The sequence below is a fragment of the Diabrotica undecimpunctata genome, chromosome 7 (assembly GCF_040954645.1).
Source record: "Diabrotica undecimpunctata isolate CICGRU chromosome 7, icDiaUnde3, whole genome shotgun sequence".
In the NCBI taxonomy this organism is placed as follows: Eukaryota; Metazoa; Arthropoda; class Insecta; order Coleoptera; family Chrysomelidae; genus Diabrotica; species Diabrotica undecimpunctata.
Window position 1 is genome coordinate 101,866,166 of NC_092809.1, and position 121,896 is coordinate 101,988,061.

General features: G+C 34.6%; 1 protein-coding gene across 1 annotated transcript; it reads right to left on the reverse strand.

The window, feature by feature from the left end:
• Positions 1-14,874: 14,874 nt before the first annotated feature.
• LOC140445662 (uncharacterized) lies at positions 14,875-121,130 on the reverse strand. Its single transcript, XM_072537899.1, has 13 exons — positions 120,899-121,130; positions 120,094-120,239; positions 119,932-120,009; positions 119,350-119,492; positions 118,912-119,066; positions 117,787-117,980; positions 113,613-113,755; positions 113,336-113,462; positions 104,581-104,734; positions 99,566-99,746; positions 42,681-43,005; positions 39,737-39,931; positions 14,875-15,658 (listed from the first exon to the last, which is right to left on the reverse strand). The coding sequence occupies exons 1-13, from the start codon at positions 120,966-120,968 to the stop codon at positions 14,906-14,908; spliced, it is 2,664 nt and encodes an 887-aa protein (XP_072394000.1). The 5' UTR covers positions 120,969-121,130; the 3' UTR covers positions 14,875-14,905.
• Positions 121,131-121,896: the final 766 nt, after the last annotated feature.

A 121,896-nucleotide genomic window follows, 5' to 3' on the forward strand; every position in this document is an offset into this window, starting at 1 on the left:
ATTACAGGCCGAAATTTGAAGGAAGTGGAGGTTCTGTTCATGTTAAAGTCCCAACTTTCGACGGAAAATCGTCATGGAACAACTACATGAAACAGTTCGAATCAGCTGCAAGAGCGAATGGATGGTCTGAAAAAGAAAAGGCTGTAAACCTGACTATCGCTCTTCGAGGAGATGCCTTAGATGTGCTTCAGACCATAGCCGTAGAGGAGACGGATGATTTCGAACAACTTAAGAAGAGGTTAAATATGCGATATGGCCACGAACATTTGGAGCATGTATATCAGTCGCAGCTTAAAAATCGAAGACAAAAGAAAGATAAGGCTCTTCAAGAATATGAGGTAGATATTGCCAGATTAGTACGATATGCTTATCCAACAGCTCCCGAAGACATGATGGAAAAATTGGCCGTTCAAACGTTTATTGATGGTCTTCGTGATCATGAAATGCAAAGAACACTACGACTAGCTCGTCACAAGACGCTGATTAATGTCTTATCCGCCGTCCTAGAATACGAGTCAGCTACACAGGCCTCTGGCGGGTACAGTAAAGTTAGGACTGTAAAAGAGGAAGAAGATGAAGATAACCTTGACCAGCTCGTTAATATGATGAAAAGTATTACATGCAAGAAAACGAAGACTATAAAATCGAGAAACTCACCATCAGGAAAACCAGAACTAGTCGGCTTTAGGGGAGCAGCTTCGACCCGGAACTTTTCCAAAGACCCTCTCATACTAATAGCTTCTTTGAAATGTTGTGAAGTTAGTGTATATGTAGATGGAGAAATAAATGGTAGAAGGCATACGTTGTTGGTGAATACCGGAGCGACCAGAACCATTATACGCCCGACAGTTATAAACAGCCGTAAGAAACTGTCACCAACGAGGTTGCGACTTCGGACAGCTACAGGTGAAAATGCCAACATTCATGGAGAAATCCAGGTACAATTAGGAATTGGAGCAGAAAAGTTCGTCCATGCTGTTATAGTTGCTGACATCGAAGAGGATGTTATATTAGGAATGGACGTAATGAATATGCATGGATTCCAATTGGATTTTAAGAATAAGGTAATCAAAGTTGGCAACGAGGAGGTATTTCTTCATCCACATAATGACAACACTGTGCAAGCAGCCATTAAAGAAGATACAGTCGTGCCTGCGAGAAGCGAAACGATCATAGTAGCGCGGCTACAGGGAATTGTGGACGAAGGGAGACCTGTTATGATGGAGCCTTGCAACCATGACGACGAGGTTGGCCGTGGAATCATAATTGAAAGGAATTGGTGACTTCGGCTAAAGAAATTCCTGTGAGACTTATCAATGTCAATGACTACCCAGTGACCATCAAGAAAGAGACAAAAGTAGGAACTTGTGTACCTGTGACATCCATAATCCGTCAGGCGACAACATCTGATACTTCCAACGAGAAAAGGAAATTAAGGGAATTTCTTCGGCAGTAACGTGATATTTTCGTACCGAAAGGAGGAAAGACGGGAAGAACAACCGTTGTTAAGCATAAAATTGATACTGGTAATGCTAAGCCAATTCGTCAAACAGCTCGACGATTACCGCAGGCGAAAAGAGAGGAAGCTGAAACGATTGTTCAGGAAATGAAGCAAGACGGGGTGATAGAACCTTCTACGAGCCCATGGGTCTCTCCGGTGGTTCTGGTTAAGAAGAAAGACGGAACGACGAGGTTCTGTGTGGATTACCGTTTGCTGAACAACGTTACCAAGAAAGATAGTTATCCTCTGCCTCGGATCGACGATACATTGGACACATTGGCTGGAAGTAAATTGTTTTCTACTTTGGATTTAAAGTCTGGATACTGGCAGGTAGAAATGGACCCAGTAATGGTGGTTGAGCACCGGGCCGGAGTTAGCCACAGAAATGCTGATTCTCTTTCCAGAAGGCCATGTCCAGCAACAAAACGGAATCCAAGGAAGCAGCAGTGATAAGAACAACGATGGTCAACGACGACTACCAAGTAGGCCTACCAAGATAAAGGAAGAACAAGAGAGAGATCAAGTTGTCCAGAAAATTCGAAAATGGAAAGAGGGAAACCGTCGACCACCTTGGCAAGAAATATCAAACCTATGCTCAGTAGCTAAGACGTATTGGGCCCAGTGGGACTCATTTATCCTGGAAGATGGCTTGCTCAAACGAGTACTGGAAAATGACGGTTCAGAAAAGAGAAGACAGTTGGTGATCCCAAAGAGCAGAATAGCCGAAGTACTTCGTCAGTTACACGACAGTCTATCAGGAGGGCATTTTGGTGTAAAGAAAACCCTTCAGCGAATTCGGGAACGGTTTTATTTGATGAACAGTTCCGACGACGTAAAAGACTGGTGTAAGAAATGTACTATTTGTGCTACGAGTAACCGGCCTTACCGAAAACGGAGAGCTCCTATGAGACAATATAATGTTGGAAGCCCGTTTGAAAGAATAGCTTTGGACATCGCTGGGCCATTTCCAGAAAGTGAAAATGGAGACAAGTACATGTTGGTAGTAATGGATTACTTCACTAAGTGGGTCGAGATTTACGCACTTCCAGACCAGAAGGCTGCCACCGTTGCAGATAAGTTGATCCAAGAAAAGGCACTCCAAATCAGCCGATTTGGAGTGCCTTTGGAGATCCATAGTGACCAAGGCAGGAACTTCGAAAGCGATCTATTCCAAGGAATATGTGATAGACTAGGCATGAAGAAAACAAGAACTACCGCGTATCATCCGCAATCGGATGGTATGGTAGAGCGAATGAATAGGACAGTTGGCAAGTATTTGACAAGGATCTGACAGACACCAGCCAGAGTCCTATTCGGACGCGAAATGCGACTACCTTGTGATCTAGAGTTTGGGTGTCGACCTAGAGAAGATGTAGCAGGTGAAGATTAGGTGATCGAATTACGAAGAAGAATGGACGATGTACATGAGTTGATCCGTTCCCACCTTCAGATCGCTAGCGACCGAATGAAGAAACGGTACGATACACAATCCGAAAAGGGTTGCTTTAAGAAGAACGACAAAGTCTGGCTCTATAATCACAAGAAGCGAAAAGGTTGTTCTCCCAAATTGCAACAGTTTTGGGAAGGTCCATACCTCATTATGGAGAAGATTAAGGATGGCATCTACCGAATAAGCAAGATTCCGAGGGGAAAGCCGATGATAGTACACCATAACCGGCTGGCGTCTTTCGAAGGTGACCACGATGTAGATGAAGAAGTGGAAGTAAACCAAGTCCAAGATATGTCTGACTTCACGTTTGAGGAATTCATGGGTGCCTATGGAGGTACTAGTACAGCAAGACATGGTGTTACCACTGAAGAAAAGCAAGATCTACTCGCGCTTCCCGATGACTACTCGCTGGCCCTTACCATCCCGGCCAGTATCAAAGACGCACCAGGGTTGGCATCCGTATCTCTAAGGAAGTTCGGTCGAGTTGCAGAACTTCAATGCCAAGCGCCAGCTCCCGGGAAAGCCTTGAAACTCCAAGATGCATCACGTTACCTTTTCTAGCTGGTAACGAAAGACACTGCCCATGACCAACCTACCTACCGAGATGTATGGGAAGCCTTATTTCAATTGAGAGAGCACGTACTAGAGTCCGACGTGCAAAAGTTAGCCATGCCAAAGTTGGAGTGCCGCCAATTAGATTGGAGGGTTATCCGAAATATGGTGGAGGAGATCTTTAAAGACACCGAAGTCCAGGTGTTAGTCTGTTGCAATCCGCATAGTTACTGGTGCGGAGAGAAAACCGTCCCTTATCATTTTTATACAACTGGAAGTTGTAAAAGAGGGTCCAGTTGCCGATACCAGCATACCGTTCCAGTTCCAGTCCCGACAAGGTTCCAGGAGGAACCATCTGTTAAGAGGGGGGCAATGTTACGATAGATAATGACGCATCATATGACTCAAAACTGTAAACATGTTTTTCTAATAAGTATTTTTTTAGTAGGCTATATCCAAGGGACCCCTACGCTAAAACCAGTTCCAGCCATCGACCGAATTCTAGTAAATTCGCCGAAAGACCAGTCCTTGGGTGACCCTCTCGTCTATTCGATGGAATTCCGTTCTAGTGGGGAAGGTCATCGATCCTTCTAGATAATGGCATTATATATATATATATATATATATATATATATATATATATATATATATATATATGGGACATTTATTTAGAGGAACAGTTAGTTTTTTGAACATCGCGTCGAGTTTTTAAAATGTAACGCACGTAGATAAATTATATAATTCTTAGTGTAAATAAATTAGTTATATTGTACAAATAAAGACTTTAAATAAACTTGTAAGTGTTATAAGTGTAGAACCTTTAATAATAAATGAAAACAATAAATTAGACTAATAAGAACATAACAATACCATAGATCATTAGAATCACATGCGCGCGTTACGTGACCGCTTCTAATTTGAATTTTTTTTTAAACGTGGCAGCACTATTTTAGGTTTATTTACTGTATAGTATAGCCCTGACGGATAGGGTTGATAGTGAGTCGGAACTTAAAATTGTGTAGAAATATCTCAGGAAAGTTGTTTATAATTAGAATTTCGATGTGTTTTAGCTGAAAAATTAGTGGTAAAATGAGAAAACAAATTGCTAAGAATTCGGTATTTTAATCTTAACCAGAGGTAATGCGGGAGTGGAAGCAGACCTTTCATTTCCCTCGAAACATAATAATATTTTTCGATTATAGAATTTTTCATATAAAAATGAGTGAACGTCATTCAAGATTTATGACGTCAGAACCCCACAGCGTTGCCAAAATATCAGAATAGTTGAGTGAGGAATAAGTGATAGATTTTTAAAATGTAGATTTAAAAAGTTAATTATTTTTAACAGCTGGAGAAATATTATTAACAGTAGATACAATTAGTTTTAATACTACTGCAACACACTAAAATACATAAGAAAACATTTTAATACAAAATTATATATTCTAAATTTTAAACTTACCTCTTTTAGAGCATTAATACTCAAAATGTCCCGCCATTATTTCTTGTTCAAAATAATCTATTAAAGCTTATCAGCTTTCTACAGACTATTTAGTTGTTTTGGGATAGTAACGGGTGTTTTTTTTAGAGGTATAGAACTTTAAAGTGGAATAAAACAAAGATTATTTTTTATATGAACAGGAAATTAACTTTATTTGAAAGATAATTTTTCGACATTATATTTTAAATATGATATCTGGCATATGACCACCAAGGCTGGCTCTGACGTAGTCTAATCTGGAGGTCCAATTTTCGACAACTTTTTCCACTATTTGTGGCCGTATATCGGCAATAACGCGGCGAATGTTGTTCTCCAGTTCGTCAATCGTTTCAGGCTTATTGGCATAGACTAGCGACTTCACATAACCCCACAGAAAATAGTCTAACGGTGTTAAATCGCACGACCTTGGAGGCCAATTCACGGGTCCTAAACGCGAGATTATGCGGTTACCAAACGTTTCCCTCAATAAATCCATTGTGGCACGAGCTGTGTGACATGTTGCGCCGTCTTGCTGAAACCACAGCTCCTGCACATTATGGTTGTTCAATTCAGGAATAAAAAAGTCAGTAATCATGGCTCTATAGCGGTCACCGTTGACTGTTACGTTCTGACCAGCATTGTTTTTAAAGAAGTACGGACCAATGATTCCACCAGCCCACAAAGCACACCAAACAGTCAATTTTTCTGGATATAGTGGTTTCTCAACATACAGTTGAGGATTATCTTCACTCCAAATACGGCAGTTTTGTTTGTTAACGTAGCCATTTAACCAAAAGTGAGCTTCGTCGCTAAACAAAATTCGCTTATGAAAGTCGGGATCAACGGCAATTTCGTTTAGGGCCCATTCACCGAATCTACTCCTTGCTAGGTGATCGTGTGGCTTCAATTCCTGCACGAGTAAATTTTGTAAGCACGCAAACCATATCTTTTCGCAAAATTTTCCATAAAGTGGATGGACACATATCCAACTGCTGTGCACGATGGCGTATAGACTGATTCGGGTCTTCCTCTATACTACGCTCAACAGCAGCAACAACATCTTCTGTACGCACTGTACGACGTCTCTGTGGATGCGTATTATCATTAAGAGTGAACGTGGTGCGAAAACGTTCCACAGTTGATCGAATTAATTGCTCTGATGGGCGATTATGTATACCATAAAATGGACGTAGTGCGCGATACGTATTCCGAACAGAACTATGATTTTCAAAATAAATTTGCACAATTTGAAAGCGTTGTTCAGGCGTCAGTCTATTCATATTGAAATGTCAAACTAAAGTAAATAATAATCACCTGACAGCTGTCAAAATGGCCGCCCCTTAAAAACGTGTTGCCAACTTCTATTTCTATACCTCTAAAAAAAACACCCGTTACAATCAGAATACACAACAATAATTAGTTTTTAAAGCTATTAAGCTAAATTTAATATGTATTTATAAACACAATTTATTAATATATAATATATTGTAATCAAATTGTGTCAGAAATCAAAATATAAACAAAATCCTTACTCTAAAAAAGCGGTAACACTTTTGTGGACTTATTACTGGGCTATTAAACTTAAACAGTTATTTCATAAAATTTATATTATTAATAATAACAAATCTTTTTGGTTATTTAATCAATATTATTCTAAAATTCCCAATATAATCATGATTACATTTTTCTGACTATTATACCATGTTGACGCCTATGAAAGGTCGAGCAGTTCTGTAAGGATGTCGTATTATTATCTGTGTTAAGAAAATTTGAACTCTAAGATTGATGTTCTGGAAATTTTAAATACAAGTGACGTCACTTTATATAAATTGTGACGTGCAACGTTTTTATTTTTAAAAATGGTATATCTGCACTGTATGTAGCTCTCGTGTGCCTCTTGAGTCTCGGGGTTTGTCGATTGATCCGCATCGCTACTGAAATGTTCGGTGCGTCTGGGAAGAATCTTTATATTTCGTAGTAGTGATATTTTTTTGAAGAGATTATCTCTCTTTCGAGTGATTATCTCTCAAACAACAAGATTTAAAACAAGAAAGCAAATAACATCTGGAATTAGAGTAACCAAAAGGCTAAAGCAGAAATACTACATCTCCAATGCTATTTAAATTATATCTAGAAGCGGCAGTTAACAAATGAAAAAAAGTACAAATATCGGTATATCACTAAAAAATTCTTCTTCTTCTTTTTATGCAGACATGACTGTCTGTTTTACATTGTGCCTCCAGTAAGTTGTCGTTCCATCGTTTTCGTGGTCTTCCTACTGATCGTCTTCCTATTCGGGAACCGTCTCTGGCCGTTTTTTTACTACTCTATTTGTTGTCATTCGGCTTATATGATCGTTCCATTCTACTCTTCTATTTCTTACCCAGTTCTTGATGTTCTCCACGTTGCATCTACGTCGTATATCTGTACTTCTAGCTCTGTCCCATAGTGTCTTATCATCAAGTGTTTTCATCTCTGGTGTTTCTAACATAATTTTTGGTTTCTGCCACGTAAATCATTATTGGTCTAATGACTGTTTTGTAAATTCTGCCTTTTATTTGTCCATAATGTTTCATTCAAGCAACCTGCGGCTCTGTTTGCTCTATTCACTTGATCTTCCACTTCAGTTTCGAGCTTTCCGTAGCTAGATAATGTGATGCCTAGATATTTAAACCCCATCACGTGTTCTATTATCTGACCTGCCAGCTCCAATTTACAGCTTAGTCAATTTGCAGTTGTAACCATGCATTTTGTCTTTTTTTGGGGAAATGCATTTTGGCGGTTATATTAAATTGGTGCAGCATACGTTGTAAATTATCTCCACTTTGAGAGAGTAGTATTACGTCGTCTTTATAGCAGATTATTTAAGTTATTTTTCTCCCATTTGGTATCTTTTTTTAGTTCTTACTTTTTTATTATTTCATCCATAATCAGGTTGAACAATAGAGGCGTCAGGGAATCTCCCTGTCTTATTCCATTGCCAGCTTCAATAGGGTCGATTAGTTCTTCTTCTACTTTTACTTTTATTGTGTTGTTTTGGTAGATATTTTTGATCGTTTTGATTATTCCTAGAGGTATCTGACTTGCGTATAATAAGTGGATAACGTCCTTTAATTTGACCCGATGAAATGCCTTTTTAAGGTTCACGAAACATAGATATGACGGTTTGTTCTAATTATTTCTCTTGCACTTTCCTTATTATAAATATAGCGTTGGTGCATGATCTTTCCGACCTAAAACCTTGTTGTTATTCTGCTACTGTTATAATTTCATTCAGTTTATTTGTTATCAATAATATAATAGTCTCCCGTTTTATACCGCTGTCGCGGCTTTATTACCCCTGGTTTTACCCAAGGTACTCATTTTTATTCAGGCTGAGTCGACCTGGGGCCTATAGACATTTTTAAAATGTCTAGATGTTCTTGCCGGCGGTGGGATTCGAACCCCGGACCACCGGCTTGCGAGTCAAGCATCCTACCGCTTGCGCTACGCAGGCCCTTTGTTATCAATTTGGTTGTTAATTTTAGTGTTGTTTAATAAATTAATTCCTATGTAATTTTCCGGGTCCGATTTGTCTCCCTTTTTGAAGAGAGGTATTAGGATGCTTGATCTCCATTCTTGAGTAATTCTGTTTCGTTCTATTATTTTTTGGTTTATTTGTAATAGTTATTTGTTCAGATCTGGTCCTCTGTACTTTGGGAGTTAGTTCGGTATTCTGTCCTCTCCTGGTGATTTTCTATATTTTAATTTCCGTAATGCTTCCTTTACCTCTTCCTCCTCAATATTTATTTCTTCGATTGTCGTCACCTCTGGTATTGGTGGTTCATTATCGTCACATTTAGCAAATAGGGATCGACAGTAGTCTGCCCATGTTTCCTTCGGAATGTGTTTCATTTTTATTATTTTGTTCATATCTTTTCTTTGTCCTCAGATCATTCTCCATATTTCTTTTTGTGTTCCGTAAGTCGTGTTCCATCTGTTTTGAGAAACTCGGCCAGTGTTCCCTTTTTATTTGTCTAACTAAAGTATTCGTTTCATTTCTGATTCGTTTATAGTGGTTGTATGACTGTTTTGTTTTTGTGTTGTGTTCTGTATTGTAAAAAGGCTTTCTTTTTTTCTTCACATTTTGTCTGCACTTGCTCCCTAAACCATGGTGTTTTCTTTTTTGATAAAATATGTTAGTGTTCGTTACTTTCCGCTTTCCTCTTTCAAAGTGATTCTTTTGCTGCGATAATTATTTTATTTTTGAGTTTTTCCCAGCTTTCCTCGATGTTATTGTTTTCTAATATTTTATTTCCAGCGATCTTCTCTGATATTCTTTTTCTGTATGAGTATTGTGTATTTGAGGATGGACTAAAAAATTAAAAAACGGGAAAGAAAAATATTTTTGAAGTGTGTAAAATATTTAATTAAAAAATTAAATACATCCTCAGAGCTGTGGTCAAATGTATACAGTACCACTACTAAAGAGGGGTCCCATTGACGAAAAATACAAAAATTTTCTTTGCAATTTAAAAAAACTTCGAAAGTTCTTAAAAAAAACATCCAAAACACAGCACATTAGACTTCACAAAAAAATATATTAAAAAATTTGTTCATGGTACTGGTGTAAGTACCCGACCATCTGGATGGAGTTGAAGCAACAGTTCAACTCCCGCAAAGCAATCAATGTCGATTATTTCGTATTCTAGGGCTTCCGTTGCGGCTTCTTAAATGTTATTTTTATATAGCAGTAACATTCTTCAGTATCAGACAATTGTTTAATTTTCAACTTCTGGTCTAGTCTATTTCCGTATAATTCCATTCCTTCACACTTTCTTGTTCTAGTCTCTTCAAGTTATATAAATTTGCTCTGTTAATTTTTCTATTTCCTTTTCATTTACTTCCGGCAGCTTACCTACTGCCAATATAATGGTTCATAATGGTGGTAATTGAACAAAGAAATCACCTTTAGCATTGACCAGTGCGTCATCATTCACTGCCTATACTCCTATGATTGTTAGTTTGTGTTATTTCATTTCCAGCCTCTTACTTATGGCTTCCCAAGAAGTTATGATTTTCCTTAGTTTCTTTGTATGAGTATGGCTACTCTTATCTTTTATCACACTGCTGTTTGCCAAAGTTCTCACTCTTGATCGTTTCGGTTTGTTTATTTAAGCACTGTGTTGTGTAAATTCTGTCTACTTAATTCATAAATGACCTCGTGTATTTTTCAGCTAAATCTTTTCAGAAAATCTACGTTTCAAGTCCCAAAATTAAATTTCTTTTTTCGAAGCGTACCTCATCGTTTTTTCATTAACTGTCGATACGAGGCCGTTTACCATGTTTTTTTTTCTAAGATTTTTTGTTTTTCCGAGTAACGAGTTTTCCCGATGCCTCACCCGTTACTTAAAGCGCTAAGGTTTTGAATTTGGAAACCTTCTTCTCCTATAGGACTTGTTTCCAGTGCACCTTAAGAAAAGCTGGTCTGCTCTACTTGTTGGTTCGTGGATGTTAATTTATTTCCCAAGCACCCACCAGCCGAGGCTGGTGAGGGTTTTCGTAGGGAATATTTGATAGTATTTTGTAAGTAGTTGTTAACAGGGTTATCCTTCTTTAGTTGTTACACTGGAGCTGGTCGCCTTTTTTATGTAACGAGCATATCACGCTTTGAGACCATTCACAGGACATGGTTTCATTTTGATATACAAGGAATAAAAGTTTACGCAGTATCTGTAGCAGAGCGTCCTCACCATTCTTGTAGAGCTCACTGCAAATTTGATCAGTTCCTGGTGATTTATTATTTTTAAGCATTTAAGCATTTTAATGGTTAGGGCAACCTTCTAAATGGTAGGTGGTCTTTCGTTTTGGTTGAATAGATTTTAATCATTTTGATCTGCTTCTTCAATTTAATGGCCATTAAATTTTGCGTCAAAAAATTAACCCATTGGTTCAAGAGTGACTCCGTATCATTTAGGATATTTTCCCCTCCATCCTTACTCCATCCATATTCTTGGCTTAAACTCTTTTTCCATTTTGTTCAGATTTCTGTAGAACTTTCGAGTTTCGTTTTGATTTCTTAGCCTTTGTATCCTTTCTAACTTCTTTTCCTGAAATTGCCTCTTTTTTCTTCTCTTCTTATGGTCCGGTATTCCTCCTTTGCTCTTCTTATACATCCTGCTTGATTTGTCTTAAGGTATGCTCTATTTTTGTTATCTGTTACTTCTTGGCACTCCTTGTCAAATCATTTGTTTTTTTTTTTGATAACTGGTTTGATTTTCCCTAATATTACTGTTGTCTTCTCAGTTTTGTATCTACATTTTGTCCCCAATTCCTCTACATTTTCCCCAGCACTAGGCTCTCCATTTCCTCATCCATTTGTCTCCTATACTCTCTCGCAACGGTTTCAATGCGCAGATTATCCACATTATGTCTTGTTTCATTTTTGTATCCTTCCTTCGGTTTGATATTATTCCTGGATGATATTTTCGTAAAGGTATATATTGCAGTCTCTTCTCTGGATAATCCGTGAACCAATCCATCTCACCTCTTGAATCTCTATTACATCTGCTTTCATTTTATCCAGTTTTTGTCCAGCGCCTGGAGAATAAAGGGTTCGTACGTTTCATGTGCAAATCCATAAAATCGTTATCCTTTTGTCGTTTTCTAGGTCGTCTTAAATTAAACAGTCCAGCTTTTCCTTTTCGAGCTTTCATAACAATAAGTTTTTTTGAGGGAAGAGGTCGTTAACCTATTGCCTAACCTCATAGTCTTCGGGGAACCATTTCTCCCGGTCTCTTTAGCCCCGACCCTGCTTCCCACTGGGGTTGGTTACCTAAATCTTCCACAGATTGTGGTAACTTTTCTAATAATATACTATTTCTTTAATCTTTATTACAATATTATGCACCACGTAGTATTTAAAAGATAATGTATAATTATCCCTTTAGTACCCTTAGTACTTACCGCACATGTCTAAAGTTCTATCAGAGTAGATTGCTATTCTTCAACTTCAATTTATAAAATGTAGGTAAAGTATAAAGTACGCGTTTGACCTACTTTTTACGCACACACTTTCACCAAAAATATTTGTTATTTATTTATACATTGTGTTGAGCACCCACCCTGTAACATTTAAAAATTTTTTTGTATAAATATAGTTCTCTAACATATGCATACGATACTGAGTGTCTTATGACGCTTTGAAATCTAAAAAATTTGTTAATATCATTTATAAAAGGTATATAATTAAAAAAACCAATCGGGCTATAGACAGAACTTACAGGTTAGTCATGAAGACAAAACTTATAACTTTTAACGGGTTTTTACCCAGATATTTAGTGCCTCAAAACATGTACACCTAGACACTGATGATGGAATATGGATTCCGAAAACGTTTTGTCTTCATGACATAGCCCGATTGGGTTTTTTAATTACCTTTTATAAAGGATTTTAAAAAAAATTTTGTGATACATGGTATATAGCCAGCTACAGGAACTTAGTTTCCTTGTGACTTTGAAATCTCTTCACGGCTTTTTAGCTAACTTGTGAAAGTGTAAAATATTCCTATCCAGAGTAAGGTCTATTAAAGACTTGCATCCCTCTTACACCGGGAGGGAGGGTAGATTTGAAAGCGTCTCCAATTAGACACACTATACTTTCTTTTTAGAACTATTTCCTAAAATAATAGATTTCAAGTGTTAGAAAGTGGCCATGTGTCACTGGTAATTTTTTTAGGAGACTTAGTAATTAAACTTTGATCAAATAAAAGGCAGATATCGAGCACAGTTTATTAATTAAATTTTGCCCAAGTACTTTCGCTTCCTAGAGCATCTTCAGGGGCATTTCGTCAATTTTGGCCTATCCAACAAACATGGAATGTTATAAACATAGAACTGTACATTACACTACACTACACACGGACAAACAGTTTAAAAAATTTTTAAAAAATAGCGAAGCTACATTATGGTTGGCATCAGGAGAGATAATGAATGCTCCTGAAGATGATCTAGGAAGCGTAAGTACTTTGGCAAGATTTAATTAATAAACTGTGCTCGATATCTGCCTTTTATGTGATCAAAGTTCATTTATTCGAGCATTCAACCTTATATCAATTTATCGACTTTTTTCTAAGGGAAGGACAAACACTAGTGGCGTTCTCCTAGACTGAGAATCTATCTTTCTATCGTGATATTTTTCGAGTTACGTGCAGTAATCTTACTACAGCAATATATAGTTTTTCTATTTAGAGATGAGGAGTCAGGGGAAAAACAATCTGAGTCCACAAAAACAGTTTCCATGGAAATCGAAATTTTATGTTTCAAATTAAAACAAATTGTTTTAACTCAACCGTATAAATCGGTAAATTTTTTCAGTGGTACGTTGACATGTTAACAGAGGAAAAATTAAGAGAAGACAAAAAAATATTTTATTTTCGAAACATCATACAAAAAATTGAGTGTGCCGGCATAGACCATGAACGTTCTTCCCTAGGACCTTCAAGCTTCTGCGTCGCATAATTTTTCTTCCTCCAAACTTCCCTCCTCTTCAGTACCTTGTAAATGAGTGTAAAACTTTCCAGAGTTTACGTTTTCCAAATATTTGGTCAATTGGAGAAGATCTTGTAGCTTAGGAGCTTTGACCGGAAGTGGGCTTTGACAGGAAGTAATTTCCAGAGTTGTGATATTATGACCTTTCCTTCAATTTCTTTTCGGGTTTCGTTTAACTTTGAATTCAAACAGCGAGCTTGCAAATAACCCAGAATAGGTGGTATTCTTGTGAAAGATAAATTGAAGGTTATTTTTCCTGATTTCCAACACTCAAATAGATCTCGTAGGCATTGGGCATTTCGTGGGATACTTGTTGGAGAAATGCTTAGTCCAATTCAGAAATTTAATATCTTTCCCACAGTCCACCACTTGGAACGGTTTTGGTTTCACTCTGCTGTTGCGGAGGACTTCTCTCCAATCATCCGGAGTTTCCGTATAAGCTTTGTCATTAATTTAACTCATGGAAAGGGCGAAAGGGCAGATATTCTTTTTATAGTGCTTTTATAGTGTCACACTAGCTACGGGTTTCTTTCCTAGGAAAACCGAATTAGCAAGTTTATTGAATTGAGTCAAAATGGGTCGCCTTTCGGCTTCATTGACGTTCCCAAAACATCGAAAACGGTGGCACTTGCAATCTGACCCTACCTCATCACTGGCGGCTCTCAGAATTTCATAACGTTACGAACACAGCCTGTTTTTCTTTTTTTTTTAGCAGCAGTTATTACATCTACGTCACTACCATCGCTATCACTACTTTCCATTTTAATCAGTATGTACTTACTACTTTACTATTGTTCAAATAGAATCAACTGGCAAAGTAGAACACATCAACGAAGCCACTAAACTAAGAAAGAGAATCACAGAAATGCTGCCCCGACCCGACCTGTTGAAACGGAGAGGGGGCGCCTTCAGTCCGCAGCGCGCGGACTATGACGGTTCCTTCCCCAGTACCCCGTTTCATTTGACATTTGTAATAAAAGGACTGTAAATGTTTTCCTTTTTACTCCGTATCATCCGAAAGTAATATGTATTCATCTTTTCAAGGAGCAGACAGACAACTAGTGTAAGTTACTTATGAAAATCTTCAATAGTCATTACTTTGAATAGGAATATTTTACGCTTTTAGAAGTTAGCTAAAAAGCCGTAAAGAGATTCCAAAGTGTCATAAGACACTCAGTAGCGTATCCGTATGTTGGGGAATTATATTTATATAAAAAAATAAAACGAAAAAATAAAAAATAATAAAAATATGTTGTAAACTTCAATTCATAAAATTTAGGTAGACTATATAAGTACAAAGTAGGTGTTTGACCTACTTTTTACGCATATGCATAGTTAAATAAGAATAGAAAACAATATTTTCAAAATAGTTTATTATTCAAAATCAATATAAGTTACATTAACGATGATAATTGGTTTATAATATATTTTAAATCGGAAACATTTTTTGAAGACAACTTTTCAGTCTTTAAAACTTTCGTTAAACATTTTATTTCTCCTTTAATCTTACACAATACTTCATCTATACTATCATCTTCATTTTCTTTGGAGTCTTCGACAGCTACCACCGGAACATCCTTTTTCGACTTCGACCTATGTTTATAATCTCTAAGTTTAACAGCGTGAGTTGAAGTCTGTTCTTCTATTACATTATTTTTAACTTGAATAGGATTAACATTTTGTAGAGATTCTCTTATGGGATAATCATCTCTATTTTGGTGAGGTACATCTATGTCTAACTTTATTTTTTTAGCTGTGTGTATATGTGTCCTCATAACGCAGTTATGTCTATATTTTAATTCTCCGATGAACTTAAAATATTCTGTATTAAATTTCTGCTTTTCCACATTTTTTCTCAAAAAAGTCGAAACCAACTCTACTATATCGTTACCACTATTCATTAACGTGTTCTTGACAATTTCCTCTTTTCCATTTTGTACTAGCAGTTCTAAAAGTTCTAAAACAGTGTATTTAACGACGTTATTAGAGTTGAGTAAATTCGATAAAATGGTGGCAATTGTCCCGAACATTCTACGGCTATCTTGACCTAACTTATTTTTATTTACATGGGAAAACGATTGGAGTGAAAAACATACGTGGATTTTGAAGCAGTCATTCGACGAGAGGAGTGCCAGTTGGTTTAATATCTGTAATGGAAAATTAAATTATTAATTCAACACTGTTGTTACGACTCCTATGAGAATTCGGGCATAATTCTAAAAGGTCAATTGCATTTAGTATACAAGCCAATCAAGTTGGTAAAAAATAAGACTATTCTCGTCACAATTGTATAGATGGGTTTGACACTTAAAATGTGTAATATAAGATACCACAAAAAGACTCATCTAGGGATTCATCAATTTTTTAGTGGAATTATTTTTAAATAACCAATCAAAACGTCAAACTCATTATTTTTCTTATAACTTAAAAAATTTGTCTATTTAGACATTTTACGTCAACAGAAAAGAAAGATATACAAAATCGATGTTTTTGATTATTGTTAATAACTTTTGTACTATTAATTAATAAAATTTATTTAAACGTACTTGAGGCGATTCGTCTATCCAAAAAAGCTTTAAATAAGTACCAAAAAAATAGAAGCCTTGAAAATCTAATGAATTACAAATGATTTAAAGCCAAAGCCAAACACGTAGTTAAAAAAAGTAAAAAATCATCTTGGCAATATTACGTATCATCCATTAACGAAAACTCCAACCCTAGTCAACTTTGGAAAAAAAAAATACCACAAATTCAAGGTCACAAAACTAATATTAAAATTACTCCTTTAATTTAAAATGGTATAGAGATCACTTTACATAAACTTATTCCTAACACTTTTGCCAAACATTTTGAAGAGAAGTTCAGGAACAAAACTAATATTACTTTATCTCACCATGACTTACATTCACACAGAAATCATCTAATATCAGCTGAATATAGTAGATCCCTTAATTCTCCTTTCACTATCCACGAGCTAATATCTGCCTTAGCTAATAGTAGAAACACCGCAGCTGGGCCTGATGATATTCCTTACGCATTAGTAAAGCATTTGTCTAATAATGGTCTTAATAAACTCCTTAATTTATACAATATAATCTGAAGTTCCCATAAATGTCATCCCAGTGGAACAAATCTATTGTTATACCAATACTCAAGCTAAATCATCCAACTATCTTTCCACAATCTTACAGGCCCGTCTCCATCACATATCACATGTACTATGTGTCAGCTAATGGAAAAATGATCAACAAACGTCTTTTATGGTATTTTGAAAAACACAAGATTATTCCAAGGGAACAATCTGGCTACCAAAGACAGTGCTCCACAAGAGATAATCTGGTACTACTCCAAACCCATATCTCCAACGCAATTAATTGCAAGCAAGATTTGATAGCAACTATCTTTGATATAGAAGGCGCATTTGATACCATCTCTAGAAACGTAATCGTTGACAAACTTCCTGAATGTAACCTTACTGGCAACATATACGCATTTATAAAAAAATTCCTAACATCTAGATCGTTCAGAGTTTCTGTCAATAACTTCCTTTCTTCTCCACAACATCCAACATGATGGAGTTCCTCAAGGTTCAGTTTTAAGCACATCCTTATTAATTCTTTCGATTAGCAAGTTAAGTGAAAATATAGCTCCACCAATCAAATGCGTATTATATGCCGATGACCTAATAATGTACTGTCATGGTAAATCCAACGCAACTACTAATAAAATTATACAATTAGGAGTAAATGACCTACAGATCAAAGTAACTTCTCTAGGACTTACCCTCTCCCACTCTAAATCCAAAGTTATTAAATTTAGCAAAAGAATAAGTTCTTTTAATCCTGAAATCACTATCCACAACTTCAAATTACCGGTTGTTGATAATTGCAAAATATTAGGGATGATATTTGATTCAAGATTAATCTGTAAACAACACATACGGCAACTTAAAGGAGTTTGTAAGATTGGCCAGAAATACCAAGCGGAGGCAGCTTCAAAGTGTTCAAGAAAAAAGAAAACTCAGTTCAAAAGCATTATCCACCGAAGAACTATTAAAAATCATCCAAAGCTACGACGAGAAAACCCCCGATGAAGCACAAAAAAAATTTTTTCGCCTTTGCTCATTTGAACATGCTTGGAGAGATAATGAGATCGTAAACTGCAAGATTCACTTTTTAAAGAAGGAATTTGATAATAATATGGGAGAATTTACGGGCCAAATTCAATATAACAGCATTTTTTCTAAAGCAAATCAAGGCGGTTCGAAAAGTTTGGCAAGCAGGAAATGACGAATAAGAAATTCATCAAACGAAAATTTATGCCCAGTTAGATTATTTGAAATTAATGGAACAAAGGGGACCAAAGATTTTATCAGACATACTCTTTCATATCGTTCACCCCAACTGAAAGGATGGATCTTGGTTCAAAAACTGTCCACTAGGAATTAACACCGTATCTAAGTGGACAAAAATGTCAGCTGAAAAAATTTGATAAACACAAAAAAACATAAAATAACAAATCATTCTCATCGATCTTCAGCTGTGTCAGCCTTGTTCAAGCCAGGTGTTTCTGAATAGGAGTTAATTAAATTAACGGGTCACTCAAATGCAAGCTCTCTAAAACCATATCTGCAGCTGGATTCCAGTCACCACCAGAAGTTGATCGAAAATCTCAGAACAACAAATGAAGCTGGACCTTTGAGTTCCCAAATGCTGCAGGTCAATAATACACAAAATCATGCTTTGATAGAGAAGAATGGGCAAACTACTAGAGCTTATAATCATTGTACATTTAATGTTGTTAACAAATAAATAAAGATTATGTTTCATTGAAATGGTGCATTAACTGTCTCATGAAATAGTCTTGTCGAATATCATTCGAGAGAAAATAATTTACCGGCAAAATTTTCTTCTGGTTTTATTCAAGTTTGTTGCATTTTGGCCATTTTCGCTTATGACATTTTGACAAAATCACTCGACTGACGTCTCGTGATTTAACTGTCAAAATTTAATTCGCGAAAATTGCCAGGCAACAAACTTTCATACCAGTCGAAAATATTGCCGGCAAAATTTTTTCTCTCATGATATTATATACGAAAACAATCAACTGGATGAAATTTCGACCAGAGATTTTATGGAAAATTATTTTTTGCATAACTGGATACTGGTTTAAAAATTAACCGGCTCAGAAAATATTATCAGACTGTTTTTTTTTAATATTTTTATAAACCACTATGATTTGGGTACTACTTAAGTACCACTTCTTCTTCTCATTGCGCCGTCTCCTTTCGAAGGTTGGCGATCCAAATGGCAATTGTAGTTTTGGAAACTGCTGCGCGAAAGATCTCTGCGGATGAGCGGTCGAACCATCTCCTCAGGTCTTTCAGCCACGAGTTCTGGCGTCTTCCTACTGATCTTTTGCCCTGTACTTTTCCTTCCAGTATAACTTGAAGTAATTCATATCTTTCGCCTCTCAACACATGACCCAAGTATTGCATTTCCCCCTCTTTGATTATTCTTAGTAATTCTTTTTGTTTACACATGCGACGAAGTACCTCAACATTAGTAACTCTTTGTACCCATGGAATCCTCAACATTCGTCTGTATATATACATCTCAAAGGCATCTATTCTTTTTTCTATTTCAGAGTCCATTGTCCAACTTTCACAGCCATACAGTAAGACAGAAAAAACGTAACATCTGATCATTCGGATTCTAAGCTGTAGACTAAGGTCTGATCTTGTAAAAAATGTTTTCATGCTCATGAATGTTTTCCTTGCTTGTTCGATTCTTGATAGGATTTCTTTTTTTGGATTACACTGACTATTGATATTTGTTCCCAAATATTTTATGGAATTTATTTGTTCTATTATTTGACCCTTGGCATACACCTGTACGTTTATTGGTGTCTTTGAAAATACTAAAGTTTCAGTTTTGGAAACGTTTAGATGTAAACCGAACATTTCGCTGTGGTGAACTACCGCATTTATTATATTTTGTAATTCTTGTGCGTTGCTTGCTAATAAGACGGTATCATCAGCATATCTGATGTTGTCTATGCTGATTCCGTTAATCTTAATTCCGCCTTGGACCTCGTCTAATGCTTCTCTGAATATAGACTCCGAATACAAATTAAAGAGTAGCGGTGATAAGACGCAACCCTGTCTCACTCCTCGTCGGATTTGTATGTCTTCGGATGTTGTGTGCTCTATTTCAATTGTTGCCGTTTGGTGCCAGTATAGTTCTGAGATAATTCGCAAGTCTTGTTCGTCAACTCCAGTTATTCTCAGAATTTCCATCATCTTTTATATATACAGATATACATCTACATTCATGTCTCTGCATCGTTGCGTTAACACATTTAAAGCAAAAAGAGCCTCTCGTGTTTCCAATCCGTTTCGAAATCCGAATTGGGTGTCACTCATCTGGAACTCGCACTTCTTGTAAATTCGTGTATGGATAATTCTGAGAAAAGTTTTAAGGACATGAGACATCAAGCTTAATATTCGATAATCATCGCATTGTGAGGAATTCGATTTTTTTGGTAATGCTAAGAATGTTGATTTTAGCCAGTCTGTTGATATTTTACCTGTGTAATATATCTTATTGAATAGTGCTGTTATTAAATCTAGGCTTTTACTTTCGTTATCTGCAATTAGTTTAAGTATTTCGACATTGATATTGTCTGGACCGGTGGCTTTTCCATCTTTCTGAGATTTTACTGTGTGAATCACTTCTTCTTTGGTTATTTCTGGGCCTTTTTCATTTATTCGATTATCTGTGGATGGTGGAGAACAAGGTCTATCGTCGTCAAAAAGAGTTTGTATGTATTCTTTCCATATCTCTAGTTTGTCTTCTGTACCCATAATTATTTCGTTATTTTTCCTGAAGTTGTTCGATTTCTAGGCATTTTGTTGACATACAGTTTTCTTTTTGACTTTGAGAAATCTTTTTAATCTAAAATTAATTATAACTGGATTGAGATCGCTATGTATATCAGCTCCAGGGTATGTTTTCGTAGATTGTATGTACTTCTTAAAGGTGTTATTGAGCAAAATGAAGTCAATTTGATTTCTGTCTTTTCTGTCTGCAGGTGATTTCCATGTGTATAGCCTTCTAGGATGTTGTTTGAAGAAGGTATTGGCTATTAACAGATTGTTTTCTACGCAGAATTGTACAAGTCTATCTCCTCTATTATTTCTGGAACCTAGACCGTATGCTCCTATGTAGTCTCCTTCAGCACCACGACGAATTTTAGCGTTAAAGTTACCCATGATCATCGTTATCTCACCTCTTTTTGTCAGTCTCATTATTTCATCTATGTTGTTATACAATTTTTCGATTTCTTCGTCTGACTTGTCACTTGTTGGAGCATAGACCTGAATAATATTTAGTTTTCTGTGAGTTGTTTGTAATTTCAACTTTGTTACTCTATCATTTAGAGGGATGAAGTCTATGGCTGATTGAGCAATTTTGTTCGACACTAATATGGCAGTTCCATATTGATGTTCTGGGTCGGTTCCACCTGAATAGTATATGTATCCATGTTTTGTTTTTTGTATTCCTGATCCAGTCCATCTTACTTCACTAATTCCCAAGATGTCTATTTTTAGTCTTACCATCTCGGCTTCAGTGTTTGCCAGTTTCCCGGACATAAATAAGCTGCGTACGTTCCAGGTGGCAATGCGTACTATTCGGTCGTATATTTGTATTCTCTGTGCACTTTCTTGGGTAGTTGACGGGGGGATTCTTCGCACCCTCTCCCCATTTAAGGGGTGCCCCGGTCTGAGGGCCATTTTCTTGTTCTCGTCTGCCATTTAGATTTGTGGAAAATATAATGGATCATTTCCTCTACGCCTTGAACTGGTACTGATGATCGCTGCTGCCCTTCACCAGGGAGGGATAGGAAGTAGGTAACTAGATTTTGGAAGGATAAAGGAATGGGACATGATTTCTCTCAGTAAGGAATTGAGAGCAAAGCATGGCTCGGGTGGGCAGGGACGCTTCCCTGAAGTAGACCTATTTTCTACCAGGATCGTAGAAAAGTGTCTACTTGCTACCCAACCACTAACATTGACTAAAAATCTGACCTCATTTCTGTATTAATTTGCCCTATAGAGGGTTAAAAAAGGGGATGTCTTAGCTCCCAAGTCTTAGAACATTTTTTTGGTTTTATAAGTTGTATTTTTAACCAGCTTTCTAAATATTTTTTAGCCATTTAATTTGAACTAAATTCTAGGAAGTTATTGTAAATATTTATAAATTAAAAAAGTGTTATTTATTATTAAATCATTATGTGTACATAAATGCAATTTTTTTAAAACTTTTTTCCATAGGATATTATTATAATATGTCTTAACGAAGAAAATATGCCCCGGATTATTGGGATCCATTCAGTCAAATTATCTGGATCAGGCTTAGAAATTAGCTCATTTTTCAACAAATCTTATAAACAAATTAAATTTCGCAAAAACTATTCAACCGATCTGGCCCATATTTTGCACACAATTGAAACACAATAAGACCCTCAAGTTCAGGTACATTTAAACAAATTTTAATTATTAATACAAAAGTTATTAACAATAGTCAAAAACAGCGATTTTGTTGTTCATTTTGCAATAACTTTTTTGTTTATTAACCGATTTATTAAGGGTCATTTTTTTGTATCTTTTTTTTTTCTGAAAAAGATACAAAATTACTTTTTTGATGAATCCCTAGATGAGAGTCTTTTTGTAGTATCTCGTACTACATATTTCGACTATTACACCCGTCTATATACTTGTGTCGAGTAAAACACTAATGTAATTGGACTAATATGTGACTTATTTTAATAGATGAAGTCAAACATTATAACATCGATTTATATCAAATATCTTAAAAAAAACTTTCGTAATAAGTCTAATGGGTGTTGCACTATCGAGTGGGTGGAAGATAGGGAATCGTGTTAATAATAACATTTCTAATGATTGTTGCACTGGCGGGCGGAATAAAGTCAATCCCACGTGTTTTTGATTTGAATGAAGCGATTATTGCTTCCCTTATTAGTTTAGATAAAAACATATTTAGGATATTCGAAGGGAACACCAAGCAGCAACCAATAAATATTACCAAATAAGAAATATAAACTAATTATTTGGCCATTCATTTTTTAAGAATTCACACAAATTGTTGTTTTTCCATTATTCATTAATGAAAACGAGTTATCTACAAGGCATATATACAGGGAAGAAAAATACAACTTTCTATGACTCATAATGGAATAGAAAAAAGAAGGAAAAGAAATCCAGGAAGAAGAAAGTGTCAGAGAAAGAAGTCAGAAATGGATACCCAATCAATATTAAGAACAGCTTAAGATATAGAGAGAAGCGATTCATTGCAGGAATCTGATCCGGTAACTGCGCATATGCAATCTTTAAAACATAAACCTCATGGTGGCAGAAGGAATAAAATAAAATTATCGTTTTTTAACATAGCTATGGAGCACAATATATTCATTTATAGCACGTTTATTTATTCCATATTGCTATACGGAGTGGAAACATGGACTCTCGGAATTACAAGTATGAGGCGTATAGAAGCCTTTGAGATGTGGGTTTTTCGAAGGATGCTGAAGATCTCTTGGACAGAGCACGTGACCAACAACGAGGTGCTAAGAAGAATGGGTACTGAGAGAGAACTCCTAAATATTGTAAAAAACAGAAAAAGGAGTTATCTAGGACATATTTACAGAGGAGAAAAAACTTCCTACGACTTATAATGGAAGGGAAAGTGGAAGGAAGAAGAGGTCCAGGAAGAAGAAAATGCTCCTGGCTGAAGAATGTAAGAGATTGGACAGGCATGGACATACATTCGATACTAAGAACAGCTCAAGATAGAGAGCAATTTGCTGTAGTTATAGCCAACCTTCAGTAATGGAAAGGGCACCTCAAGAAGAATGGAGCTCAAAAATTTGAATACATACTTATATTTTGTACTATGTGAAAATAATGTATAATAAAGTAATTATGCCCACCGCAGGTTATTGTGAGTCAAACTAAAATAAAGATAGTTTTCATTTTAAACAATATGTACATAGATTCAAATTTTTGTATAAATATGATCATTAGAAAGATCGCCTGATATATACAATTAAGAGTGAAACGTGTCATCTACTACACGATTTTCAACAGCATCCCGTTTCTTCATACGTATTGTCTTAGCTTTCATTTTCTTCCTTGTTGAGAAGAATTTCTGTTTTTCAAATTTTGTTCTTCTTCTTCCCTCTTGTATGTAGGCTTTAAAGCCTGTTTCTTCTTCAATATTAGCCTCCTAAATTGTTTAAATTACCGCACCATCTTTTTCTTGGTCTGCCAATACTTCGTCCATTTGGTGACTTATCTCGTGCTATTCGTACTATCCTATCCTCTGCCATTCTACTAATGTGTTCGTCCACTCCTGTTTCCGTTTTGTCACCCATCCATTTAAGTCTTCTATATTACATGCTCTTCTTATGTTCTCGCTTCTCTCCCTATCCAACAGACTTTTCCCTGATATTCGTCGAAGTATTTTCATCTTTGTTGTTTCTAGTAGTCGTCTCGTTTTAGATGTGTCAGGTCTTGTCTCCGCCGTGTGTGTTAACATAGGTCTAATTGCTGCTTTATAGAGTGTCTTGTCTTAGGTGTTTGTTCTTCCAGATTGTGTCATTAAGAGATCCCGCCGCTTTACTTGCTTTTAAGCTTTGTTTTCGTACTTCTTCAAATTTTCTTGTTTGGAGATAATAATTTATTTTTCTCCAATTTGAAAGTAAATTCCTCATAAATATTCTTTATATGTTTATTTAAATTAGACTCATCATTCTATGCTGTGATTTTATACACGTGCAAATACAATATCAAAGATTAAAGTAAAATCAAAGAATATAGGCGCATTATGTATCTATATTCTTTGGTAGAATATAAACCTTCGATAAGGCATCAAGAATCAAGACAAGATCCCACTCAACATTTTCAGTTGAAGGTTCGAGACATCTCGAACGTCCTCCCCTCGCACATGTGCAGTTGACGGATCGGGTTCCTGCAATGAATCGCTCCTGATATAGAGCACTTAGACTTAGCTGTAATTATCGCCAAACTTAAGTAACGGAGAAGGTACCTTAAGAAGATTAATAAAAGGCTATATTATTTATACTAATACAGCAACCAATGATTGTGATAATGTTTATATTGTAACATATGTCTGAATACAGATGAAGACAAAATAATGAAATATACAAAAACAAGATAATTTATTGACGATCATGGCAATAAGACAAGAGATGAAGAAACTCATATGAGATTTATAGACTACAAGCCCATGGGACATTTTTAAGGGGTCACCTGACCCAGCATGAATCACATATAAATCAATACTACAATATGTAATAACAACTTTAGAAACTATGCCGTCAATTTTTATCGGTACAGATGGCTACACAGGTAAGGTAAACTTGCCACTCAAGGGACAAAAAGACGTTCTGGAATAAATTTCCCGTAGCTGTTTAAAAAAAAAGACCCGGAGCAGAAACATAGTTACTCAATCTTCTGGAGTAATTGGAAAAGCCATAGAAGCAAAAACCATTATTGATGCTTGGCAACTGTTTTTTCCAGACTCATCAGCGAAATAGTTGAACACACAAACAAATATATTCTAAAGCTTCGGACAAACTACAGTAGAGAAAGAGATGCCACCAGTACAAATATGGAAGAAATTAAAGCACTTATTGCTTTATTATCGATTGCACTAAATTAATCGATTTCAATTTTTAATAATAATAATAATATTAACCTGTGGGAGTTTTTTTGTCAGTTCTTCTATCAGGCGCGGCCCCCTGCGAATGGGGGATACTCTCTGGGTATTCTTAGAACCGATACCCAGAGGGTAGCAGGCATACCTGCCGTGGAACAAAAACTGACACCTGGCAGTAGGTATAAAATGCACACCCATGGAAATGGAGTTTAATAATTTATGTTTAGGGTCGCTGCCTGGGGATCGCCAGGGCACGTCTGGAGCCGGCGCTGGACGTGACAGCATGCGGGACGTCGGTGGCAGGGTGTTGAGGAGGCGGGCCCCTGTCATACAATCAGCTACAGCCCAACAACAAGAAGAACCACAAATGAGCCAAACAACAACACGAGCTCCACCCGCTGAAGGTGCTGCGCTGGAACATCAGCCGGCGCTCACTCAAGCGGGACGACCGAGGCAGCGCATGAAATGGACTGTGTCTATTAATGAAAACATTTTGCGTTTCTATTACAAGGTGACGAACCTCGGTCGAGAAACGATCGGCTATCGACAACAACTGTATGCCGAATTTTGCAGGGAGTACCCAGAGATTCAAGTATCTGAACAGCGAATAGCAGATCAATACCGGGCAATTATAAGAAATAATCTTATCCCAGAGGCTAGACGCGATACTATCAGAAGTCGAACGGGAGATTCATAACCAAGAGCTAGTTGTGGATCAAGTCCATAATCAAATCCCAAATGAGCAGATTCCTGAGCCCATCATACAAGAAACTGAACCTGTTAACACGCAGCAGGACAACAACGAGTTGCACGATAGCCTGGTAAGAGAAATGGCACGTGCCGTACAAGAGTTTAATGGTACAAACCCACTTAGCAGACCACCGCTACCAAAAATAAACTCTTGTAAGAAACTAGGTGCGCTGTTACAAATTATGAACACTGAAGTCCTACCCAATTATATCGTGGAAGCCCATACATTAGAATATTTGCATATGCTGATTTATTGTGCAGCAACAGCAATTGCTAATGTTATGGGCATTAAGATCAGAACACGGCGGGGAACTAATATCGGAAGGACTGAAAACAGAATTGCACCCTGGGAAAAAAGACTGCTGAGTAAAATTGAATTATTGCGCAGGGATATTGGACAAATTACAGAATACATCCGAGGAGTAAGAAGTCGAAAAGTAATTAAAAGAACTGAAGAAATAATTCTGAACACTCCAAGACACTCACAACATGATCCAGAGAACAACACAGCTCAACACTGCCTGGACACATTAAAACAAAAACTCTCCGTTTATTCAGGTCGCCTAAGGAGATACAAAGTTAGTAACAACCGTAAATGCGACAATACACTTTTTGAGAATGCAGAGAAGGCTTTCTATAGAAAACTTAATTCCACCGTAGAAAATGTAAATAAACCCTACCCAAGCCAAGAAGAAATTCATGAGTTTTGGGGAAACCAACTTTCGACGCCAGCTACTCATAACAACAATGCTGGATGGATTGAACAAACGACGAACAACTGTCAACACTACAGTAATATTCCTTATGAACCTTTCACCACTGAAGAAGTCTCGAACATTATCAAAGAGCTTCATAACTGGAAATCTCCTGGACCAGACGGAGTTCAAAACTTCTGGCTAAAGAAGTTTTGGAGTGTTCATGAGCTTTTAACAGCATTTATTAATAATATTATTTCTAATTCACAGGAAATACCATCATTTCTTACTCAGGGAACCACTTATCTAATACCGAAGGATCAAAGCAACACCCAAGATCCAGCAAAGTACCGCCCAATTACTTGTCTTCCAACTTTGTACAAATTGGTCACATCCTGTGTGGCCCGGCGTATCTACCAACATTGTGCTCTGAACAATATCATAGAGCCTCAACAGAAAGGATGCGCTAAGGGGTCCATGGGCTGCAAGGAACAACTTATTATCGACTCAGTCATTTCTAACCAGGCATACAACAAAAAAAGAAACCTTTTTACTGCCTTCATTGACTACAAGAAGGCTTTTGATTCAGTGCCGCATGAATGGCTTATAGATATATTGAAAATATATAAAGTCGATGATAATCTCGTGACCTTTTTGAAGCATATAATGGCAGAGTGGAAGACTAACATTCACCTTCAAATACCGGGTGAAATTAATATCGAAACTGAAGATATCCCTATTAACCGGGGGCTTTTCCAGGGGGACTCGTTAAGTCCACTTTGGTTTTGCCTAGCAATGAACCCACTATCTCAGCTGCTGAACTCTACTGACTCAGGTTTTAGCATCAAAAATAACAACACTGTTGTAGCGAAGCTTAATCATCTGTTGTATATGGATGATTTAAAATTAATGGCTTCCACTCGAAACCACCTAGATGAGATGCTAAAAACTGTAGAAAATTTCTCAAATGATATCAGTATGAATTTTGGACTAGACAAGTGCCGTATACTAAACATAGTCAGAGGAAAGGTTCAGCCCGGAGGTTTCGATATGCAAGATGGCCAAAACATCGAGGCAATGGGTGAAAATGATATGTACAAATATCTCGGAGTAAAACAAGCGCGGAAAATTGACCATAAACAAATGAAAACCGAACTAACTTCGGAGTTCGTGCGAAGAGTAAGACAACTAAATCGGTCATATCTTAACAGTAAACATTTGTTTAAGGCATTAAATACGTACGCCTGTTCCGCGCTGAGCTACTCATTTGGTATTATAAAGTGGTCAAAAACGGATATAGAGGGTCTTCAGCGGAAAGTAAGAACACTTCTCACAAAGGCGCAAAAACATCATCCACGTAGTGCAGTAGAGAGAACAACATTACCGCGGTATCAAGGGGGAAGAGGACTTATGGATATAGGTGAGCAATTGAATAAACAAATTGCTAATTTAAGAACTTATTTTCAGGTACAGGCTGAGACATCTACTTTACATCGAGCAATTTGCGCAGTAGATGATACGACGCCGCTTAAACTGAGGGAACAAGAAATGCGCATAAACCACCTGACTAAGCAAGACAAAATGCGCGCCTGGATGAGTAAACCTCTGCATGGGCGACATCTTAATGAGATCAGCCAAGAATATGTCGACAATACAGCGTCGAACTATTGGTTGACATCAGGAAAGATGTTTCCCGAGACTGAGGGTTTCCTACTTGCCATTCAGGATCAGGTTATTCCAACTAAAAATTACCTGAAATATATTGTTAAAGATCCTCAAGTCCAAAATGACAAATGCCGATATGGATGCCAAGCCCAAGAAACTATCCAACATCTTACCGGTGGCTGCCAGGCATTTGTCGGTACTGATTATAAAGACCGTCATGACTCAGTAGGAAAGATTATCCACCAAGAACTAGCTGACAAACTGGGACTTCTACAAACAAACCATCTCCCATATTATCAATACGTTCCTGAGAGTATGCTTGAGAATGACAACTACAAGCTATACTGGGACCGCACTGTGCTTACAGACCAACCAGTGGCCCATAATAGACCCGATCTCATACTAGTTAATAAAATTACTAAGCAAACAACACTTATTGATGTGGCGATACCCAACACCAATAATTTATGTGTTAAATACAACGAAAAGATCGCCAAGTACAGAGATCTAGAAATACAAATCAGGAGACAATGGAGAATGGAAAGTACCCAGACGATACCTATTATTCTTTCTACCACTGGAGTCATCCCGAAGAGCCTCCTAGAAAACATAAAAAAGCTGGGTCTAAATGAACATCTATATAAGATTATGCAGAAAGCTGTGTTACTTTCGACGTCCAGATGCGTACGAAAATTTTTGGGAGATACACCGACATACCAAGTCACCTAGGACTCGATAACATGGAAAGAGTCCCACCAGAGCTCAATCCTTTTGATACCGTAGGTATCTGGGATGAGTGAATTTTCCCCTTAGAGGGAGTGTGAGCCGTATGGCTAAATCTGGATAATAATAATAATAATAATTTTTGATACTTTTGATACCATAGGTACCTGGGATGAGTGAATTTTCCCCTTAGAGGGAGTGTGAGCCGTATGGCTAAATCTGGATAATAATAATAATACTTTATTTCCTTTTTGACAAATACAATTTGTATAGGATCAGTCACAGTTTAGAAAACAAAATTAGTAAATATAAATGTAAATGTAAATCTAAAATTACGCTAAACCTAAGATTACAAGGCAAACACAAATAGAAAATGTAAAATTACTAGCATATACTTAAAATAATGCCAACTACTAAAATATTCATCAACAGAATAAAACGTATTCTGTAATAAAAAATCTTTTAAAGTTAATTTAAATATTTTCATATTCTTACATTTTTTTATTGGCTCAGGTAACTTAGTATGTATTCTTTGACCTATTATTGCAGGTGACTAAAAATGCATATTTTCTTTAGAAAAAGGCACATGTAATTTTTCATTCTGCCTTGTATTTATATTGTGAATTTGACTATTAGTTTTAAATTTCTCAAGATTTGAAGGAATAAAAACACAAACTTCAAAAATATATAAGCACGGCACAGTTGAAAGTTTATATCTAGTAAAATAACTCTTACAGCTAGTTATTCGAGAAATACCAGCAATACAACGGACTATTCTCTTTGGAGATAGAAAGACTTTACTGAATTTACAAGACGTACCCCAAAATACTATGCCATACCGCAAACGAGACTCCACCTGAGCATAATATAGCGTAATTAGCTGTTTTTCACTTAGTATATCTTTGAGGTTTCGAAGTAGGTAGCATGCTGAGTTTATTTTGGAAATAATATCATCACATTGCCTTTTCCAATTGAGACATTCATCAACATACAAATCCAAAAACTTTAGGCATTGAACTTTTTCAATTGGTTTAGAATATACAGAGATAGTTCGATATCTAACAGATGTTTCTGTCTATTGTGGAAATGAATAGCATGCGTTTTATCCGCATTAAGATGTAAGTAATTCGAGGAAAACCAATAACTAAGATCACACAAGAGTTCGTTACATTTATTTTCAAGAGATATATGTGATTTATCTGATATAAGTATTGAAGTACCATCTGCATAAAGTGTAAACTGTACAGCAGAATTTATTGAGACAATATCATTTAAGTAAATAAAATATAATATTGGGCCAATTATAGAACCTTGCGGAACACCCATATGAATGTAAATGTAACCTGATTTGCAAATATTTACTGATTGTTGTTACGTAAGCAGCCAAATACCCTGTATAATGTCAACGTAAACATAATAACAGAACTAGAAGAACAGTTGAAGACATGGAAAAACTATATTGAAGAACTCTTTGCAGATGATAGACAACAATCTGAGCTAAGTAACATACAAGGAGAAGAAGGTCCAGAAATAACGGAAGAAGAAGTAATGTACGCACTAAAAAGAATGAAAAATGGTAAAGCCCCAGGTCCAGATGAAATACCAACGGAAATCCTTAAACTAATAGAAAAAGACTCGATTCACATTTTAGTTGAACTTTTCAATAGCATTTATACATCAGGAAAAATACCACAAGAATGGCTTTTATCCACCTTTGTTATTATACCAAAAAAGATAAATGCCAAACAATGTAGTGATTACCGTACAATCAGTCTGATGAGCCATGTACTAAAAATATTCCTGAAAATTATACACTCTAGAGTACACAGAAAACTGGAAATGGACATCAATAATACCCAGTTTGGATTCCGAAATGGACTTGGAACAAGAGAGGCGTTGTTTGCACTGAACGTTATGTCTCAAAGATGTCTTGACATAAATCAAGATGTATTCATGTGTTTCATAGATTACAAGGCCTTTGATAAAGTGCGGCATGACCACCTAATCAGACTCCTGACAGAAAAGAATTTAGATAAACGAGACATCCGACTAATAGCAAATATGTACTACAATCAGAAAGCAGTAGTGAGAGTAGAGAATAATACCACTGAAGAAATTGAAATAAAGCGAGGTGTGAGACAAGGGTGTATACTGTCACCAACCCTGATTAATCTCTATTCCGAAGACGTAATGAATAGAACACTCTCTGAGCAATCCGTAGGTATTAAAATAAATGGTGTAAATGGTAAATTGGTGAATAAGATAGCAGACTGCAGCGAAGAATATGGACTATCTTTGAACATAAAGAAAACTAAATTTATGGTAATATCGAAATCAACACAAAATGTCCAAAATTTATATTTACACAATGAAATTATCGATCGAGTTAGGAAATACAAATATTTAGGCACTTTTATAAATGAAGACAACGATAGCTCAGCAGAAATCAAAATAAGAATAGAAAAAGCCAGATCCATATTCACTAAAATGAAGAGAGTGTTCTGCGGAAGAGATTTGAGCCTTGAAATGAAACTTCGCCTGATGAGATGTTACGTACTTTCTGTGCTGTTCTACGGAATAGAGTCATGGACGTTGAAAAAGATTGATACCAAAAAATTAGAGGCATTTGAACTGTGGATGTATCGCAGAATCCTGAGAATATCATGGACCGAGAGAGTCACAAATGTCGAGGTCTTGAGAAGAATGAATAATGAAAACTAAGTCATATTTACGATCAAAAAACGAAAACTGCAATACTTGGGACACATTACAAGAGGCGAAAGATATGAACTGCTTCGAATAATTATGCAAGGGAAAATAGCAGGAAAAAGGTCCATAGGAAGAAGACGAAACTCCTGGCTAAAGAATCTACGGGAATGGTATAGCTGTAGCAGCAACGAATTGTTTCGGTCAGCAGTTTCGAAAATACGTATAGCCCTGATGATCGCCAACCTTCGGAACGAAGATAACACTTGAAGAAGACTGATTGTTGGGATACATCTGTTAAGGAGACATACTGACGACGTTCTGATAGGTAGGATTCTATCCATTTTAGTAAGAGATCTTTTATTCCAGTATTTTTTCATTTATTAATGAGTAAGATATGATCGACACAGTCAAATGCCCTACTGAGATCACAAAAAATCCCGACAGGGCATTCATCCGCATCAATATAGTTAGTTAAAGTCTCATAAAATGAATGAACTGCTGTATTTGTAGACTTACCTGCCTGAAAGCCATGTTGATATTTACTAACAACACCGTTCTCCAATAAATAAGAGTTTAATCTGTTAAGATAACACAATGCGAATCTTTTCGAAAACACTGAAGGGACATTTATTGGGCGATAATTACTAATATCCTTTGGATCAACTTTGTTATGTACAGGAACGACTTTTCCCACCTTTAGATAATCCGGTGTTTCATTATAAGGCGGTTTCCTTAAAGTACTATTTTGATGACTGGGAATTTTAGAACGTACCTCAATTGGAGGATTCTTAAAGAAAACATTGAACATGTTAGCAACAATAGGGCATTCCTCTATTACACAATTTTCATCTGATTTTAGGCATATATTTTTCCTTCCATTATTGTCAACATTATTAGTCACGTCAGCAACAAGTCTCCAGGCATTTTTTGTAGGATTATCTGATGAAATAATATTCTGGTAATAACTTTTCTTTGTCATACATAAAAGTTTCTGGTGTTCCTTTTTTTCTAACTTGTAATATTCACGAAGACACGGACAGGATCTAGATAAAACATGCAAGTTTTTTAAGTTACTACTAGATAAGCGTACTTCAGTATTTACCCATTTTTTACGATCATTTATAATACGTTTATTTTACAATGGAAAGTTAATGTTAAAATAATACGAAAAAATACCAACAAACACATTAAAAGTCAAATTAGTATCAAGTATACCGTAAACAAGATTCCAATCTTCCAGCACAAGACTTTTGTTGCGAGCGCTTCGCTTTGATGATCTTGATGATAGAGAAGAACTGAAACAGTTACGATAAGCTATCTTCTATAAGAGAATTTTTTGATTGATTTTTTGAGCGATGCAAAGCCAATTATGCTCTAAGTGAATTTGTGACAATTGATGAACTCCTTGAGTAATTTCGCAGCAAATAAAAAAACATTCCTGAGGTTTTTACCGCAAAGTTAAAGGAGCGTAAAGTTACTTCGAGCATTTTTGTTTCACCGAAGACATGACTTTGGTATCCTACAAGCCCGAGCAAAACAAAATAGTTACATTATTAGTATAGTTTAAATAGGATCCTATTGTGCTATCCCGTGGGAACTTTGTTGCTAAAATGTAAAACCCATTTTTTTTGTTTCTAATATTTTTGTAAGACAAAATCACTTGGTCGTCCAAAAATCGTAGTGGGAGGGGAGCGGTGGGGAGCCTTACAAAAAAAAAATGCAATTTTTTTTTTCATCGTTTTTCTAATGTACAATATCCGAAAATTCATTCGTAAAATTTGCATACCCATCAGGACATTAGAAATATTTTTTTTTTATTTTTAAAAATACGTCATACCATTATTATATACGGAGCGCCTTCATACAAAATCACTTGCCCTGAAAACCCATATTTTTAAAATCGTTTACCTCGCTCTACCTCGAAAAATATTGGGTTTAGCAAAAAATTGCTATTTATAAACGTTATAGGCCAAAAATCAGAGAACATGCTGGTTTTTTTAGAATTTTGATTGGATAATTAGTTTAAGAAAAAATTAAATAAATCGAACGGCATGTCACGACGGACAGTGCTGAACGCAGAGATGCGAGGGAGGGCGAGATTCCTATGCCGTTGTCAACCGCAAATCGACTCTACTGATGGCGATGTTGTTATGGTCGTTTTTTCATTGTGATGCTGATTTTAAGGAGGATGAATACTCTTCTAGCGTAAATAGTGACTTCTTTAGCTCGTTTTGTTGTCAGATTATTAACAGTTTTAAAATACTGTATTTGTTAAGTGATAGTAGTATTTATATTATCATAATAGGTATTGTTGTATATCTTTAAGGTTGTATACTTATTATTATTAAATTATTAATATTATCCAGATTTAGCCATACGGCTCGCACTCCCTCAAAGGGGAAAATTCACTCATCTCAGATACTTACGATATTAAAAGGATTGAGCTCTGGTGGGACTCTTTCCGTGTTATCGAGCCCTAGGTGACTTGGTATGTAGGAGTATCCCGTATCCCCAAAAAATGTTCTTACAGATTATTGTTATTATTATAAAGCTTACTAAGGACGTAGTAAAGTGGTTAAATTTCAAAAGCTTGGGATATACATATCTAAAATGGCAAATTCTAATAGAATATATACCATTTCCAAGTATGCATTCCAGTATTTGCCTGTGGCAGTTTGAGCTGCAATGAATTCTGGAAACTCTGTCAAAAGTTCACGAGTTAAAGTTAAGATTTTATCGGAGAGTTGCATAACGTCTTCTTTTCTCCTGAAAGTATCGATGATTTCCGATGTACAAAGATGAATTAAGTTAATATAATGTACAGAAGAAGTGCCACACTCTAAAAGCCACTTCTTATAAAGATTTATTAATAGTCTTGACAGAGCTTCGTACGTCAACTTATGGGCTCGTATAGCTTTATTGTATTTTTTGCCAGATAAAATACCATCAATTGTGGACTGAGCATAGAGACCACTGTCCAACCATACATCAGCAAGTCCAGAATCTGTCATGAACCACCATTAAAAGTCCAGAATCTATCATGAACTGACCAATTATTTTGAGGAAGTTCATAACCATGTGAAATCCACCTAGACGAATGACTACGTTTTTTGTGTCTTCTGACTGGGACCAGTGGAGCTCTTTAGCTTTATAATAGATCGCTTGATCAAACGTCAGTACGGTGTATCTGTTATTTAGCTTCTTAGCAATTTCATTGCACTTTATGATAACAGTCCAAACGGTATCATATTCTGACGAGACATGGAGTAGCACAGGTAAGTAGCCATAGGTCGTTACATGTGATTTATCCTCTACAGTCCGTTTATGAAATCCTGACCACTGTGGATAACGGTTTTATCCCTAACAGAGTCCCTCATTTTGCAAATGCACCATGCCATGTTACGATATCTTATGTTATTATTAAGATTCTGACCCTTTTCTATGAAGCTCAGTTTATTTTCCTCAGATTGTACTTTTCTTTTTGATTTGTCAAAATAAATTTTGTGAAGGGAATGAAAATCATTGGGTATTACCAGCTTCTGATTATACGGCAAAAATTTAAATTGTCCAGGTATATTTTCATTAAATGGTTCTCTCTGGAAGGCAGCAATTTGGGTTCCGTGAAAAGTAGGTGTTTTGTCCAAAGTCTCTTCCAAAATGTCAATGTTGTCAGCAGCAAATTAAACGAATCGATTGGGTACCAATTGTCTCGGTATGGTCACATGATTATTCTCCAAGTAAAGTTGAATTTCTTCTTGGGCGATGCTGTTACGCACTCTAAGAGTACCGATGTATGAAATTGAATGATCGCAAGCGTGTATTGCTTCAATGAGTTTTTTCGACCTTGTTTCCTGGTGAACTAAAAGTCCTAGCCCAATATGCTTTGGAGTTTTTATTTTTCCATTCGAACAGGCAAAAATAATGTCTTGGAAAATGCTTACAGTTTCAATTTTCTTTTCATTATCGCTTTCATTGCGGACAATAAGATTAACAAGAAATACAAGCTTTCAGGAATAGACTTTTTGTAGTCTCTAACAATCATTCTTTTTTAAATCGGACTCAGTTGACATCTTGTTTATCTCGCTTCGGATAGTTTGGCACATTTTGACTAGAATGTGTTGCTCCGATGCCCCGAAACTAAAAGTGTCAGATTTGTCGTGGTTATTTTTTCTTGCATATTATTAGTCATAACTTGGCATAGTTTTTGATTCGGTGAGTGCTTTTGACAAAAGATGCACTTTTGTAAATTAAAGGGCCGTTCAAGGGCCGTTTTTGAAAAATATCGTCTCTACGAAAATCAAATGGCAGTTTAGTATTTTTTGACTTGTACGAGGCAATGTTCTTTGAGCTCGTATAAGATTTATAACAGTTTTTGTGCAATTTTAAAAAATCTTGATTTTTTAGATCATCAAACTTTGAGAATATATGCCGCATGTATTTATTCTCATGACAATTTTTCATACGTTCGCTCGTGCATTCAATAAAAGTTTTTTTTGACCTTTCTTGAGAGTTAACCAGCCTTCCTCCTTCCAAACAAATAAGACACACATTTTGAATAAAAACGTCTTGTTCGGCATCAGATTTATGGAAAGAAACATGCCTTATCTGATTTTTGACTCAAGTTCGCTGTCAGAGCTGCTGCTGTTCGTTAAATCTATTTCTAGATGGATACAAAAAAAAAATACTAACTGTAATAATAAGTAAGTACTAAATATTGTTAACTTACCAATAAGTTTAATTAATCACTGTTAATAATATAATTAACACATAAGAACTTTATTATGTTTCACTTATAAATCTTATAATAATCTTAGTGGATTTCGCGCTAAAAACAAAGCTTATGAAAAAGAATGCATATTATATGCAAAACAATACACTTGTTGCGCTAGAATATATACAACCATATAAGACAACAGCGTCTCGAGGTAAAAACGACCGTAACAACATCCCCATCAGTAGAGTCGATTTGCGGTTGACTACGGCATAGGAATCTCGCCCTCCCTCGCATCTCTGCGTTCGCCACTGTCCGTCGTGACATGACATTCGATTTATTTAATTTTTTTTTTAAACTAATTATCCAATCAACATTTTAAAAAAACCCACATGTTCTCTGATGTTTGGTCTATAACGTTTATAGGAAGCCATTTTTTGCTAAACCCAATATTTTTCGAGGTAGAGCGAGGTAAACGATTTTAAAAATATGGGTTTTCAGGGCAAGTGATTTTGTATGAAGGCGCTCCGTATACAACAATGGTTTAACGTATTTTTATAAATAAAAAAACAATATTTCTAATGTCCGGATAGGTATGCAAATTTGAGGAATGAATTTTCGGATATTGTTCATCCGAAAAATGATGAAAAAAAAAATTGCATTTTTTTTTTGTAAGGCTCCCCACCACTCCCCTCCCACTCCGATTTTTGGACGACCAAGTGATTTTGCATTACAAAAATATTAGAAACCAAAAAAAATGGGTTTTACATTTTAGCAACAAAGTGCCCACGAAAATCTATTCTAGAAGCCTTTTGCCAGTCTATTTACTCTACTATATTGTCAACAATGCATTACAAGCCGAGATTGATCCAGAAAGTGGCGATGCATACAAGCCAACAATGATTACATTTTACAATACAACACAGGGAGGAGTTAATACCGTTGATGAGCTAAAAAGAATTTACTCTGTGTCACGAAAAAGTTGCCGATGGCCTCTAACATTATTTTTTACTTCCCTCGATATATCTGGAATAAATAGCCATATCGGTGCTGACAAAAATAACAATACTCATAGTACTCTCCGAAACTTTTTCAAACCATTAGCGATGAGTTTCATTACACCGTAACTTGAACGTCGTCGAGAAATGATTATGTTACCAGTAACTATGAGAAGTCGTTATAAAAAAAATATTGGACATACCGGAGGTATCTACGCAATATAGCCAGTATGACGTTCCAGGCAGATGTCATTTTGCTCGTCGAAAAAGAACAGAAAAACGAAGACCTTATGCGTACAGTGTCAAAAGTATATATGCCGAGAACATACTTCCCAGTTTTCTACTGAATGCTATAAAAGCCAACAATAAATGAAAAATTGTAACGTAAGTTTAAAATAAAGATTTTTTTATATGTAAGTTCTACTTGTTTTTTTATTAACTAAAATAAAAAATATGTAGACGGTCAATTTCCCAATCAAAATGTCCCATTGTAGCATTTCAAATCACCTTGTATAAGTTAAAACAACGAAAAAGTATTTTCAATCTGTTTGCATCGCTTGAGTTTGATAATAAACACATTTTAAAGTTTGTTTATAATCACAGATGGGTATTTCTTCGATATTCTTTGGTCGACAGTCACAGCCACAGCTACTTTGTTATGGAAAATGTGTAGTATTGTGGAAGTTAATTGTGCAGTATGTGTAGTTAAGGAGGTTTGGAAGACATTTTGTTGAGAGCAGACGGCGATGTGTTTAGTCGGAAAAGAAGCCGGCAAATTGGTTGAAAAAAGTGAATTATACTCAATGTAATGTGTCAGTTTTGAAAAAGTAATCACTGTTTTTTATTTTTTTGTCATCTCTCATCTAAGATATTTATAAAACGGCGTTTACAACAACTTTAAAAGATACCCACATGTGTTCCAGTTTTTAAAGAAGCCAAGTTTCAAAGTTTGCGTCCAGTGCCCAACTTCCAGCCTCATTTTGTTTGTCTTAAGCCATTTCAGACTATCTTTGCAGTTTGGAGATGCATTTGTTTGTGTTTGCAGTGTAAGTCCAGTTCAATCACAGAAATTTTAAAGAGGTAAAAATAGCCATAATCCAGGTAATTTTTTTGTTAAACTGTTAATGTAAAAATAGACATTTGCCATAAATAATTGCTTTCATACCAGGTTAAGAAATTGTAATAATTAAAATTCTATATGTTAGGGTGTGGCCTAGCTGTTATATCAATTATTCCCAAAGTTTAGAATTTAGTATTGACATCTGACAGCTAGCTTTATTTTTTTACATTTGACACATACCTAATCATAACTGAGATTTTGTTTTGTTTTTGTTTTTTAAAAAAAGGTTAACCTCTATGCAAAGTTTCATTTAAAAAGCTATTTTTCATTTCTAATTTTTTCCGTTACAAATTGTCGCCCACTAACAATTGTAAGTTCTTATAGTATCTCCAACTTCAAGAGTTTGTAAACCCACAGTAACATAGTAAGTTTGTTTTACCATTTATATGTGTAACTGTTTGTGGTGAGATAACAATAAATATTTAATTTTTTTTTCCTAAACCAAGTTGTTTATTTCCATTAAAAAGGTTTCTAACCCCTTTTTGTATTTTTTACGAAGGAAGAGCCTTTCTTTCTTCCAGCAGGAAGATTCTTCTAAGCGGCATCCAATTTAAATAGCTTGAGAACCTTCTTGTGTTTTGTTTGTCCAGTAGACTTATGTAAGTATCCCTTTTTGTTTCATTTTTGGTAGTTACCCCATTCCAGCCCCCTTGCCATTCACTTATCCACGATCCAGCTCTCCAAATAAACCCTGAGTAGCCGTTTGCAAACGTTTCAGTTTATTCTGCTTACCCTATCACTACCCCAGTAATTTCTGTTAAATGTGGTGGGCAAAATAATCGTTACACCATAGGCTTGTAATTCAGTGACAATAAGCTTAGCTAACTCATCATTGCATCTAGCAGCGATACACTGAAAGAATAAATTTCTTCAGATTATTACAATTACGCGAGAGTGAATTGAAAAGCAATTACTTTTAAATCGGAGTAGTATTTTTGTTAGATTTAAATACTGAATAATATTACTTCATAACCATGTACGTAGTTTGCATGTCAAAATTATGTTTTTGTAATGAAACTTCAGGATATTTATAGATAAGCTTACAATTAAAAACTAAAAACTATTTGTAAAATTAACGATAAGATTACTTACCGTATATAATTGTTTATTGTTGAATTCCGTCAAATAATTATTCGTTATTTTACAAAAGTTTGCGATAAAATATTTAAATGTATCATTATCGTACAATGGTAACTCCCATATGCTTGCTATTGTGTTCACTAAATCCACGTTAGATAAATTAAGCTCCTGGTAGTTCACAGTTGACAGGGCTTCGAAATTTCCAACCTACAGAAATGGGGTATAAAAAAGAAGTTGAACAACTTATATTTATCTATGAATACATCAAATACTATACAGAGTGTTTAAAAACGTTACAAAAATTTTCATCAAACAAATTTTATAGTTTTTACTCTTCTGGAATGATACCACAAAGCAAAAACATTATTTTATTAATGTCTTAAGTTACCGATATGGTGCCATTATCAAAATCAACACAATTGACCTATCCAAACGAGTTGAAATGAATAATTAATATGGCCATTAGTGGGTTTAATTGCTATTCATTGTATGCATGTACCTATTTCATCAACCAGACGACCAAAACAACAAACACTCATCACCATAAAGTCAGGTCATGTCTTATATCAGAACAACAGAGACAAAGACTCGCACATAGTTGTACCAGCAGTATTAGTTAGTATTAACAAAAGAATCAAAAACCGAACTATAAAAGTGAACTTAATATCAGTACATTCAACCAATGTACACTTCTAAACGATTTTCGTTGTAGTAAGAGGCACGGTAAACTAATCTTTTTAATTACTTACTTTATTTAGAATATTTTCCCCTTTATTTTCAAGAGTTAATTTGTATAAAATGAAGAGCAAAAATTCAAATGGAATTTTAAATATTATTGTTTATTCGGCTAATAATGAATGTATAAATATAATGGTTAACCTGCTGTACAATTATTTTGTAAATAACATTATAATAGTGTACTTACTGATTATTTAAATTTATAAATCATCATTATCGTCACTAAATTCACTACCGCTATCATTATGTAAATCTATAATCACTGGATTAATTTCATGAATTTTATTTTCCCGGATCCACCACTCTTCTACAGTTTTGGTCCATATTTCTGGAGTAGCAGTTTTAAGAGACTGTATCCAGTGCACCCAACGTGATTATCATAATATGTTTTACATATACCCAAGATGTGGTCGATGGGATTAAACTGGCAGTGATACGGCGATAACCGTAGTACTTGATGTCCACAACTTGATACAATTTGGTCAACTATATAAACTGTTGGTTTTTCATTATGTTTCGAAATTTGCAGTAACTCTGAATTGAAGGCGTATTCCGAAAAATTTATATTATTTTTAACTAACCATTTTTTATGCTTGGTAAGTTCCACTACTGTTTTGGTTCTTTCTCCAAAATCTCGGAAAGGTAATGTGCATTATCTAAAACTATAACTGATGGTTCACTCAGAATAGGTAACAGTTTCTCCTCAAGCCGTTTAACAAACATCTGCATTCATGTTTTCACGGTAATCAGCAGATTTTGATTTTGAAGAAAAAATCAAATCTGCGTTTTCTATAAAGCCTTCTTTCCCTCCTGCATGAAGAATGATATGTCTTTTGCTTTCGCTATCTGTGTGTTGTATTGATTTTATGCTGTCGTCTTGCCAAATTCTTTTAATTCCACCCTTTACAAATATCCATGTCTCATCTAAGTATACGAATATTGCATTTTCAGATTTAAGTCTAGTATATTCCCTCTAAAATTTAATTCTTTTGTGAACCACACTACTCCTTGCGCATAAACGTAACCTATTATTTTCTTTTTTGAATTTAAATCCTAAATCTCTTAACACTTTTCAAAGGCTAGTCCTCTTAATTTCAGAAACTTGTCTTTCTTTTATTTTGGCCAGTAAAGTATCTAAACTGACATGTTGATTGTTTTCACGCATTCGATACAAAATATTGCGAATTTCAAATTTTTCTCCATCAGGTAAGTCAATGCTCCTAGAATGTTTACGAGTTGTTTTCTTGTGTTCGTGATATTCAGTCACAGTAAGATCTTCTTGAGAATCTCTGACAGTCTTCATTGCAGTTTTTAGCTTACTTTCACTTATCCCGAGTGCGTCACAAACGCGTTGATTTATACATAATAATGACTTTAAAGGTCCACCATTGTCTCTTTTCAGGTAAAGTATTTATGCACATTTGCAATTAATTCATCAATATCAAACTTACGTCTAGGCATGATGGTCACTTGAAACTACGTTTGAATTACAATATACTGAGTTTAGATCAATATGACAGAAACTTTCTAACTGTTGTGCTTGAGAGGTAAAATATAATATAACCGCTTACAAAGATCCTACACACGTTAAGCAAATTAGCCTAATGATCATTAGGAATGCCGATTGTAATTTAATTATGTTTGATAAAAAGTTTAGAAATGGTTGTAACCCGTACATAAACGAATTAAAATTTTTCCCACAATTATTTTATTTTTAGTACAAGTATTTTCATTTGAAAATAAAAAGTTAAATATATTTACCAAAACCCTAACTTTAATCCGTAATCGGAGAGGTCTCAAAAACGGTACACTCTAACAGACATATTATGGTCAATCTAACCACCACTATTTATATTGACAAAATGTTGTAGTTTACTCCGAAGTATTTTTTAACAAAAATTAAAAGTGATATTTTCATACTTTGTATATCTACTTTGAATATAAATTATCCCTAGCACAATTTATGTTAAATAACATTATGCAAGAATACTATTTATTAAACAAAGATGTAACAAAATATGCAAAACTATGAACAACGGGTTGATGACACATTTATTTATTTTATACCTAAAATTTAGCAACATTTAAACATTATGGAAAATACCAGTGGAGTTTACAGTGCCTTTTACTACAACTAAGGTTTTCTGCGAATAATCGTTTAGAGGTGTAAGTTGATTGAATGTACTGTAGAGTTAGAGTCGACTATTTTTATACCTACCAAATTAATTAAATCCTCTGTAGTAAAATTATCTCTTTCGATATTTCCAAAGCTCTCTATAGTTTTCGACTGAACGTCTTCTATAATATTTTTCATCGGCAAATTAAAATGTCTAAACCCAATTTTCTTCCACACTCTGGGAAAAGCGTACACGCTCTGACTCATTTGAGATTTTAAATAATCCGGTAATATTCCGAAAACTCGTCGCATGAAAGATATCAAATAAATATTTTCCAATCTGTGAGTGTTGACACCGAAATTCAATTGGTCATAAATTTTTACTAGATTTAACAGCGTATCTGCGCATAATCGGGGGTTGGAATTCCTAAAAACACAATTATTTATTAAAATGCGATTGCACGTGCCCGATGGACGGTACGTGTTTTCATAAATGATTTACGAAAAAAAGAGGTCAAAATCATAATTTACACTGACGTAATTCTCCCATTATTTACAACGATAAAATTACAAATTTCATGGGATTACATATCATATAAGGGAAGTATATTCGTTTTTCAGATCATACTTATAAATACCCTGAAAATGCTACATCTTTATTTATTCTCTTCAAATAATTATTTTTTTACATGGACAACTACAGTGGAAAAACAAACTGAATTCCGGAAAGCCAGATGATTGCTCGAGATAATAATACATATTAGATTTGGACAAAGCAATTATGACAGTGTATCCAGGTACCAATAAGAAGGATGAACGTAGCGTCGAGCAACGATTATACAGAGTGGACCAAAAGTCTGGAAATGGCTTATTATCTCTAAAATGGATGGTCGAAATTATACAAAAACCGGGATGCGCTTATTCTGCAATTTTGAGATTTCAAATTTGATGCTGCCAATGTTGCAGATTTACCATTTTGCTGGTATCATTAGTCACTTTGGTTTTTTAATACAACACTCTGTATATTTTAATATTATTGGAATCCCAACTGAATTATGAGTTCAACCATATGCACATAGGTTATTCTTCAGACTTCATCATCATCAACCTGTATGTGTCCACTGCTGAACATAGGTCTCCCTCAGCTCTTTCCATCTGTCTCTGTCTTGTGCGGCTTGCATCCAGTCATTGCTAACACGCTTCAGGTCGTCAGTACATACGGTAAGTGTCTCCTTACCATATTCCTCGCTGTATACAGAATGTATTTGTTTCTTGTTCAGATATTCTTACGCTAGCTGTGACATTTTGGTAGATATATTTGATTATGTTAGTGTACCGATGGTCTATTCGGCATTCTGTCAATGCTTTTAACATTTTCTGATGGCCTATGGTATCGAATGTTTTCTCGTAGTCAACAAATATCAGTGCTAATGGTTTATTGTAATAAATAAGAATTAATTTAAACCCTACAAATTCTAGTCGTTGCAAGAATTAAATAAAAATGTCTACAACTGTAGATTACAGTTTAGTGAGGCAATGGTGAATAAAATTCGAGATTGACGAGAACTTTGTTTACAAAATATGTTTTTCCGACGAAGAAATATTTATGCTGTGTGAGAATCTAAATCGCCAAAATGTAAGGTATTGGAGTAAGGAAAATCCCCACTGGATATGCTAAAAGTTAGTGTCAGTGAGTATAGTCAGTTAGTGTCCAGTCTCCAACAAGAAAGGTACCTACTATAAAAGGCATACAGAATTGTAAAATTAAATTTTTTTTACACATCAAATTCCAATACCGAACTAGAACCAACCGGTGCAAATCCAGAATGCAGATCAGGAATATATACAGTACACCTTTAAGAGGCCCCTCAGTTAGTGGCCAGTGTTCAGCAAGAAAGGTACTATGAAACTCATACAGAATTGTAAAATTAAATTTTATTACACACAAAATTCCAATGCCGAACTTCAACCAACCGGTACAAATCCAGTATGCAGGTCAGAAACATAAACAGTGCACCTTTAAGAGGCCCCTCAGTTAGTGGCCAGTCTTCAGCAAGAAAGGTACTATGAAACGCATACAGAATTGTAAAATTAATTTGTATTACACACACCAAATTCCAATTCCGAACCAGAAGCAACCGGTACAAAACCAGTATGCAGATCATTAACATAAACAGTGCACCTTTAAGAGGCCTCTCAGTTAGTGGCCAGTCTCCAGCAAGAAAGGTACTATGAAACGCATACAGAATTGTAAAATTAATTTGTATTACACACACCAAATTCCAATTCCGAACCAGAAGCAACCGGTACAAAACCAGTATGCAGATCATTAACATAAACAGTGCACCTTTAAGAGGCCTCCAGTTAGTGGCCAGTCTCCAGCAAGAAAGGTACTATGAAACGCAAACAGAATTGTAAAATTAATTTGTATTACACACACCAAATTCCAATTCCGAACCAGAAGCAACCGGTACAAAACCAGTATGCAGATCATTAACATAAACAGTGCACCTTTAAGAGGCCTCTCAGTTAGTGGCCAGTCTCCAGCAAGAAAGGTACTATGAAACGCATACAGAATTGTAAAAATTAATTTGTATTACACACACCAAATTCCAATTCCGAACCAGAAACAACCGGTACAAAACCAGTATGCAGATCATTAACATAAACAGTGTACCTTTAAGAGGCCTCTCAGCTAGTGGCCAGTCTCCAGCAAGAAAGGTACTATGAAACGTATACAGAATTGTAAAATTAATTTGTTTTACACACACCAAATTCCAATTCCGAACCAGAATCAACCGGTACAAAACCAGTATGCAGATCATTAAGATTAACAGTGCACCTTTAAGAGGCCTCTCAGTTAGTGGCCATTCTCCAGCAAGGAAGGTACTATGAAACGAATACAGAATTGTAAAATAAAATTTTTTACACACCGAATTCCAATACCGAACTAGGTCAACCGGTACAAATTCAGTATGCAGATCAGGAACATAAACAGTGCACCTTTAAGAGGCCCCTCAGTTAGTGTCCAGTCTCCAACAAGAAAGGTACTATAAAACGCATACAGAATTGTAAAATTAAATTTTTTTACACATCAAATTCCAATACCGAACTAGAACCAACCGGTGCAAATCCAGAATGCAGATCAGGAATATATACAGTACACCTTTAAGAGGCCCCTCAGTTAGTGGCCAGTGTTCAGCAAGAAAGGTACTATGAAACTCATACAGAATTGTAAAATTAAATTTTATTACACACAAAATTCCAATGCCGAACTTCAACCAACCGGTACAAATCCAGTATGCAGGTCAGAAACATAAACAGTGCACCTTTAAGAGGCCCCTCAGTTAGTGGCCAGTCTTCAGCAAGAAAGGTACTATGAAACGTATACAGAATTGTAAAATTAATTTGTATTACACACACCAAATTCCAATTCCGAACCAGAAGCAACCGGTACAAAACCAGTATGCAGATCATTAACATAAACAGTGCACCTTTAAGAGGCCTCCAGTTAGTGGCCAGTCTCCAGCAAGAAAGGTACTATGAAACGCAAACAGAATTGTAAAATTAATTTGTATTACACACACCAAATTCCAATTCCGAACCAGAAGCAACCGGTACAAAACCAGTATGCAGATCATTAACATAAACAGTGCACCTTTAAGAGGCCTCTCAGTTAGTGGCCAGTCTCCAGCAAGAAAGGTACTATGAAACGCATACAGAATTGTAAAAATTAATTTGTATTACACACACCAAATTCCAATTCCGAACCAGAAACAACCGGTACAAAACCAGTATGCAGATCATTAACATAAACAGTGTACCTTTAAGAGGCCTCTCAGCTAGTGGCCAGTCTCCAGCAAGAAAGGTACTATGAAACGTATACAGAATTGTAAAATTAATTTGTTTTACACACACCAAATTCCAATTCCGAACCAGAATCAACCGGTACAAAACCAGTATGCAGATCATTAAGATTAACAGTGCACCTTTAAGAGGCCTCTCAGTTAGTGGCCATTCTCCAGCAAGGAAGGTACTATGAAACGAATACAGAATTGTAAAATAAAATTTTTTACACACCGAATTCCAATACCGAACTAGGCCAACCGGTACAAATTCAGTATGCAGATCAGGAACATAAACAGTGCACCTTTAAGAGGCCCCTCAGTTAGTGTCCAGTCTCCAACAAGAAAGGTACTATAAAACGCATACAGAATTGTAAAATTAAATTTTTTTACACATCAAATTCCAATACCGAACTAGAACCAACCGGTGCAAATCCAGAATGCAGATCAGGAATATATACAGTACACCTTTAAGAGGCCCCTCAGTTAGTGGCCAGTGTTCAGCAAGAAAGGTACTATGAAACTCATACAGAATTGTAAAATTAATTTTTTTTACACATCAAATTCCAATGCCGAACTTCAACCAACCGGTACAAATCCAGTATGCAGGTCAGAAACATAAACAGTGCACCTTTAAGAGGCCCCTCAGTTAGTGGCAGTCTTCAGCAAGAAAGGTACTATGAAACTCATACAGAATTGTAAAACTAAATTTTATTACACACAAAATTCCAATGCCGAACTTCAACCAACCGGTACAAATCCAGTATGCAGGTCAGAAACATAAACAGTGCACCTTTAAGAGGCCCCTCAGTTAGTGGTCAGTGTTCAGCAAGAAAGGTACTATGAAACTCATACAGAATTGTAAAACTAAATTTTATTACACACAAAATTCCAATGCCGAACTTCAACCAACCGGTACAAATCCAGTATGCAGGTCAGAAACATAAACAGTGCAACTTTAAGAGGCCTCTCAGTTAGTGGCCAGTCTCCAACAAGAAAGGTACTATAAAACGCATACAGAATTGTAAAATTAAATTTTTTTACACATCAAATTCCAATACCGAACTAGGCCAACCGGTGCAAATCCAGAATACAGATCAGGAATATATACAGTACACCTTTAAGAGGCCCCTTAGTTAGTGGCCAGTGTTCAGCAAGAAAGGTACTATGAAACTCATACAGAATTGTAAAACTAAATTTTATTACACACAAAATTCCAATGCCGAACTTCAACCAACCGGTACAAATCCAGTATGCAGGTCAGAAACATAAACAGTGCACCTTTAAGAGGCCCCTCAGTTAGTGGCCAGTCTTCAGCAAGAAAGGTACTATGAAACGCATACAGAATTGTAAAATTAATTTGTATTACACACACCAAATTCCAATTCCGAACCAGAAGCAACCGGTACAAAACCAGTATGCAGATCATTAACATAAACAGTGCACCTTTAAGAGGCCTCTCAGTTAGTGGCCAGTCTCCAGCAAGAAAGGTACTATGAAACGCATACAGAATTGTAAAATTAATTTGTATTACACACACCAAATTCCAATTCCGAACCAGAAGCAACCGGTACAAAACCAGTATGCAGATCATTAACATAAACAGTGCACCTTTAAGAGGCCTCCAGTTAGTGGCCAGTCTCCAGCAAGAAAGGTACTATGAAACGCAAACAGAATTGTAAAATTAATTTGTATTACACACACCAAATTCCAATTCCGAACCAGAAGCAACCGGTACAAAACCAGTATGCAGATCATTAACATAAACAGTGCACCTTTAAGAAGCCTCTCAGTTAGTGGCCAGTCTCCAGCAAGAAAGGTACTATGAAACGCATACAGAATTGTAAAAATTAATTTGTATTACACACACCAAATTCCAATTCCGAACCAGAAACAACCGGTACAAAACCAGTATGCAGATCATTAACATAAACAGTGTACCTTTAAGAGGCCACTCAGCTAGTGGCCAGTCTCCAGCAAGAAAGGTACTATGAAACGTATACAGAATTGTAAAATTAATTTGTTTTACACACACCAAATTCCAATTCCGAACCAGAATCAACCGGTACAAAACCAGTATGCAGATCATTAAGATTAACAGTGCACCTTTAAGAGGCCTCTCAGTTAGTGGCCATTCTCCAGCAAGGAAGGTACTATGAAACGAATACAGAATTGTAAAATAAAATTTTTTACACACCGAATTCCAATACCGAACTAGGCCAACCGGTACAAATTCAGTATGCAGATCAGGAACATAAACAGTGCACCTTTAAGAGGCCCCTCAGTTAGTGTCCAGTCTCCAACAAGAAAGGTACTATAAAACGCATACAGAATTGTAAAATTAAATTTTTTTACACATCAAATTCCAATACCGAACTAGAACCAACCGGTGCAAATCCAGAATGCAGATCAGGAATATATACAGTACACCTTTAAGAGGCCCCTCAGTTAGTGGCCAGTGTTCAGCAAGAAAGGTACTATGAAACTCATACAGAATTGTAAAATTAAATTTTATTACACACAAAATTCCAATGCCGAACTTCAACCAACCGGTACAAATCCAGTATGCAGGTCAGAAACATAAACAGTGCACCTTTAAGAGGCCCCTCAGTTAGTGGCCAGTCTTCAGCAAGAAAGGTACTATGAAACGCATACAGAATTGTAAAATTAATTTGTATTACACACACCAAATTCCAATTCCGAACCAGAAGCAACCGGTACAAAACCAGTATGCAGATCATTAACATAAACAGTGCACCTTTAAGAGGCCTCTCAGTTAGTGGCCAGTCTCCAGCAAGAAAGGTACTATGAAACGCATACAGAATTGTAAAATTAATTTGTATTACACACACCAAATTCCAATTCCGAACCAGAAGCAACCGGTACAAAACCAGTATGCAGATCATTAACATAAACAGTGCACCTTTAAGAGGCCTCCAGTTAGTGGCCAGTCTCCAGCAAGAAAGGTACTATGAAACGCAAACAGAATTGTAAAATTAATTTGTATTACACACACCAAATTCCAATTCCGAACCAGAAGCAACCGGTACAAAACCAGTATGCAGATCATTAACATAAACAGTGCACCTTTAAGAGGCCTCTCAGTTAGTGGCCAGTCTCCAGCAAGAAAGGTACTATGAAACGCATACAGAATTGTAAAAATTAATTTGTATTACACACACCAAATTCCAATTCCGAACCAGAAACAACCGGTACAAAACCAGTATGCAGATCATTAACATAAACAGTGTACCTTTAAGAGGCCTCTCAGCTAGTGGCCAGTCTCCAGCAAGAAAGGTACTATGAAACGTATACAGAATTGTAAAATTAATTTGTTTTACACACACCAAATTCCAATTCCGAACCAGAATCAACCGGTACAAAACCAGTATGCAGATCATTAAGATTAACAGTGCACCTTTAAGAGGCCTCTCAGTTAGTGGCCATTCTCCAGCAAGGAAGGTACTATGAAACGAATACAGAATTGTAAAATAAAATTTTTTACACACCGAATTCCAATACCGAACTAGGCCAACCGGTACAAATTCAGTATGCAGATCAGGAACATAAACAGTGCACCTTTAAGAGGCCCCTCAGTTAGTGTCCAGTCTCCAACAAGAAAGGTACTATAAAACGCATACAGAATTGTAAAATTAAATTTTTTTACACATCAAATTCCAATACCGAACTAGAACCAACCGGTGCAAATCCAGAATGCAGATCAGGAATATATACAGTACACCTTTAAGAGGCCCCTCAGTTAGTGGCCAGTGTTCAGCAAGAAAGGTACTATGAAACTCATACAGAATTGTAAAATTAATTTTTTTTACACATCAAATTCCAATGCCGAACTTCAACCAACCGGTACAAATCCAGTATGCAGGTCAGAAACATAAACAGTGCACCTTTAAGAGGCCCCTCAGTTAGTGGCCAGTCTTCAGCAAGAAAGGTACTATGAAACTCATACAGAATTGTAAAACTAAATTTTATTACACACAAAATTCCAATGCCGAACTTCAACCAACCGGTACAAATCCAGTATGCAGGTCAGAAACATAAACAGTGCACCTTTAAGAGGCCCCTCAGTTAGTGGTCAGTGTTCAGCAAGAAAGGTACTATGAAACTCATACAGAATTGTAAAACTAAATTTTATTACACACAAAATTTTAATGCCGAACTTCAACCAACCGGTACAAATCCAGTATGCAGGTCAGAAACATAAACAGTGCAACTTTAAGAGGCCTCTCAGTTAGTGGCCAGTCTCCAACAAGAAAGGTACTATAAAACGCATACAGAATTGTAAAATTAAATTTTTTTACACATCAAATTCCAATACCGAACTAGGCCAACCGGTACAAATTCAGTATGCAAATCAGGTACATAAACAGTGCACCTTTAAGAGGCCACTCAGTTAGTGTCCAGTCTCCAACAAGAAAGGTACTATAAAACGCATACAGAATTGTAAAATTAATTTTTTTTACACATCAAATTCCAATACCGAACTAGAACCAACCGGTGCAAATCCAGAATACAGATCAGGAATATATACAGTACACCTTTAAGAGGCCCCTTAGTTAGTGGCCAGTGTTCAGCAAGAAAGGTACTATGAAACTCATACAGAATTGTAAAACTAAATTTTATTACACACAAAATTCCAATGCCGAACTTCAACCAACCGGTACAAATCCAGTATGCAGGTCAGAAACATAAACAGTGCACCTTTAAGAGGCCCCTCAGTTAGTGGTCAGTGTTAAGCAAGAAAGGTACTATGAAACGCATACAGAATTGTAAAATTAATTTGTTTTACACACACCAAATTCCAATTCCGAACCAGAAGCAACCGGTACAAAACCAGAATGCAGATCAGGAATATATACAGTACACCTTTAAGAGGCCCCTTAGTTAGTAGCCAGTGTTCAGCAAGAAAGGTACTATGAAACTCATACAGAATTGTAAAACTAAATTTTATTACACACAAAATTCCAATGCCGAACTTCAACCAACCGGTACATATCCAGTATGCAGGTCAGAAACATAAACAGTGCACCTTTAAGAGGCCCCTCAGTTAGTGGCCAGTCTTCAGCAAGAAAGGTACTATGAAACGCATACAGAATTGCAAAATTAATTTGTTTTACACACACCAAATTCCAATTCCGAACCAGAAGCAACCGGTACAAAACCAGTATGCAGATCATTAACATAAACAGTGCACCTTTAAGAGGCCTCTCAGTTAGTGGCCAGTCTCCAGCAAGAAAGGTACTATGAAACGAATACAGAATTGTAAAATAAAATTTTTTTACACATCAAATTCCAATACCAAACTAGGCCAACCGGTACAAATTCAGCATGCAAATCAGGAACATAAACAGTGCACCTTTAAGAGGCCCCTCAGTTAGTGTCCAGTCTCCAACAAGAAAGGTAGTATAAAACGCATACAGAATTGTAAAATTAAATTTTTTTACACACAAAATTCCAATGCCGAACTTCAACCAACCGGTACAAATCCAGTATGCAGGTCAGAAACATAAACAGTGCACCTTTAAGAGTCCCCTCAGTTAGTGTACAGTCTCCAACAAGAAAGGTACTATAAAACGCATACAGAATTGTAAAATTAAATTTTTTTACACATCAAATTCCAATACCGAACTAGGCCAACCGGTACAAAACCAGTATGCAGATCATTAACATAAACAGTGCACCTTTAAGAGGCCTCTCAGTTAGTGGCCAGTCTCCAGCAAGAAAGGTACTATGAAACGCATACAGAATTGTAAAATTAATTTGTTTTACACACACCAAATTCCAATTCCGAACCAGAAGCAATCGGTACAAAACCAGTATGCAGATCATTAACATAAACAGTGCACCTTTAAGAGGCCTCTCAGTTCGTGGCCAGTCTCCAGCAAGAAATGTACTATGAAACGAATACAGAATTGTAAAATAAAATTTTTTTACACACCAAATTCCAATACCGAACTACGCCAACCGGTACAAATTCAGTATGCAGATCAGGAACATAAACAGTGCACCTTTAAGAGGCCCCTCAGTTAGTGTCCAGTCTCCAACAAGAAAGGTACTATAAAACGCATACAGAATTGTAAAATTAAATTTTTTTTACACATCAAATTCCAATACCGAACTAGAACCAACCGGTGCAAATCCAGAATGCAGATCAAAAATATATACAGTACACCTTTAAGAGGCCCCTCAGTTAGTGGCCAGTCTTCAGCAAGAAAGGTACTATGAAACGCATACAGAATTGTAAAATTAATTTGTTTTACACACACCAAATTCCAATTCCGAACCAGAAGCAACCGGTACAAATCCAGTATGCAGATCATTAACATAAGCAGTGTACCTTTAAGATGCCTCTCAGTTAGTGGCCAGTCTCCAACAAGAAAGGTACTATAAAACGCATACAGAATTGTAAAATTAAATTTTTTTACACATCAAATTCCAATACCGAACTAGAACCAACCGGTGCAAATCCAGAATGCAGATCAGGAATATATACAGTACACCTTTAAGAGACCCCTCAGTTAGTGGCCAGTGTTCAGCAAGAAAGGTACTATGAAACTCATACAGAATTGTAAAATTAAATTTTATTACACACAAAATTCCAATGCCGAACTTCAACCAACCGGTACAAATCCAGTATGCAGGTCACAAACATAAACAGTGCACCTTTAAGAGGCCCCTCAGTTAGTGTCTAGTCTCCAACAAGAAAGGTACTATAAAACGCATACAGAATTGTAAAATAAAATTTTTTTACACACCAAATTCCAATACCAAACTAGGCCAACCGGTACAAATTCAGTATGCAAATCAGGAACATAAACAGTGCACCTTTAAGAGGCCCCTCAGTTAGTGTCCAGTCTCCAACAAGAAAGGTACTATAAAACGCATACAGAATTGTAAAATTAAATTTTTTTACACACCAAATTCCAATACCAAACAAGGCAAACCGGTACAAATTCAGTATGCAAATCAGGAACATAAACAGTGCACCTTTAAGAGGCCCCTCAGTTAGTGTCCAGTCTCCAACAAGAAAGGTACTATAAAACGCATACAGAATTGTAAAATTAAATTTTTTTACACATCAAATTCCAATACCGAACTAGAACCAACCGGTACAAATCCAGAATGCAGATCAGGAATATATACAGTACACCTTTAAGAGGCCCCTCAGTTAGTGGCCAGTGTTCAGCAAGAAAGGTACTATGAAACTCATACAGAATTGTAAAATTAAATTTTATTACACACAAAATACCAATGCCGAACTTCAACCAACCGGTACAAATCCAGTATGCAGGTCAGAAACATAAACAGTGCACCTTTAAGAGGTCCCTAAGTTAGTGTCCAGTTTTCAGCAAGAAAGGTACTATGAAACGCATACAGAATTGTAAAATTAATTTGTTTTACACACACCAAATTCCAATTCCGAACCAGAAGCAACCGGTACAAAACCAGTATGCAGATCATTAACATAAACAGTGCACCTTTAAGAGGCCTCTCAGTTAGCAACCAGTCTCCAGCAAGAAAGGTACTATGAAACGAATACAGAATTGTAAAATAAAAATTTTTTACACACCAAATTCCAATACCAAACTAGGCCAACCGGTACAAATTCAGTATGCAAATCAGAAACATAAACAGTGCACCTTTAAGAGGCCCCTCAGTTAGTGTCCAGTCTCCAACAAGAAAGGTACTATAAAACGCATACAGAATTGTAAAATTAAATTTTTTTACACATCAAATTCCAATACCGAACTAGAACCAACCGGTACAAAACCAGTATGCAGATCATTAACATAAACAGTGCACCTTTAAGAGGCCTCTCAGTTAGTGGCCAGTCTCCAGCAAGAAAGGTACTATGAAACGAATACAGAATTGTAAAATTAAATTTTTTTACACATCAAATTCCAATACCGAACTAGAACCAACCGGTACAAATCCAGAATGCAGATCAGGAATATATACAGTACACCTTTAAGAGGCCCCTCAGTTAGTGGCCAGTGTTCAGCAAGAAAGGTACTATGAAACTCATACAGAATTGTAAAATTAAATTTTATTACACACAAAATTCCAATGCCGAACTTCAACCAACCGGTACAAATCCAGTATGCAGGTCAGAAACATAAACAGTGCACCTTTAAGGGGCCCCTCAGTTAGTGGCCAGTCTTCAGCAAGAAACGTACTATGAAACGCATACAGAATTGTAAAATTAATTTGTTTTACACACACCAAATTCCAATTCCGAACCAGAAGCAACCGGTACAAAACCAGTATGCAGATCAGGAATAGACACAGTGCACCTTTAAGAGGCCCCTGAGGTAGTGGCTAGTCTCCAGCAAGAAAGGTACTATGAAACGCATACAGAATTGTAAAATTAATTTGTTTTACACACACCAAATGCCAATTCCGAACCAGAAGCAACCGGTACAAAACCAGTATGCAGATCATTAACATAAACAGTGCACCTTTAAGAGGCCTCTCAGTTAGTGGCCAGTCTCCAGCAAGAAAGGTACTATGAAACGAAGCAACCGGTACAAAACCAGTATGCAGATCAGGAATATACACAGTGCACCTTTAAGAGGCCCTTCAGTTAGTGGCCAGTCTCCAGCAAGAAAGGTACTATGAAACGCATACAGAATTGTAAAATTAAATTTTTTTACACACCAAATTCCAATACCGAACCAGAACCAACAGGTACAAATCCAGTATGCAGATCTGGAATACAAACAGTGCACCTTTAAGAGGCCCCTCAGTTAGTGGCCAGTCTGAAGCAGCAAAGGTACTATGAAACGCATACAGAATTGTAAAATTAAATTCTTTTCAGGTGAGTTTTTAATTTTTTTTTATATTATTTTAGATTATAGATCAGTTTGTATATTAAACTGAAGACTAAAAAACAGTTGGATTATTGTAATGTACTATAAATAATATAATATAAATAAACTGTTTTCTTCTTCTTCTCGTATTGTTTTGTGTTTTGCTTTTCTTACACAAAAATCCTAGATATTTGAAACTTGGTACATACGATTCTACTTGGCACATACATATTTGGTGTATGAAAGAACCCTAATGATTTTAGTATTGTCATATATTCTTCTTCTTCGTTCTCAGTAGTATTTTTACACATAGTTATAATTGAGGTCAATACCATTTCTTCTCTTACTTAAAGGAAAATAAAATTAATAGAGTCTAAAGTTAGTACATAGGTTACTCTTGCGTTAACAAAGAACTAATAAACAAAAAAGCAGAGTATGGGACTTGTTTTTAACGTTTATGCTATTTTTTATCTTAAACAATGTCATGGAGTTTTAAAAGTTGGTAACGTCCTGGAGTTTTAAAAGTTGTCCTTTTAGTAAAAGCAGGAACCCTATTTGAATTTCGGGCTCCGGAAGAAGTTTTCTTCTTCTTGTTTTCAAATTATTATTCCTTGTCTTGTTCTTGAAACACAAGTCGTCTTATAACTGTGTATATAAAATATCCTCGAGTAAGAACTCTATTAAATATGAGGTCAGTATGTCTTTTTCTTCTTCTATTTATACAATTATGCTTTTTAATCAAAAATTCCATGGTCTTGAAATTTGATAGTTAAGTTTCTCTTGGTGTAAGCAAAAACATAATTTAAGTTGGGGTCCACGAGTCTTCTTCGTATTCCCATTTTATTAGGCTTTTTATTTTTCTTGAATTAAACTTCCTAGAGTTTTGAACCTTAGTATATAGGTTCCTCTTGGTGTAAGAAGGAACTGTATTCAATGTGTCGTTAACAGGTATTCTTCTTCTTCTTCTTTGTATATTATTATAGCTTTTATTTTTCTTAAAGCAAAAGTCTTAGAGCCTTGACAGTTGGCTCTTAGGTTCCTCTTGGTGTAGGAAAGAACCGCGTGGAATTTGGAGTTAACTGATTGTTCTCTTCTTTTTTAATTATCAAGAAAACCCACATCAACTACCAGTAGTTATTAGTAGCGAGATATACACACTCCAAATAATTTTCGTATCTGATACAGGAGTAATACAAGAGTAGCTGGATTTTTTTTAAACAAAGCACGATTTGTAAGATAAGAAAATAATTTTTTTATAACTGTTTTCTTCTAGAGCACTTTTTGGAATATTGTTTTTGTCGGGTTTTGGCTTATTGGGGCACTGTAGTAACATATTATTTATCGTTAGTTCACTATTACACATCCGCACATAGGTTTATTTTTACGAAGTAAATAGTCATGGGTAGATCGCCTATGACCGATGCGGAGAAAAGTGACTCACTTATTCTTTTCTGTTTTTTATTTACAGGTTCTAGAAATGTTGATATTCCTTGGATAAGTATCGCCATGTTTATTGATATAATATGTCAGTAAGTTTTTGTTTGAAATATGATTTTAGGTCAGTATGTACAGATGTGTTGTTGTTGTCTATCTATTATGATACAATTATTCACTTTTTATGTAAGAGTCTTTGATGAAAGCAGGAATCTGGTTGAAGTTGGGGCTATCAAGTTCTCTTTTAGAAGTGATTCTATATAAAACTTATTCTAAGAATTTTTCTGTTTTGAAAGTGCTGTAGAAACTGGGACTGGGTATTTTGGAGGAACAATAATTTGGTCTATTGTATGATTTTCCGCAGATAAATTACTTTGATCGCTTAAAGTTGATGTTTCGTAATGTGGTCTTTTATGAGAAAGTGGTGGTGATGAATATGGTTTTATTAATAGGTAAAGCACTATCTCTTTTCCGCAATTTGCTGGGAGGGGAAATGGTTTAGTGTGTGGGGGAGAAGGCAAGCTGTGTTGCGAGAATGTCTCGATTGTGTAAATCACATCTTGAGTGGTAGGAAAATAAGTTAGTACACATGTTCTTCTTGGTATAAGAAAGTACTCTGCTGAATATGGCGTTTTATAGGTATTATTCTTCTTTATTATAGTATTATGCCTTGTAATTTTCTTAAAACAAAAGTCTTAGTAAAGTTGGCTCTTGGGTACCTCTTGGTGTAAGTAAAAATCGTATTGAGTTTGGAGTCAGCTTGTTATTATTTTTATTATCAAGTTTTTTGTAGGTCTTAAAAGATAAGACTTTATTCTTATCAGTTCCGTATATATAATATTTTGACTATAAGAAATAACTCTATTAAATATTGGAGTAACAAGTCTTCTTCTTATTTTTGAATAATTATGGCTTTTTTGATAACCGAAAGAACTAGAGTATTTAAATTTGATACTTAAATTTGTCATGGTGTAAATAAGCAAGAATATTGAAGATGACGCAGAAGCGAACCCTTCTTTGCATTCGGATTTTATTAAAATTTATGATAAACAAAGCCCTCTTGTAGAAATGTTTTTATATAAAAATTCTTCTAAGCTAAAGAATTAGCCTATGAATTTTGTTTTACCATTTCTAATCTTTGTCATATGAATCTTCTTAATGTATTCTGCCAGGTTTCTTCCAGAGTAAATTTAGTCTGGCTCTTTTTTCTGGTACTATTTAATGCCTTATTGTCCTTTTAGATATATTCTGTCTTATACAGAAATACGTCAGGATAAGTACCCTACTAGGGAAGAAGTACTCTTAAACTTAAGATTTCGGTAAGCCTAGGCTGCAACCCTAGCAGTTATCTATTGAGTTGAGTGTGTCTAGTGTTTCTGTATTTTTTTTAAATACGATTATATTTAAGTGTCATCTATCGACCATGTAACTTATGTATATTCTATTTTGTTTTCCTTATTCTTTTGAAAGTGCTTAAGAAACTTGGACTGGGTGTTTTGGGGAACCATAATTTGGTCTGTTATAGGATTTTCCGCAGGTAAATTATTTTGATCGCTTAAAGTTAATGTTTCGTAATGTTTTTATTTCGAAAGTGCTTAAGAAAATTGGTCTGGGTATTTTAGGGGAACCATGTAATGGTGTACATAAGTAAGAATATTGAAACTGGCGCTAACAAACCTTCTTTGTATTCGGATTTTATTATAATTTATGATAAACAAAGCCCTCTTGTAGAAATGTTTTTATATAAAAATTCTTCTAAGGTAAAGAATTAGCCTATAAATTTTGTTTTACCATTTCTAATCTTTGTCATATGAAACTTGTTAATGTATTCTGCCACTGGTTTCTTCCAGAGTAAATTTAGTCTGGCCCTTTTTTCTGGTACTATTTACTGCCTTATTCTCCTTTTCTATGCATAAGTTACTGCTGTCGAGGAATGATCACTATTTTTGTGGACAGAAATACGTCAGGATAAGTACCCTACTAGGGGAGAAGTACTCTTAAACTTAAGATTTCGGTAAGCCTAGGCTGCAACACTAGCAGTTATCTATTGAGTTGAGTGCGTCTAGTGTTTCTGTATTTTTTTAAATACGATTATATTCAAGTGTCATCTATCGACCATGTAACTTATGTATATTCTATTTTGTTTTCTTTATTCTTTTGAAAGTGCTTAAGAAACTTGGACTGGGTGTTTTGGGGGAACAATAATTTGGTCTGTTATAGGATTTTCCGCAGGTAAATTATTTTGATCGCTTAAAGTTGATGTTTCGTAATGTTTTTACTTTGAAAGTGCTTAAGAAACTTGGACTGGGCATTTTAGGGGAACCATGTAATGGTGTAAATAAGCAAGAATATTGAAGCTGAACCTTCTTTGTATTCGAATTTTATTATAATTTATTGTCAACAAAGCCCTCTTGTATAAAAGGTTTTTATATAAAAATTCTTCAAAGGTAAAAAATTAGCTGATAAATTTTGTTTTACCATTTCTAATCTTTGTCATATGAAACTTGTTAATGTATTCTGCCACTGGTTTCTTCCAGAGTAAATTTAGTCTGGCTCTTTTTTCTGGTAATATTTACTGCCTTATTGTCCTTTTCTATGCATAAGTTACTGGTGTCGAGGGATGATCACTATTTTCGCGGACAGAAATACGTCAGAATAAGTACCCTACTAGGGGAGAAGTACTCTTAAACTTAAGATTTCGGTAAGCCTAGGCTGCAACCCTAGCAGTTATCTATTGAGTTGAGTGCGTCTAGTGTTTCTGTATTTTTTTTAAATACGATTATATTCAAGTGTCATCTATCGACCATGTAACTTATGTATATTCTATTTTGTTTTCTTTATTCTTTTGAAAGTGCTTAAGAAACTTGGACTGGGTGGTTTGGGGGAACCATAATTTGGTCTGTTGTAGAATTTTCTACAGGTAAATTACTTTGATCGCTTAAAGCTGATGTTTCGTAATGTTTTTACTTTGAAAGTGCTTAAGAAACTTGGACTGGGTGTTTTGGGGGAACAATAATTTGGTCTGTTATAGGATTTTCCGCAGGTAAATTATTTTGATCGCTTAAAGTTGATGTTTCGTAATGTTTTTACTTTGAAAGTGCTTAAGAAACTTGGACTGGGCATTTTAGGGGAACCATGTAATGGTGTAAATAAGCAAGAATATTGAAGCTGAACCTTCTTTGTATTCGAATTTTATTATAATTTATTGTCAACAAAGCCCTCTTGTATAAAAGGTTTTTATATAGAAATTCTTCAAAGGTACAGAATTAGCTTATAAATTTTGTTTTACCATTTCTAATCTTTGTCATATGAAACTTGTTAATGTATTCTGCCACTGGTTTCTTCAAGAGTCAATTTAGTCTGGCTCTTTTTTCTGGTAATATTTACTGCCTTATTGTCCTTTTCTATGCATAAGTTACTGGTGTCGAGGGATGATCACTATTTTCGCGGACAGAAATACGTCAGGATAAGTACCCTACTAGGGGAGAAGTACTCTTAAACTTAAGATTTCGGTAAGCCTAGGCTGCAACCCTAGCAGTTATCTATTGAGTTGAGTGCGTCTAGTGTTTCTGTATTTTTTTTAAATACGATTATATTCAAGTGTCATCTATCGACCATGTAACTTATGTATATTCTATTTTGTTTTCTTTATTCTTTTGAAAGTGCTTAAGAAACTTGGACTGGGTGGTTTGGGGGAACCATAATTTGGTCTGTTGTACAATTTTCTACAGGTAAATTACTTTGATCGCTTAAAGTTGATGTTTCGTAATGTTTTTACTTTGAAAGTGCTTAAGAAACTTGGACTGGGCATTTTAGGGGAACCATGTAATGGTGTAAATAAGCAAGAATATTGAAGCTGAACCTTCTTTGTATTCGAATTTTATTATAATTTATTGTCAACAAAGCCCTCTTGTATAAAAGGTTTTTATATAAAAATTCTTCAAAGGTAAAAAATTAGCTGATAAATTTTGTTTTACCATTTCTAATCTTTGTCATATGAAACTTGTTAATGTATTCTGCCACTGGTTTCTTCCAGAGTAAATTTAGTCTGTCTCTTTTTTCTGGTAATATTTACTGCCTTATTGTCCTTTTCTATGCATAAGTTACTGGTGTCGAGGGATGATCACTATTTTCGCGGACAGAAATACGTCAGAATAAGTACCCTACTAGGGGAGAAGTACTCTTAAACTTAAGATTTCGGTAAGCCTAGGCTGCAACCCTAGCAGTTATCTATTGAGTTGAGTGCGTCTAGTGTTTCTGTATTTTTTTTAAATACGATTATATTCAAGTGTCATCTATCGACCATGTAACTTATGTATACTCTATTTTGTTTTCTTTATTCTTTTGAAAGTGCTTAAGAAACTTGGACTGGGTGGTTTGGGGGAACCATAATTTGGTCTGTTGTAGAATTTTCTACAGGTAAATTACTTTGATCGCTTAAAGCTGATGTTTCGTAATGTTTTTACTTTGAAAGTGCTTAAGAAACTTGGACTGGGTGTTTTGGGGGAACAATAATTTGGTCTGTTATAGGATTTTCCGCAGGTAAATTATTTTGATCGATAAAAAAGTTGATGTTTCGTAATGTTTTTACTTTGAAAGTGCTTAAGAAACTTGGACTGGGCATTTTAGGGGAACCATGTAATGGTGTAAATAAGCAAGAATATTGAAGCTGAACCTTCTTTGTATTCGAATTTTATTATAATTTATTGTCAACAAAGCCCTCTTGTATAAAAGGTTTTTATATAGAAATTCTTCAAAGGTACAGAATTAGCTTATAAATTTTGTTTTACCATTTCTAATCTTTGTCATATGAAACTTGTTAATGTATTCTGCCACTGGTTTCTTCAAGAGTCAATTTAGTCTGGCTCTTTTTTCTGGTAATATTTACTGCCTTATTGTCCTTTTCTATGCATAAGTTACTGGTGTCGAGGGATGATCACTATTTTCGCGGACAGAAATACGTCAGGATAAGTACCCTACTAGGGGAGAAGTACTCTTAAACTTAAGATTTCGGTAAGCCTAGGCTGCAACCCTAGCAGTTATCTATTGAGTTGAGTGCGTCTAGTGTTTCTGTATTTTTTTTAAATACGATTATATTCAAGTGTCATCTATCGACCATGTAACTTATGTATATTCTATTTTGTTTTCTTTATTCTTTTGAAAGTGCTTAAGAAACTTGGACTGGGTAGTTTGGGGGAACCATAATTTGGTCTGTTGTACAATTTTCTACAGGTAAATTACTTTGATCGCTTAAAGTTGATGTTTCGTAATGTTTTTACTTTGAAAGTGCTTAAGAAACTTGGACTGGACATTTTAGGGGAACCATGTAATGGTGTAAATAAGCAGGAATATTGAAGCTGAACCTTCTTTGTATTCGAATTTTATTATAATTTATTGTCAACAAAGCCCTCTTGTATAAAAGGTTTTTATATAAAAATTCTTCAAAGGTAAAGAATTAGCTGATAAATTTTGTTTTACCATTTCTAATCTTTGTCATATGAAACTTGTTAATGTATTCTGCCACTGGTTTCTTCAGAGTAAATTTAGTCTGGCTCTTTTTTCTGGTAATATTTACTGCCTTATTGTCCTTTTCTATGCATAAGTTACTGGTGTCAAGAAATGATCACTATTTTCGCGGACAGAAATACGTCAGGATAAGTACCCTACTAAGGGAGAAGTACTCTTAAACTTAAGATTTCGGTAAGCCTAGGCTGCAACCCTAGCAGTTATCTATTGAATTGAGTGCGTCTAGTGTTTCTGTATTTTTTTTTAAATACGATTATATTCAAGTGTCATCTATCGACCATGTAACTTATGTATATTCTATTTTGTTTTCTTTATTCTTTTGAAAGTGCTTAAGAAACTTGGACTGGGTGGTTTGGGGGAACCATAATTTGGTCTGTTGTAGAATTTTCTACAGGTAAATTACTTTGATCGCTTAAAGTTGATGTTTCGTAATGTTTTTACTTTGAAAGTGCTTAAGAAACTTGGACTGGGTGGTTTGGGGGAACCATAATTTGGTCTGTTGTAGAATTTTCTACAGGTAAATTACTTTGATCGCTTAAAGTTGATGTTTCGTAATGTTTTTACTTTGCAAGTGCTTAAGAAACTTGGACTGGGCATTTTAGGGGAACCATGTAATGGTGTAAATAAGCAAGAATATTCAAGCTGAACCTTCTTTGTATTCGAATTTTATTATAATTTATTGTCAACAAAGCCCTCTTGTATAAAAGGTTTTTATATAGAAATTCTTCAAAGGTACAGAATTAGCTTATAAATTTTGTTTTACCATTTCTAATCTTTGTCATATGAAACTTGTTAATGTATTCTGCCACTGGTTTCTTCCAGAGTAAATTTAGTCTGGCTCTTTTTTCTGGTAATATTTACTGCCTTATTGTCCTTTTCTATGCATAAGTTACTGGTGTCGAGGGATGATCACTATTTTCGCGGACAGAAATACGTCAGGATAAGTACCCTACTAGGGGAGAAGTACTCTTAAACTTAAGATTTCGGTAAGCCTAGGCTGCAACCCTAGCAGTTATCTATTGAGTTGAGTGCGTCTAGTGTTTCTGTATTTTTTTTAAATACGATTATATTCAAGTGTCATCTATCGACCATGTAACTTATGTATATTCTATTTTGTTTTCTTTATTCTTTTGAAAGTGCTTAAGAAACTTGGACTGGGTGGTTTGGGGGAACCATAATTTGGTCTGTTGTAGAATTTTCTACAGGTAAATTACTTTGATCGCTTAAAGTTGATGTTTCGTAATGTTTTTACTTTGAAAGTGCTTAAGAAACTTGGACTGGGTGTTTTGGGGGAACAATAATTTGGTCTGTTATAGGATTTTCCGAAGGTAAATTATTTTGATCGCTTAAAGTTGATGATTCGTAATGTTTTTACTTTGAAAGTGCTTAAGAAACTTGGACTGGGCATTTTAGGGGAACCATATAATGGTGTAAATAAGCAAGAATATTGAAGCTGAACCTTCTTTGTATTCGAATTTTATTATAATTTATTGTCAACAAAGCCCTCTTGTATAAAAGGTTTTTATATAGAAATTCTTCAAAGGTACAGAATTAGCTTATAAATTTTGTTTTACCATTTCTAATCTTTGTCATATGAAACTTGTTAATGTATTCTGCCACTGGTTTCTTCAAGAGTCAATTTAGTCTGGCTCTTTTTTCTGGTAATATTTACTGCCTTATTGTCCTTTTCTATGCATAAGTTACTGGTGTCGAGGGATGATCACTATTTTCGCGGACAGAAATACGTCAGGATAAGTACCCTACTAGGGGAGAAGTACTCTTAAACTTAAGATTTCGGTAAGCCTAGGCTGCAACCCTAGCAGTTATCTATTGAGTTGAGTGCGTCTAGTGTTTCTGTATTTTTTTTAAATACGATTATATTCAAGTGTCATCTATCGACCATGTAACTTATGTATATTCTATTTTGTTTTCTTTATTCTTTTGAAAGTGCTTAAGAAACTTGGACTGGGTAGTTTGGGGGAACCATAATTTGGTCTGTTGTACAATTTTCTACAGGTAAATTACTTTGATCGCTTAAAGTTGATGTTTCGTAATGTTTTTACTTTGAAAGTGCTTAAGAAACTTGGACTGGGCATTTTAGGGGAACCATGTAATGGTGTAAATAAGCAAGAATATTGAAGCTGAACCTTCTTTGTATTCGAATTTTATTATAATTTATTGTCAACAAAGCCCTCTTGTATAAAAGGTTTTTATATAAAAATTCTTCAAAGGTAAAGAATTAGCTGATAAATTTTGTTTTACCATTTCTAATCTTTGTCATATGAAACTTGTTAATGTATTCTGCCACTGGTTTCTTCAGAGTAAATTTAGTCTGGCTCTTTTTTCTGGTAATATTTACTGCCTTATTGTCCTTTTCTATGCATAAGTTACTGGTGTCAAGAAATGATCACTATTTTCGCGGACAGAAATACGTCAGGATAAGTACCCTACTAAGGGAGAAGTACTCTTAAACTTAAGATTTCGGTAAGCCTAGGCTGCAACCCTAGCAGTTATCTATTGAATTGAGTGCGTCTAGTGTTTCTGTATTTTTTTTTAAATACGATTATATTCAAGTGTCATCTATCGACCATGTAACTTATGTATATTCTATTTTGTTTTCTTTATTCTTTTGAAAGTGCTTAAGAAACTTGGACTGGGTGGTTTGGGGGAACCATAATTTGGTCTGTTGTAGAATTTTCGACAGGTAAATTACTTTGATCGCTTAAAGTTGATGTTTCGTAATGTTTTTACTTTGAAAGTGCTTAAGAAACTTGGACTGGGTGGTTTGGGGGAACCATAATTTGGTCTGTTGTAGAATTTTCTACAGGTAAATTACTTTGATCGCTTAAAGTTGATGTTTCGTAATGTTTTTACTTTGCAAGTGCTTAAGAAACTTGGACTGGGCATTTTAGGGGAACCATGTAATGGTGTAAATAAGCAAGAATATTCAAGCTGAACCTTCTTTGTATTCGAATTTTATTATAATTTATTGTCAACAAAGCCCTCTTGTATAAAAGGTTTTTATATAGAAATTCTTCAAAGGTACAGAATTAGCTTATAAATTTTGTTTTACCATTTCTAATCTTTGTCATATGAAACTTGTTAATGTATTCTGCCACTGGTTTCTTCCAGAGTAAATTTAGTCTGGCTCTTTTTTCTGGTAATATTTACTGCCTTATTGTCCTTTTCTATGCATAAGTTACTGGTGTCGAGGGATGATCACTATTTTCGCGGACAGAAATACGTCAGGATAAGTACCCTACTAGGGGAGAAGTACTCTTAAACTTAAGATTTCGGTAAGCCTAGGCTGCAACCCTAGCAGTTATCTATTGAGTTGAGTGCGTCTAGTGTTTCTGTATTTTTTTTAAATACGATTATATTCAAGTGTCATCTATCGACCATGTAACTTATGTATATTCTATTTTGTTTTCTTTATTCTTTTGAAAGTGCTTAAGAAACTTGGACTGGGTGGTTTGGGGGAACCATAATTTGGTCTGTTGTAGAATTTTCTACAGGTAAATTACTTTGATCGCTTAAAGTTGATGTTTCGTAATGTTTTTACTTTGAAAGTGCTTAAGAAACTTGGACTGGGTGTTTTGGGGGAACAATAATTTGGTCTGTTATAGGATTTTCCGAAGGTAAATTATTTTGATCGCTTAAAGTTGATGATTCGTAATGTTTTTACTTTGAAAGTGCTTAAGAAACTTGGACTGGGCATTTTAGGGGAACCATATAATGGTGTAAATAAGCAAGAATATTGAAGCTGAACCTTCTTTCTATTCGAATTTTATTATAATTTATTGTCAACAAAGCCCTCTTGTATAAAAGGTTTTTATATAGAAATTCTTCAAAGGTACAGAATTAGCTTATAAATTTTGTTTTACCATTTCTAATCTTTGTCATATGAAACTTGTTAATGTATTCTGCCACTGGTTTCTTTCAGAGTAAATTTAGTCTGGCTCTTTTTTCTGGTAATATTTACTGCTTTATTGTCATTTTCTATGCATAAGTTACTGGTGTCGAGGGATGATCACTATTTTCGCGGACAGAAATACGTCAGGATAAGTACCCTACTAGGGGAGAAGTACTCTTAAACTTAAGATTTCGGTAAGCCTAGGCTGCAACCCTAGCAGTTATCTATTGAGTTGAGTGCGTCTAGTGTTTCTGTATTTTTTTTAAATACGATTATATTCAAGTGTCATCTATCGACCATGTAACTTATGTATATTCTATTTTGTTTTCTTTATTCTTTTGAAAGTGCTTAAGAAACTTGGACTGGGTGGTTTGTGGGAACCATAATTTGGTCTGTTGTAGAATTTTCTACAGGTAAATTACTTTGATCGCTTAAAGTTGATGTTTCGTAATGTTTTTACTTTGAAAGTGCTTAAGAAACTTGGACTGGGTGGTTTGGGGGAACCATAATTTGGTCTGTTGTAGAATTTTCTACAGGTAAATTACTTTGATCGCTTAAAGTTGATGTTTCGTAATGTTTTTACTTTGCAAGTGCTTAAGAAACTTGGACTGGGCATTTTAGGGGAACCATGTAATGGTGTAAATAAGCAAGAATATTGAAGCTGAACCTTCTTTGTATTCGAATTTTATTATAATTTATTGTCAACAAAGCCCTCTTGTATAAAAGGTTTTTATATAGAAATTCTTCAAAGGTAAAGAATTAGCTTATAAATTTTGTTTTACCATTTCTAATCTTTGTCATATGAAACTTGTTAATGTATTCTGCCACTGGTTTCTTCCAGAGTAAATTTAGTCTGGCTCTTTTTTCTGGTAATATTTACTGCCTTATTGTCCTTTTCTATGCATAAGTTACTGGTGTCGAGGGATGATCACTATTTTCGCGGACAGAAATACGTCAGGATAAGTACCCTACTAGGGGAGAAGTACTCTTAAACTTAAGATTTCGGTAAGCCTAGGCTGCAACCCTAGCAGTTATCTATTGAGTTGAGTGCGTCTAGTGTTTCTGTATTTTTTTTAAATACGATTATATTCAAGTGTCATCTATCGACCATGTAACTTATGTATATTCTATTTTGTTTTCTTTATTCTTTTGAAAGTGCTTAAGAAACTTGGACTGGGTGGTTTGGGGGAACCATAATTTGGTCTGTTGTAGAATTTTCTACAGGTAAATTACTTTGATCGCTTAAAGTTGATGTTTCGTAATGTTTTTACTTTGAAAGTGCTTAAGAAACTTGGACTGGGTGGTTTGGGGGAACCATAATTTGGTCTGTTGTAGAATTTTCTACAGGTAAATTACTTTGATCGCTTAAAGTTAATGTTTCGTAATGTTTTTACTTTGAAAGTGCTTAAGAAGCTTGGACTGGGCATTTTAGGGGAACCATGTAATGGTGTAAATAAGCAAGAATATTGAAGCTGAACCTTCTTTGTATTCGAATTTTATTATAATTAATTGTCAACAAAGCCCTCTTGTATAAAAGGTTTTTATATAGAAATTCTTCAAAGGTAAAGAATTAGCTTATAAATTTTGTTTTACCATTTCTAATCTTTGTCATATGAAACTTGTTAATGTATTCTGCCACTGGTTTCTTCAAGAGTCAATTTAGTCTGGCTCTTTTTTCTGGTAATATTTACTGCCTTATTGTCCTTTTCTATGCATAAGTTACTGGTGTCGAGGGATGATCACTATTTTCGCGGACAGAAATACGTCAGGATAAGTACCCTACTAGGGGAGAAGTACTCTTAAACTTAAGATTTCGGTAAGCCTAGGCTGCAACCCTAGCAGTTATCTATTGAGTTGAGTGCGTCTAGTGTTTCTGTATTTTTTTTTTAAATACGATTATATTCAAGTGTCATCTATCGACCATGTAACTTATGTATATTCTATTTTGTTTTCTTTATTCTTTTAAAAGTGCTTAAGAAACTTGGACTGGGTATTTTAGGGGAACTATAATTTGGTCTGTTGTAGGTTTTTCCGCAGGTAAATTACTTTGATCGCTTAAAGTTGACGTTTCGTAATGTTTTTACTTTGAAAGTGCTTAAGAAACTTGGACTGGGTGTTTTGGGGGAACAATAATTTGGTCTGTTATAGGATTTTCCGCAGGTAAATTATTTTGATCGCTTAAAGTTGATGTTTCGTAATGTTTTTACTTTGGAAGTGCTTAAGAAACTTGGACTGGGCATTTTAGGGGAACCATGTAATGGTGTAAATAAGCAAGAATATTCAAGCTGAACCTTCTTTGTATTCGAATTTTATTATAATTTATTGTCAACAAAGCCCTCTTGTATAAAAGGTTTTTATATAAAAATTCTCCAAAGGTAAAGAATTAGCTGATAAATTTTGTTTTACCATTTCTAATCTTTGTCATATGAAACTTGTTAATGTATTCTGCCACTGGTTTCTTCAGAGTAAATTTAGTCTGGCTCTTTTTTCTGGTAATATTTACTGCCTTAATGTCCTTTTCTATGCATAAGTTACTGGTGTCGAGAAATGATCACTATTTTCGCGGACAGAAATACGTCAGGATAAGTACCCTACTACGAGAGAAGTACTCTTAAACTTAAGATTTCGGTAAGCCTAGTCTGCAACCCTAGCAGTTATCTATTGAGTTGAGTGCGTCTAGTGTTTCTGTATTTTTTTAAATACGATTATATTCAAGTGTCATCTATCGACCATGTAACTTATGTATATTCTATTTTGTTTTCTTTATTCTTTTGAAAGTGCTTAAGAAACTTGGACTGGGTGTTTTGGGGGAACAATAATTTGGTCTGTTATAGGATTTTCCGCAGGTAAATTATTTTGATCGCTTAAAGTTGATGTTTCGTAATGTTTTTACTTTGAAAGTGCTTAAGTAACTTGGACTGGGCATTTTAGGGGAACCATGTAATGGTGTAAATAAGCAAGAATATTCAAGCTGAACCTTCTTTGTATTCGAATTTTATTATAATTTATTGTCAACAAAGCCCTCTTGTATAAAAGGTTTTTATATAAAAATTCTCCAAAGGTAAAGAATTAGCTGATAAATTTTGTTTTACCATTTCTAATCTTTGTCATATGAAACTTGTTAATGTATTCTGCCACTGGTTTCTTCAGAGTAAATTTAGTCTGGCTCTTTATTCTGGTAATATTTACTGCCTTATTGTCCTTTTCTATGCATAAATTACTGGTGTCGAGAAATGATCACTATTTTCGCGGACAGAAATACGTCAGGATAAGTACCCTACTAGGGAAGAAGTACTCTTAAACTTAAGATTTCGGTAAGCCTAGGCTGCAACCCTAGCAGTTATCTATTGAGTTGAGTGCGTCTAGTGTTTCTGTATTTTTTTTTAAATACGATTATATTCAAGTGTCATCTATCGACCATGTAACTTATGTATATTCTATTTTGTTTTCTTTATTCTTTTGAAAGTGCTTAAGAAACTTGGACTGGGTATTTTAGGGGAACTATAATTTGGTCTGTTGTAGGTTTTTCCGCAGGTAAATTACTTTGATCGCTTAAAGTTGACGTTTCGTAATGTTTTTACTTTGAAAGTGCTTAAGAAACTTGGACTGGGTGTTTTGGGGGAACAATAATTTGGTGTGTTATAGGATTTTCCGCAGGTAAATTATTTTGATCGCTTAAAGTTGATGTTTCGTAATGTTTTTACTTTGAAAGTGCTTAAGAAACTTGGACTGGGCATTTTAGGGGAACCATGTAATGGTGTAAATAAGCAAGAATATTGAAGCTGAACCTTCTTTGTATTCGAATTTTATTATAATTTATTGTCAACAAAGCCCTCTTGTATAAAAGGTTTTTATATAAAAATTCTCCAAAGGTAAAGAATTAGCTGATAAATTTTGTTTTACCATTTCTAATCTTTGTCATATGAAACTTGTTAATGTATTCTGCCACTGGTTTCTTCAGAGTAAATTTAGTCTGGCTCTTTTTTCTGGTAATATTTACTGTTTTATTGTCCTTTTCTATGCATAAGTTACTGGTGTCGAGAAATGATCACTATTTTCGCGGACAGAAATACGTCAGGATAAGTACCCTACTAGGGGAGAAGTACTCTTAAACTTAAGATTTCGGTAAGCCTAGGCTGCAACCCTAGCAGTTATCTATTGAGTTGAGTGCGTCTAGTGTTTCTGTATTTTTTTAAATACGATTATATTCAAGTGTCATCTATCGACCATGTAACTTATGTATATTCTATTTTGTTTTCTTTATTCTTTTGAAAGTGCTTAAGAAACTTGGACTGGGTGGTTTGGGGGAACCATAATTTGGTCTGTTGTAGAATTTTCTACAGGTAAATTCCTTTGATCGCTTAAAGTTGATGTTTCGTAATGTTTTTACTTTGAAAGTGCTTAAGAAACTTGGACTGGGTGTTTTGGGGGAACAATAATTTGGTCTGTTATAGGATTTTCCGCAGGTAAATTATTTTGATCGCTTAAAGTTGATGTTTCGTAATGTTTTTACTTTGAAAGTGCTTAAGAAACTTGGACTGGGTGTTTTGGGGGAACAATAATTTGGTCTGTTAAAGGATTTTCTGCAGGTAAATTATTTTGATCGCGTAAAGTTGATGTTTCGTAATGTTTTTACTTTGGAAGTGCTTAAGAAACTTGGACTGGGCATTTTAGGGGAACCATGTAATGGTGTAAATAAGCAAGAATATTGAAGCTGAACCTTCTTTGTATTCGAATTTTATTATAATTTATTGTCAACAAAGCCCTCTTGTATAAAAGGTTTTTATATAGAAATTCTTCAAAGGTAAAGAATTAGCTTATAAATTTTGTTTTACCATTTCTAATCTTTGTCATATGAAACTTGTTAATGTCTTCTGCCACTGGTTTCTTCCAGAGTAAATTTAGTCTGGCTCTTTTTTCTGGTAATATTTACTGCCTTATTGTCCTTTTCTATGCATAAGTTACTGGTGTCGAGGAATGATCACTATTTTCGCGGACAGAAATACGTCAGGATAAGTACCCTACTAGGGGAGAAGTACTCTTAAACTTAGAATTTCGGTAAGCCTAGGCTGCAACCCTAGCAGTTATCTATTGAGTTGAGTGCGTCTAGTGTTTCTGTATTTTTTTTTAAATACGATTATATTCAAGTGTCATCTATCGACCATGTAACTTATGTATATTCTATTTTGTTTTCTTTATTCTTTTGAAAGTGCTTAAGAAACTTGGACTGGGTGGTTTGGGGAACCATAATTTGGTCTGTTGTAGAATTTTCTACAGGTAAATTACTTTGATCGCTTAAAGTTGATGTTTCGTAATGTTTTTACTTTGAAAGTGCTTAAGAAACTTGGACTGGGTGTTTTGGGGGAACAATAATTTGGTCTGTTATAGGATTTTCCGAAGGTAAATTATTTTGATCGCTTAAAGTTGATGATTCGTAATGTTTTTACTTTGAAAGTGCTTAAGAAACTTGGACTGGGCATTTTAGGGGAACCATATAATGGTGTAAATAAGCAAGAATATTGAAGCTGAACCTTCTTTCTATTCGAATTTTATTATAATTTATTGTCAACAAAGCCCTCTTGTATAAAAGGTTTTTATAAAAAATTCTCCAAAGGTAAAGAATTAGCTTATAAATTTTGTTTTACCATTTCTAATCTTTGTCATATGAAACTTGTTAATGTATTCTGCCACTGGTTTCTTTCAGAGTAAATTTAGTCTGGCTCTTTTTTCTGGTAATATTTACTGCTTTATTGTCATTTTCTATGCATAAGTTACTGGTGTCGAGGGATGATCACTATTTTCGCGGACAGAAATACGTCAGGATAAGTACCCTACTAGGGGAGAAGTACTCTTAAACTTAAGATTTCGGTAAGCCTAGGCTGCAACCCTAGCAGTTATCTATTGAGTTGAGTGCGTCTAGTGTTTCTGTATTTTTTTTAAATACGATTATATTCAAGTGTCATCTATCGACCATGTAACTTATGTATATTCTATTTTGTTTTCTTTATTCTTTTGAAAGTGCTTAAGAAACTTGGACTGGGTGGTTTGTGGGAACCATAATTTGGTCTGTTGTAGAATTTTCTACAGGTAAATTACTTTGATCGCTTAAAGTTGATGTTTCGTAATGTTTTTACTTTGAAAGTGCTTAAGAAACTTGGACTGGGTGGTTTGGGGGAACCATAATTTGGTCTGTTGTAGAATTTTCTACAGGTAAATTACTTTGATCGCTTAAAGTTGATGTTTCGTAATGTTTTTACTTTGCAAGTGCTTAAGAAACTTGGACTGGGCATTTTAGGGGAACCATGTAATGGTGTAAATAAGCAAGAATATTGAAGCTGAACCTTCTTTGTATTCGAATTTTATTATAATTTATTGTCAACAAAGCCCTCTTGTATAAAAGGTTTTTATATAGAAATTCTTCAAAGGTAAAGAATTAGCTTATAAATTTTGTTTTACCATTTCTAATCTTTGTCATATGAAACTTGTTAATGTATTCTGCCACTGGTTTCTTCCAGAGTAAATTTAGTCTGGCTCTTTTTTCTGGTAATATTTACTGCCTTATTGTCCTTTTCTATGCATAAGTTACTGGTGTCGAGGGATGATCACTATTTTCGCGGACAGAAATACGTCAGGATAAGTACCCTACTAGGGGAGAAGTACTCTTAAACTTAAGATTTCGGTAAGCCTAGGCTGCAACCCTAGCAGTTATCTATTGAGTTGAGTGCGTCTAGTGTTTCTGTATTTTTTTTAAATACGATTATATTCAAGTGTCATCTATCGACCATGTAACTTATGTATATTCTATTTTGTTTTCTTTATTCTTTTGAAAGTGCTTAAGAAACTTGGACTGGGTGGTTTGGGGGAACCATAATTTGGTCTGTTGTAGAATTTTCTACAGGTAAATTACTTTGATCGCTTAAAGTTGATGTTTCGTAATGTTTTTACTTTGAAAGTGCTTAAGAAACTTGGACTGGGTGGTTTGGGGGAACCATAATTTGGTCTGTTGTAGAATTTTCTACAGGTAAATTACTTTGATCGCTTAAAGTTAATGTTTCGTAATGTTTTTACTTTGAAAGTGCTTAAGAAGCTTGGACTGGGCATTTTAGGGGAACCATGTAATGGTGTAAATAAGCAAGAATATTGAAGCTGAACCTTCTTTGTATTCGAATTTTATTATAATTAATTGTCAACAAAGCCCTCTTGTATAAAAGGTTTTTATATAGAAATTCTTCAAAGGTAAAGAATTAGCTTATAAATTTTGTTTTACCATTTCTAATCTTTGTCATATGAAACTTGTTAATGTATTCTGCCACTGGTTTCTTCAAGAGTCAATTTAGTCTGGCTCTTTTTTCTGGTAATATTTACTGCCTTATTGTCCTTTTCTATGCATAAGTTACTGGTGTCGAGGGATGATCACTATTTTCGCGGACAGAAATACGTCAGGATAAGTACCCTACTAGGGGAGAAGTACTCTTAAACTTAAGATTTCGGTAAGCCTAGGCTGCAACCCTAGCAGTTATCTATTGAGTTGAGTGCGTCTAGTGTTTCTGTATTTTTTTTTTAAATACGATTATATTCAAGTGTCATCTATCGACCATGTAACTTATGTATATTCTATTTTGTTTTCTTTATTCTTTTGAAAGTGCTTAAGAAACTTGGACTGGGTATTTTAGGGGAACTATAATTTGGTCTGTTGTAGGTTTTTCCGCAGGTAAATTACTTTGATCGCTTAAAGTTGACGTTTCGTAATGTTTTTACTTTGAAAGTGCTTAAGAAACTTGGACTGGGTGTTTTGGGGGAACAATAATTTGGTCTGTTATAGGATTTTCCGCAGGTAAATTATTTTGATCGCTTAAAGTTGATGTTTCGTAATGTTTTTACTTTGGAAGTGCTTAAGAAACTTGGACTGGGCATTTTAGGGGAACCATGTAATGGTGTAAATAAGCAAGAATATTCAAGCTGAACCTTCTTTGTATTCGAATTTTATTATAATTTATTGTCAACAAAGCCCTCTTGTATAAAAGGTTTTTATATAAAAATTCTCCAAAGGTAAAGAATTAGCTGATAAATTTTGTTTTACCATTTCTAATCTTTGTCATATGAAACTTGTTAATGTATTCTGCCACTGGTTTCTTCAGAGTAAATTTAGTCTGGCTCTTTTTTCTGGTAATATTTACTGCCTTATTGTCCTTTTCTATGCATAAGTTACTGGTGTCGAGAAATGATCACTATTTTCGCGGACAGAAATACGTCAGGATAAGTACCCTACTACGAGAGAAGTACTCTTAAACTTAAGATTTCGGTAAGCCTAGTCTGCAACCCTAGCAGTTATCTATTGAGTTGAGTGCGTCTAGTGTTTCTGTATTTTTTTAAATACGATTATATTCAAGTGTCATCTATCGACCATGTAACTTATGTATATTCTATTTTGTTTTCTTTATTCTTTTGAAAGTGCTTAAGAAACTTGGACTGGGTGTTTTGGGGGAACAATAATTTGGTCTGTTATAGGATTTTCCGCAGGTAAATTATTTTGATCGCTTAAAGTTGATGTTTCGTAATGTTTTTACTTTGAAAGTGCTTAAGTAACTTGGACTGGGCATTTTAGGGGAACCATGTAATGGTGTAAATAAGCAAGAATATTCAAGCTGAACCTTCTTTGTATTCGAATTTTATTATAATTTATTGTCAACAAAGCCCTCTTGTATAAAAGGTTTTTATAAAAAATTCTCCAAAGGTAAAGAATTAGCTGATAAATTTTGTTTTACCATTTCTAATCTTTGTCATATGAAACTTGTTAATGTATTCTGCCACTGGTTTCTTCAGAGTAAATTTAGTCTGGCTCTTTTTTCTGGTAATATTTACTGCCTTATTGTCCTTTTCTATGCATAAGTTACTGGTGTCGAGAAATGATCACTATTTTCGCGGACAGAAATACGTCAGGATAAGTACCCTACTAGGGGAGAAGTACTCTTAAACTTAAGATTTCGGTAAGCCTAGGCTGCAACCCTAGCAGTTATCTATTGAGTTGAGTGCGTCTAGTGTTTCTGTATTTTTTTTTAAATACGATTATATTCAAGTGTCATCTATCGACCATGTAACTTATGTATATTCTATTTTGTTTTCTTTATTCTTTTGAAAGTGCTTAAGAAACTTGGACTGGGTATTTTAGGGGAACTATAATTTGGTCTGTTGTAGGTTTTTCCGCAGGTAAATTACTTTGATCGCTTAAAGTTGACGTTTCGTAATGTTTTTACTTTGAAAGTGCTTAAGAAACTTGGACTGGGTGTTTTGGGGGAACAATAATTTGGTGTGTTATAGGATTTTCCGCAGGTAAATTATTTTGATCGCTTAAAGTTGATGTTTCGTAATGTTTTTACTTTGAAAGTGCTTAAGAAACTTGGACTGGGCATTTTAGGGGAACCATGTAATGGTGTAAATAAGCAAGAATATTGAAGCTGAACCTTCTTTGTATTCGAATTTTATTATAATTTATTGTCAACAAAGCCCTCTTGTATAAAAGGTTTTTATATAAAAATTCTCCAAAGGTAAAGAATTAGCTGATAAATTTTGTTTTACCATTTCTAATCTTTGTCATATGAAACTTGTTAATGTATTCTGCCACTGGTTTCTTCAGAGTAAATTTAGTCTGGCTCTTTTTTCTGGTAATATTTACTGTTTTATTGTCCTTTTCTATGCATAAGTTACTGGTGTCGAGAAATGATCACTATTTTCGCGGACAGAAATACGTCAGGATAAGTACCCTACTAGGGGAGAAGTACTCTTAAACTTAAGATTTCGGTAAGCCTAGGCTGCAACCCTAGCAGTTATCTATTGAGTTGAGTGCGTCTAGTGTTTCTGTATTTTTTTAAATACGATTATATTCAAGTGTCATCTATCGACCATGTAACTTATGTATATTCTATTTTGTTTTCTTTATTCTTTTGAAAGTGCTTAAGAAACTTGGACTGGGTGGTTTGGGGGAACCATAATTTGGTCTGTTGTAGAATTTTCTACAGGTAAATTCCTTTGATCGCTTAAAGTTAATGTTTCGTAATGTTTTTACTTTGAAAGTGCTTAAGAAACTTGGACTGGGTGTTTTGGGGGAACAATAATTTGGTCTGTTATAGGATTTTCCGCAGGTAAATTATTTTGATCGCTTAAAGTTGATGTTTCGTAATGTTTTTACTTTGAAAGTGCTTAAGAAACTTGGACTGGGTGTTTTGGGGGAACAATAATTTGGTCTGTTAAAGGATTTTCTGCAGGTAAATTATTTTGATCGCGTAAAGTTGATGTTTCGTAATGTTTTTACTTTGGAAGTGCTTAAGAAACTTGGACTGGGCATTTTAGGGGAACCATGTAATGGTGTAAATAAGCAAGAATATTGAAGCTGAACCTTCTTTGTATTCGAATTTTATTATAATTTATTGTCAACAAAGCCCTCTTGTATAAAAGGTTTTTATATAGAAATTCTTCAAAGGTAAAGAATTAGCTTATAAATTTTGTTTTACCATTTCTAATCTTTGTCATATGAAACTTGTTAATGTCTTCTGCCACTGGTTTCTTCCAGAGTAAATTTAGTCTGGCTCTTTTTTCTGGTAATATTTACTGCCTTATTGTCCTTTTCTATGCATAAGTTACTGGTGTCGAGGAATGATCACTATTTTCGCGGACAGAAATACGTCAGGATAAGTACCCTACTAGGGGAGAAGTACTCTTAAACTTAGAATTTCGGTAAGCCTAGGCTGCAACCCTAGCAGTTATCTATTGAGTTGAGTGCGTCTAGTGTTTCTGTATTTTTTTTTAAATACGATTATATTCAAGTGTCATCTATCGACCATGTAACTTATGTATATTCTATTTTGTTTTCTTTATTCTTTTGAAAGTGCTTAAGAAACTTGGACTGGGTGGTTTGGGGGAACCATAATTTGGTCTGTTGTAGAATTTTCTACAGGTAAATTACTTTGATCGCTTAAAGTTGATGTTTCGTAATGTTTTTACTTTGAAAGTGCTTAAGAAACTTGGACTGGGTATTTTAGGGGAACTATAATTTGGTCTGTTGTAGGTTTTTCCGCAGGTAAATTACTTTGATCGCTTAAAGTTGACGTTTCGTAATGTTTTTACTTTGAAAAAGGGTGTTTTGGGGGAACAATACTTTGGCCTGTTATAGGATTTTCCGCAGGTAAATTATTTTGATCGCTTAAAGTTGATGTTTCGTAATGTTTTTACTTTGGAAGTGCTTAAGAAACTTGGACTGGGCATTTTAGGGGAACCATGTAATGGTGTAAATAAGCAAGAATATTGAAGCTGAACCTTCTTTGTATTCGAATTTTATTATAATTTATTGTCAACAAAGCCCTCTTGTATAAAAGGTTTTTATATAGAAATTCTTCAAAGGTAAAGAATTAGCTTATAAATTTTGTTTTACCATTTCTAATCTTTGTCATATTAAACTTGTTAATGTCTTCTGCCACTGGTTTCTTCCAGAGTAAATTTAGTCTGGCTCTTTTTTCTGGTAACATTTACTGCCTTATTGTCCTTTTCTATGCATAAGTTACTGGTGTCGAGGAATGATCACTATTTTCGCGGACAGAAATACGTCAGGATAAGTACCCTACTAGGGGAGAAGTACTCTTAAACTTAGAATTTCGGTAAGCCTAGGCTGCAACCCTAGCAGTTATCTATTGAGTTGAGTGCGTCTAGTGTTTCTGTATTTTTTTTTAAATACGATTATATTCAAGTGTCATCTATCGACCATGTAACTTATGTATATTCTATTTTGTTTTCTTTATTCTTTTGGAAGTGCTTAAGAAACTTGGACTGGGTGGTTTGGGGGAACCATAATTTGGTCTGTTGTAGAATTTTCTACAGGTAAATTACTTTGATCGCTTAAAGTTGATGTTTCGTAATGTTTTTACTTTGAAAGTGCTTAAGAAACTTGGACTGGGTATTTTAGGGGAACTATAATTTGGTCTGTTGTAGGTTTTTCCGCAGGTAAATTACTTTGATCGCTTAAAGTTGACGTTTCGTAATGTTTTTACTTTGAAAAAGGGTGTTTTGGGGGAACAATAATTTGGTCTGTTATAGGATTTTCCGCAGGTAAATTATGTTGATCGCTTAAAGTTGATGTTTCGTAATGTTTTTACTTTGGAAGTGCTTAAGAAACTTGGACTGGGCATTTTAGGGGAACCATGTAATGGTGTAAATAAGCAAGAATATTGAAGCTGAACCTTCTTTGTATTCGAATTTTATTTTAATTTATTGTCAACAAAGCCCTCTTGTATAAAAGGTTTTTATATAGAAATTCTTCAAAGGTAAAGAATTAGCTTATAAATTTTGTTTTACCATTTCTAATCTTTGTCATATGAAACTTGTTAATGTATTCTGCCACTGGTTTCTTCCAGAGTAAATTTAGTCTGGCTCTTTTTTCTGGTAATATTTACTGCCTTATTGTCCTTTTCTATGCATAAGTTACTGGTGTCGAGGGATGATCACTATTTTCGCGGACAGAAATACGTCAGGATAAGTACCCTACTAGGGGAGAAGTACTCTTAAACTTAAGATTTCGGTAAGCCTAGGCTGCAACCCTAGCAGTTATCTATTGAGTTGAGTGCGTCTAGTGTTTCTGTATTTTTTTAAATACGATTATATTCAAGTGTCATCTATCGACCATGTAACTTATGTATATTCTATTTTGTTTTCTTTATTCTTTTGAAAGTGCTTAAGAAACTTGGACTGGGTGTTTTGGGGGAACAATAATTTGGTCTGTTATAGGATTTTCCGCAGGTAAATTATTTTGATCGCTTAAAGTTGATGTTTCGTAATGTTTTTACTTTGAAAGTGCTTAAGTAACTTGGACTGGGCATTTTAGGGGAACCATGTAATGGTGTAAATAAGCAAGAATATTGAAGCTGAACCTTCTTTGTATTCGAATTTTATTATAATTTATTGTCAACAAAGCCCTCTTGTATAAAAGGTTTTTATATAAAAATTCTTCAAAGGTAAAGAATTAGCTTATAAATTTTGTTTTACCATTTCTAATCTTTGTCATATGAAACTTGTTAATGTATTCTGCCACTGGTTTCTTCCAGAGTAAATTTAGTCTGGCTCTTTTTTCTGGTAATATTTACTGCCTTATTGTCCTTTTCTATGCATAAGTTACTGGTGTCGAGGAATGATCACTATTTTCGCGGACAGAAATACGTCAGGATAAGTACCCTATTAGGGGAGAAGTACTCTTAAACTTAAGATTTCGGTAAGCCTAGGCTGCAACCCTAGCAGTTATCTATTGAGTTGAGTGCGTCTAGTGTTTCTGTATTTTTTTTAATACGATTATATTCAAGTGTCATCTATCGACCATGTAACTTATGTATATTCTATTTTGTTTTCTTTATTCTTTTGAAAGTGCTTAAGAAACTTGGACTGGGTGGTTTGGAGGAACAATATTTTGGTCTGTTGTTTTCCGCAGGTAAATTACTTTGATCGCTTAAAGTTGATGTTACGTAATTTTTTTGTTTTGAAAGTGCTAAAGAAACTTGAACTGGGTATTTTGGGGAACCATAATTTGATTTGTTGTAGGAATTTCCGCAGGTAAATTACTTTAATCGCTTAAAGTTGATGGTTCGTTATGTTTTTGTTTTGAAAGTGATTAAGAAACTTGGACTGGGTGTTTTGGGGGAACAATAATTTGGTCTGTTATAGGATTTTCCGCAGGTAAATTATTTTGATCGCTTAAAGTTGATGTTTCGTAATGTTTTTGCTTTGAAGCTGACGCTAACAAACCTTCTTTGTATTCGAATTTTATTATAATTTATTATAAACAAAGCCCTCCTGTAGAACGGTTTTTATATAAAAAGTCATGATCACTATTTTCGCGGACAGTAATGCGCCAGGATAAGTAGGAGTACTCTTAAACTTAAGATTTCGGTTAGCCTAGGCTGCAACCCTAGCAGTTATCTATTGATATTGATTATATTTAAGTGTCATCTATCGACCATTAACTTATGTATAGTCTGCTTCTGTTTCCAGGTAGGTAAATTACTTTATTCTTCTTTCTCTTTATAAGCAATTCTACTTGTTCATTGGCGAATTAATATCTCTATAGAAGGTTGTCCATCTTTTGCACGGTCGTCCGATACTTATTGTGCCGATTGGTGACTTATCTCTTGCTATTTTGACGACACGGGTCTCCGCCATTATGCTTATGTGGTTATTTCTTTCTTTTTTTTTCTATTTTGTGTCTATTAATTTATACACTGTACGTTACATTTTCTTCTAATGTCTTCACTTCTCTTTCGATTTCTTAGCGTATTTCCTGTAATTCTTTTCAGTACATGATGTGTTGATTTGTTTCTGAGGCATATGTCATTATTGGTCTTACACTGGCTTTATAAATTCTTGACTTCTTCTCAGTGTTAATGTGCCTGTTTCGCCATATAGTGTTATTAAAACATCCTGCCAGTCTATTTGCTTTTTGTACTTGATCTATAACTTCGTTATCCAGGTCTCCATAGCTGGACAGTGTAATTCCAAGGTATTTTATTTCCATTATTTGTTCAATACTGATGCCATCAATTTATATTTTACATCTGGTTGGTTCTTTGCTGATTACGATTATTTCAGTTTTCTAAGGCTGACTAAATTACCATTATTTACTATGATTAAATTCTGAGTAAATTACTTTGATCGCTTAAAGTTATTATTTGGTAATGTCGTCTTTGATAAGAAAGTGGTGGTGTTAAATATGGTTTTATGATAGTTTAAGCACTATTTCGTTTCTGCAATTAACAGATGGGGAGCATGAATATGACGTTAATAGATATCTTCTTCTTGTAGTAAAACAAGTTTATAATATGTTATTTGACGAGTGATCGCATAAAAACTCACAGTTTATGTATGTCACATGCACATGTTTACACATTAATGAGTTTGAGTTATATTATTAAGAATTATGGGTCCTATTATGCAGCCTTAGTTTAATCAGAATGAAATATGAAGAACGTTTAAAGTAACAAAAGCCTTACATTTGTGAGATGTCCTCATCAGAGAACGCAAGATGGTGCTATTTTATTTTAACTACAGCCAACTTCCTTTCATTTTGTAAAGAACGCTGAGCCGATTGCTGCATCATCTGTGACATAGAAATTTCTTTTTTTATTCAAAGGTAGTAAAATTGTTGTCTTAATAACAATAAATAAGCGTTGCTACGCCTATGATGCAATCGCACGTATCTCGACGCGAGAATTCAATGACCTGCAGCGCAGCAGTCTAGAAGCTAAAGAAATGATTCGAGCGTTCGAAACAACAATTAACCAGCGCCCAGAGATCTCTAGAAGCATATGCTCATATAAATTGTGCTTTTAGTGTTAGTGTTCAAAGATTGTAAATAAATTAAAATAAGTGTTAGAAAACTGTGAATAAAATTAAAATACCATCAAATTATTATTATTGGGTTAAATAAAGTACTTTTATTGATGGATCTTTCATTATATTAAAGTATACATCAATTGGTGTTTACTAAATGACTAAACTTTGTATTTTTGCTAAATTTAAGATATAAATCAAATAGTTTTTATCCCAAAAAGGCAACTTCACGAAAATATATTTTCTCTTTCTGGTATTTGTCCTTGCAATTTCGTTTTTATTTACAAAAATTGAATTGGGTGTTTGTAGAAAGCAGTTTAGGGTCTGGTACTGTGTTTTAACAATCGCTCTACAAAATTTTGAATGTGACAGAAATATTTTTTTTAACAATTAAAATGAAATAAAATATTCCTCCTGTTGGATCTTTTTTTAAATTAGTGTATACATCAATTGATGTTTACACCCTAAAGAAAGCCACTTGAAGAGAACTTCATCATTTGATTTATGCGCGAAAATATGAAACATTGCTACAAGTACATTTTATTTGGTAATTATCAAAAAAGAGTATCGATATCAAAGTAAACTTCGTGATTTTGCTTAATTTAAGGTATAAACCAACTGGTTTTTACCCCAGAAAGGCAACTTCACAAAAAAATATATTCTCTTTCTGGTATTTTGCTTTGTAATTTTGTTTTTACTTACAAAATTGAAGTGGGTGTTTGTAAAAAGCAGTTTAGGGTCTGGTACTGTGTTTTAACAATCGCTCTACAAAATTTTGAATGTGACAGAAATATTTCTTTTAACAATTAAAATGAAATAAAATATTCTTCCTGTTGGATCTTTCTTTACATTAATGTATACATCAATTGATGTTTACATCCTAAAGAAAGCCACTTGAAGAGAACTTCACCATTGATTTATGCGCGAAAATGTGAAACATTGCTACAAGTACATTTTATTTGATGATTACCAAAAAAGAGTATCGATATCAAAGTAAACTTCGTGATTTTGATTAATTTAAGGTATAAACCAACTGGTTTTTACCACAGAAAGACAACTTCACAAAAAAATATTTTCTCTTTCTGGTATTTTGCTTTGTAATTTCGTTTTTACTTACAAAAATTGAAGTGGGTATTTGTAAATGAAGTTAACGCCTGGTACTCTGTTTCAACAATCGCTCTATAAAATTTTGCATATAACAATAACATTTTTTTTTTTCGTAACGATTAAGATTAAATAAAATATTCTTCATGTTGGATCTTTCTTTACATTAATGTATACATCAATTGATGTTTACACTCTAAGGAAAGCCACTTGAAGAGAACTTCATCACTTGATTTGTGTGTGAAAATATTCAACTTTGCTACTGGTAGATTTTATTTGATAATTGCCAAAAAACAGTATCGATATCAAAGTAAACTTCGCGTTTTTCCTCAATTTAAGGTATAAATCAATTGATTTTTACCCCAAATATGAAACTACTCAAAGTAATATTTTTGCTCTTTGGTTTTTGCTTTGAAATTTCGTTTTTTCCCATAAAAATTGATCAGGATGTGTGTAGAGCCCAGTTCACGACTGGCACCCTGTTTTAACCAAACGCTCTGCCAAATTCTACATAAAGAACCCATTATTTTTTTTATTTAAATAACTTAATCTGCATTTAATTCTGACTGTTATTATTGGTTAGGATCTACTCAAAAATTAAAATAATATCAAATAACAAATATTTTTCTTTGCATGTTTTTAGCATTTACTAAGTACGTGTATTGTGTCGTTTATGGACACAAATACACCTACAGATACCAATTAGTATGGTCTCAGCTAGAAGGGTAAAGGGAGAATACTGTAGATATGGTAGAATACATAGTAGAAAACAAGACGATCTGGCATTGTACTGGACCTGACAAGTGAAGTAGTTAAAAGGATCCGCAAATAAAATAGATCATTAGGTTAAAAAAATAAATACATAAGGCACTATACTAGTACTATATAACTACTACTTCAGTTCATTTCATAGTTTTAGGTTATCCACAAGAGAACCAAAATTGTTTGCAAAGGTACCATAGACGGAACAACCGCGATGTAAACTAAAAACTCAATTTGGTACGCCTTCTATGCTAATCCGTTGGCCCAAAACAATAAAATGAATAAAAATTTTGGATGATAGGTCCGCCTCGCTGGAATTATTACGTTTTTTCACTTTTTCTACTTCCAAATTTGGGTTTATTTTGTTTTATAAAGCTCTTTATGTCCTTTCGTATACGCATAAACCCGTTTTAGCGTCTTTTTACGACTTCACTCAATATTTGTGCCCGCTTTTTGGGGTTACTTATGTAACTCGCTTAGAGAATTAATGAAGTTAAATCTCATAGAAAGCCGGAGTTAGGATTTGGAGTTATATGGAACGGGGTGGCAAAAAGAATATCATCTTTAGAGGATAAATTATTCTTTTTTTCTCAGTCAGAATAAAAGGAGTGAAAGGATCTGAAACATATTGCAAACTTTGGAAAATTGGGAACAAGAATAAAAATAAGAGGAAATTGATTGCATCAACTTTTATGGCTCAAAAGAAGAATATTTTTACTGCTTTTTTGTACAAATTACTTTATTTTAGATTCATTGAAAGCTAAATATCTGAAAGTAATCTAATAATAGATATCATAATAGTATCCTATTCTTATAATAGAATATGGAATAATATGTTTGAACAAGGCGCCTTTTTTCTAAAATAAAATTAAAATCGAAAACGATTTCTAGGTGATGGCGATCAGAGAAAAATTACTGCGGGTATATCTTTTTAACACGACTTCTTCAGTTTTTTACAACTAAGCGATAAAAGTCTAACATGATCAGATTGACCTGGACAAGTAATCTATAATTGAGGGAAGATTAAGGGTAAACTGAAACTATTTTTTCATGTATATAAATACAAAATACAGTCCGCGATCCTTAATCGACATCTTAATATTCTAGCATGTGTATTCTATTATAACCAGCGGCGGCTCGTAAAGTTTGAGTTTAAGATGCAAACTAACACAAAGATGTATAACTAAATAATAGCGAAATAGTAATATAAAATACAGATATTAAGACAAAAACTTCAGTAATATGAAGAATGTTTATATTACGAATTATAAAAGGCTTTCTATGAACTTTTATACCTATTTACTCCGCAAAATGCAGATATTGTTATTATGTAAAATGAGATAATCTATTAAAATATCAAATCTTAAAAAGCAGCAAAGATTAATGAAACTATCTATCAACATTATAAAGGCTATAGAATTTTTTTTTTCATTATTTATATCATCAATTTTAATTCAATTTTTATTTATTGACAACATAGTCAGACCTCCTGCGGCACATACTATTTCTAATTTTTGATGCGCTTTTAAGTGTTATGAGTTTTATTTTATATTCCTCTCCTATCAGAGACTAGACATCATCAAAGCTAGTGTAACCAAACCATTCTCTTGAGTTTCTCATACAGGACATTCTTCTGCATTACTCTGGATTACTTCATTCTTCGATTTTTTTCTTAAAAAACATTTTGCAAAATTGCGTAAAATTTCTTTCTTATTCATTTGTGATTTTCATTTAATATTTCTTCATTTGTAATTTTGTCGATTCAACTTAATTTGCCTTTGGTAGCACCACATCTCGATCCTCTCAATGTTTTTATATTACTCTGCTTGGGCGCTTTTGTGCCATACAGTGAGGTGCTAAATACATAGGGTCTTAACATTCGTATCGAATATAATTACATCACGAATGTTAAACAATTTCTGCATTGTCATGAAATAGTAGCTAACAATTTCAATGTTTTATTAATCATAGCTCCAAACTATTGTTTATTCTCTACTTTTTTGATGGTGGGGTTATTTGTTGTAATGTTTCTATAATGGCCTGGATTCTTAGTGAACATCACACACTTTTTCCTTTCTTGACATTCATCTGTATCCCGTATATATATATATATATATATATATATATATATATATATATATATATATATATATATATATCTTCGCTAGCCCTTCAAGCTGTGGCTTCTCTCAGATAATCTACTAATACCTCATCTTGTTAGTAGAGATCATTTGCCCTCTTAAACCACCCAACCGTGCTATAGAGTGAAAATGGTCACATCTTTGTTTGGTTTTCCATATGCACATATGGCTTACGGTCAAGTCTGCATCAACTTGCCTTATTGACCAATCTTCTTTATGTAGCGTCTTTCATTCCCGAGAAAAATAAAATCCTCTAAACATTTTAGCAATTTCTTAATCACGTAGGTACTGGAATACCAGTTATCTCAGCTTTTGTAGTTCCTCATTTTAGACGCCATTTTTTTATTATATAGTCATTAATAATATTAAATAAAACAAGGTTCAATTTGTCTTGATTACCCAATTCAAAATTTGCCCCCATAGCTACTCACAGACAGCTGGTAAATGGTATTATAGAAAAAACCTTCAGTGATAACTCAGTCGCCTAAATGTTTCGGTAGAAACCTAATACTAGATAACACTGAATCTTTCTTCTGGAACATCAGTTATCTCGGCTCTTTGTGTAGCGTCTTTCATTCCCGAGAAAAATAAAATCTTCTAAACATTTTAGCAATTTCAGAAAGTTATGGAGTCTTCTAAGTACGTGAATTTTCTTTTTTTTTTGTAATTTCTCAGTTATACTTTATCTTATCTCTTTGATATATCTATTGTGGTGTCATTCGTTGTGTTTTAAACGCGTAGTTATGTTGGATTTAATATATGGAAGTTAATTTATCAAGGAGTTAGCAATTTCAAAACTTTTGTCCGTTTTTATAGAGGCCTTTAATTTCACTCAGTGTTATGTCGTAGAACATTCTTTACAATGTTAATAAAGTCGCGTGTTGATAAAAAAGTGTAATATTTGTCTTTTTTAGTTATTTTTTTAGTAAATTATTAATTTTAGCTCAGTAGTTTTACATCTCGGTAAGTCAAGGTTTTTTAACTCCGCCTACCAGATCATTGAGTAGATTTATTACATACCTCAATGCTCTTGTTGCCGGTCCTAAGCCCGGATAAAGGAGGAAGGTTCTTGGGCGAAATTAGCACTTAAGCCAAGTTGAAAAAACCTTGTCTTTTTTTTTAAATATATCAGGTTTTCGGTACAGACTATTTATTACATTTTTAAAATTTGCCACTGTCCGATCAACAATGCTGCTAAACTATTTTATTGTAAAGCAGTTGCACGAACAGTTTGATGACTGTGATGAAGTTTCTAGTGGTTTTAAAAATATCAAGAACGATCTAATTGAGAATGGAGACTACCGCGACCCAAGGGCATTCAAATTCTAGTCAGCAGAAATCTTTAGAAAGGTTAATTTAAATTTCATAAATGTTTTCAGTAAAATACATTAAAGAAAAATAGTTAAAAACGTTTTTCGGATTGAAAATCAAAAGATATGTAACATTTATTTCTCGTTACAATCAATTTTAGTTTAATCCTATATAATAATGCTACAATAAAACAGTTACAGAACCTCTCAAAATATCTATATAAGCAGTACCTATTCATTAAGTATTGATCAAATCCACAATTGGTACCACATTTTAGTATACCGGCATGTGGGGATTTGAAACCGTCGTTTTTGATTTTTGTATTCTTATTATGTGCAGAACGATTTAAGGGAGATTGGAGTAAAGAGGCAACTTATTATGCAAGGCAAAACCCGAGGAAAGCGAAATGTGGGAAGACGAAGAATATCGTGGCTTAAGAACTTAAGGGAATGGTTTGAATGCAGTAGTGCAGAACTTTTCAGGGCGGCAGTCAACAGAGTCCGCATAGCCATGATGATTTCCAACCTTCGATAGAAGATGGAACTTAAAGAAGAAGAAGGAATAAAGGGATGTAGAAGACAGACACTCGACAGGGAAGGATGGAAGAATATTTTGAGCCAGACCAGGAACCATCACCAACTGATGATGATTCTCATTATGTAATCGACAATTGATTTTTAACGTAAGTCTTTTTAAGGTCACATATAAATATATATATATATATATATATATATATATATATATATATATATATATATAAATATATATATATATATATTTATATATTTATATATATATATATATATATTTATATATTTATATATATATAAATATATAAATATATATATATATATATATATAAATATATAAATATATATATATATATATATATATATATATATATATATATATATATATATATATATATATATATATATATATATATGATTGGTTGTAGTAAACCAAATAAACTGCCATAAATATTAAATATTTGCAGAAGATCATGCAAAAATCACAATTTGTTTAATCCTTCTAAACAGTGCTTGATTATCAAAGATATACGTCAACTCAAACAAATATTAAACTTTCAATTTTCACCCAATTATTTCACTAGATAAAATAAACACCACGTCATATTTAAACTTATTGAGTCAATAAGTTAATTGTATCTAATTGTCCTTTAAACTTTTTTGTAACTTTCAACCAGCATGATAGTGATTATATTAAATAGGTAAATGTTATGTATCGAGGATAAGTAACTTACTCGAATATTATTTGTGTTGCATGTCGTTTAAAGCTGATAAAATAAATACGTCCTTACATAATCTGCTAATGTTCAATGAAAAATTTTAATTTCAGTTTACTTTTGCCATATCAATATGTATTGGTGGTGGATTCTTTTAATGATTTCAGTATACACGATGTCACAAAATTAACGTATTAAAATTCGGTTCAGAATCAACTTAAGAGATGGAAGATTTTTTGGTTCCTTTTCACGTACCTTCTTGGCCACGGAGGTTGGCAAACATAATTGATCATTGCTATCCTTGTCTTATTATTATTACGTATTTTACAATATTCTTTGGTTAATGAATGTTGACGTCTTGTGTGGATGAGCAATGTTGCTCAGTGTGTGCAGCCAATAAAATAAGGCCGTTTTGATCGTACCGTTAATCATCTCATTGCATATCGTCGCTGATTTGCAACAAGGTGTCAAGCAACATTTTTATATTTTTACAGGAGCGCCAGAAAACTAAAATTGTTACCTTCAAGGTCAAATTGCTACGGAATGTTTAGTACCCGTGACTTTCTTATGGGCGATTAATGCAAGCCTTTTGTCTTACAAATGCTTGTATAAATTTATATGTAGGTAGCTTTTTTGAAATTAGAAAAAACGTTACTTATCACCTTTTTGCAAATTGTATTTAATAAATGACTGTCTGTTTTTCAATGTGCCTCCAGTAAGTTGTCATTCGGCTTATATGGTCGTTCCATTCTAACTCAAAGTTCTTGATGTTTTCCACCTTGCATCTACGTCGTATATCTGTACTTCTAGCTCTGTCCCATAGTGTCTAACCATCAATTTTTCTAAGTGTTTTCATCTCTGCTGTTTCTAACATCCTTTTTGTCCTCTCTGTGTCAGGTCTTGTTTCTGCCGCGTATGTAATTATTGGTCTGATGACTGTTTTGTAAATTCTGCCTCTCGTTTCTTTCCCGATGTTTTTATTTCTACATATTGTTTCATTTAGGCAGCCTGCGGCTCTGTTTGCTCTATTCACTTGATCTTCTACTTCAGTTTCGAGCTTTCCGTAGCTAGATAATGTGATGCCTAGATATTTAAACTCCATCACTTGTTCTATTATCTGACCTTCCAGCTCCAATTTACATCTTAGTAAATTTGCTGTTGTAACCATGCATTTTGTCTTTTTTTGGGGAAATTAACACGTTAAATTTTCTGGCGGCTATATTAAATTGGTGCAGCATGCGTTGTAAATCTTCTTCACTTTGAGAGAGTAGTATTGCGTCGTCTGCATAGCAGATTATTTTAACTTGTTTTTCTCCCATTTGGTATCGGTATCCTTTTTTAGTTCTTACTTTTTTTATTATTTCATCCACAATCAGGTTGAACAATAGAGGACTCAGGGAATCTCCCTGTCTTATCCTATTGCCAGCTTCAATAGGGTCGGTTACTTCTTCTTCTACTTTTACTTTTATTGTGTTGTTTTGGTAAATATTTTCGATCGTTTTGATTATTCCTAGAGGTATCTCTCTTGCGTACAATAAGTGGATAACGTCTTTTATTTTGACCGGGACAAATGCCTTCTTAAGGTCCACGAAACATACCGGTTTGTTGTATTCTAATGATTTCTCTTGCACTTGCCTCATTATAAATATAGGGTCGGTGCATGATCTTCCCAACCTAAAACCTTGTTGTTCTTCTGCTAGTGTTATAATTTCATTCAGTTTATTTGTTATCACTTTGGTTGTTAATTTTAGTGTTGTTTTTAATAAATTAATTCCTCTATAATTTTCCGGGTCCGATTTGTCTCCTTTTTTAAAGAGAGGTATTAGGATGCTTGATCTCCATTCTTGAGGAATTCTGTTTTGTTCTGTTATTTTTTGAATTAGTCTTAATAGTTGTGTGGTCAGATCTGGTCTTCCTTACTTTAGGAGTTCGTTCGGTATTCTGTCCTCTCCTGGTGATTTTCTATTTTTTTATTTCCTTAATGCTTCCTTTACCTCTTCCTCCTCAATATTTATTTCTTCGTTTGTCGTCACCTCTGGTGTTGGTGGTTCATTATCGTCACCTTTAGCAAATAGATATCGAAAGTAGTATACCCATGTTTCCTTCTGAATATGTTTCGTTTTTATTAGTTTGTTCATCTCTTTTCTTTGTCCTCTGATCATTAGATTTTTTCCTTTGTATCTCTCCATAATATTAACACTCTTGTAGACTTTATTAATATTGGAATAATAAAATTGAAAGTTAGTATTGAGACCATAGTGTCTAATCTGAGACCATTGAACTTGATCACCGCAACTATTTTTCAAACCAATATAAACATAGTAAATCTGGACTACCGACCAATTTTCAAAGTCGTTGTAAGTGAGTTTTACCACATTAGGTGGACTTGGGATAGTTCGAGCCATCTGTATTGTGTGAGGCCATAGTGAAGGTGCCAGAATAGATCGTTTATCAATAAAAGTTCCAATAACACTATGAACAGTATCTGCACCCATTTAAGTGTGGACTGTTAAGAGAAATGTTAGTTCAATCGACATGATTCCGGAAAGACATTGACTTTGATGAGAGAGCATTGTAAACATTGTCCTACTTTTATTCTGCCCAGGTCAGTTGTCACAATACAGAATTACGTTCACTGGAGGCTTTCCTTGTTCTTAAACTTCTTTCTTCTTCATGTGCCTTGTCCGTTCCGAACGTTGGCAATCAACATGGCTATTCTGACTTTGTTTAAGGCAGATCTGAATAGTTCAGCAGATGACAATCCGAACCATTGCCGCAAGTTTTGGAGCCACGAGTGTCTTCTCCTCCCTGGACCCCTTCTGCTGTCTATTTTCCCTTGAACGATCAGCTGTAGTACTCTATATTTATTATGTCTCATAACGTGACCCAAGTATTCCAACTTTCTTTTCTTTATACTTATTCCTACCTCTCTCTCTTTACCTATCCGGCGTAGTAGCTCTTCGTTGGTCACGGGCTCAGTCCAGGATATACGTAATATACGTCGGTAAGCCCACATTTCGAAGGCCTCTACTTTTTTCATCAATGTTGCGGTCAATGTCCACGCCTCCATTCCATATAACAAAACCGGGAATACATAACATTTCAGAAGTCGAATTTTGAGAGGTAGGGTGAGGCTTTTAGAGGTGAAAATTTGCTTCATGCTAGTGAACGATGCTCTTGCCTTTTCTACTCTTATACGTATTTCCTTCGCTTGATCCCAATTTGAGTTAACTGTTGTTCCCAAGTAGATGTACGAATCCACGTGTTCAATTCTTTCATTGTCTAATATCAGTTGCTGTGGTGGTTGTTGGGTTTTGCTTACTAACATCCATTTGGTTTTTGTGATATTTAGTCTGAGTCCGTATTGTGCACTTGTTTTTTGTATCTTACTCATTAGGCAACTCAGTTCCTCCATGCTACTTGCTAGAATCACACTGTCATCAGCATACCTTATGTTATAAATTATTTCTCCATTTATCTTTATGCCTTCTGTGCTTTCCTCCAGCGCTGTCCTAAATACTTCTTCTGAGTATATATTAAAGAGAATAGGAGACAAGATACAGCCCTGTCGTACCCCTTTCTTGATCTCAATTTTATTGGTCAATGTAGATCCTACTTTCACTTTAGCTGTTTGACCCCAATAGAGACTCGCTATTGTTCGAATGTCTCTGTAGTCGACTCCGATCTTATGGAGAACTTCAATTATCTTTTCGTGCTTTACGTTATCGAATGCTTTTGCGTAGTCTATAAAGCATATGTACACGTCTTTGTTCATATCTCTGCAGCGCTGGATGGGTACCTGTAGACTAAAAAGTGCTTCTCTTGTCCCAAGGGAATTCCGAAATCCAAACTGCGAATCTCCAATGTTATCCTCGCATTTTTTGCTTATTCTGTTGTAAATAACCTTGGTGTATGCCTTCGAAATGTGGTTAATTAGACTTATCATCCGATGTTGATCACTTTGCTTTTGGTTTTTTCGGTATGGCAACAAAAGTTGACTCTAGCCAGTCTTCAGGAAACTCCCCGCTGTTATAAATATTGTTAAAGAGTCTGACGAGTGAGTCTAGAAATTGACTGTTTGTTTCGCACAGCATTTTCAATACTTCCCCGTATACGTTATCGTTGCCTGGTCTTTTGTTATTTTTAAGACCCTTTATAGCATTCTCCACTTCTGATTTTAGAATAGAAGGGCCAGTATCATCATTGCTCAGTGTATACCCACTAGGACGGTCATCATTAAACAGTTGTTCCACATAAGTTTCCCAGATTCTAACTATTTTGTCGGGGTCTAGTTGTAGATTTCCATTATCATCGCACAGCCCTTTCGATAAAATATTGTAGCTTTTCTTTGTTGTGAGTTCCTTTATCTTCTTATGCATATTGTGATAGTCGTATACCTTTTCGCACTGTTCGATTTCTTCGCATCTCTCCGAGAACCATTTCTCTTTAGTTTTTCTTATCTCAGCTCTTATTCGTCTATGGGTTTCACGGTATTTGGCAGTATCTTTAGTTTTATATATCCGTCTCTCTTCCATCATGTCAAGGATTTCTGCAGTCATCCAGTCTTTCTTTTTTCTCTTATCAGGTAGTAAAAACTTAGTGCTTGAAGCCCTAATCTCTTCTTTAATTTCACTCCACTTTTCCAGCGGTTCATTGTTATTTTTAAGGATTTTTGATATTTCGGTATTTAAATTCTCCTGCATCTGTTGTTTAATATTATTGTTGGAAAGCTTCCTAATATCTAGCGTTTCGGGCCTGTTCTTTACATTTGGCTTTTTTAACTTTACTTCAAACTTACATACCACCGGATTGTGGTCTGATGCTACGTCCGCACCCGTGTAAGTTTTTACGGCTTTGATGGAGTTTCTAAACCTGATTGGTGCAGCGATATAATCTATTTGATTTCTGATTATTTTACCAGGTGAGTCTGCCGGTGATTTCCAGGTATAGAGTCTACGGTGCGGGAGCTTAAAGAGAGTGTTAGTAAGTACTAGGTTGTGTTCTTGGCAAAATTGAACTAGACGATCTCCTCTTTCGTTTCTTTCACCAAGTCCGAAATTTCCCACTATCTTTCCTGTTTTGCCTCGTCCTACTTTCGCGTTGAAATCTCCCATTATAAGTGTTATTTCATTCTTTTTGTTTACATTAATTAAGATTTCTAGTTGTTCGTAGAAGTCTTCCATTATTGTTTCCTCTTTGTCAGCTGTAGGTGCGTATATCTGTATTATGTTCAAATCAAATGGGGACGCATACAGCTGTAAAAGAATCATTCGGTCTGATAGTGCAGTGTAGGATTTTATTGACGATTTTAAACGAGGTGCAACGATTATTCCAACTCCATGATTGTGTTTAGGGGTATCGTTACCAGAGTAGTACATTGCATGGTCTAGGATATTACATTCTCCCGAGTTGGGCCAATGAGTTTCACTGATACCCATTATATCGATTTTGAGTCTCTTGACTTCTTTTACGATATTATGTGCTTTGCCACTTTCGTACATACTTTTAACGTTCCAGGTGGCGATTTGTAAGCATCTCAATTTAGGTGTTCTTCAAAATTGTTTTATTGTTGCAAGGATTTCGCATGATGTCGACCTGGGAGGCCTTGCATTCTGAGTTTAAGTATCCTCCCTTGCCGGGTCTTGACTTCCGAAGTCCATGATCAGTAACATATTCCTTATCACTACCGAAATCCATGATAATTTTCCTGGGGAAATCCATAGGGATCTTTAATGTAGTGGTTTCCCCTTGCCTTCTACATCCTTATGCCGTTGGCCAAATTTTGGTTCATTCGTCTTCGGAGCCGATTTATCTATTTTATTAAGCCATTTCTTTACACAAGTTGAAATTTCATTTATCAAGTTCACCCCACAAATAGCAATGTTCACGACCATCTGTATTTTCGTGCACTGTATTTCCTCGTATAGTATAGTAATGTACTCTGTGAATGTAGGGTAGATAAGACTTTTTGCAAGTCAAAACTTGCAACAACAGTCGAACTGCCTTCTTTTGCTGATTTTACATCAGAAGTATAAACTTCATAATTGGCAAGTTTTCCTTTTTTTGAGTGCTTTATAAACTTGTTTATCTTCATTAGAGTAACACTTTGCTTCTTCCTTATTTTTTAATTTCCACACAAATAACGCATTTGTCCTTTTTGGGTTTGTGAAAGGCTAAATTGTACTTTTGAAAAACTTGTTTGAATATAAGTTTAGAAACAGTATCTTTTTTATCATTTTCCATGCTTGTAGTATAATCTTTCTAAATTATATTCATATTCAATCTGGAAGGTAAATATGGCTGTGTGCTATTTTTGCGGCAATAGTGAGAAGGTATAGCTGGAAGCGTAGAAATAAAGGTCTCAACTTCATTGATAGATGATCAGGAGTTTTTTTAATCAGGAGTTTTTCCCCTATTATCGGGCTTTGTAGTATTCATTGTTTCATTTTTGTTTGTTAATGTACACAACACTTTTTTTTTATTAGTTCCAAAGTTGCAAGGAAAAATTGTTTACACACTGGCAATGCATTTACTCCTATCTCCATTGTGTATTTATAGGTTTTGGTTCTTTTTTGAGGATATTGAGCATTCTTTCTTCTTCGGAATATTTTAGTTTCACTAACATGTGAGCATATCCAATCTCCTTGCTGCTGTGGATTTAGCTGTGTATTGTAAAACGGGAAAATTGTGTTTTTTTCCTGTTCATAAATGTTTTTGCAACCCAGTTTACAATTGCAATGTAACCTTTTGCACTCTTATAAGGCTGTCCACTTTCATTCTTCAATTTTCTTTGCAATCGTTTATTTATTCCTTTTTTTTATTTTTTTTCCTGTCAATCTCCAATCACTTCTTCTACTTCAAATGGGTCCGAGGTATTCGAAACTTTTAAATCAACTTCCAGCGCTTTTTTTATTTTGCTCGAGTCTATAAACAACAACAGATTCGATGTTGGTAACATAGCACCTTTTAGCATTTCAAGTGTTTATTGGAATATAATTTTTAGAAGTTATAAGGAATCAAGTGAAACTTAGCTCCTTTTTATACAACCAGTTTAAAAAAATTGTTACTTGGCACCAAAAAATTATGAGATTATCTCAACAACCATAAGCAATACACTTGACCCCTTTTTACAGAATAGGTAGAACCTTCGTATAGTTTGTTTCACGAAAAATGGTTGAGTGCTTAATGGTTACCTGAGTTGATCCTATTGTGTATACAAGAATCTCTCAATAAACTACCGAAGTACACAGGGTCGCACTTCAGAAAGTTTGTTATTTAATATATTTCATTGGTAGCTGTGTAATACACGATTATAAAAATTTATTAAATTATTTCATATGGTATTTTTAGGTTGTTCAAGTGAATATACTTGATAATTGAACAATTTTTAACATGAAGAAAGTAGTTTTTTTGTTCTATGTGAATAATTGTAGTATATGGATCTAAATACAGAAAGGTACTTTCCTTCACACTTTTTACAGTCTTAGGACTGTCAGCAAAAAACTGGCGTGTTTAAAAGTTTTTGCTCTTCCTAATCGGATATCGTTAAAAATGTACAGTAATAATAGTTCTATTTACAGTATATACATACAAACGAATACATAATGTACAAAAAATAGATAAATTGAAAAAAAAATGAAGAAAAATATATACAAGTTAATATTTACAAAAAAAAATATCCGAATGAATTTTCTAAATACCTAATTCTGTTCAAGCCCTATCCCTATCCAAACCATGTCTCGTCCAGATAAATTATTGGTCGATCTTCTGTACGGTACTTTCTTATGGAAGTTATATATTCAATACGGCACTTTTGTAAACGATGGGACTCCATAAGCACTTGCCTTTTGTCAATTGTACGATATCTGAAGCCCATTTTAGACAAAATCCTCCAAAGACTAATGCGGCTACAGTTTATTTGTGTATCATCATTAGTAAGCCGTTGTTTTAAAGCATCTAATGTAGGTATCCGTTGCTCTTCGTACATTGTGTAAATGTTTCGTCTTATTAAGTCCGTATCACTTTCGTCAATACATTTGGTAGAACCAGCATTCTTACGCTTCCTTCTTGACTTAATGGGATTTGATGTAATTCTTTTCACTGTGGTTAGAGTTATTTTCGTTAAATCAGATATTTCACTGGCAGCAGTATTAGCAGTAAGTCCTCTTGTAAGTAAAGAACTATATATTGTTTTTACGATTTCTCTAGCGTCAGCAGATAAATGCTTTTTCTTTGATGGAACACTGGAAGAAGCACCATCAATGTTTTTCCATGGACGCCACATAATGCTGTTTTATAGGTATAAATAGGTATAAAACTGGTAACACTTGTAACACTTTCAACTAAATGAAACAAAATGTATATTTAAAAATTTCTCATCGGTTTTATATACTTTTACAAATTATACAGAATAGAGGGAACCTGTATAATTATTCCAGAAAATACTTAACGATCAACAAATTTATTGTGGTCATTAAAAGATCAACCATTGATAGTGAAACTCACTGTTAAAATGTTTATAATTTTATGAAATAAAATGAATTCTAATCGTTTTTATAATTTTATACGATTTTTTAATCGTTTTTATATTACAAGGAATTTATTATACAAACAAGATAACGGCACTCCACAGTAGCTTCAATTTTACGTGAATACTTACCTGCACAACTAATGTTGACTAAGCTGGGGTACTTGCGGTCGGGTTTTATTGCAATCATTAAGCACTCGACCATTTTTCGTGAAATAAACTATACCTATCTTTTTTGCACATAACCACTATTTTAATAAAATGCCACTTGGCACCTTTTTGCAAATCAGCGACGATATTTAAGTTGGGTAACTATTTTAAATGTTTGAAAAATTGGTGGTCGTTGGATTAAAGTATGGGATTCATTCAGTGGCGGATCCAAGGGGGGGGGGGTCACGGGGTTTGTGACCACCCCCAAAACAAAATTAAATATAAATCAAATAATCCTAAAAAAATAATTTAAAACCCATCAACCTTATAAGCAGGAAGTCAAGAGTTGAAATGATTCAAACTCATTTATTCTACGGGTAAGTGTAGAAGAAAGACATCCACGAATTCAGAGTTACGCGATTTTCAAATTTTGTCAATTCGTCATTTGAGTGCCAGAGAATCGTTCGATTATCGATGAGATAGAATTTTCGCCCACACATTATTGCTCATTCAATATACATGACATGACTTTTCGCACGAAATCAGCACATTTTTATTTTGTATTAGGTATTTCTTATCTTCAGTTTTGTCTACGAATTGGTTGTTTGTAATTTGAATGGGTATTATAATTGTTGAGACTGTGTGCTACATTTTATAATTTATCTATAATAAATATCAAAGTGAATATTGTTGTTGCGTCAGCTCTGTCTGATAAGTTAGTGAATACAAATAAAGGAACTGGAGGCTGCTGTCCAAGGTATTTGTGAAACTCGTTGGGTTGAAAGGCATGAAGGTCATCTTCAGTTCCAGGGCGAATCAATTATCAAAATATACAATGATCTTGAAACAATTTCTACGTGGAAAGACAGTAAAATGTCAGCTGATGCATTTTCATTAATGGAAACTATTAGGAGCCCAGAATTTCTCATTTCAATAGTTTGTCTTAGCGATGTTTTAGGTACAACTGTATCACTAGTCGTCTTCTTCAGTCACCAAAATTAAATTTGAATGCTGAATCTGTTTTTAGCAAACTTTACTATGAAGTAAACAAAATAGCTGAACAACTAGACATTGAATTGAAGATGCTTCGTATAGTTTCTCATCAAACCTGTCGTCAAAACCAATCTGCTAACTGTTGCTAAGAAAATTGTTGCTATTTATTAACCCCTTTTAGACAATATCTTAACTGATTTAGAAGAACGACTTTCACCGAAAGTTATGACTCTATTCAATCTTCGAGTTGTTTTACCTAAAACTGATAACACACCAGAAGATGAAGTTGCATTAAAAAAGTTGTTGACGCCTTCCAGGATACTATTGGACCTACTACTTACTGCATATTCCACAGTAGAACAAGAGTTTTCACTGTGGATTCAAAAGTGGAAAAGAGTCGTGCAAAATAATGGAAAACTTCCTGATTGTATTTTAGAAGTATTAGAAAACTGCGATATTCACATGTATCCAAATATCAGAATATTTCTGCAAATATTAATTAGACTGCCAGTCAGTGCAGCAACAGCAGAGCGTTCTACGCTTAAGCGTATTAAGACTTGGATTAGAAATAGAACTTCGGAGGAAAATTTCAATACCGAGTAAAAAAATATTTCACTCACTTGTAGCCTAGTATGCCTAATTATAGAAATAACTATTCTTAAATTATATTATGTTTTTTGTTAAATAAATTAATTTAAATAAAATGCTGTTTACACTTCTTAAGGTTCCTTCTTCATTGCGGAAGGGGGGCTTTACCTATAGAAAATTGCTCTCTATCTTAAGCTGTTCTTAGTATCGAATGTGGGTCCATGCCTGTCCAGTCTCTTACATTCTTCAGCCAGGAGCATTTTCTTCTTCCTGGACCTCTTTTTTTTTCTACTTTTCCTTCCATTATGAGTCGTAGAAAGTTATATTTTTCTCCTCTGTAAATATGTCCTAGATCACTCGTTTTTCTGTTGTTTACAATATTTAGGAGTTCTCTTCATTACTCTCAGCACCTCGTTGTTGGCCACGTGCTCTGTCCACGAAATCATCAGCATCCTTCGAAAAACACACATTTCAAAGGCTTCTATACGCCTCATACTTGTAATTCCGAGAGTCCATATTTCCACTCCGTATAGCAATAAGGAATAAATGAATGTTTTTACAAATTGATATCAGATATCCAACGATAATAAAGAGTTTATTGGGAATGTTTAATACATTCATTACTTACATTGAGTTATTGCATTTAAATTAGTTAACATGGGTTAATACTTATTTATCCTTGGTTTGTTCTTGATTTTGTAGCCATAGGATAGGTGGGTTTAAATGAATTGTCTTTAAAATACCTAGTTTAAATTGACAGTCCTTAATTTTTCAATATTTATATTTTAATAACTTTCCTATGGTTTAATAGTTTTGTGTACTTGATTTTACTGTCATAGAGTATGTGGGATTAAATTTTTTTTCTGGTTTAAGTTTAAAAGCCCTTACTGTTGTATCCTTCTTTGCAGCTGTAGGGTATTTGGGTTTTAAAAATTTCTCATTCGTTTAATACATCGCCTAAAATAATTATTGAGAAAATGGTTGCCTTACATAAGGCACAAATCATATCAATCGTAAAGGTGCAAAAATCTAAATCTTGTATCAAAATCACCCTCAAGACCCATGACCCCCCTGACAAAAGTTTCTGGATCCGCCACTGGATTAATTGTGCCACTATATCTAAGTAACGCAATTTTTCTAAGCTAAAAATCTTGAAGCAAATTACTTCTTTTTGTTTTCTTGGAGTAAAATTCTCGAAATGTAATAAATAACATAATCAATAAATACTTTGAACCTTTGAAAAAATAAAAAAATATTACCTTAATATGAGACACCATATTTCTGTAGCTAAAAAGTATGCCCATATTTCTTCTTGTAAAACGTTTTCGAGTAAGATGATTTCAACTTTTGCGTAAAACATGTCGTGTGTTATAACGGCAGCGCCGATATGTACAACTAAATCATCAAAATTATTTTCTGGCCAAAAAAATTCCTTAAAACCTAAAACAAAAATAAATAAATAAAATTAATTAAAGAATGTTTTCTAATGGCGAAATATATTGTTTCTAAATTCGTTAGAGCCGTAATAACTGTGCCATTTATTATTTAATATACAAAGATTTATATACAGTAAGGTCTTTTTTATGCGAATTATTTTTATGCGGTTTTAAAGTTGTGTGGTTTGTATTTCATCCAAAAATTTCTTTTATTAACTATTATATCCAGATATCAGTAAAGTGAGCGTTTGCAATTCGGAGATTCCCTTCTTACATGATGTCCCTATTACAGTATTGCGAGTTTCGCATTAAAAGGTATAATCTGTTATTGTTTTAAAATCATTTTTCTGGTGGCGCTGCGTCGTTTTATAATAAATTGTTTAAAATTTTGCTGATTCCAAGTTGCAGTATATAAGCAGCACGGTTTTCAGATTGAGACGTTTCAAGCAGTGGCGGCTTTTGGGGGTAGGCAGCATAGGCCGGGCCTACCCAATAATTTTAAGAGCTTTAACATTGAAAAACATATATTCAAAAATTATGTTAATGCATGTAAATAACTTTTAAATATACTAAATTACTCAATATATTAGCGCCCGTTAAAACAACTATGTTATTATATTACCACAGAAAGCATCGAATCTTATTCAGGCATTTTAAATATCATTAATAAGCCCGATTGGAACTGGCCACCCAGCTCACATAAGATCCCCGTACAAAAAGCGTTTGAAGTTAAACAGCTTGCCAGACAACGATTTATATTGTCGCGTTTATGTTTGCTGTTTAGGCACCGGACGATCGGGCCTACGTCGACCATCGTTGTCACTTGTAACGTAATTATCGAATTGTAATATAAATTTTCTTTTAAATTATGATAAAAAAATATGTAACATAATCTATAATTGTAACATATTTTTAAACAAACAACACAATTGCAAACAAGTGCACGGTTGCCCCAATAAATTTTAAAAAATTCTTAAAATTCGAAAAAAAAAAAATCACATTTGCATAATTTCTATATCGCCTGATTGTATGCAACTTATATATGTGAGATTGTTTTATAACTGATACATAAAAATGAGTTTTTATGACGCTTTACCAGGTTGCAGTAATAGTAATGTTGATAGTGAGTGTTTGGACATTGTTGTTTCACTATTGGAATCGCCATTATCTAAAAGAACTGAAATTAATAGAAAGAAATTATTATGAATGAAAGGCCTACTCCAACATTGCGTATTGACCAAAAAGATGGGAAAAAGGTGCGTACTTTTAATTGCTCTTGGTATGATGTCTACAAATGGTTGTCTGGAAGTGTTACGAAAAACAGACTATATTGTTGGCCGTGTTTGTTATTTTCTAATATGAAATGTGTATGGAATTGTGAAGGATACTTTGATTTAAAAAATATGTCTGCCTCCTTAAAAAAAAAAACATTCCATTGCAAGGAACATTTAAGTAATTTCCTGTCCTTTAAGGATGTACAGAAGAGGGCGTTTTCTGTTCGCAACGCAGAAGTTAAAATGAACAGAGAAATCATTAAAAAATTAGTTAGGGGGGGGGGTCATGACCCCGTGTCCCCACCCTCTGGATCCGTCACTGGTTACCACGGCTATATGTTATTTGCTGGCTTGGCCTACCCAAAATTTTACCACACCAGCCGCCACTGGTTTCAAGTGAGTGTCGTAAAGTTTCATTTTTCATTTTTTTTTTTATTTATTTTTTTAAGATTTTATTTGACCAATGGAGAAAACAAACATGAAAGACAATAAATTTCGTTGGAAACGAAAATTGCAATTTTAAATCGCTTATGAAAAGGCGAAGGATCTACGGCAATTAAAAAACATTTTAATTTAGGCGAATCAACTGTAAGATCAATTAAGAAGAATAAAGTTGCTATAAGAAAATCTATAATTTCTGGTACAAAATTAAGCGTCAAATTTTCATCTTCTGGTCTTTTGGCTTTGCCAGTGCCATTAACTTAGGAAAAAAAAATTTTCATCTTACTCCAGGGATGTATTAGAAAAAACAGAAAGAGCCATCGCCATTTGGAGTGAGGAACTAATTCAAAGAAGAATTCCTGTAAGTGGCTATTTAATCCAGGAAAAAACTCTTCAGTTTTATGAGTTAATGAAACAGTCAGAGCCACCAACTTCCACCTCCCAAGCTGGTAAAGCATTTTCAGCTAGCAAAGGATGGATAACCGGATTTATAAAAAGAAATGCACTTCATAATATCAAGATTACAGGAGAGTGCTACAAAGCAGCAAAAATATTTCCACAGGAGCTAGCGAAAATTATTGAAGATGGGGACTATTGTGCCGATCAAGTGTTTAACGCTGATGAAACGGAACTGTATTGGAAAAAATGTCCAATCGTACTTACATCGCAAAGGATGAAAAAACTGCAAGTTGGCATAAGGCAAGTAAAGGTCGAGTAATATTACTTTCGGATTAACATTATTACAAAATTCGGATTCTAATACTAACCATATTGCACTCTCGATGTCGGTGTAATTTACACTGTGTAAATGTTTACTATAGACCTCAGTCTGTCTGCTTTGCTTGTTTCCCTCATTTTCGAAGTATTGTTGATAAGTTGGGTTCGCGTTTTGTGCTTTTTGTACATTACAATATTACATTTATTTTTACAACCATGGGTTCGAAGAAGAAGATGATGTCTATTGAACTAAAACGTGAAATCATTGAAAAATATGAGCAAGGTGTACGACTAACTGACTTGGCGAGGATGTACGGGCGTACCACATCAATGATATGTACCTACTGTACTTTAACGGAAAGAGGTGATAAATGGTATAATGCCAGCTAAGGGCGTTACAATAATTTCTAAGCTCCGGACTTCTCTCTATGAAAAGATGGAGAAACTACTAATGCTGTGGGTAACAGAGAAACAGCTTCAAGGAGGAACCTTAACACAAAGCATCATATGTAAGATTTAGGAAGATTTGCTGAAGCAGATTGTCAGGCATGGTGAGGCAGCAAGTTCGGATGTAAAAGCAGCTGAGGTTTACATCAAAATGTTTTCCGAACTGGTAGAAGCCAAAGGATACATCCCCCAGCAAGTCTTCAACTGTGACGAGACAGGGCTTCTTTGGAAAAAGATGCATCCGAATAGGATTTACATAACGGCAGAGGAGAAGACGATGCCAGGTCACAAACCTATGAAACATAGATTAACTGTAAAATCAAACCTCTTCTAGTGTACCATTCAGAAAATCCCAGAGCCTTTAAGTCACATAAGATTTTTAAAGAAAAACACCAGGAAATTCTTCTTGGAGTGGATAAATCGGGTGTTTGCCCCTTCTGTTAAAAATATCTACAGCAAAACAACCTACCCATGCAAATCCTTCTTGTCCTCGATAATGCCCCTTCTCGCCCACCAAATCTCGAAGATGATTTATTCCAAGAATTCAAGTTTATAAAGATTCTCTACCTACCAGCCAACACCACTCCTATCTTGCAGCACATGGATCAGCAAGTGATTTATAATTTTAAGAAGTTGTATACCAAGCAAATTTTTCGGCGCTGCTTTGAGGTGACGGAGAACACAAACCTTACCCTTCGAGAGTTCTGGAAGGACCACTTTAATATAGTAACATGCCTAAGAATTATTGAGCATGCCTGGCTAGGTGTTACAACAAGGACCTTAACCTCTGCATAGAAGAAGCTGTGGCCTGAGACTGTAGATGAAAGAGCCTGCGAGGGACAGGAACCCGAAGTGTCAGTGGTAGCTGAAATTGTTTCTCTTGGAAAATACATGGCTCTGGAGGTGGATGAAAGAGATGTGAACAAACTTGTCGAGGAACAGTCTCAGAAGCTGACAACCGATGAGTTAGACGAACTACATTCGCAGCAACATCCGGTGGTTCAACGAAAAATTAGTTTTGAAAAGGAGTCATAATTGGAAGACGTTGTCTCTACAAGAGATATAAAGGAGATCCTGGTAATTTGGGAGAAAGTTGCAGAGTTCGTGGATAAAAATCACCGAAAAGTTACAACTCGTCGTGCATCGGTGTTGTTCACCCAAACTTACCTATCACATTTCTGCAATATTCTGAAAAAGAAACAAATCTCCTTGGACAGTTTTTTTTAAACGATCTGCAGATGAAAATGAACAAAGTGTGACGAAAACAGTGAAAACCACTGACGAAAATTAAGCGCTTCCGTAAGCACTTCACTTTTTCTTCTGTTTTTACAGAATATGTCTGTATTTTTTGTTACTTATAAATAAATGTTTCTTTTTTTAAATACGCGCTATCTCAGAGTAAAAACACGTAACAAAAACAACTAACGTGTTTTTTGGGGACTGGAACGGATTAATGACATTTCAGTTAATTTCAATGGGGAAAATTGCTTTGACATACGAGCAAGATTACGGAACGAATTACACTCGTATGTCGAGGTACTACTGTATTTGAATTTGTCCCAATATATAGGTGTTAGAGCTCGTTAGGACGCTTATATCTACATAGTTTGTCTGCTCGATCTTTGCACACGTAATATATTATTCACGAACACTATATCTATTTTCTTCTGAAGGGACCTAAAACCATGAAACTAAACCGACTGTCCGTCCAAAATAGAATACATTAAAAAGACAGCAATTTGATGAAGGTCGGTGATTTATATTATACTGCCAATTTTCATTTTTGTCAAATGTCAAAATGAGATTGTTTTTGGTTATAACTGGTTTATGATGGATATTTAAATTTTTATTCATTTTGGCGCCTAGAAATTTTATTTTTTTAAGAATTATTTCAATTAACATAAAAAATCTTAATTAATTAATACCTAGTTTTCAAGATCTGGAAATTGTCTTACTTACATGGTTTACAGCACTCGAATACTAATCTAATCACAACATCTAATTCTAGTTTCGGATTATTTTCAACCATAACAACACCTTCTAAACAGACATTTAGAACATTAAGAAGTCCAAAAGGGTATTTTTTTAATAAAGATGTCTTATTCTGGAATCCCTAAAAACAAAATTGAACAGTATATACTTTATACACTAACATGACATTTTAATTTCAGTTTCAAAACAAACCCATTTGTCGTCTACGATAGAGTAGAGTAGAGTTTATTTATTTAACTACTTAACAAATACAAACATTGTTTGTAGCAAATCAAAAAAAAATACATAGTATATAAAAATGGAATATAAAACATAACTTAAATATATCACAAACAAGAACACATATTAAACAGAAAAATATTTGTGGCAAAGTTACGGTAAGCAGTTCAGTGGTTGTTCTTCAGTGAGTCATATATTCTTCTGAGCAGTAAAAGCAATGTTTCAGAAGATATTTTTTATAACTTTTTCGAAACTATTACAGCTTAGCTGTTCAATACTTTTTGGTAAAATATTGTAATAGTTATATTAAGGCAATTTTTATCTGAAAGACCTAATCTACAGCGATTTGTTCGTAGGTAGTGACAGTTTCGCCTATTGTGAACGTAGACATTAGACTGCTTTATTAAATGGGCACGTTTTCTGTGAATTTCAGTTAGAACTTGAAATATCAACAGAGTAATTAACGGCATAATTTTGCATAACCCCTGTTAAAGTCCTGATAGCTTTCTTTTTGCATTCTAAAAATTTGAAGTGCATTTGTTCAATTGCCCCATATGATTACACCATAGTTTAGGTGAGAGTGGAGTAAAGAAAAATATGTTATTTTTAATGTTTCAAAGTTGACAACCTTTGCTAGTTGGTGAATAACAAATAATGAGATATAAGCCGACCAGTTCAGTCGATTATCAATGGTTATTCCCAATAGTTGAATAGTCTCTTTGTTATTTGGATCATTGTGTAAATTACTTGCAGATATAACCAAATTTTGCGTTTTATCAGAGTTAAGTTTTATTTTCTGTGTAGCAAACCATGTACTAGATTTAGTAGAAATGACTTCTTCATGAAACATTTTTAAACCATTATTTTTTCCTGATATAAAGTATGGCGTATCATCTGCGAATTGTATGGATTCGTACGAAGATATGAATTTAGGCAAATCGTTGAAATAAATATTAAACAAAAGTGGTCCTAAGATCGAACTTTGTGGGACTCCAGTCAAAAGCCTTTGACAAGTCGCATGCGATTGCCGCGTTCAAGCTCCTCAATAACCTCGCTCACAACATTAAATACCGCGTTCGTAGTAGAACGAGCACTTCTGAATCCATATTGTGAGTTGCTCAAAAGTTGTGAGAGTTAAGTAATTATTTGTCTCAATATAGGAATAAAATTGTTCGGGCCTAACAGCTCAAACAAACAGGTTAACAAGTTAGACGATGGCCGTGAAAGCCTAACGCATTTTGTCAATAAAATTGTTGTTTGATAACCTTTTCAATCACTTTCCCAAAAGTAGAAACAATGTGCCGGTGTAGTTTCCAAGAAGGAGGGGTTCTGAATTGAGTAGGGACTCTTCAGTACTTCTTGGAAAACACACTTGGAGGGAGGTAGTTCTCAACCTCAACACGGCGCGTCCCAATGGCTGATAGGGAACGCCCTACAGATATGTGGGACAGGTGTGAATAAGGCTTTGCCAAATAAACACCCGCGGATCAATTGAGAGCATGGGATAGGGCAGCAGCTGTCATTACAGGATCGGAGCGGTAGAGATAAATCTATTTACCGGTCTGATACTGAATAATCACAGGCGGTAATTATGATTTAACCAGTTGTGATACTGCGAAGTAACCGAACGATTACCGGTAAAAGTAATCCCCCATTTGTTGGTCAACAGCTACGGGTGAAAGAACTGACATGTGGTAGGGCACTTCATTGCCCTGGAGCTGAGAAATTGACTCCAAAGGCGGAAGAGCTAAATTAGCCAACGGCATTGAGATGTGGAAAACCACGGGATGACTACCACATTAAAGATCCGTAAGGATATCCCCAGGACACCACAATGGCCGAAAATTCAAAAGAAACGGCCCTCAGTCCCGGGCACCCCTTAAGAAGTGGGGAGAGGGTGTTAAGAATCCCCCCGGTCAGCCAATAATGTCCCAAAAGTTAAAAGGATCGGTACGTGGAACATTCGAAGCATGTACCAAGCAGGGAAAGCAGCAAATACTATTCAAGAAATGACTCGCCTGAACATAGATATTTTAGGATGCAGTGAAGTTCGATGGCCAAATTCTGGAATAAGAATTATAGATGAACACCATATCTATTATTCTGGAGACGACACAACAAGAAACAGAAATGGCGTAGCGATAATAATAAAAAGGGAAATAGCTAAAGCAGTAATAGGATTTAAGCCAATATCAGACAGAGTTGTGCTATTGAAAATTAACTCAACTCCCTCTAATATAAACATCATTCAGGTCTACGCATCGACATCAGAATCCACTGAAGAAGAAATAGAAAATGTCTATCAGACTCTAGAAGACTCTCTAAAACTGACCAAAAAACATGAACTTACTATTATTATGGGCGATTTCAATGCCAAAATAGGACAAGGTACAGTCGAGAATGTCGTGGGGTCATATGGTCTTGGCATAAGAAACGAAAGAGGAGAAAGACTAATCCAATTCTGCCAAGAGACGGATATGGTTGTAACGAATACACTTTTTAAATTACATCCAAGAAGACTTTATACATTAAAAGCACCCGGTGATACCCCAGGGAAAATCATAAGAAACCAAATTGATTTTATCAACATAAAGGAAAGGTTTACAAATTCTATCACCTCAACAAAAACATATCCAGGTGCAGATGTCTTCTCAGATCATAGTCTATTGGTTGCAAATATTAACATACGACTCATAATAATTCGTAAGAACATGAGTCCCAAGATAGATATAAGACTACTAAAAGAAAATGACACCCAAAAAAAAAAGTAAAAACAGAAATTAATAAGAATTTTGCGAAAATAGTTGAAGACACTAGTAGAGGCATAGAAGGCCAGTGGAACGAAATGAAGACATCTATTGCCACAATTTCGCATGAATATCTAAAATCAAAAAGAGAAAAGAAGCAAGAATGCATGACAGATAAAATATTGCAGATGATGAAAGAGCGAAGAAAATTAAGTTAAAGTTAGAAATGACAACGAATACAAAAAGTTGCATAAGACTATACTAAAGGAGATAAAAGAAGCAAAAGAAGCATGGCTGACGGAGAAATGTATGGAAGTTGAAACACTACAACGAAAACACGACGATTTCCACATGCACAAAAAAAAAGGTACAGAATACCAGAAAACAACGCAATTCAGGCATAGTTGTAGTCATTGAAGGCCAAATTTTGACTACCATCGAAGATAAATTACGAAGATGAAAAGAATATATGCAAGAATTATTCGACTAAAATAAACAATCCCTACGGCCCAGAAATAACAAACGAAGAAGTAACTATGGCCATTAAGCGGATTAAAGATTGGAAATCACCATGACCTGATGAGGTGCATGGTGAAATTTTAAAGCTATTAGAGGCACATCAAATCACAGCCCTTACGAAGCTATTCAACAACAAAAGACTGGCTACTATCAATACTCATTCCACTTCCTAAAAAAGCCAACGCTAGAAAATGTGAAGAACATAGATTAGTTAGTTTGATGAGCCATGTACTTAAAGTACTCCTTACTATCATTCACGCGCGCATATATACCAAGTTAGAACAACACCTGAGTGAAGTTCAATTTGGATTCAGAGTAGGACTCGGAACGAGGGAAGCACTTTTTAGTTTGAAGTTCTAATACAGCGAGCCAGGGATGTCAACTGCGATGTGAAGGCATGGGTAACTAATCCCACATGGAAAACTAATCAATATTTTAAAAACATCAGGACTCGATGGTAAGGATATAAGACTGATCTCAAACTTATATCTCCAACAAAAAGCAACGGTACGATTAGAAAATGAACTGTCCGAGATCTTCACAGTCGAAAAAGGAGTTAGACAGGGTTGCATATTGTCACCGGCATTATTTAACATATACTCTGAAAACATCTTTAGAGAGGCCTTGGACGAATCAGAAGATGGGATTGGTGTAAATGACCAACTTATAAACATTAGATATGCAGACGATACAGTGTTGCTGGCAGATAGTGCGCAGGGGCTCCAAAGCATGATAGATAACGTTGTAGAAGCATGTAACAAATACGGCCTAAAACTAAATTGCAAGAAGACAAAAATAATGATCATTAGTAATAACATCGGCATAAACGCCCAAATTACAATTAACGATACACCGTTAGAAAGAGTGGAAAAAATATGCTATTTGGGCTGCAATATTAAGGATACTTGGGATCACAGCTACGAAATAAAAACTCGTATTGAAAAAGCCATAAGCTATTTCAACAGCCTTAGGAAGTTTCTCTGCAACTTATCTTTAAGTATCAGTATACGCATAAGAATTCTCAGATGTTACGTCTTTAGTGTCCTCTATGGAGTAGAAAGCTGGAGCCTTACAGAAGATGCCACAAAACGTTTGGAGGCATTTGAAATGTGGTGCTACCGACGTATGTTGAGGGTCTTATATATGCACCACACAAGTAACATAACTATTCTCCAGAGGCTAAGAAAAAACAAAGAAATTATTAACACCATAATAAACAAAAAATTGGCTTACTTCGGCCACATCATGCGTAATGATAAATACCGACTTCTAAAGTTGATTCTAAAGGACAAGATTGAGGGTAAGAGAGGCCCTGGACGTAGACGTATATCCTGGCTGGCCAATCTTAGGAAATGGACTGGTCTAACGTCAACTGATCTATTTCGAGCTGCTGTGAATAGAATAAGATGGGTTAATGTGGTCACCAACATCCCTAGAAGATAGGCACATTTAGAAGAAGAAACAATGCGCTTATGGGTCAGTAATTGTCAGTTTTTGAAGAATCACCTTTTTTGTAGATAGGTAGTACTTTTGAGTATTTTAGTACTTCTGGAAATACTCCAGAGATAGAGTTAAATAGTGTAGATAGTGTTAAAACTATTTGGTAAGTTTCTTTTAAAATTTTGCTATTAATTTCGTGAACGTCCCTACAACTAGAATTATTAAGAGACTTTATTAATTGAGAGACCTCTTCTTCCAAAACGGGACGAAAAAAAAAGGACTTGCTCGGAGAAGGATAATTTCTATAATTGAAGATGACATCGACATTAATAGTGGGAAGAGATGTAATTTAGGTGGTTAAAGGCTGGTAAGGGGTGTTGGGGGCGACATGAAGCTGCCGATGCTTTTGTCCTAACAGAACGCTAAGAAATGCCCAGCTCTGTCAGCAAATCCTACTCTCACGTCCACGAAGACATACCACGTCGCGTAACCACTGGGTGCATGGCGTACAATGGGAGTGCGTTATATAGCAGACGAGAGAGGGTAAAAGGCGAGTTTCTGGCGCCTAAAAACTGGAACATATCGGCTAGGGGAATGAACCCCAACAGAAAATTCGGTCCTCCAAGGATGGGGGTTAAGTCGTAAGGCCAGCGACCTTACACTTGTGAAAATTCTACAGTGTTAAAATACCCAATGAGCCTCGGTTACCGGACGGAAATTACAGTAGACGAAAACCACCTTATTTAAAATCTATTTGGACAGATCCTTAGTGAAATGGGTAAAAAAATGTAGAAACATGGGAATAACGGTTAAAGAAAACAAGCTATATACACTTTTCTTTGCGGATGACCAGGTAGTAATTGCCGAAGACAGCTACGATCTTAGCTATATGGTAAGAAAACTGCAAGAAGAATATGAGGTGGCAGGTCTAAACATGAATATGACAAAATGTGAATATCTCTCAGTGGTAACAGATGAAATATGTGACTTAGTCTTGAAAGACGACAAAATCAAAAGCGTGCAATCCTGCAAATATTTGGGGGTCATTTTCAACAAGAAAGGAAATAGCGCAGATGAAATCAGGGAAAGAATAAACAAGGGCAGAGCAGCGACCCGTGCCTTAAACTCTCTTCTCTGGAAAAAACAATTCGACGAGAAACCAAAAAACACATTTACGGTAGTATAGTCCAAAGTATTACACTTTACGGTTCGGAAGTATGGGACGTCACCAAAGCTAATAGAAACAAACTTATGACGACAGAAATGGATTATCTGAGACGAAGCTGCGGTAGATCGAAACTGGAGAGAGTTAGAAACGAACAAATAAGAAACGAAATGAAAATGGAGCGAAATATCAATGTTGACATAGAAAGAAAACAATTAATCTGATTCGGACATGTTAAAAGAATGCCAGAGTACAGATGGTCTAGAAGAGTACTGGAATGGATCCCTCCTGAAAGAAGAAAGAGAGGACGACCACGGAGAAGTTGGCGCAACGATATTGATGAAGCAATGGCGGCGAGAGATTTAGAAGAGGCAACTGCATATGACAGAAAAAGATGGAAATTGGGGATGGAGAAGCGGCGAAAGCCGTAATAAATCCGTTATTATATATTTATATATAGAGATGTAATTATATTCTCTGCAATTGTAGTAAAAAATTGATTTATTTCGTCTGGAGGTAGATCAGGTTGTGTTGTTGAACCGAACTGAATCTTGTGTTGTTTCTTTCTCAATTTACTATTTTCCAGAAGGCTCTAGGTTTATTATTGGAATTGGTAATAAAATTAGAGTAAGCTGAATTTTTATCAATTTGTAATTGCCGATTATATTCAAATTTTTGTTGTTTATATACTTTGAACAAATCGGGATCCTTAGTCACATCTGCAATGTGTTTAATAAGAGAAATATTAGATCTGTAAGACCTTAATTCATTATTAAACCATTGCACGGGTGTTTTTTCAGCAGTGTGTCGTAGTTTTTTAGTGGAAAATGCTTTAATATTAAGTTGCTAAAAGTTTCGGTAAGACTGTCAAAGTTGTTTGCAAAGTCGAAATACAGGGCGAACAATCACAGGCATTTGAAACGCATGTTAAGCTGCGACAGGGAGATGCACTGGCGTGTCTCCTTTTCATCATAGCTTTATAAAAGGCGGCCAGGGATGCCCAAATAGACAGCAGAAGAAACATTTTTAATAAATCATCCCAAATTTTGGCATATGCAGATGATGTTGATCTAGTTGCCCGCACAACACGCAAGCTAGAAGAAATGTATACCGCCTTATCAAACGCCTCAAAAAATATGGGCCTGCAAGTAAATCAAGATAAAACTAAGATAATGGCATCAACACCCAACAATAGAGCCAGAAACATCGGCCACAAATTCACGGTTGATAATTCTACCTTTGAAGTGGTGGACAAATTCACATACTTAGGCTCCCTGATCACCAAGGAGAACGTCATGACGGAAGAAATCAAGCGAAGAATAATCCTAGCAAACAAATGCTATTTTGGACTGAGTAGACATATGAGAAGCAGAAACTTAAGCCAAAAAACAAAAATAACCATATACAAAACCCTTCTACAACCAGTGTTGACATATGGGTCGGAGACATGGACCATTTCCAAGGCAGATGAAAATCTCCTGCTTATATTTGAACGAAGGATCCTGAGAAGAATATTTGGTGGCATCTGTGAAAATGGTGTTTGGAGAAGGAGGTACAACTACGAGATATATCACAGATATAAACATATATTTGGTGGTAAAGACGTAGTATCCTTTATAAAAATAGGAAGACTAAGATGGGCAGGACATCTGGCAAGATCACAGCAGAACAACCCTCCTAGAAGAATCCTTATGTCACAACCTGTGGGAAGTAGAAGTAGGGGTAGACCAAAACTCAGATGGAAGGATGGTGTAGCTGAGGATGGTAGACAAATAGGCGCAGCAAACTGGCAACAGTTGGCAATGGATAGAACTGACTGGCGTAATAGACTTGGGAAGGTCGAGGCTCTTTTATAGGGCTGTAGCACCAATGATGATGATGATGAAGACTGTCAAAAAATCAGGATCATTATTAATATCATAGAAAAAGTCCATCTTTGTACTAGCTAGCGCACTTTTAAGCTTATGTAAACGCTTATGTAAATACGTCCATTATGTAGATATTTTCAGAAAAATTTGTCATAATGTTGTCGATGAAACTGCTGGACTGGGACGTGATTCTAGTATAATCATTTATAGTTACTTTTAGACCAAAAGATGTTAATAGATTTTTATTATCACAAGAGGGGTCAGATTCAATTTTAAAATTTATATTAAAATCACTAAGTATGATCAGTCTGTCTGCTTTGCTAAACAAGGACGTTATGACATTCCAAAATTTACCAAAAACAAGCGGTATAGCCATGGAAGCTCATTTGAAATTCTTTTAAAATAAATCATTAAAACATTCTACAGAGAGAAAAATAATGCCGAATGGAAAATAAACGATATGTCATATACAATATACAAGATATTAGGATGGATTCAAAAGTGTATAGCCTACTAGCCTACTAGTTAGATCAATTGGTCCCTCTTTGAACTTGCTTGAACTTCAAGACCTCTAGATCTTTCAAAACGTTTGTCTTATCTTGCTGTGCAAATCATACCTCAACAGCTTGTGTCATCTCATCTTTAAAAAAAAATGTATGATTTTTAAGACTTTTCTTCAGTTTAGAAAAGACATGATTGAGGAATACATCGTATGCTTATAAAATTATATTACGTAAATAACTTTAAAGAACGATTACTGTTACCTGCAAAAATTGTTCGTCCTGCATAAATTTCCAAACGAATGGTTTCATGTGAGCAAATATGGTATCATCTATTAATTGGATAATTTCAAGGGGATACTCCAACATTGAAAATCTATGCGAAGTAAAACTAAAAATTTTAAAATGATATAATACTCCATAAACTCCTGGGTGCTATTTTTCAACTGGAATATTTGGGGGAAGCCAATAGGGGCTTACCATCTTGTGGTACTTTCCGCCGGGAACTTTCCCACTTTCAGCGTAAAAAAATCCTTATTACCTGTATATAGAGCAGCAGAATTCCATGATCATGTCGACATTTTTTTCTTTACAATCCCAAAATATATCTAATAATTTCAAAATCACTTTGATCAAAAATCCAGTTAACTTTATGATTTGCGGTGTCGAAGGGTCTACTGTTTCCTAAAAAAAAACAGCGTAAAGGAACTCGTTTTGGAATTGTGCAGAAAATTTGTGAAAAAAAAACAGAAATAGGAAAAGCTATTGATATGATTGTTTGTCAAACTGTAAGTAATGTTATATTTATATTAAAGTTCATTTTATTTATTGTAGAGGTATATTTTAAAAAATGTGTGTTATTTATTCATTTATTGGAAAATTGTTGTTCAATAGAAGCAATTTTACTGTTGTACTTACACTGTTAGCTATCGAGCTTCGACGTTAACCGTCGAAGCTCGATAGCTATCAACCGGTAGAGCAGGCAGGATTCCGAAAAGGTTACAGTACAGCGGATCATCTTCTTACAGTCAGAACTCTAATAGAGAAAGCCAATGAATATCACTTAAACTTATATATTGGCTTCGTTGATTATGAAAAGGCATTCGACTCCATAGAACTTTGGGCAATAGAGAGAGCTATGAACAACTGCAGGATAGACTCCCGATACAGAATGCTCATACACAATATTTACAAGAAAGCTACAATGAAAATACAAATTGATGCGAAAACCAAAGCTATACCAATCAACAGAGGAGTTCGCCAGGGAGATGTTATCTCACCAAACCTATTAACACTTGGACTTGAAGACGTGCTCAAAGGCATTAACTGGGCAGATAAGGGAGTAAAGGTTAATGGAAGAAAACTGAGTCATTTAAGATATGCTGATGACATTGTAATATTCGCTACAAGTTTCGAAGGACTACAGACCATGATGACGCAACTATTTCAAACTTCGGAAAAAGTAGGTCTTAAGATGAACTTGGAAAAAACAAAAATAATGACAAATACACCGAACATTCCAGAAATAACATTGAACGACATAAATTTAGAAACAGTATGCGAATACCTGGGACAGATAATGAAAATTAACAAAGAAAATCAAACTGCCGAAATTACCAGAAGAATAAGGTTAGCGTGGGCAGGATTTGGAAAACTGAGTTGGATCTTGAAAAGCTCTAAAATAGAACAGTATTTGAAAACCAGAATTTACGATCAATGTATCCTCCCTATACTCACGTATGGTTCACAGACGTGGACACTCACCAAGTCCAATATGGATAAAATAGTAAAAGCACAAAGAGCGATGGAAAGATCAATGCTCGGGGTGAGACTTATAGACAAAAAAACAAACAAATGGATTAGAAGCAAAACGAAAGTAAAAGACGCAGGAGAACATGCTACCAAATTAAAATGGAGCTTCGCAGGACACAATGCCCGACTGAAGGATAAGAGATGGAACCACGAAATACAACAGTGGAGGCCATGGTTAGGAAAGAGAAGCAGAGGAAGACCACAAATGAAATGGGCTGATGATATTAAGAAGATCGGAGGACACAACTGGAAGCAAGTGGCGCAAAATAGAAGACACTGGATTGATTTGGGGGAGGCCTATGTCCAAAGTTGGATTACTTAAGGCTGAAGAAGAAGAAGAAGAACTTACACTGTTACATATTTCGCCATCTACTAGTCAGAAAAAAAAGTAAACATTAGTTGTTTTCCCAATATAGGTTACAGAGTAGATGTTAGAAGGTAACTGTTTATCATAACATTAGAAATTTATAGCCGCTTGGCGGTAAAGGGTGATTAGTTTGGTGCTATGTTTTCTTAGGTTATATTATAGTTCACCGGTTGCATTTTAGGAGAGTTTGTAGGACTTTTTCGACTTATTTTGAAAAATCTTTTGTAGTGTTCAACTAGTACGGCTTCTAAATATCAAACGGTGATATAAATAGTATTAAATTTTATACTGGTGAGTATTTTGAAGGTCCTTGATTATTGCGTATGATATAATAATACGCTGGACAATCGTAGTAACTAATCAATATTGTTTCTGTTTTAGAAAAAGGACGAAAAAATACGATCCTAATAAAATCAAAGATGCAGAGGAATTGTTAAAAATATATGAGAGTTTAGAAGATGACGATACTTTGGTTTAGGAAATTGACCAGTGTAACGAAGTTCAACTCACGTTGCATTATCCAAATGACGGAAATGATTCTGACAGAGATGATGCCGGAAGTGATGAGGAAGACCAGTTCAATTACACTTTTCAAGGTATTGGCCAAGGTACAATATCTCAAAGAGAAACTCACGAATCAGGTAACAAAAGAAAAAGGAGGTTGCAGAAAATTCACAAGATTCTGAAAACAGAAAAATCTATGAAAAAATAACGATCGTAAGTGGGATGAAAAAAAAACTGGAAAAAGGACCCATAAATGATATTTTCAAAAACAATATGGAACCCCATATATTAAATAAATGGAAACATCAAAATTTGAAGCCAATCGATGTGTTTAAATTATTTTTTGATGAAAAATTCATGGACTATCTTTGTAAAGAAACGGTAAAGTACGCTTCACAAAAATCTTGCCCTTTCTCTTTGTCCGTTGATGATTTACATAAATACTTTGGCATCTTCATTCTCTCTGGATACCACCCATTGCCTTCCAGGAGAATGTATTGGGAATGTTGAGGGGACTATCACTCACATCTAATTAGTAATACTATGAGTCGAAACAGATTCATAGATTTTCACACTTTAACGATAACACGTTGTACCAACAAACCAATAAAACATTCAAAGTTCAACCCCTAACTGACCATCTAAATGAACGTTTTCATCATTACCTGCAGCCAGTGAAGTTTCACAGTGGACGAAGCCATGGAGCCTTATTATGGACATCATTCAATGAAGCAGTTTATTTGAGGAAAACCCATCCGTTACGGATATAAATTCTGGTGCGTTACGACCAATAAAGGTTTTCTTGCAAAATTTCATCCCTATACTGGAAGTGGAGATAACTTACAGGGCAACTCGTTAGGAAGCACCGTAACCGAAAAGCTGTGTACACGGTTTTTAACACAAGAATCTGTTATCTATATTGATAATTTTTTTACATCTTTACCTTTACTGAAAAGGTTGAGAGATCAAAAGATACACTGTATCGGCACAATTATAAAAGACAGAATTCAAAGAGCCCCACTCAAAGAAATAAAAAAAAAATTCGTGGAACTTCCCACGCTCTACACAGCTAAGAACATCAGCTCACTCTTGTTCGCTGGAATGACAATAATGAGGTTACTATGGCAACTAATATTTCACCTCTTGAAATATTGACTATAGGAAACTGTAACAGATGGTCTTGAAGAGACAGAAAAATTATAGCGGTCCCTCAACCAAACGTTTTGCAAATATATAACAAGGGAATGGGTGGTGCAGACTTATTCGATAAGCAAAGAGGTTTATATAGGATTTGAATTTGATTTAAAAGATGGTATTGGGCGATATTTAGATTCTGCTTGAATGGCGCAATAGTCAACATGTGGCTTCTTTACCGCAACATTGAGGCAATTTCTTTATTAGAATTTTACAGGCGAATTGTGAAGGCCCTGCTGACAGCTCCTGATATACCAACGTCACGGGGAGTACGTCCAAAATCTTCAAAACATGTTGCTGACGAAATTCGTTTGGATAATGTGGGTCATTTGAAGGACAAAATTGAAAAACAACGAAGGTGCGGCAAATGTGGCAAGTCTACCAAATATTGATGTATTTCATCCCGAGCAATGTTTGTCAAATATCACATGTAAAAATTTTAAAATAAATAATAATTTATGAAATATTGTGTCCTTCATTGCCTAGCGCATTATATATCATATTTCAAAAAAAAGACAGTTACAAAGAAAAAAAATTTAAATATTGCACATTGCTATTAAAAACAACCTCTCTTTATTTCATTTTGAAGTTTTGATTTCGTTTTTATAAAAATTTAATTTTGGGCATTAATGGGTTAAGTGGAGCCACCAATTTTAGTCTTTGGATTTTGGATCCCGCTCCAAAACTGTAGATCAGTTAGATGTACAGTGATATTAAGTTTTGTAAAACCAATACCGATAAACCAATAATATATTATTGACGTGAGACAAGAGTAACGACCATTTCTTTACTCTTTGTATTTGAATTAAATTTTATTTATGTGTCTACCAATACTTACAGGGTCATTTAAGGAAGATAAATTATCATAAATGATTGAAGCTAGACAACCTATGGGTTTCGTCAAGTCCAATTGATCTTTCAATATATCCAGAAATTTCTGAACAATTCCTATATATCCTTTCCAATTTGTTGCTAGTAGCTTTACGTTAAGGAAAAACAAATTCTGGCTAATTTTGCATAAATTATCTAAAACTATAAAATAAGAATATTATTTTTAATGCTTATTTTACAAGTAACTAAACATAAAATTGATCACAGTATTTTATAATCATAGATTACTAATGAAAAATTGGAATATATTATTATTAAATTACATATATTGTAGAATGCTTTAAATGACGTTCGATATCGCACTTTTTTTTACAACCGACTGGGTGCCGTTTTAGTAAGATAAAAATTTTAGTTGGGAAACAGTTTGAGTTTCCTGTAATTTAATTCTTTTGAAAAGTGATGTGGCGTCCGTGGGACAATGTGGTTGAGAATATGGAGTACAATAACAACACTGATTTTTTAGAAAGTGCCAGTGCCGGTGCCAATGTAATTCTTGAAAAAAAGTGACCGTAAAGAAGATTCAAATACAATTAAATGTTGACACAGCAAAAAGATAAACATATAATTCATATTTCTTAACAAACCGCGTATATGAGTGAAAAAAATTAATATCTGATGATTGTATTCTAGGTTTGAGATCATTTAGAGCTTTTTATCAAAAATAACTTTTTTTCATAAAACTAAGAACAAAATAGTTTTCCATATGGTGCAAACTCAATTGGAAAATATCAAGATATCAAATTGATACTATAGTATATTATAAAAAGAACTAAAAATAATAACTAACAACAGAGTCAAAGAAACAATGGGAATTAAAGAAACAATCACAGAAGACATCAAAGTTAAGCAGCTGGTATGGTATGAATAGAATAAGATGAAGGCAAAAAATTGATAAAGAAGTAAGAGAACAGGTATGGAGTGAAACAGTCATGGAGGAAATGAAATAATGTATCGAGGTGCAGGTTGGTAACTGGAAAATATCAAGAAATGTTGCGATACATATAGAAGATATCACGTTCATGTAAAACCTAAATGTACATTTTATTATTAAATAAACAACAACAAAAATTACCTTGTAACAAAATCTTTTTTTCCATATCATCTTCTAATGCTTCAGAAACTACAACACTGGTATCAAAAATCTGAAGGTACATAGAATGAACTTCTTGCATTACTTTAAATATGTTTAACAAGTCTTCATTAAAATTCACTTTATATGTTTCAGAACTAAAATATAATTAAAATATTTATGAATGGAGAAGAATTTTTATGTCAATTTTTACTGGAATTCAGTTTTTTGTGGCGTTATAATCAGTTAGCCATTTTATATGCTTCAAAAACCTCTGATGTCATTGTTTACTTTTAAAAGGCAATACAGTTTTAGGTAATTCGGTTTTTGAAGTAAGTAGAATGGCTAACTGATAATGCAACAAAAAAGAGAAATGAAGCTAAAAAGAGAATACAAACAATACTGATTCTTCTTTATACCATATATTTATAAGAATATTACCTGTTCCTGCAATGATCATATGTTGATGATATTATCTGAATTGATGTTATAGCTGTATATTTAATATCTACTAAACAAATTTTATCTTGTGCAGCAAAAAAATCCAAAATTTCTTTTAATATATGAATAAATTCCAAGAGTAACTGAAAATTAAATAATAGTGTACATAAATTATATATTTCTGATATATAAAATAAATTAGCCTCTTAGAGAGCTGTGAGACCTTGTCATGGTGGAGGGACACTTTAGATAAGGTTGTGGTCACTAATTCTGTGAAGTGAGCATGACCCAGTGAAAGCACTGAAATCACAAGGTATATATATATATATATATATATATATATAATAAGCAATTTCAATGCAAAAGTAGGAATGGGAGAAGCAAGAAAGAAGTTCATAGAAATCTACCCAAGATCCTCTCTCAAACAGATAGTGATAAATCAAATCAAAATTATAGTCAAAAGATACTTTCAAAATAATGTGACATCATAAGAGTAATAAGACATACTAATTATGTTAAATTATAAACTTTTAATTAACTATATCTCAGAATTTGCTAACTTCCAGAGAGTAAAATACTTACCCCTAAATTTTGCTTTAATATATTTAGAACAAAGTCATCTTCACATGTATCAGATAACAAAAAATTATCATCAATTGCCTAAAATTAAATTAAACAGATTTATAAAATAATTTATTATGATAGATTGTTATAACGTTTAAGTATACTTTACTAGATATTTACCTTTTGTAAAGTACTTTTTAATGCTGGCATGATCCATTGGAGTAATTTTTCATCCACTTCAGTGACATGGAAACTTGATAAGTATCTAAGGCATGTTTTAATATGTTCTAAAATTTTTGAGCTTTCAGTTTCAGCTTCTAGTTCTCTGTATTGAATTTGTTAAGGAAAATATGTAAAAAATAATAAAAAAACAAATTAAAAATAAAAGTCGAAAATTTAAAGGGAATTTATTTGTAAAATAAAAATGAATGACAACAGAGGAGGACAATTAAGTAGTGTCAATCTGTTAACCACTTTAAAGAAGACACATTCGTAGAAATTTATCTAATAAAAGTCCATGGGTGAAAAATAGAATGATGTAAGTAAAACTAAGATCACAAAATTACCAGGAAAAATTTTAGAGAAATATAAAGAATATGAGAAAAACAGTACACTGAGCCCTTTAATACATTTTTATACATTAAGAATAAAATAGATTTTCGAAGATAGTTGTACATCAGCAGTAATGAAAACTGTTCAGTTATCATAATTTATTTAATTAATTTTAACCACAGATATTTTATAAACTTATAAAAAATTAAAGAACAATAATTGGTGTCCTGACGAGCCAGAGGAAGACCAAAACTTAGGTATCAAGATAACATAGAGGATGATCTAAAATCCATCGGAGTTAAAGCATGAAGAAGAGTTGCTAGAGACGGGGGCGAATGGAAGATTGTTCTGAAGAAGGCTTTGGCTCATAACGAGCTGTAATGCCACTGATGATGATGAATTGGTGTCCTGAAATAGACTTTTTAAAAGGATATTATTACTCCAGCGATATTTTTATCTCTTTCCCTGAGTAAATCTGTTGAAGTATCATTCTGGTCATCCATTTTAATGCATTAAGTGAAGGAAATTAATATATTATTTTTGTCTTATAAACATATTTAGATATAAAACTTGTATATAAACAAACACCTTAGAAACTTTGAAACTTTTAAATATGAAATGATATGACATATAACAATTAATGTCAAAGTCAACAAAAAATCTTAAACCACAGAATACTAATTGTTTAGTATTCTGTGCTTAAACCCACAGTACATTTAGTCCACAGAACACGTTTTTCGCAAGAATTCGGATCTTGAGGCACTTTTGAGGCTTCCTTGAGATAAATTTCATCGTGCAATACAGTGTTCCCAAACCTACCGATAAATCGGTAGATCTACCGATTTCGACGTATTTCTACCGATCTACCGACACAGGCTTAAATTCTACCGATTTTTATATTCAGATAGAAATTTTTACTTATTCTTAAATTTGAGAAGAAATATGTAAGAGACAAAACAATTTTTCTTCCGATACGTGTAATTTGCATTGAGCATTTTTGTGTATTCACGAAAACGTGTGAAAACATTCAAAAATTTATTCTTAAATGATACCTAAGCGGTACTTTACAAAGTACACGATGTCATAAAAGCTAATAATGCAATAAATGAATCCAAATCCATTGTGATCCTGACCGCTTGGTTCTAGGAATTTGTCAAGTTAGGAACGGAACAACGCATAGTTAATCTAAGCTTCCGAGTGCACCTCACATAAAAACTCGGTAGTTTGTTTGTTGAATAATATTTCCTTGTAAAAAGGTTTTATACTTGAGTTTTCGTTTCTCGGATAAGTATTCGATTCCTAGTCACAGACTCATTTAAAGATTTAAATTTCAGTCAGTTGAGGTTTGTGAAGTCGTAACTCGTAACGTCGTGTTATTGTATTAGTAGCGTAATTTTTTATTGTACGCGTAACAATAATTTAATAGTTATG

Excerpts from the sequence above, each read along its gene's own strand:
- LOC140445662 (XM_072537899.1), bottom strand. The coding sequence starts at position 120,968 with ATGGATGACCAGAATGATACTTCAACAGATTTACTCAGGGAAAGAGAT. Across the intron at positions 119,493-119,931 it reads TATTAAAGCAAAATTTAGGG|TTACTCTTGGAATTTATTCA; the intron begins GTAAGTATTTTA and ends TTTAATTTTCAG. Across the intron at positions 113,756-117,786 it reads TATCTTCCTTAAATGACCCT|GAAACAGTAGACCCTTCGAC; the intron begins GTAAGTATTGGT and ends GTTTTTTTTTAG.